The sequence below is a fragment of the Vespa velutina genome, chromosome 3, assembly GCF_912470025.1.
Source record: "Vespa velutina chromosome 3, iVesVel2.1, whole genome shotgun sequence".
Lineage (NCBI taxonomy): Eukaryota > Metazoa > Arthropoda > Insecta > Hymenoptera > Vespidae > Vespa > Vespa velutina.
This window is the reverse complement of record NC_062190.1, coordinates 2,250,249-2,389,229: the sequence shown is the minus strand read 5'-3', so window position 1 is coordinate 2,389,229 and position 138,981 is coordinate 2,250,249. Positions and strand designations below refer to the sequence as shown.

General features: G+C 30.5%; 21 protein-coding genes and 3 long non-coding RNA genes across 63 annotated transcripts in view; 14 read left to right on the top strand and 10 right to left on the bottom strand.

Annotated features, from left to right (window-relative positions):
• Positions 1–1,815, top strand: part of LOC124947435 (sarcoplasmic calcium-binding protein 1) — a 4,468-nt gene extending 2,653 nt beyond the window's left edge. For all 5 annotated transcript variants that reach the window (XM_047489542.1, XM_047489541.1, XM_047489544.1 and 2 more), the window contains one exon: positions 56–1,815. In XM_047489542.1, the coding sequence (XP_047345498.1) occupies positions 56–184 (129 nt within the window). In that variant the 3' untranslated portion in view covers positions 185–1,815. The remainder of the gene's footprint in view (positions 1–55) is intronic.
• On the bottom strand, positions 845–12,431 carry LOC124947421 (NPC intracellular cholesterol transporter 1). Of its 5 annotated transcripts, none has more exons than XM_047489512.1 (20): positions 12,031–12,430; positions 10,438–10,789; positions 10,011–10,303; positions 9,691–9,883; positions 8,772–8,903; positions 7,806–7,925; positions 7,503–7,720; positions 7,103–7,404; positions 6,786–6,983; positions 6,515–6,713; positions 6,137–6,434; positions 5,907–6,034; positions 5,582–5,839; positions 5,350–5,513; positions 5,171–5,283; positions 4,495–5,084; positions 4,199–4,387; positions 4,034–4,121; positions 3,689–3,780; positions 2,410–2,553 (listed from the first exon to the last, which is right to left on the bottom strand). In XM_047489512.1, exons 1-20 carry the CDS (start codon positions 12,154–12,156, stop codon positions 2,548–2,550), a joined length of 4,059 nt encoding a protein of 1,352 aa, XP_047345468.1. In that variant the 5' UTR covers positions 12,157–12,430; the 3' UTR covers positions 2,410–2,547. The 5 variants fall into 5 exon arrangements, with proteins under 5 accessions (XP_047345466.1, XP_047345469.1, XP_047345468.1 ...); XM_047489511.1 differs by having other exon boundaries at positions 2,415–2,553; positions 3,614–3,780; XM_047489510.1 differs by lacking the exon at positions 3,689–3,780 and having other exon boundaries at positions 845–2,553.
• A 775-nt stretch (positions 12,432–13,206) lies between these two features.
• Positions 13,207–16,978, top strand: LOC124947428 (histone-lysine N-methyltransferase SETMAR-like). Its single transcript, XM_047489529.1, is given in 2 exon segments — positions 13,207–14,648; positions 14,704–16,978. A coding segment is annotated over 1 exon segment (1,020 nt). The 5' UTR covers positions 13,207–13,509; the 3' UTR covers positions 14,530–14,648; positions 14,704–16,978.
• LOC124947438 lies at positions 16,904–19,745 on the bottom strand. Its single transcript, XR_007100412.1, has 4 exons — positions 19,103–19,745; positions 18,887–19,010; positions 18,057–18,822; positions 16,904–17,341 (listed from the first exon to the last, which is right to left on the bottom strand). It is a non-coding gene; the product is annotated as an uncharacterized LOC124947438 (long non-coding RNA).
• On the top strand, positions 18,344–23,127 carry LOC124947433. The gene is made up of 5 exons (XM_047489539.1): positions 18,344–18,550; positions 20,072–20,648; positions 21,178–21,347; positions 21,926–22,081; positions 22,165–23,127. The coding sequence occupies exons 2-5, from the start codon at positions 20,452–20,454 to the stop codon at positions 22,338–22,340; spliced, it is 699 nt and encodes a 232-aa protein (XP_047345495.1). The 5' UTR covers positions 18,344–18,550; positions 20,072–20,451; the 3' UTR covers positions 22,341–23,127.
• Positions 21,003–23,895, bottom strand: LOC124947434 (GRB10-interacting GYF protein 2-like). Its single transcript, XM_047489540.1, has 5 exons — positions 23,754–23,895; positions 23,415–23,670; positions 23,103–23,248; positions 22,868–22,974; positions 21,003–22,789 (listed from the first exon to the last, which is right to left on the bottom strand). The coding sequence occupies exons 1-5, from the start codon at positions 23,823–23,825 to the stop codon at positions 22,642–22,644; spliced, it is 729 nt and encodes a 242-aa protein (XP_047345496.1). The 5' UTR covers positions 23,826–23,895; the 3' UTR covers positions 21,003–22,641.
• On the top strand, positions 23,737–24,937 carry LOC124947436. Its single transcript, XM_047489547.1, has 3 exons — positions 23,737–24,282; positions 24,355–24,519; positions 24,624–24,937. Exons 1-3 carry the CDS (start codon positions 24,195–24,197, stop codon positions 24,935–24,937), a joined length of 567 nt encoding a protein of 188 aa, XP_047345503.1. The 5' UTR covers positions 23,737–24,194.
• Positions 23,986–33,005, bottom strand: LOC124947432 (tumor protein p53-inducible nuclear protein 2). Of its 4 annotated transcripts, none has more exons than XM_047489535.1 (4): positions 32,857–33,005; positions 29,111–29,308; positions 28,313–28,713; positions 23,986–28,004 (listed from the first exon to the last, which is right to left on the bottom strand). In XM_047489535.1, the coding sequence occupies exons 2-4, from the start codon at positions 29,271–29,273 to the stop codon at positions 27,849–27,851; spliced, it is 720 nt and encodes a 239-aa protein (XP_047345491.1). In that variant the 5' UTR covers positions 29,274–29,308; positions 32,857–33,005; the 3' UTR covers positions 23,986–27,848. The 4 variants fall into 4 exon arrangements, with proteins under 4 accessions (XP_047345491.1, XP_047345493.1, XP_047345490.1 ...); XM_047489537.1 differs by lacking the exon at positions 32,857–33,005 and adding an exon at positions 31,665–32,017; XM_047489534.1 differs by lacking the exon at positions 32,857–33,005 and adding an exon at positions 30,350–30,440.
• On the top strand, positions 32,689–34,620 carry LOC124947437. Its single transcript, XR_007100411.1, has 2 exons — positions 32,689–34,085; positions 34,382–34,620. It is a non-coding gene; the product is annotated as an uncharacterized LOC124947437 (long non-coding RNA).
• Positions 34,621–34,748: 128 nt separating this feature from the next.
• Positions 34,749–36,748, bottom strand: LOC124947431 (uncharacterized protein F13E9.13, mitochondrial). 2 transcript variants are annotated; one of them, XM_047489533.1, is made up of 6 exons: positions 35,953–36,748; positions 35,781–35,863; positions 35,571–35,711; positions 35,305–35,504; positions 35,106–35,233; positions 34,749–34,948 (listed from the first exon to the last, which is right to left on the bottom strand). In XM_047489533.1, exons 1-6 carry the CDS (start codon positions 36,026–36,028, stop codon positions 34,830–34,832), a joined length of 747 nt encoding a protein of 248 aa, XP_047345489.1. In that variant the 5' UTR covers positions 36,029–36,748; the 3' UTR covers positions 34,749–34,829. The 2 variants fall into 2 exon arrangements, with proteins under 2 accessions (XP_047345489.1, XP_047345488.1); XM_047489532.1 differs by having other exon boundaries at positions 34,749–35,029; positions 35,953–36,747.
• Positions 36,054–38,944, top strand: LOC124947426 (uncharacterized aarF domain-containing protein kinase 5). 5 transcript variants are annotated; one of them, XM_047489520.1, is made up of 11 exons: positions 36,060–36,217; positions 36,351–36,529; positions 36,584–36,888; positions 36,974–37,099; positions 37,188–37,346; positions 37,417–37,548; positions 37,640–37,805; positions 37,900–38,070; positions 38,152–38,326; positions 38,405–38,572; positions 38,640–38,944. In XM_047489520.1, exons 2-11 carry the CDS (start codon positions 36,448–36,450, stop codon positions 38,749–38,751), a joined length of 1,596 nt encoding a protein of 531 aa, XP_047345476.1. In that variant the 5' UTR covers positions 36,060–36,217; positions 36,351–36,447; the 3' UTR covers positions 38,752–38,944. The 5 variants fall into 5 exon arrangements, with proteins under 5 accessions (XP_047345478.1, XP_047345481.1, XP_047345477.1 ...); XM_047489522.1 differs by having other exon boundaries at positions 36,054–36,529; positions 38,699–38,944; XM_047489521.1 differs by having other exon boundaries at positions 36,056–36,529; positions 38,167–38,326.
• On the bottom strand, positions 38,578–42,204 carry LOC124947429 (eukaryotic translation initiation factor 2 subunit 2). 2 transcript variants are annotated; one of them, XM_047489530.1, is made up of 7 exons: positions 42,027–42,204; positions 41,213–41,470; positions 40,940–41,096; positions 40,835–40,867; positions 40,512–40,702; positions 40,146–40,430; positions 38,578–40,059 (listed from the first exon to the last, which is right to left on the bottom strand). In XM_047489530.1, the coding sequence occupies exons 1-7, from the start codon at positions 42,042–42,044 to the stop codon at positions 40,015–40,017; spliced, it is 987 nt and encodes a 328-aa protein (XP_047345486.1). In that variant the 5' UTR covers positions 42,045–42,204; the 3' UTR covers positions 38,578–40,014. The 2 variants fall into 2 exon arrangements, with proteins under 2 accessions (XP_047345486.1, XP_047345487.1); XM_047489531.1 differs by lacking the exon at positions 40,835–40,867 and having other exon boundaries at positions 42,027–42,202.
• Positions 42,205–42,662: 458 nt separating this feature from the next.
• Positions 42,663–51,892, top strand: LOC124947422 (phosphatidylinositol 4,5-bisphosphate 3-kinase catalytic subunit delta isoform). Of its 4 annotated transcripts, none has more exons than XR_007100410.1 (11): positions 42,663–43,366; positions 43,511–43,969; positions 46,834–47,268; positions 47,392–47,822; positions 47,935–48,228; positions 48,311–48,589; positions 48,697–48,966; positions 49,087–49,401; positions 49,478–49,940; positions 50,025–50,268; positions 51,391–51,892. XR_007100410.1 is itself a non-coding variant. In XM_047489516.1 (11 exons), exons 2-11 carry the CDS (start codon positions 43,223–43,225, stop codon positions 50,154–50,156), a joined length of 3,222 nt encoding a protein of 1,073 aa, XP_047345472.1. In that variant the 5' UTR covers positions 42,663–42,991; positions 43,111–43,222; the 3' UTR covers positions 50,157–51,892. The 4 variants fall into 4 exon arrangements, 3 of the variants coding, with proteins under 3 accessions (XP_047345472.1, XP_047345471.1, XP_047345473.1); XM_047489516.1 differs by having other exon boundaries at positions 42,663–42,991; positions 43,111–43,366; positions 50,025–51,892; XM_047489515.1 differs by having other exon boundaries at positions 50,025–51,892.
• Positions 43,810–46,356, bottom strand: LOC124947425 (spindle pole body component 110-like). Its single transcript, XM_047489519.1, has 6 exons — positions 46,002–46,356; positions 45,632–45,926; positions 45,428–45,548; positions 45,055–45,352; positions 44,811–44,967; positions 43,810–44,749 (listed from the first exon to the last, which is right to left on the bottom strand). The coding sequence occupies exons 1-6, from the start codon at positions 46,268–46,270 to the stop codon at positions 44,129–44,131; spliced, it is 1,761 nt and encodes a 586-aa protein (XP_047345475.1). The 5' UTR covers positions 46,271–46,356; the 3' UTR covers positions 43,810–44,128.
• Positions 51,893–52,533: 641 nt separating the features above from the next.
• LOC124947550 (pleiotropic drug resistance protein 3-like) lies at positions 52,534–62,296 on the top strand. Its single transcript, XM_047489853.1, is given in 26 exon segments — positions 52,534–52,670; positions 53,812–54,046; positions 54,695–55,005; positions 55,103–55,301; positions 55,366–55,504; positions 55,613–55,946; positions 56,022–56,153; positions 56,461–56,689; positions 57,122–57,227; positions 57,290–57,461; positions 57,613–57,705; positions 58,711–58,811; positions 59,161–59,360; positions 59,437–59,485; positions 59,575–59,624; positions 59,704–59,843; positions 59,940–60,110; positions 60,201–60,439; positions 60,518–60,710; positions 60,804–60,835; positions 60,918–61,023; positions 61,114–61,399; positions 61,402–61,554; positions 61,631–61,736; positions 61,821–61,921; positions 62,029–62,296. Coding segments are annotated over 26 exon segments (4,155 nt in total). The 5' UTR covers positions 52,534–52,568; the 3' UTR covers positions 62,205–62,296.
• A 2,854-nt stretch (positions 62,297–65,150) lies between these two features.
• LOC124947420 (rho GTPase-activating protein 21) lies at positions 65,151–94,874 on the top strand. Of its 13 annotated transcripts, XM_047489498.1 has the most exons (24): positions 65,151–65,961; positions 68,280–68,696; positions 68,814–68,875; positions 77,726–77,887; positions 77,978–78,217; positions 78,298–78,746; positions 78,817–80,093; positions 80,237–80,323; positions 81,079–81,282; positions 81,379–81,441; positions 81,523–81,640; positions 82,019–82,126; positions 83,263–83,371; positions 83,455–83,538; positions 83,610–83,822; positions 83,907–84,260; positions 84,323–84,487; positions 84,576–84,956; positions 85,056–85,200; positions 85,452–85,576; positions 85,682–86,494; positions 86,623–86,761; positions 91,264–91,514; positions 91,597–94,874. In XM_047489498.1, the coding sequence occupies exons 3-24, from the start codon at positions 68,825–68,827 to the stop codon at positions 92,569–92,571; spliced, it is 6,513 nt and encodes a 2,170-aa protein (XP_047345454.1). In that variant the 5' UTR covers positions 65,151–65,961; positions 68,280–68,696; positions 68,814–68,824; the 3' UTR covers positions 92,572–94,874. The 13 variants fall into 13 exon arrangements, with proteins under 13 accessions (XP_047345454.1, XP_047345458.1, XP_047345453.1 ...); XM_047489502.1 differs by lacking the exons at positions 68,280–68,696; positions 68,814–68,875 and having other exon boundaries at positions 85,682–86,029; positions 86,105–86,494; XM_047489497.1 differs by lacking the exon at positions 68,280–68,696.
• Positions 94,875–95,210: 336 nt separating this feature from the next.
• On the top strand, positions 95,211–100,200 carry LOC124947423 (mutS protein homolog 4-like). The gene is made up of 14 exons (XM_047489518.1): positions 95,211–96,196; positions 96,268–96,461; positions 96,543–96,664; positions 96,741–96,958; positions 97,045–97,239; positions 97,323–97,509; positions 97,603–97,742; positions 97,813–97,916; positions 98,038–98,257; positions 98,323–98,424; positions 98,518–98,631; positions 98,706–98,914; positions 98,996–99,188; positions 99,271–100,200. The coding sequence occupies exons 1-14, from the start codon at positions 96,134–96,136 to the stop codon at positions 100,153–100,155; spliced, it is 2,946 nt and encodes a 981-aa protein (XP_047345474.1). The 5' UTR covers positions 95,211–96,133; the 3' UTR covers positions 100,156–100,200.
• A 74-nt stretch (positions 100,201–100,274) lies between these two features.
• Positions 100,275–102,779, top strand: LOC124947419 (prolactin regulatory element-binding protein). The gene is made up of 4 exons (XM_047489494.1): positions 100,275–100,852; positions 100,934–101,313; positions 101,404–102,098; positions 102,184–102,779. Exons 1-4 carry the CDS (start codon positions 100,715–100,717, stop codon positions 102,267–102,269), a joined length of 1,299 nt encoding a protein of 432 aa, XP_047345450.1. The 5' UTR covers positions 100,275–100,714; the 3' UTR covers positions 102,270–102,779.
• A 179-nt stretch (positions 102,780–102,958) lies between these two features.
• Positions 102,959–105,926, bottom strand: LOC124947875. The gene is made up of 3 exons (XR_007100528.1): positions 105,466–105,926; positions 104,604–105,368; positions 102,959–104,000 (listed from the first exon to the last, which is right to left on the bottom strand). It is a non-coding gene; the product is annotated as an uncharacterized LOC124947875 (long non-coding RNA).
• Positions 105,927–106,834: 908 nt separating this feature from the next.
• LOC124947416 (glutathione-specific gamma-glutamylcyclotransferase 1) lies at positions 106,835–111,936 on the bottom strand. 3 transcript variants are annotated; one of them, XM_047489489.1, is made up of 6 exons: positions 111,714–111,936; positions 111,184–111,623; positions 110,670–111,072; positions 109,130–109,165; positions 108,617–108,879; positions 106,838–107,604 (listed from the first exon to the last, which is right to left on the bottom strand). In XM_047489489.1, the coding sequence occupies exons 3-6, from the start codon at positions 110,820–110,822 to the stop codon at positions 107,322–107,324; spliced, it is 735 nt and encodes a 244-aa protein (XP_047345445.1). In that variant the 5' UTR covers positions 110,823–111,072; positions 111,184–111,623; positions 111,714–111,936; the 3' UTR covers positions 106,838–107,321. The 3 variants fall into 3 exon arrangements, with proteins under 3 accessions (XP_047345447.1, XP_047345445.1, XP_047345444.1); XM_047489488.1 differs by having other exon boundaries at positions 110,670–111,623; XM_047489491.1 differs by lacking the exons at positions 111,184–111,623; positions 111,714–111,936 and having other exon boundaries at positions 106,835–107,604; positions 110,670–110,828.
• LOC124947414 (angio-associated migratory cell protein) lies at positions 111,385–114,544 on the top strand. Of its 3 annotated transcripts, XM_047489485.1 has the most exons (9): positions 111,994–112,187; positions 112,336–112,544; positions 112,684–112,943; positions 113,016–113,272; positions 113,352–113,496; positions 113,560–113,759; positions 113,852–114,016; positions 114,097–114,278; positions 114,335–114,544. In XM_047489485.1, exons 3-9 carry the CDS (start codon positions 112,766–112,768, stop codon positions 114,405–114,407), a joined length of 1,200 nt encoding a protein of 399 aa, XP_047345441.1. In that variant the 5' UTR covers positions 111,994–112,187; positions 112,336–112,544; positions 112,684–112,765; the 3' UTR covers positions 114,408–114,544. The 3 variants fall into 3 exon arrangements, with proteins under 3 accessions (XP_047345442.1, XP_047345441.1, XP_047345443.1); XM_047489486.1 differs by lacking the exons at positions 111,994–112,187; positions 112,336–112,544 and adding an exon at positions 111,385–111,650; XM_047489487.1 differs by lacking the exons at positions 111,994–112,187; positions 112,336–112,544 and having other exon boundaries at positions 112,551–112,943; positions 113,046–113,272.
• Positions 114,527–116,273, bottom strand: LOC124947417 (UPF0598 protein CG30010). The gene is made up of 4 exons (XM_047489492.1): positions 115,286–116,273; positions 115,168–115,216; positions 114,842–115,062; positions 114,527–114,771 (listed from the first exon to the last, which is right to left on the bottom strand). The coding sequence occupies exons 1-4, from the start codon at positions 115,445–115,447 to the stop codon at positions 114,529–114,531; spliced, it is 675 nt and encodes a 224-aa protein (XP_047345448.1). The 5' UTR covers positions 115,448–116,273; the 3' UTR covers positions 114,527–114,528.
• Positions 116,026–126,934, top strand: LOC124947413 (katanin p80 WD40 repeat-containing subunit B1). Of its 4 annotated transcripts, none has more exons than XM_047489483.1 (15): positions 116,026–116,337; positions 116,619–116,749; positions 116,853–117,197; positions 117,272–117,462; positions 117,546–117,696; positions 117,773–117,930; positions 118,004–118,125; positions 118,294–118,347; positions 118,520–119,060; positions 119,455–119,752; positions 119,837–120,019; positions 120,100–120,176; positions 120,266–120,340; positions 121,980–122,043; positions 122,130–123,695. In XM_047489483.1, exons 1-15 carry the CDS (start codon positions 116,304–116,306, stop codon positions 122,208–122,210), a joined length of 2,505 nt encoding a protein of 834 aa, XP_047345439.1. In that variant the 5' UTR covers positions 116,026–116,303; the 3' UTR covers positions 122,211–123,695. The 4 variants fall into 4 exon arrangements, with proteins under 4 accessions (XP_047345439.1, XP_047345440.1, XP_047345438.1 ...); XM_047489481.1 differs by having other exon boundaries at positions 116,028–116,337; positions 121,924–122,043; XM_047489484.1 differs by lacking the exons at positions 121,980–122,043; positions 122,130–123,695 and adding an exon at positions 126,511–126,934.
• A 717-nt stretch (positions 126,935–127,651) lies between these two features.
• LOC124947418 lies at positions 127,652–128,771 on the top strand. The gene is made up of 2 exons (XM_047489493.1): positions 127,652–127,925; positions 128,120–128,771. The coding sequence occupies exons 1-2, from the start codon at positions 127,726–127,728 to the stop codon at positions 128,256–128,258; spliced, it is 339 nt and encodes a 112-aa protein (XP_047345449.1). The 5' UTR covers positions 127,652–127,725; the 3' UTR covers positions 128,259–128,771.
• The last annotated feature ends 10,210 nt before the right edge of the window (positions 128,772–138,981 follow it).

Here is a 138,981-nt window from a genome sequence, read left to right as displayed (position 1 = left end):
ATTTCTTTATTTTTTGTTAAATAATAAGCATTACTTAAAAATCATGTGTCAATAGGACGACGATAGAAGACGTGGCGGTTTAACTTTATCACGATATCAAGAGTTATATGCACAATTTTTGGGCAATCCTGATGACAACTGTCCAGCAGTGCATCTATTTGGTCCTTTACATGAATTGTGTTAACAAATTGTTGAAAAATTATAGTAACCTTTTTGTGCGTGCACAAAAGACAACGTATTTAATTTAATTGAAATATGGGAAAAAATAATTATAACACATGATACAAACAGGAGAGAATTTATTCTTAATGTGTTAACAACACAATTCTCTCTCCGTTAGCTTTGGTACCCTTAACACGCTGTTTATTACGATGGATTAATTTGATGCCTATCCACTTTATTTAATGTATTGCAGATTGATCTCAAAACCATCAATGATATGCAATCTCTTAGAAGGGTTATACATTGTTAAGCGAATCCAAATATATTACTTCTCATATATTATCAGGCGATAAACATTTATATTGGATTTGCGATATCATTCACACATCGAATGTATACTTTACATAGAATATTGAATTTACGTAAGATAATCAACAAGATATACAAATTTAAAAGACAGAATAATACTCCGTCCTCTTTTGGAGCATTCATCTGCATGTAGTATATCCTAGTAATATTTTTAAATGTATCGACTAACAATTTCACCTATTGAGTTTGTAACATGTCTATTTACTGTTTGTAGTTAGTATAAAAGTTATATTTCATATAAAATTTATATACTTAACTTTGTGAAAAAAGTTACAAATTCTGAAGGAAAAAGCATCACAAACACCGTGTAATATACTCGTGTAAGATTAATTATTCATTCGTCAATTTTTCATTTACAACCAAACAATACTGCAATAAGTCATACTACGTATCGCAAAACAGAATATCTATAAAGTGAGTAATTAAATTTACTTGCTAAAAAACGTACACGTTAATACCAATAATCACATTAATGAAATAGTACACATTACATATTATCGATGAAAGCTATTATAGAAATTTAAAGTAGATCGGATATACTGTTTACAGTAAACAACTAACCTCGACTGTAAAAAAATATAATGACATAATGATTTCAGACAAATCATATACGTTATATAAGCGCAGTCATGGTATATCTCTTTTTAACCTTTTCTCCAATTATGTATTACAATCATGTTGCCTAAATTTGCTAAAAACTCATTTATTTACTATGAGAATAATAATTTAATTTACTCTTAACATTATATCCGATACAAAATACTTTTGCAAATTAAAAATACTACTATTTGTATAATCAATAATTCTTTCAGTTTGTAAAAGATCAAAAGAAACAAATGTGAGACAGATTTTCATATACTGATACCGATACAATACATTTATTAATATAATTAAATAAAAATATATGCGCCGATAATTTCATACCCTTTTAAAAGAACATGTTTTCACGATTTTATTTATTTAAAAACTGCTTCATAATTAATTTTCCAATAATTTCAATTACGGACGGCAACATTCATTTGGACAAAATGATGTGGACATTATTAATGTTCGACGTTATTTGAATATAAAATAATAATTTAGATATTAACATATGTATTAATATTACTTGTATATATTAGAAAATATAATTATATGTACCAATAACTATCTATAGATCTAATTAATTAAAAATTTAGGCATATTCTGAATGATATAAGTAACATCAGTATCAGAATATATGATCAGCCTCACAATTTATAAGAAATGCAAATCCTACCATGCTCTAAATAAACAATAACAAAATTAATACAAATGCATGTAAATCATGTGTGCCCGATAATAAAGGACTAGATTCCTATAAAAATGGAACCTTTAAAAAGAGGTCATTTACTAACCGAATTATGTAAGTATTGAAATTACCCTAATAGGAAGTTTACCTATAAGTTTAATAAAATAAAGAAATTATAAAATCTTGCAGAAAATAAATAATTTAAAGCCAAAAAAAATCTAAATATGTAAATTTGAATTTCTTTTTCTTTTTAGAAATACGAAATGCCAATATAATAAATAGCAATAAATCATCAATTTCGATGCTACAAATAATCACTATTGACGTTCTTTGCTTGTATTCGCCGCATTTATAAGGCATAGCTTCCACGGAAAAGATAATATATATAAAAAAATTAGTATGTAAATCTAATTTAAAGACGAGACTTACACAAATGTCTTCCTACTTGTTTAAGAAAGAATAACTCATTTTCTAACAAGAAAACAAACATTCTTGTTGCCTTACTTTTGTTTCAGTCTCTAGACATATAAAAATTGTATTAATTTGATTGACAACGATTTAACGCTAAAACGTCACATGATGGTTTATCGCATCGATGTCATTCACACTGGAGTAGGAAGTGGTTGGTTGTTGATAGATATCGTCTTGGAGAAGAGGAGAGTTGACATTGTGACACCTCTGATTCCTAGAATTATGTTTAGACCTGTTGGAGCAGTGGTGGATTGTCCTGGCCCCTCGGCGTGACATCACGCCTAAAATTATGAGATTAATATTATTAATAAACAACAAAAAATAAGTGTATATTATACTCTAACACATATAAATGTATTTCTAAAAAAAAACCAACAACAACACAAAAATAAGATTTAAAAACTTCGAATATTAAATTACTAAACCTATCCATGATAAAAATATTTTAATAATTCCATTCTTATGTTTTCTATTTTGCTAACCAATCACAAGAGCTCTTTAATAATGAAACTGATCAATCAAATGTAAATTGTAAACATATTTAACATGAAACATTAATATCGACAAAAACATAATTCTAATATAACAATAATTGACACATACAACATTTCTTCCCACACTCATCAATGTGAAAACAGCTGAATTTAACAAATAAAGATAGAATAATTCTATAAAACATTTGATCTTGTATATGTAGCAGCAAATATAAGATATTACGATATTTTTAAATAATTATTTCATTTAACTGCAAACAATATTCTGAATGTCTAATTGTCTACATATATACAAGTGATTAAAACTGCAATTGTATGCATATTACAGTTGTAATAATATCCTAAATATAAAAATAGAGAATTATGTTATTTGTTACAATAATATAAAAAAGTAAGTATAATTTATGAATATGATGATATGTATAATATAAAATACTGAATTAAATATGTGATAATAAATAGTACATATGACTAAAAAAACTATATATTATATTCTTGCAAAGAATACAATTCTTGATTTCATTTCTATCTCTATCTTGAATAAAAGCTCATTAACTAATATACCTAGAGAATAAAAATTAAAAATAAATGCAATAAAGCTAAAAAGAAGAATAAAGAAGAATAAAAAAAATGTAGTGTTAAGTGTTAGCATGAAAGATAGAGGAGAAAATAGTTTGAAAATGTTACAGACAATCACAAATATCTTTAGATACAAACAAATATAGTACAAACCAATAAAGTTTGTCATGATTACAATAATTTATCTTTTTACTTTTATTTAGAAATAATACTTTTATATTTGAATAATAGTACAAACTTTTAAGTAGTTGTTTAATCTCCTGCATACCTATCTTTCATATTCAAGCACTCTGAAGGTAGGTGTAGTTGTGGTGGGTGTGGGAGGAGAATTGAGTTTGCTTACGCGATGATTTAAAGAGGTTTCTTGCACACTGTCCAAATTTCCCCGTATTGCTCTCTTGTGATTGGCCAGCTTCTCTTTATTCATGGGTGAGCCTAAAATGACCAGGAGCTATGATGCTAGCTCATTTTATTTTATATGTTATATAATGTATATTTATGAAACTAAAAAATTTATTATGGAATGAAAACAGTACTTATTTATTTCGCAAATATCAAGTTTCCAAATATCAAATTAAAAAAAAAAAAAAAACAACTATTAACTGTACAATTAATATCCGTATTTATATTATAAGAATCTAATTTTCTTATAATGTTATCATTATTATTAATATTATAATTGTCTTACCAATATAACTAAGTAACACTGGTAAGAATATTAAACCATGTGCAGCGCCAAACAAGACAATTCCCAGATACATCCTAAAGTAAAATACCTGCAAATATTTTTTTTGGTTATAAATAATGATTCCATGTTTAATTTATACCTACAATGATATGCTAAATGAAATACCTGGAATATTTGACTTTTAGCGAAACCAAGTACTATAATACCACCAAATTTGGTAAGTGTTATACCGCTAAATATAGAACTTCCCATATTTGTTAAAGCGTCAGCCACTCTATCAATTCGAGTTGTTTTAACAGATACGGAAAATGAATGCACTAAGTGACTACAAAATTCTACAGCTATTCCTAAAGCCTAGAAAAGGATAAACACTTTAATCGTTATTAAATACAAATATACAGATACTATATATAATTCTGTAATATTTCTATTTAATTTCAATATTTGCGAAATGCACATACCATTACGAGATTTACTAGTGATACAGCATTTAATGTAATATGCCACCAATACATTAATCCTCCAATATTGACCACAATCATTGTAATTGTTATCAAAACGACCAAAGAAGAGAAAATATCTAAACCCATCAATAAGAATGTCACAACAAAAATGGCAAGTAAAGAAATGCCAAGACTTTTCAATGTATCTGGCCACATAGTTAAATACTGCTCATAAAATACGTAGAAGATACTGTAGGGAAAAACTTCTACGCTTCTATTTTCTCCCAGACGTGTAAGATGTACATTAATCATATTTGTTATATTTGCTGAAACTAGTCGCGCTGCTCTCATTGACTCATAATAATCTGCAGATGTTTTTAAAATTGTATGATAGGCCATAAAATAGGATGCTCCTACTGTAGATAAACCAGAATTTGGGTCAGTAATATAATTTACACCATGCCCATAGGCAGCATGGCCACCTTTAGCACAAGTTTCATCTGGATTATCTTCTAAAAAGAATGATATATATTTTTGGAAATCCATTGGTACTGGTCTACCATATTCATTTTCACTTATATTGCATATAGAACAATGACTGGACATATCTGTAAATTTTTATGTTAATAAGAAGTCACGTTCTACTTGAAAACTATAAATGGAGTAATATAAATATATATAAAATTCTCTGTACCTGTATGTGGGCAAAAAGAATTATTTGCATTGAAATATTTGCAGCAACCAGTTAACTGAGACCAATCAATATAATCATCTAGCCAAGATGAAGCAGGTTTTGCTATATATGTACTGTAGAAATAAATAAAATTTAATTTATTTATCCTTTTTATTGAAAATCAGTGTGTAATTTGTTACCTGTTTGATTGTTTGGATGCAGTAAATATCTGGGTAGATACTGAATCACTGTTACAATATTGACCACCACAAACTAAATTTTGTTGGCGTGTATCAGAGTAGTTCAAACCATCTTTAACAACAAAATATATCGGTGGTCCAATTGACAGATAATTATTCAAAAACTGTACGAAAAAAAAATTAATTATAATCATTTCATTTCTTAATTAAATAATTTTAGTATTTGACTTACTTTAAAGTATTTCAGTACATAACTATCTTCAGGCATAGAAAGTTCTTGATCTAAACCAATTTCAATATGTGGTACAACTGCAATGCTGGTACAAAGCCAACCGAAGAAAATCACCATTACAGATGTGCGTACCCATTTTTTTAATAATAAAGGAACATATGCTACTTTAAATATTTTATATAAAATTCCATCTACCACTTCTTCACCCGTGTCTTTCTTTGAACCATGGATGAAACAACATACATCAAGTCTATTGTTCTAAAACGAAAATATTAATGTAACATTACCTTTAATAAGAATTTTTAGGATATAATACAATACATACCATTTGTCTAAATGTATCTAAAGCTAATAAACTGACAAAACATGTGACCTGCAAAATAAAGTCCACCAATAATGCCATACCAGCATAAAGAGCAAAAGCTTTCACAGCAGGCATATCAGACAATCCACCTATTAGTCAAATAAATGCCATATACATATATATTAATATTACATGATTGAAACTTTGTATATTTTCATGTTATAGATAAGATATATACAGCTAATGCATACCTAGGAAAAAGCAACAACTTTCTGATACACTTGTAAGTAACATACTAGGTCCAATTTGACCAAGTATACGACCTATATGTTCCGGAACTGTTTCATTTGGTCTTCGACTTTCTCTTTGATGTGTTTGTACCATAATAAAGATATTATCAACTCCAACGGCAAGTACAAGGAATGGAATTACTTCGATTATGATAAGTGTTGCCGGAATGCCTACAAATCCAAATAAACCAACAGAACAAATAACAGATGCTAAAACTATTAAGACACCTCCAAGACCAAGTGTAATTTTTGAATCAATCTGAAACAAATCAATGTTTGAAATAACATTGTATTTTATTAAAAATGTTTCAGATTATATATACTAAGCGTAATGCTTACCAAAAGCCGACTACAAGTTCTAATTTGACCAAGAGAGATTGCAATATATGCAAACATAATAATATAAGAAACAAGAATAGTCAGTATATCTGATTGAGATTCACGATTTAGTTCATCTTCAATCGATCTTTCAGAGGTATATGCTATGTCCATATAAGATGGTATCTTCGCTGATACGTTTTTCATAAGATCGATGAAACTATAGTAAACAATATCAAATATTTAATTATTGTTCATGATTATTTTATAATAAAGTATTTAGTGATATTACCTTTTCTCCCATTCTAAAGCTGGCAGTAATTTTGTTTTGTTATGATAGTTGTTTACAAGAATAGTAAGAATAACAGCTGTAGCTTTTTCGTATGATGCATTATGCAAGTCTTGTCCTGACGAAAGGAAGCCACCTACAGCAATAGCAGGATCAATTGGCCCACCATACGGCGCAAGACAATCAGGATTGTATGCATTTCTGAAAATACATTATCAGAAATTTTAAAAATATTTTTTAAGTATTTTCTTTTTAAATACAAACATTTAAAGAATATATATATATATATATATATATATATATATATATATATAACTTACTGTGAACACATCACAAAATGATCTAAGTAATTTACAGTATAATTATCTTCAAGAGTTGATATATCAAACTTTTCTAAATCATTTTGCCAATAACCCCAAACACTTTGAATAGCACATTCTTCTACTGTTGGTTGATCAGTAAAAGCATTTCTTAATGGTGCAAAACATATATCACTTAAAGTATAATTACTAGGAGTCAAAATTTTCTTAATTTTTTCTTGCAGTTCATAAACATATTTGAAAACATTTTTATTAAATATGGGTCCAAATGTTACAGGACCATTAGAAGTATTATGTACGATCTGAAAAAGTTAAGATATTAAAATATAGTATTATATTAACTTAGTTATTTAACAATATATGAAATAAATATTGTTCTAATATTGTAATTTTTACTCACATTAGGTAAACCCAAAGTACTTATAATAATTTGTTCAGTTCTATAAAATGGTTCAAAATGTTCATCAAAATATTCTCTCTCAATACGTGAGCGCGAATATGGTGATGCCCATAATTCTACTGGATCTGTAGTAACATTCATATACTTTATTCCATGTCCCAAACCAACAATAAAAAGAAATCCAAGAAAAAGTATTAACCATGGACGTGATGCACAAACTAGAATAAAAAAAAGTATTTGTATTAAAACAAAGGCAATAATCATGTAATCATAAGTCAAGTTTAAGTCACCACGTTCATTTACCTGTACCCCACCAACAGAAAAATTCTTGTAATAATTTATCAGTGCCTGCACCTAATCTTTCAATAAAAGTAGATTGTGTATCTTCAAAGCCAGTAGGTAATTCATCAGCTGATATAACACCTGTAAAAATGAATGTATGAACTCTAATGATTCCTGATTACATAAATATGTGAGAACAAATTTTGTATGCACATAAAATGACAATTAAACATTAAGCATAAATAAAAGCAATATTATATCATCTCTTTAGTGTTAGCACTTATTTAGCTGCAAAAATAATTTTCATGATAGTATAAGAAACAATAATCTTAGAATATCATAAAAATGATCCAAATATACATTATTAAATGCATAGAATTATAAAAAAGAGAAATAAATAACGTAGATTTAATTATAGCAAGTAATGTATATATATATATATATATATATATATATATATATATATATATACATATATATATATATATATATATATATATATATACATATATATATATATATATATATATATATATATATATATATAAATTAGAACAATATTATGATATTTGCATATAATAGCACATTTTCTACAATTATAATAATAAATAATAAAAATTATATAAAAGTGATTACTTAAAAAGAAATTTTACTACGTCAATAGAAGAAAAGAAAATTAGAACACTTTAATGTAAATACTTATTTAAACAATATTATTAATGTAGTAAATGTAATAATTAAAATAAACTATCTTTCTTGAGCATAACGTTTTTCTTTGTAGTTTTTATTTAATCTTATCTGCTTAATAGATATATATTATTTGTATTAGAATTATTTATGATTAATGAAAAAAAAACTAATAAAAGAAATCACACACACAAAGCAGAAAGCGTGAAAAACAAAACTAACAAAGCAAAAACGAATAAATACAAAGAAGAAATACAAGAAGCATATTATCCAGAAAGATTTAGAATTGAGAAAACCTACTGGAACGTTTAGATTGTAGTGGACTGTCTTCCTGATCAGCTGCAAGGGCAATACGAGCACCATCTCCTGGGTGGTGTAAACCAGCTGCCAGGCGCCTACCAACCTGTCTTCCTACCTCCTCCCCTCGTGCAACTATATATACGCACACACCATACATACACAACTAATCAGAAAGTATTTTATTCCAAAAGTACTTTCATATATTTTGCATGTAATGTAACAAATATTAGTACATTCATACTTATTATGTGAAATATGTTGTTATTTCTATACAGATTCAAGAGATATACTGCATATCATTTCACACTCAATATTATGTAAAACAATAAATCTTAATATTACTCAAATTAAGTACACTAAATACTTAACCTTTACACACACACGCGCACGCACACACACACACACACACACACACACACACACACACACACACACACACAGTATAGTCATATTATTTCTGAATAATCTTGAAATAAAATATCAGAAACACTGAATATATATTATTTAAAATTTTGTATGTAAAAAATTGAAAGTAATGATAGATTAAACCACAACCAAAATATAAAGAGTTATATAGATTATAAAACAACAGTAAACACTCAATAACCAAAAAAAGATAACCAATAGTATTAATTTACAAGTTTTCTTCATGAAAAATAAAAACTTGTTTATTAGAGTCCTATGTGTCAGTAAAATTTAGTAATATTAATGCAAGTTAAATTAAATTAGTCACTATAGAATCAAACAGAATGTGTAAATGTATATAAAAAATATAAGCAAAATATATATCATAAAAATATGGCATAAACAAAATAAAAAATGCATAGCATTTTATAGTCACACTATGTGTATTAAGATAAAAATTTGCAATGTTCCTTTTAAATATTTGTTTTAATATTAAATTACTATTGCTTCTTACCAATTTTTTGTCGATTGCTGAAACAAACTTCCAATAAAACAAAAATAGCTGATCCACAAATGAATATAATTATCATTGTAACTTCATATCCATCATAACCAAAAAGACTGAATGGCCTTAGAGGTAATGGAACTGGTTGTGGAACTGGACAGCTATCTTCACAATCTACACAACTACATGCTGGAGTATGCTCCTTATAAATAAACAAACAAAATAGAATATTTGGAGATGTTCTAATTAATATACTTAATATAATATATATTTTACAATATACATTAGTATATGTAAAATCATCAAAATGTGACCAATATTTTACTTACATTCAATGATTTGTTACATGGAGTAATTTCTGGATTCATTGGTTTAAATGAGCCAATAGGATTATCTGTATCAATATATGTAATTTGAAAGGGAACGAAACTATTTGTTGAAGCATCACCCATGTAGTGAAACCATTTTGCTGGAGAACATCGGCTTGAGCCCCATTCCCCACACATAATATCCAAAGCAAGTTGACCTGTGCTTGGAACTGATACTTTATTACAAGATTTATAGGTTCCATCTAGATACTTGTTAGATATATATACATCTATTTTGTTTACATATTCAATACCTGAAAATCAATAAAAATAACAGATGTGACAAATATAGTTAAATAAGATTGAATTTTTCCCAATTATAAGATATATTACATAATTATATTTCTTTCATTGAATAATAATATAAGCAAACAAGAAATATAATTACCATTATCTTTTAATGTTTCTGTAACATTTATAAAACTGCTTTGATGAGGGCTACAAGTAAATTCACAAAAATGTTTGGATAAGTTATCTAAACAGCTAGGACAGCGTTTCAAAAAGTTTGCTGCAAGTTTTATATTCTGTTTTAATGTTTGTAATTGTTTTATGTCACAACAGGTATTTGTTTCCTTGTTTATATCAGTTATTAAATGTGGACACTGCTCAGCAAGCAGTTTTTGTCCTTCCTTATCTAACGGTTTAGCAGGACCAGTGTAATGGCAGTTCTTGATATGTGTATAAATATCTTTATAACATTCCCCATACCAGATACAATGGTCAGTATCTGCACTGTTTACCTGTTTACAAGTAAAGAGATATCAATAATTGTTAAAATATATTCTTGTTATTACTATATATTATATATAACATTAGTTCTTATTTCTATAGAAAAATTAACAAAAGACTTTTATGAATAACATTTTTTAATTATATAATAGTTGGTGATTTAGATCAAGCCTGTTAAAATGTTCGAAGAATGTCACACGAATGCTTTCTATACTTTAATTCTGCTCATATTTCACATTTGTCAACAGTATCTTGGTGTCAAAGCTTTTAATCAATAATCAATAATCGGATAGAACTTTCGTTACAATGTTATATTCCATATAATTTTATACAAAAATTTTAAAGAACAAATTTTATATATAGAAAGAAAAAGGTATTATTATTAATTGTATAACTTTTTAAAAATAAATACTCAATAAATCTATGAAAAACAAATAGAGAATTTCTTACAAAGCATTTGAAATTTGAGCATTTCTTAACTACAAATATGGTTCCGTGAATAAAATACTGAGTCAACTAGATAAGGTACATTCCTTAGTTATTAGTATCACTTTTATTGGAATAGCATTTATAATCACATATTATTAAACTCTTAGTCATTAAGGCGATAACATTAAAACGATGTAACTTCGCAGATATTCATATTATATTTTTGTATGAAGGATCGACAATGTATTAAAATAAAACGAAAATATGTATTATAGCCGTTTAGCTTGGAAAACATCACGTCAATAGCTATTCTGGTCGGAAGAAAGTTTGCACATCTCACAAATATTATTTTATTTTATTATTCTGTATGGAAAAAATTATTTTCGCATGAAAGGTGCAATTATGCCTAAATATAAAAAAGATGTATATATAAATAATTACTTCTTTATAAAATTACATGATTACATGTTGTAATAGAGCAATAAGTTAGATTTATCTTATCGTATTTAATAGGCATATTAAGCTTTGACCTCAGCTCAATAGAAGTCTCGACGCCTCGAAACATTGTTCTTTAACAGGTCAAGAAAACATGGCATAATTAAATCGAATAAACCCCTACTAACGATCGAAAGTCATCAATAGGCTTTCTCAAACATCGGGTGAGGTGACGTCACGGACAACACATACTATTCAAAAAGAACTGTGATTGGGTGTGGTATATATACATTCGTACGCATACATAAGACGATTGTTATTATATACACAAACATCACAATACTTCGGCCTTAAATGCGATATGAAAATAATATTTCGTTGTACTTACAACGCACGTGAACCAGGACAAGGATATCAGAATAAAAAAAATAGATCCAAATGTAATCGATGACGAAGGCCTGCCTGTCAAATGATGACCTCGAAGTTTTACATATAAAGTCCGATTCGTCATCATAGCTCTATCAAATTTTGTTATTGACCAAGAGAAAATCTACGCTTCACGTTCGAACGATGTAACGAACGCGGCGTTTTGCACCTTTTTTTATATCGACACTAGAATCTCACGAGTCATGTGCGTTGCAATTAATTTACAACCTATTACAATCTGCACGATGTTTCTCGTCGATGGCAACGATCACTTCTCGAAAATCTCTCGACACTGTTCGATACACTGCTTGTCACACGTCAAGATTAAACTGAAATACGCCATTCGTTGCGTTTCTCTGATGCACGAAGTCTGATTCAGTCGACTTCGGTTATCTTCGGAAAGCTTCGATTGATACTTACCAGCCATTGGTTAATATGTGCATATAAATAAGAGCGCGATTTTTTGTATATTTAAAACTCAAATTACATTCAATCAGATTGAATTATTTGTCTTTAAATTTATACAAATTCTTGATCGAAATAATCGTTCGCCTCTTTGGTATTTTCAGAATTTAATATAAAATTTTACATTTTTTATATTTTAAGCATATATATATAAATTCTTAGTTTGTAAAGGAAGTAAAATTCTATGCTATATTATTGAATCTGATGTACATTTGCTTTATAATTTCTATAATAGGTTAATGATTATTAATTACATGACTATATGTTGTCTAATGTACTGTGGATTACATAACCTAATAACAGATTATTTCTTAAACTCAGAAGTTTCCATGTCTCATAAAAAAAAACAGATACTTTTTTTCTACCCAAGAGAAGAGTGAAATGATTTTATTAAACAATTATTTTTAAATAATTTATTTTTTATAAATCTTATTAAATTTCCAATAGTTCATACAACAAATAACTAAATTATCTACGTTTAAAATATAAAGTTCTGTATCTGTTACTTTCAGAATAATCTTTAATTCAAAAGACTATTTACAAGAACCAAAAGAGAAATAGAAGAAATTTTTTCTTTCTTTTGTTTTTTTTATTTTATTTTTATATATATACAAGTTCTCTTTTTTCTTATTTCCATAGTCGGAGGCCTGTAATATTTTATCTGCCAACGGGATTGGTGAAAATCGCGTTTACATACTACATAGATTCAGTAGCGCTAACGCCGAAACGCCAAAAATCTTTGGTTTCCCTAGTTATGATACTCTTCACAAAAATATAAAGGTTATTATTAGGTTGGTGCGTATGAAATGTCGTATTCTCTTTACATGTGGACGTTTTCCTCCCTGTTTTCGTTATACTTTTGTATTTGGCATAACCTCATTCATACTCGTATTGTCCATTGCCAGAGACTCATTTCAACAAAATAGGTTTTCTCGAAGGTCTTCCCTTTTTTATTTCTTTTGAGTTTATTACCGATATGAATTCTGCCGACATTCGCGTCATTTTCTTATATGAGTACAAACTTGGTAATAGTGCTGCAAAAGCTGCACGCAACATAAACCAAGCGTTTGGGGAGAATACGGTTAACAATCGGAAAGTGCAGCGTTGGTTCGAAAAATTTCGGACTGGCGATTTTTCACTGCAAAATGAGCCGCGCGGAAGACCCAAAACGTCTGTGAAGAATGATGACCTGAAGGCTCTAGTGGAAGCGGATCCAGCCGTATCCACGAGGGAACTTGCTATCAGGATGAAAGTTGACCATACAACGATATTGAGACACCTTTCTGAGATTGGCAAGGTTAAGAAGATGGACAAGTGGGTACCGCACGCACTGACAGAGCGAAATAAGCTGGATCGGTTAAACGTATGCTCATCATAGCTAACCCGATTTCACCGAGAGCCATTTTTTGATCGGATCATTACGTGTGACGAAAAATGGGTTCTTTATGACAATAGAAAGAGGTGTGCTCGGTGGCTTGACAAGGATGAGGTTTGTGCCAATACTCCAAGGCCATCGCTTCATCCACGGAAGATTTTGTTCACAGTTTGGTGGAACGCGGCTGGGGTAATCCATTATTCGTTCCTTCGACCTGGGGAGACAATTACGGCCGAAAAGTACTGCCAGTACATTGATGAGATGCACGATAAGTTAAAAATTGTACTCCCATCGCTTGTGAATCGGCATGGCCCGCTACTGCTCCATGACAACGCTTGGCCGCACACATCGCACAAAACAATTGCGAAACTGAACGAACTGGAATATGAAGTTTTGCAGCATCCACCATATTCACCGGATCTCTCGCCGACCGATTTTCATTTTTTCAAGCATTTAGAGCTGCTTTTAAAAGGCAAACACCATGAAAATGAAGACAGTCTAAAAAACTCGATATCAGAGTTTATTAATTCTAAAGACCAAAATTTTTTTAAGACAGGCATCTACGCTTTAAAATCTCGTTGGGAGAAGTGTATTGAAGCGAATGGAGCATACTTTGATTGAATAAACAGCTTTTGAAGAAAGATATACAGTTTTATACAATCACTTAAGAATCCGACATTTCATATGCACCAACCTAATATTCTCAGCAACCTGTACAAATAAAGCATATGAACATAAATGTAAGGTAACGATGCATTCGCTGCAATAAATAACCGACTAAACGATTTTTTGCAGATTTTAAATTGTCATAGTGATGACTTAATAAAATCAATCTCAGGAATAATTAGTACACAAAGTCTACTAGGCCTAAAAATATATTTTACTGAATAAAGACTTTTCTCGATTGACGTCAATCAGGAAAAGTCTAAAGTATCAAGTGCAAGGACATCTTACTACTTATTGGCAACACAGGCATCACATCATAAAAAAAAGAGGGTTATGTTTTTTAACATCGATGTCAACATATCCTTAATACATATGTATAAAATGCTGATTAGATCTACGGAGATAATTAGATCTACAGAGAAAGAATATTATTAAGTTAGATATAGGTTTAAAAAGACAGTAAAGTTAGATATTTTACATCACCGATGTTTCTATTGATGATTTATTATTAATGCATTATTTTATAACTTGAATCTATAGATCGACAATAATATCTTCAAGATATCAAATCTATAAGAAGACAGGAAGACAGTTAACCTCTAGACCTTAATTTTCAAGATGAAACCTGATTCATAATACCACAAATTACTGACAATTCCCAGATTTAATAAAACCATTTCAGCCGTCCGTGTGTAGAGCGGCATGCTATATATCACATATAAATAAAAGGATCCCCAGTAGCATAAGTGTTTCTTCGGCCATCACCAAAAAAATTATTGATTAAAAAGGCAAAATTTACATATTTAATAGAAACTGGAAATTCCACATCCGTCAGATAGTCCATGGACTTGTTACACATAGTCCTTAGAAAAATGTCAGGAGTTTAGTGCCATCGGGAAACTATAGAAAATTAAATACTGTAAAGAAACCAAATCACTACTCATTATCACATATCCAAGATTTCATGAAAATATCTTTTTGTCTATTGATTTGGAAAAAATGCTATGACATTCCGATAACAGGTGACTTAAAATAACCATTATTATTCTGTTTATCTTATTCAAATTTTTGACAAATATTATTTAGACTAAAGAACGAATAATAAATTTCTCATGAATTTTATTTTCCAATTCTTCGGTTATTTATATATTATGTACATAATACTATTTGGATGATGTTTTACGATTAGTAACATCGGGACATAAAAATATGGCCTTTATAATGTCATTTTCGAAAAAGCTTCAGTGCAAACTAGTAAAATAAAAATAATTAGGAGCTATCAGCAACTACTGGTGAACTACCAATCAAATATAATAGAAACTTCATAGAAAGGAGATAACTTATTATAAAGACAGATCATTGACCTTAGTCTTTTACCAGAGGTCGGCAAAGATATTATTAAGACAAATTAAACAGTTAAATTTTATTGGTCAATTCGCCACCGAAATTGTTCGTGTAAGTGGCAAAGAAAATGCGATAGCCGACACACTATCGTACATAGCTACTATAGACTTTCCAGTCATTATTAGCACTGAAAAGTTAGCGGAGGAATAGCGATAAGACATACTTAATGAAAAAAACTGTCTCAAATTCAGACCATTCATTTTCACCGACTGAGTGAAATGTTCGTTATAGATATTTTAAATTCGTACGTGCGTTAAAGAAACTATCAAATTTAAAATTCTGAAACTATTACGTAAAAGAATTTTTTATTATATCCACATTAAAACTAACTTTTTCGTTACTATCGACAAGATATCTGCACTAATACTCATGCGACGCAATGTACGAGATATTTTGCTTCATTATTAATGTTTTTTGATGGTGTAAACGAGATATCTGATATGAATAAATCTGTTATGCGATGCTATGAACAAAAATATTTTATGTCTATCCGTCAATATTTACAATATCACTTATTCGATACTTTGAGCGAAACTTTCTACATCTGATTTGATTTTTAACTAAAGTTATCATACAGAATTCCATGCATATAGTATCATGGATCGACGAGTAAAAAATCGGATCATAAGTGATAGTAATAGCAGCGATAGTAATGCTGAATTTGTGTGAGTTATGCTGACATTCCATTACCAAAGAGATAGAGTAAACTTTTCGATGCCAAGGCTATGGATGATATCCATAGCTACTTATTTTCGATCACTTATTCTAAATTACACAGCAATCGTAATGGAATGCAAAGAGAATTGGTCAATAGTAGTTCTTATTTTTTTTCTTTGAATCACAAAGTTGTAAATTGTATTGGAAGAACAACGCGTCATTAGATAGGACAAAAATTTGTTTGGTCGGCTAAGAATAAATAAGCAAATACAGCGAAAGAAAAAACTTATTTATTATGTACAGAATTGCAATTCTTAATAAAAGATTTAGCCAAGTACAGTTAGATGAACAAGAGTTTATTATAATGAACAGAAGCAGTACATTTATTAATAGAAATTATGACAGACAAGCCACGAATTATTGTCATTTTCCTAACTTTTCCAAAAAACTATTTTAGTAACTAAATTGAAAATTCATCCGTTAGAGATTTTAATAGCCCCAAGGACATAGCCATATCATTCAATGTCCAATGGTATGATTAAACATTAAAAATTTACGTATCTACTTCAAAGAGATAATAATTGGATTGTTCGAATAGAAGTACCTGTTTCGCTAACATACTTACTTTATCTAAAAATCAATTGAAGTGTATCGGACAAATTTTTTGAAAACCAATCAATCAATCCATTGAATCTTCGCAAAAGATCTACGTAAATAAATACAAAAAATTCTTATGAAGTACATTGTTCATCATTCTAAAAAAAAACTTTGTTTAAAAAGATTTATCATAAGCTATCCACGGCTTTATTAAAGATAATTTAGTTGTAATCCTTGTATAATTCTAGGGGACGTTAACTCATGTCAAAGACTATACGATATTAATAAACGGCAAGTAGTGTTATGTCTCAATTAAAGAGAGATTAAAACTAATATATATGTCAGTCGAAGGAATTAAAAGTGATCCATCAAAGAATTTAGTAAGACTTCCATCACCATTGCAAACATTTTCAAAACTTAAGGAACTTCAACCAAGTTCGATTAACTTTAATCAACAATTAATTCGATCAGCAATGTAGCCAACAGCACAACTTTTAACTGTGAATATGCCATTCTTAATCTATAGCCTTGTGGTATCAAGAACCATTAAAAACTTATATACATAATATAAAACGGACAAAATATTAATTAAAATAAGTTAAGAGAATAGATATATTCATTTCCATATTATGTATAAAATTTTTTTAATGGTTTTTGATATCATGAAAATGTATAAGTTAAAAACGAAGTACGATTAAAAGTTCTGCTGTTGGCTAGACTGCTGATCGAGCTAATCGTTGATTGAAGTTAATCGAGCTTGATCGAAATGGCCCTTTTAAATCTTACATCGAATAAGTATCAAGATTAGAAGGGAAATATTTTACTTTTCCGGTGTTGGATTTACTAGATTGACAATTGCGCAGCTTATTTTCCACCAATCCCGTTGTCGAACAAAATAACTCAAACTTTCAACTATGAAAACGAAGAAAAATTGGGTCTTCTCTCTTGTATATATATAAAAGAAAAGAAAAAGAAAAAACAATTTCATTTTCTTTTGTCAATTTCTTTTTTCTTTTTTTGATCATTGTAAATAATATTTTGAATTAAAAATTATTCTGAAAGTAACGGATATAAAACTTAAAATATTTCAATCCTACAATATTTCGGGGAATTTAGTTATCTACTGTCGTACGAATTGTCAAATCGTATCGATTTAGCCGTCATCTAGCAGCTGTTAAAAAAACTTCACAAGTTACGATCAAGTAATAATAATCTTCTAAAAAATAGTTTAATATTTTAATACTTTTAACATATAAGAAAAACAATGGAAATGGCTAAGTTACGAATCTTGTCAAGAAATTTACAAATATCAGTTCTAGTAAGTACTTTATTCCTATTCAGAATAATATCTATCACGTGTCGAGATGATGATATTACTTCATTAATGATTCGTACGAGGGCGTTGTAGTCATTTCTTTTCGGAAATATTCGTATATCTTCGTTCGATTACAAGAAACAAAATATGCTCAGCCGATATTATTTTTCTTCATCGACATTCTCGTTCTGGAAACAAACTTTTATCTTTTTCTTTTTCTTTTTCTTTTTTTTTTCCAAAGCCAAAATATTCGATAATGCCTAATTCGATAATGCCTATTATAAAAATTGAACGAATAAGAGCCATGAATTATTTTATACATATAAACTTACATTTTACCTTTTACATTATTATATCATTTTAAAAAATCTCTTCTATTCTTGCTTTTTATGATTAAGTCCGCGAATTTCCAACGGAGTTTTAGTAAGATTGACGCAGTCAAATTAAAACCAGAAGAAGTGCTCTGCGAAAAAAATCGGAAGTCTTGTATCAACAAATTCAAACTTTTTAAGACAACGTACAAATACAAAAATAATGTGAATCAAGCGGCCGTACTTATACCAATCTGCATGTATAAAGGCGAAGTTGGAATTCTTTACACCTTGAGATCTTCAAAATTGAATTCAAATCGAGGACAAGTCTCTTTCCCAGGTGGAATGTACGATAAAACTGATCGTGACCTAGAAGAAACTGCGTTAAGAGAAACTTGGGAAGAATTAAAAATACCTAGAAAAAAGATTGACATATGGACTTGTGGCAATTTAATCAATGGAAAAAATATAAACATAATGCCGGTATTAGGTTACATAGGTGAAATAGATCCGGAAAAACTAGAAAGGAATCCCGATGAAGTCGAGGAAGCTTTCATTATATATCTAAATGATTTTTGCAATCCATCCTTATGTCGTTTTACACAATTTCGCGATAGCTACACATTGCCTGCTTATCTTGGTGGTAAACATCGTGTTTGGGGTCTTACCGCTGCTATTACTCATATAGCTTTATCTGCTTTGTTACCCGAAGTGTATAAACATAAGCTTGTTCATTTAAAATCTATAGTTTCATCAAAGACGAAAACAAATAAGAATAGTACAGTTGTGACCGGTCAAAATAATTGATGATCGATACAAATATTTAGGGTACAATATAATAGGTCTAAAAAATTGTCTTTTTAACAAATGTTATTTAGAAATGTAGTATATATATTTATCATTATATATATTTTTCGCATACATATATATATATATATATATATATATATATTTATTTATATATACATGTTTAAATTATTAAATCATCTGCTCTAATATTTCAATGATATTCTTTTTAAATAAATTTATTCGAGAAAGTATATATTTTATAAGTATACGCTCTATTATAAATTTTCATTATTTGGTAACTTTTCCGTCGATTTAAAAAATGATAGTAACTCGTGTATATGTATTTATTTATGAAATTCGTAACAAATACATTAAAAATATAAATATACATACACACGCGTGTAGTATGGTGAATATATTACAGGTGTGAAAGGAGTTGGTTTCACTCGGTATTTACGTGTGAATGTATATTTAATAGAATAGAAAGAGAAATAGAGATGAATTGAGTGGGGAAAACAGAAAGAGAAAGAGAAAAAGAAAGAGAAAAAGAGAGAAAGAGAAAAAGAGAGAAAGAGAGGGAGAGAGAGAGAGAGTTAGGAAGAAAAGAAGAGAGGTAAATAATGCTATGGTGAACTCGATGTTCCCTCACGAAAGACAGTCGCAAAATCGCATGCGCGGCAGTTACACATGCATATACTTTAGAATTTAATGGTAAGAGTAAAGTGAGAATTGATATCTACAAAAAAAAATAAGAATAAAAAAAGAAAAATAAAAAAAGTTCATAAGAATTCATAAAGGATTGAAATGCCGATGGAATCTTCGATATACTGGAATTCATTCGATTCCCAGAAGACTTCAAGTGGAAATTCTAACAATAGCGATCGTCACTACGTTGATCCTTGGGATTTGGAAAATTATGTTTATCTTCGACGATATAGTATTAATGTTCCGACATTGCGTTATCAACAGGATCGACGAACTTGTTGTCAATCTGAATATTGGTAAGAGACAAACTTGTAATATAGAATTTATTATAGAATTATAGAATTCAAAATTATTAAGAGTTCCTTTAAATATAAAATGATAATAATATATTTAAATATAAAAAGAAAGAGAAAAAAATTATCAAATACGAGATAAATTTAATGGTTGTAATTAAAATGACAAATAATAAATACTGCGAAAAATGTAAGAAATGAAACTTTGTGATCGTACATTTTTGCACAAAAAGACACCAACATTACGAGCAATAAAAATCTTTACGCGTCGTTGGTAACAGGGTCACAGAAAAGCTACCCATTTTATTCGAATGGAAAACATGATCGGGTATAAATATTTTTAAAAATTACAACATCTAACTTTGTAATAATTCATTTATTAATAATATTATTTGTATAATATTAAATTTGTATAATAATAAATTTATTAATAATAATATTTGTAATAACACATATATTTTCTACGTAGATTTTATTATCTGTTTATCGTAATGAGAACTGAAATAATATAGTTTGTGTCGTGTGAAAATAGGTATAGCCAATCATTAAGAGAAGCACAGTATAGTGTACCAGCCTTTACGCAAAAATTATACTGTGACTCGTCCTGCAGAAAGGAGAACAATGCCTACTATTATCATCATCCCATCTACGAAGATGAAATTTCGAATACTGCTTCGTATTCAATCTACTCACCTATTTCTGGTAAATAATTTTTTTTATGATTAATAAAATTTATGTAACAAAATGAAAATTGTAATTATCTTCAAATAATATGTTACAATGAAATTAATAATCAATGCATCCCAAGAATTAGGGAGAAATCCATAAATGACTATGATACATAACTTGCCTGATATAAATGTACCTGAGATGCGCTCATGCGTTTACGTGTGCATGCGTATGTATGTACATTGAGTATCATGAAGTACGTCTTGTATATACACATACATACAATCGAAAGCAACGAATTTCTCTATTTTGTACTTGTAATGGAATTTCTCCTTCTCTAATACCTCTCGGAAGTTATCGTTAAAGTGTTTCTACAATACCTAATCAAGCAAAAGTCTAATCAAGTCGAGCGAAACAAAATGTTTACCAATACAAATAATACACTATAATATTCTTTAATTTTTAAATACTTATGCACTTGTTTTACACCTATACTTTTCTTTCGCGCGCGATCACTTTTCTTTCTCATGCAATTTAACTTTAAGTTATATTAAGAATCGTAATATCGATCTATTGAGATAGATAAGATTCGATCTTTTTATATTTTTTAGCTTTACCATCTTGTGAAATGATGAAAAATTATTCGATATCTGACTATAATTATAGATCCTTATACGCAAATTCACAAATACGTAAAGATACAGATCATAGATACGCAAGAAATTATTCTCATCGGAATATATCCAACGATAATGTACGATATTTTGGTATGATTTACAATTATAATTTATGAAGTTTTCTTCTTATAAATTTATTTATTACAAAAATATATATGATTAACCTGTCACAGATAAATTGCAATATAACGTGGAAGAATATTATATGAGTACAAGAATGGCTCCAGTAGAAGAAAAGCATATGACGGATGTGATAGCACCATTAAATCTTGATTTGAATACATATGGGCATCTTAAAATCGATTACACAGACAGTTGGAATTCTTTAAAAAGAAAAATTAGCAAATGAGTAGATTTTAATTAATATTTTACGCATTCAATATTTGACAATTTCCGTGTATTTAAAATTATATATGTATGTTTTTTTCTTAATATATCCACATAATTTCTAAATGTTTCATCTAAACGTGCTTTCTTTTTCTATAAAATTTATATGTGTGATTATTTAACATGAGAAATGCAATGTATTATGTTAATTGATTTATAAACATTAAGAATTATAAACAAAATAATTATAAAGAAAATAATATTTTTAATAATATTTTAAATAATATTTATAAAGAAAATCAATATATATGCAAATGTGAATATTATATATCAATTATCGCCTCTTTATCTTCATAATAAAGTTTTTTCTTTCTTTTAGTAGTTGTCGACGTATCTTCGTCTTTATCATCTTCATTCTCCATATCAGTAGCAATAACTTTCGGCACTTTCGATACATTTAATCCAGACCACCTTAAAGTAAAGTTTAATTTAAATTTTAATATTAAGTTTCATCATTTAATATGTTATAATATATAACAAATTTATTGCCTGAAAAATGGTTTTTCTTTTTTTTTTGTATTTTTAGTTTTAACATTTGCTGATAGTTGGTTTGACATGTTATCGATCGCTGGATGCTTTGCTTTTTTTCTTTGATACTGCGTATTAGATGTTTTATAACAAAATCAATATATTAGAAAGTACATAAACTAAAAAGTATGTAAAAATGTATATACATTTTATTATATTTTTATATATTTAGTGCACACTTATTTAAGTCAAATACCTGTTGTTTCGATTCCAATAATGTTTTATATTTTTGTAATTCTTCTATAAACTGCTTTTCGAGTTTAAAAATTTCTTCTTTGTGTCTTTCTTCTTGTAATGCCAATTCAGCTTTCAATATTTCGAGCTCATCCTGTAATCTACAAACTGTATACTTTTCTTTACTAATTCTATATAATATATTACTAATATATTACGAGAGATAATAAAATATTTTTATAGTGAATGAATAAATATATATATATATATATATATATATATATATATATATATATATATATATATATAAAAAAAAAACAAATAAAAGTGATACTTTGCTCATCTTCGATATTACGATCGATGTAAACGAGTCGAAGATGATTGCATTCCTGTCGAGATTCAAGCAAAGCTGTTTTCAATTCTTCCTTCTCTTTTCGTATTTCTTCTATAGATTTTTTACGTTGTTCTTCCAAAGATGAAAATGTCTTTGTTATTTTCTTTATTTCTTCTTCCATTTTGGAAGATTTAGCTTTTTCATATTGTAACAGCTCATCCTGAATATTACAGAATGTTTTTAACGCTAAGTATACCTGCACAATAACAATAATTTAATAATTTACTTATACTTGAAATACTATAAAAAGTCAATACAATAATCATTTATGTAACTTACGTTTTTTAGATGCGTAAAATTGTCGAGTAATGCCTGTAAATCCGGACGTAAAGTGATTCGACTCGTAGCCATATTAGTAAAGATTCAAGTTTCGAATTGGCGCGATTGTCATATAGTTGGAGATTAAGACGCCATCTTGAAAGAAATAGTAGTAACAAATACAAAAAAGGAGCGGGTAATTGAAGATTAAGTGTTTGTTGTTTTTTTCGAGAAATTAAAATACTATTTAAAATAATCTTTGATATTAATGTTTTTAATAAAATATTTGTGGTTTGCAATTTTCAAATGATTTCTTTAAAAACTATATCTGAACAAGCATATGTGTAGATACATGTATGTACATACATTGACAAAAAGAACAATCGATATTCATTTGTATCCTTATCGATTTGTCATACTTTATACGATTGCAAAATAAAATCTACGATTATAAATTAAATTATGGACTTTAGGCGACGCGCCAGAAAAGAGGTTGATGAATCAATTTTTGAAGAAATATGTGACGTTATATTTGATTTAATACCTCAAGGTATTTATGAATTTTGATAAATTAAAAACACATCAATAATTAACCTAAAAATAATTATATATGTTATTATAGCACCATCATTGAAACAATTTTTTTTAAATTGGAGTGCACTTAATCATAAAGAAAGGACACGATTGGATATTAAAAGTCGATTATGGTGTTGTCCGAAAAGGCGGCAACTTTATAAATCGTTACGCGAAGCTATGATCCGTTGGGAAAATATACAGGACACTGAAGGTTATTATTTGTTTAATTATTAACCTGTGACAGTCGTATACCTTAAAGAAACGCTAATGGAAAAAAAGATCTTTTCTATAATATCGATAAATTGTATGAAATAGGCGCTCCAGGATGCGAACCTAGTATGATCCCATCGCGCTATTCTCAACTTGAAGAAGAACTCGGAAATCTCGTTTGTAATTTGGAAATGTTTTTTTTTAAAAAATATGAAAACTTGTATGAACGAGTTGGTGAACAAATTAACAGTCCTCTGAATTTTAAGAGAGATAGGTTGTTGCTATTATCAAGTTGTAAAGATTATTGTCGCTTCATTGGCAATCCGAAGACTAGATCTCTACGTTCTGTACATAGCTGGGCTTGTTTCGTCGATAGTAAAAGCTCTGAAGAAGAGTTAAATGGTTACTTGACAAATTGATTCAGCAATAATCCTTGTTAATGACATATTTTTGTCCCATCATTCTCTCCTTTCCTTTTTGTTGTTTTTTCCCCCTTAAAAATAAACGATCCCTTGCATCGAACGAACTCTCTTTTTCGATGAAAAAGAGACGACGTTAATGACATAAAATATTTTATTATATTATTTAGGGTCAAGGTGCACGAACGTACAATTAGATAATATAATTAATCGATTAATCACTATAGCGCAAGTCATATAATAGAATCGAAGGAATTGGTGTAAGATAGTTGCAAATTATATAGAACACTTGATTCGACTAAATTCCTTCGAAACATTCGATCGATAATCAAATGTTTTAATTGTTAATTGTTTTTAAAATGATCACTGCCGCTCATTAGGAGATACATACATAGTGCGCGTATACATCATCGCTAAATAACGGCTCAGGAACGAGATTTTCTTTTTTTATTTCTTTTTAATTTGTTGCATCTATGTTTCCTTTTGTTAATTTGTGCCAATCGGCGACACCATCGTGGAACGTAACTATTTATATTCTCACAAGAATCATCATACGTTTAACACAGAACATTCTTTGAAGGAAACTGCGAGTTTCCGAAAGTTCATATCATATTGAAATTGTCAGTTTTGACTTGCTTTCTTTACGTGCACAATTCACAAAAAGAATTGAACAAATTCATTTAATACACCATACTACACCACCTATTGTGTTTGTATATCAGTTTATCGAGATATATCGCATCGATGCATATTACTAGCGAATGCGCTTATTAACCGCAAAATTGAATGCGCTACAACGCGCATCTATCGGGCTTCTTATTTTTGTAATCATTTCGCTGTGATATATAAGATTATATATTTGTTTTCATTCTAATGATGCGTCGTTATCAAACATATATAATATGCTTGATGTCATTCGAAATGTCCACCAAGAAGAACAACGAAAATACGGGCCATTGTTCTTCCCTGAAGTAGAATTTGCTTTATTAATAATTATACTAAAAATTCACATCTTTACTCTACGCAAAGCTGTGTTTGTGTGTATATGCGTGCGTTTGTCTACGCACTCTCACGTAACATTCTATATCGATACTTATTTCTTTAAGTATCGGTCAGATCTTCATTAATGGATGTTACACAATTAATGTATCTAATTACTGTACGTTACCACTTATTGCTTAAAATTTATGCTCAAAAGAAAATCTTTCTACCTTTATATACAAGTACGCACGTATACATGTGTATATATACATAATGTTCGGATCAAGAATATAAAACAATATGTGTGTGTGTGTATGTATATATATACTTTTTTTACGTGTATTATTCAAATCTAGCATATGTGCAACATATAATGAACGCATTTTACATACGTAGAGTAGCAAGAGTATGAGTGAATATAGAATACATATTTTCTTGTTACTCTTGTATACTTACTATCGTTATTTTTAAGTGCATAACGTCCATCAATGAAAACCTAATTTAATCTACCTGAACATAGTCGATCATTCACCCACTTTTTTAACACTAAAAGATTGTTTCCAGATACTCTATCATTTACCGTATCTTTCTTATGGTCATAAATAACCGGTACCGTTTCACGGTAACAAAAAAAAAATTATTTTCTATATAACGTTTTTTAATACATCTTTTTTTTGTCCACGGAAGACCCGCACATAACAGTTTCTACACCCCGCTGATTAACAGGGACTCAGTTATAATCCACAAGTAGAAGTGTGGTCCCGAAATATTTTTCTTGACCTGTTTTTTTTTGTTTGTGGCATCGTTTCGTGCATCGATCACAATGTTCTCGAGTAAGACTCAAGCTGTATAAGATTCACACGGTGAATACGCCCAAAGTACTTGTGATTTGAGAATGTTTTTCTTTTTTCTTTTTTTGACTATCGAGGTTACGAACTGCCGTCTTTGTGTAACGATACTCCAAATTGTATCGTTTTATATGTTAAAATAGAACACCATTGTTGCGTCTTTTACGCAAGGAGAGGGGGGGCGAGGAATAATTGCTTTATACCCCACTAAACATACTTTAAAACGATAAAACGATACGATTTATAGTAAAAAAGTGTCGCAATATCGCTTCTTTAATATGCGATATCTACCATACGTAATAAAACTTTGTTCTTTTTTTTTTCCTTTTTTCTTTCTTTTTTTTCTTTTTTTTTCTTTCTTTTTCTTTTTTTTTCTTTTTTTTTTCTTTTTTTTTTTTAATGTCATCACATAAGAGGCGCTCCGACACTCGATAAAGAAAGTGTTGCATTTTCAAAGCACAAATGTTTTGTCTTTCAACGAAGTTACAAACCCCTGTCTGTTCGAGCACGCAATTTATAGGCTAACTGTAGACAGGAGCATCAGAGTATCAGGACTTGAAACGCGTCGATAAAACTTTTTCCAGAGTTTACTACGCGTTTTTCGAATAAGTAAGGAGCTCTGTTATCCTTTCACTTGTATTTACAATTGCAAAGCAAACAACAAATCATACTATTACATATATTCGCTCTAATTGAACATTATCTATTGATATCTACATTATCTATATGATAAAAGAATTGATTTAAAAACTGGACAAAAGCATGACGACACTATCTAATAAGTTCATCGTGAATAAAAGCGACTCGAGAAACTCTTAGATTACCACAGTCACACATCTACATCATCATTTTCAAAATATCTCATACGTCCATACATTTCCACGACGTGTTCGCACGTAAAGGGAACAATCCCACTTTTATATTCGCCTTGAATAATTAATTAATTAACCATAACAAAAATTAAAATCAAATAATATATAAATCGAATTATTTTTTCTCCGTTTTGTCTTTTTTTCTTTCTTTCTTTTTTTTTTTTCTTGAGAAGGAAAAATTTAAGTACACCTTGGCCTGAGATCGAATGACTAGCATTTTCGGTTATTATTTGCGCCACTATTTTGAAGACGTAAACGGTCTTGACGGCGTGGCCGCTTGCCCTTTACACTGAACACTTCCCTCAGTTTGTTACTCCTCTCCAATCGACCTCTTTTCAGTGCTTGAGTAGATCTTTTCTCAAGAACCTATATATGCAATAGAAATCAAAGATTAATACTCTAAAAAAAACAATAACGAATATCTTAAAATAACGATTGCGTCCATTTTAAAGCCACTTCCAACAATTAGACAGAAGAGTTTATAAGCAAAGCTATATTAGTTTTTCATAAGTACTAAGTTAAGGTAATAAAGATCTTAGTGGACTAGAAAAAAAAGGAAACATAATAGCCGTTACAATGAACAGTTTGTATCTGATAAACACGACGGATTTTATGATAGACTAAGTCGAAAATTGTTCTTGTTAACATAAACAATCGAAAACGATAATAGTTACCTTTTGAGCGGAACGAAGCTGAATGACTCGGACTTTGTCACTATTAGTCCGGTTATTGGCAGGTCTACCGTCATGGATGGCCGGTCTGGATAATATATCGTCATCCTCGCTCCTTCTTAGACTACGTTCTAAGGAAACGGTGGATAAATCTGAGGTACGAGCAGGTGGAGTAATATCCTCTTCGAGGTTTCGTTCCTCTGTAGCGTCTGGCGTAGGCGGTGGAGTATCAGGAGCGACCGGAGACGCTGTTGTCGCTCGATAGACAGACATACTTGGGTGCTCGATTAGCAAATCCTCGAGTGGTGAGGTTTCTACATTTACGGGTCCTGCCCGTGTAAAACATGCGGGTGGTGTTACATACCACGACTCCTCCAGCGCCGTTGCGCCCTCAACTAAAGGTACTAAAAAATTAAAAGGGGACTCGATTATGATTGATTATGATTATGATTATGATTATTATCTTGTATTTTTACTGTTTATTTTATAAATGTTTTATTCCTTTTTTTATATTTAAATCTATTAAGTACTTTCCAAATGATCGAATATTAGTCATCTCTTCTCGTTATCCCTTATCAATTCTTCGAATAAAAGTCCTTCAACCCTATCTACGTTACTTTCAAATTGCGATCAATGGACTAATTCATACGCGAGACAGAGTAATCGCAAAGATAAAATACTTTCGTAAGTAATTTTTGTCTGATTCACTTAAACTTTAGCCGAAATATTAAATATTTTTCTTTCTTTTTTCGTATATCTACGAAATATAAAAAAAGATTGAAGAAGTTTGATTAAACTTACTAGTGCGGTCGATGAGGATCCAATCGTCGCCCTCGACCTCCACCTGACTGAGTCTAGCTACTACAGGGAAATTCTCCAGACTTTCACTATTGGAAGCATTGCGCGAATTTTGTGTTGTGGAGATATTACCTCCTAGTAAATAGTTTGCCAAGCTACTTAGCATGCTGTCTATTATTTTTCTTCCTTTCCCTTTAATATCTGTAAAAATGAGAGATAAAATTAGGAATGATTTATCACATATCTAATATTATAAATGCTATTAGAATTTATGATAAGAAAATAATTGTGACAGTGAATATTGACGTTATTTCTTTGTTCGTTAAAACTACAAAAAATCATTAGTAACTAGTATCTTTTGATTTTTTAAGTCGACTAATAATTCTTCGATAAATAGGTCAACTTAGTTTATCGCACGAATATAAACATGTATTACACAAAATGCGTAATTACTAACACTAACGAGAAAGGCGAATTGCCATATATACGTGTTCATGGTCAAACTATCGTATAATTATTGTGAAGTTACGCCATGTATGAAAAGTGTAATCTTAAAAGAAGGCCAACAGGTACCCCAATAATTAAAAATTCGAAGAATATCTACTTGAATAAATACATACACGTATCAGTTAGTATTTATGTATATAAATTTCGCTAATATCATAGATCACGTATTTATAATAAAAATTAAAAACGCATGCGTTTTTACATTCGATCGACAAAAGACACTTTTTATATTTCATAACGTATTGATACAAGTTAAAACAAGTTGTAGCACGTCGCAAAAGATATATAAGTACTATCCACGTCAGCTTTGCGTTTCGAACTAACACGATCTTTATTTTAGCTCGATAAGAAACGTCGGATCTCTATCGATGATGCAATTTGCGTTCCGCTTTTCACGTCTACCACTAAAGACTAGGTAGGATCGAAAGTTGGTAATAAAACTCAACACACAAACTCATCATTCGTATTCGTTTCGCATCTTTCAATACAATTTATTCGTCGTACGTGAACGAAATAAATTTATACAATTATATTTGATTAATCCATATTATCGGTTTAATAGATTCACGTATTAATTCTGCCTATCTTTGTTATATCATTCAAATGAAAAGTTGTATTCTAAAAATTGATATTTATAACTTTATTAAAGAGAGATTTCGTTATATGTACGCAGGCAAAAAAGTTAAAATTATGTCATCAAATCGTATCCGTAAATACGAACAAAAAATTCCGTACCTTGGTTATTTTCGATGACCTTCAAAATCATTCACGCCAATGTTTTTTGTTGTCTAGCACAAAACGCGCTCTCACTTCCTTATAGTTTACATTAATAAATAAAGAAACAAATTATTCCGATATCAAATGAATAAGCGAATAAATAAAAAAACATACGTATGTAGCATATTGTTCATTTTATTCGATCAAAGTTCGAAATTTATTTTGAAATTATTTAATTGATTTATTTTATGATTAAAAAAAAGGAAAAAGAAAAGAAAGGCAGAAAAAAGAAGAAAGAAAAAGGCTATACTAAAAGATAGAATATGAAGTGTAAGAACATTTTCGAAAAAGAACAATCGTTCCTGGCTAGCGTTGAAATATCGCTACAAAAATAGAAGCATTAGCTCATGAACTGTTCGCGAATCGACGATATTGCACAATGGATTGTGTGGCGTGTTGGCAGGAATGATTTCAACTTCGTCAGAGAAAAATAAAAATACACAAGAGGGTGTCAACGGCCTGTTCCTTCGTTGTCGCAAAGGAACATGTTTCCCGAGGGTCGTGCTATGCCTTTCACGTATCTACCTTGCCATTGCCCTTGCACTAATGACGATAACGACACTGCGAGCTCCAACGATATAAATATCCAACTAAAACAACGTGACTTAACCGTTATTTCTATTCTGCTTCCACAAATTGTGAAATAACGTTTTTATCTATCATTAGTATTTCAATATTACAATCTATATTATAACCTATTATATTATAATTATTATATATCAATTGAGTACATATCTCTTCAAAGTAACAAGTTAATTTTATTTATCTTATAAATATAAACAGTTTAATATATTTTATGAAATTTTTTATATCTCATCGAACATAGAATTTTTAGTAAAAGTTTTTTACTAATTAATAGCGTATCTGTGATATAATGATAAAAGAGTAGTTATAAATAACTGTATAACGCGTTGTCGCAATGATAACTTTGTAATCTAACAAACGATATTTTATATAGGATAAAAAAAAATATATCTTCTATAAAACGCGTGATCATATTTTTTTCAATGCAAATGACATTTTATATTAGTTTACAATTTTCAATTAAAATCTGTTTTATCACCTTACAATAGATTAGACGTAATTAAGATTTCGATTAAGAAACTATTGAGGTTAAAGTCTAACAAGTTTTCTTTGTGATAGATTAATCAGAGAAAATCATTTTTCTAAGGAAAAAAATAAAAAATGAAATTAGAATTATAATGAAATGTATAGATTCACCGTTAAAGGACCTATTGGAAAAACGTATCCCCCACCAATAGCACCCTCTTACCTGTTCTGTACTTGGTTGCTACGCGCTGTAGCCGACGAAATATACGTACAAACAAAGACTGCTTCAAATGATCGTCCCCCTCTCGACACAACGGCAGAGTAGCCCTTCTTAGAACTACTTTCTACCAGTTCTTCTCTAACACTGTTTTATGATAAATAAATTCTATCTTAACAAAAATGGGAAACACCTAACAATCGTAAACAATAAGATACACTTGAAAGATCTTCAACATTTTTCTATATTTACGATAATAATAAAACAATCGATATTTATACACTTCTCTAATCGATTCAATTTCATATTAATTGAGCTTATACAAATGACCTTGAGAAAAGCCGCGTAATTCGGATTTAAACATTTTCGAAACGTTTTTATAGTTATGAGTCTTCTTTCTGATCACAATGACGAACCTCGATATGATCTATACGGATGAATCGTAGTTGAAAATGACCTTGATTTCGAATTTACTCCTTATAAACCTTCATATAACTTCGAGTAGTTTTCCTCGACGCAATAGAATCTCTTGAAAAGATGTAAAACTATGATACGATGATCCCGGCTCGCTTATGTATATGACGCGTGGATGCATATACGTGTGTTCATATAAATGGTGCACTCATACTCGTTTACAAACGTCTCTCTTTCCTTTCTTCTCTTTACTTCGAATGTGCGCGCGCGCGCGTATTCTCACGTAAGCACGTAACTTGTGATAGATTGTCGAAAGCTTAAATCTCAAGTTTGTTCCCTTCATATATCTCTTGTTTCACACAAATATTTGGATTTTTCTTTACTTATCTATCCCTCTTTTCAATTTGTTTCTTTCTATTTAACCCCTCCCCTTCTCTTTTTCTTTTTCCTATGTCTAGTACATATATAGACGATAGACGAACAAGAATGAGTTTTGTTCATCACGTTTGACAGCTCATTTTCTTCCGCAATAATTAACTGAAGTATCGCGTATATATAAGTAAAGATCTTACGTAAGAAAGTGAAGGAGGGGGAGGGAGAGGAGGAGGGAGGGAGGGAGAGGGAGAGAGAGAGAGAGAGACAGAGAGAGAGAGAAAGAAAGAAAGAAAGAAAAAGAGAGAGACAGTAAAATATAAGTGACACGTAAAGAAAGTAACACGAAAGAGAAAGAGAAGATGGAAAGAAGAAAACAAAAAACGATAGAGAAGAAAACGGAATCACTCGCCTGAACAATGTTGCGTTTGAGGAGCCGTGGTAGCAACTGCCCGCAGTAACAGTCGTCAGCTGATTTCGACTGGCTGGCTGGATGGCTGGCTGGGTAAGGGAAGCGTTGATTGGTAGAGATCCTAGAAGGAGGGGAAGGACGGTTGACGAGTAGGACGATAGTAGAAGGAGCGGCATGGCGCGGCCGGTGAGGGAGAATCATTTCAAAGCATTGACAGGAACGTATCACGAGGATGACGATAAGTCATCATCCCAGATGTCAATACTCTTCACTTTTTCACCTTTCCATTTTGATTATTTATTTCTCTTATATATTCTAATGTTCAACACGTACGAAAAACATATAGTATCAATGTCACACTATTATTTTTACAAAATATATACATATATACGTGCGCTTATTATAATTCTATCGTATAATTATTAATATCATCAAAAATGACATCGTTGTAGACGATTAGTTCTGATCGATCGCACGCCATCATAAAATTCCATTCATTCATCTATTAGTAGGAATTGGAATTGTGATTGCTTTCATAAATGTTTTGGTTATAAAAGTACTTTTTTATCGAAAAAAAAAAAAAAAAGAAAATATGCGTTGTTCGTTCGTTGTTCTAATCATTAACGATGAACTTTGTACACGCGTAAGTTGTTACCGTTCGCTCAATTTAGAACGTCAAAAGGTCGTCATAATATCGACAGAAGGCAAGTCCGAGTATCGTAAGAATTATATGATGCCTTTGTCCTCTCTCGTAGGAACGAAGACATATATCATAAAAATAGAATTTATGTGCAATATTTCTTACGAAAATGATTTCGACTTGGCATCGATATATTTCTTTCTTGGAAAGTTTTTTCAATTATAGTTCGTACGCGCATTAAGTAGATATTCGAGCTAATGATTTCTGAAAATATGAGAGGGGACTTTAATCATTATATCACGGTACTGAGATAACTGAGTAGGTGGGAGAACGCTCAGCTGAGCGAACAGCTGCTGGACGATTCTTAACGACAGAAACCAATGCAGCTCCCTGAAGAATTATTTATGTTTTCAATTTTTCTTTCATTTTATACAATAAAAATATAACGTCACACGTTATCACGATTATGAGGATCACAGTCGACAATTATACGATTAGTTATGCTAATTACCAAATAATTAAACATAAACAATCGTTTGATTTGTACTCTGCAGCTTGAGTGATTAGATGTGACGTATATAATGCCACTGTATGTGATACCATCATTCGACAGTGGTTCTCAAAGCTTTAGAAATTTATATTAAGCGAAAATAATAAACGATTTGATAAAGAAATTAAATGATAATTGTTTCAGTTTTTTTTTATATAATTCAATAATCGTCAAATATCACTACGAATACAAAACCAAAAGATAGTATTTCAATCGAATTAGTTCAGTTATGTTTAATAGATAATTTATTTATATTAGTCATATTGGAATATACATATATTAAAAGCCATCTAGAATAATTATAACAAACGATAAAACACGTACAATTTTTACAGAATCTGTCGAAAGAACATCTCTGACTAAACAGGAAAGAATGATAGTTTCATGAGACTGCGCTGTTTGTCACGTCGATAGTTATTTCAGAGGGTTTCCGTCACTTCGCCATCAACGAAAAACTTTTGTGTACATTGTAAACACTTCGTCATTAATATTATAATTCTTTTATTCTTTGTGTGTAATAATGGGTTTTTAAAGAAATAACTAAATGTATTAAAATAAAAATGATTGATAAATATATGTACAAATGATTTTTAATCTTATCCTACTGTTCGATTGAAATTGGTAAAGCGTGTAATGTATTTATCGATTTTACTTTGTTAATAGGATTTAGGAAATATACAAAAATCTTTTATGATTTTATATTTTTAAATTAATATTATTTGTATAAAATTGTATAGTACGAATTAATTAATATAAATTAAAGACATTAATTAACAATTTGTGTTAATACTTTTGCCTTTGTATCTTTTCTAATTTTCTCATGAAGTCATCAACTTTTTCTTTAGCAACTGCATTTTCCCAGTTTCCATTTATCTTAAAATTTGTTCCAATTATTACCGCGTCTGAAGACATATAATGATCTATGTTATCAATAGAAACTCCAGATCCAACAAGAACAGGTCCTTTTGCCACTTTTTTAACTTCTGTACATTATTAATTTTATCTTATATGTAAGTAATATATATAATCATATTTTAATTTAAAATATTGAAACAGTACCATTCAATTCTTGTACATCTGCAGGATCCCCAGTTGCACAACCTGTTAATATAACTCCATCGACTAAAAAGAATTCTGCAGCTTTGACTGTTTCTGATATGTTGATATCTGATGTTATTGCATGTGAACTGCATGGTTGAAAAAACAAAAAAATGGTTGAAACAACAAAATAATTAAATTATATATAGTTAATTTTTACCTATGTTTCTTTTTGATATCTGCAAAAATAAGAATATTATTTGCGTCAATATATTTCCTATAACGAAGAAGATTTCCTGAACAACCATCCATAAAACCTTCATCAGCAACATGTGAAAAAATATAACCTTCGCTTCTGATAAAATTAAAATCAGCAGCCTTTGCAACAGCTAATGCTTCTTTATTACAACCTGCTAAAATCTGTATAATCAATAAAAAAATAAAAATTATAATTTATATAAAATTATATACCTGTCTAATTCATACCTGTGTGCCACAAGCTATGCTTTCAGGCATTAATTTCCTTATTTCAATACAAATTCTTGTCATCATGGCTGTAATTTCAGATGATATGTCTTTAGATTTAACATATGGAACATCATGCATGTTTTCTACAATAATACCATCCTAAACATAGTACAATAAAAAAAATAATCACACAAGACAAAAGATTTAATGTTATTATTAACAATTTACCACTTGACAATCTTTATAAATCATTGCTTCCCTCAATGCATTTTTTATTATTTCTCTCATATTTCCATTATATTTAGGAGTACCTATAAAATATATTTAAATTATATTTTTAACATTCCAAGTTCTATTTTTGTACAAAAAATATCAAATAAAAGAAAAAAAGATCTTATACCAGGTAATGCACCAACATGTATCATTCCTATAATGGAACATGATTTTTTTGGAAATAATTTACGAAATCTTAACATATTTCTATCTAGATTTAACTTCTGTGGTTCGAGCACGCAAAATGTTTTGCATAAAGTACGGACATATAAAAAGTATATTGCATATGTATCAGCGTATACTCTTAGGAGTATATATATATGTCATAACACGTGATCACGGTGCTGCGTAAATACATATATATGTATATTTATAGATGTATACAACGAAAGGTACAATATTAATACATTGTTCTTTTCGTCATTTATAGTTTTATAAATTATTTCATAGAAATAAAGTACTATAAGAAATAGTTATAAAGAGCTTATGATATTAACTTTTATAACCTCTTTTCAAAAATGACAGCTTTCATATGTCCTTGAAAAAAGTCAAACTTCATATATACATATTGGCTTTTGTCTATTTTATGTATAAATAATTAAAATAAATACTATTGTAACAAATGTTACGTTATAACTTATTAAGTATTACAAAACAAGTAAATTATTCATCAAAGAAAAAAGTAATTAAATATACTAGTACAGGTATGTAAATTAACTATTGTTTATGAAACTGGGAATAACATTAAAGCGTTGTAGGATTGCTGTTACTAGGCACTAGTTATACACTTTTTCATCCAAATAAAAGGAGATCATTACAATCTAAAATTGCGAGTCTAACTAGATTTGGAAGATCACTTATAATAGGATTAACAGTATCTTTAGATTATTGGGTAGCTCCATTAATGGGATATACAGAATCTGAAATTCATCAGCGATCAGCACATCGTATTGTACAAGGTTGTTTGCAAAATGGAGGAATATATATCAAACTCGGACAAGGCTTGGCAGCTGTTAATCATATCCTTCCTAAAGAGTATGTTAATTCTTTAGAAATTTTACAGGTATCCATAATATGTAGCAAATTTTATCATTGGTTATTATAACATTTTATTGATAAAAATATTTGCAACCATTTCTTTTATTAAGGATAAATGTTTAACGCGCGATGAAAATGAATTACAAGAAATATTTCTACAAGAATTTGGAAAAAGTCCTAAGGAAGTATTTCATAAGATTGATGAGCATCCTATTGCAGCTGCTAGTTTAGCCCAGGTATACAAATAGACAAATAAATCCATTTTTAAATGAATGGTTATATTTACTAATTGAATCTATAACTTAATATGGTAAACAAATTTAGGTTTATAAAGCAGAAACTATGGATGGTAAATCTGTAGCTGTTAAAGTACAATATATTGATCTTAAAGATAGATTTTATTCTGACATGAGAACATTAAATTATTTGCTAAAAATCATTACAATTATGCATCCAAAATTTAATTTACATTGGGTAGTGGATGTAAGTAAATATGGTATTCACATATTTTTTTCTTTATTCTTTTTACGAATTGTTTTAAAATTGATTTTAGGAGCTTTTTGAAACTTTATCACAAGAATTAGATTTTGAAATAGAAGGAAAAAATTCAGAGAAATGTGCAAAAGATCTAAAACAGCATGATTATGTACATATACCTAAAGTTTATTGGGATCTCAGTACAAAGGTTAATAAGTTTACTATAAAAATGAAGAATTAATTAATGTTTTTAAATCCTTATCGTAAATTATCTCACTTTGTAAATATTTTTATTTTAGAGAATCCTTACAACTGAATGGATCGATGGCATTAAAATAAATAATGTGAAAGAATTAAAAAATAAAGGACTAAACATGTATGATATAGACACGAAACTAATTACTTTAATGGCAGAACAAATTTTTCATACAGGATTTGTTCATGGTGATCCTCATCCTGGGAATAGTAATGTTTCTTAGTTCATTATAACTTTTAGATATCAATAGATTTTTAAAAATATAAAATAGATTCTTGTAACAAAATAATGTGTTATCTATAGTTTTTATTAGGAAGGGACAGGACAATAAAGCGCAAATAGTTCTATTAGATCATGGATTATATGAATATTTGCCAGAGAATACAAGAATTAGCTTATGTAATTTCTGGGAATCTATGATTTTGAAAAATACTCATGCTTTGAATGTATATGGTAAAGAATTGAATGTGGAGGGTATGGAAAATGTTATTAAAATTTTGTAATCAATCTTTATAAAAGTTCATTGCCTTATAAGTAAATATAGTATATTTCTAGATCCCATTCTTCTAGCTGAAATATTAACTCAAGCACCATATTCATTATCTTCGTTTTTAACAACTGAAAAAGGAAAAAAATTGAAAGAACATATGATTCAACAAGCACAAGAGCATTTTGATAGAATTACAGCAACATTAAGAACAATGCCCAAAACTATGATGTTGATTATTAGGTAAATATTGTACGTTATTTTGCCAATATGAAAAATCAAGGCACTGATAAAAATAACTATATACTTTTTTTATTTAAGGAATTTAAATACTATACGTGCTATCATACAAGATCATGGAAGTATGGTAGATCGATATAGGATAATGGCACAGATTGCTGTACGTGGAAAATATAAAGTTACAAATCTATCAGTTAGTAAATATATTAAAGGGACAATGTACAAGGCAAAATTTGAAACATATTTATGGTAAGTTCGTTTCCAAAATTGGTAGATATTATTAGTATTATTTAAATTTATTTATAATTTTTTACAGGTTATACAGTTTCGCTCAATGGTTACTTAAAACTTATTTAAATTTTTTGTGGTTAATAGGATACGATACCAAACAAATTGTGGAACTTGTAGCAGCTCAATATTCGCAATAATTTTTTGTTATTTAATTAAATAAAAATTTAATTTTTTATTTACATGTTAAATGTATGTAGGAAGGTACATCATGAAATAACTACAATATATTAATTCTGTAAATATTATTTTATGCCAAAATTATTGTTATATTGTATATTATGAATTATTCATTTTGATTAAATCATTGAATTAAAAAAAAAAATTTACGAATAGAAGTTGTATATTATATCACTTTTATACTGACAACTAGATACTTTGAAAAAATTATATTTAATTTGAGAGTTACATTGTATAATTCAATACCTTAATGAAATTCACTTGTATATGAAATATTAAAAAAACACTATTTTTAATATACTATTTTAATAATTTGTTATACACTTGTATTTATTATTACTAAAAAATAATAATGCACTTTTCCATTCATAATAATTTATGTGGTAAACATAATGGTAGATCAAGTTTAACTAATTATAACAATATCTTTCTTATTTATATTTATAATTTTTATTTTATTACAAATTATAATGATACCTTTTTTCATGATTAATTCGTGATCATAAGGAATATAACAAAATCCTTCCAAATAAATTTATTACCTAGTAAATACATTATTTGAATAAATTATTACCTAGGAAATGACTTCATCAGTAAAATCTGAAAGAAGCTTGACATATTCATTATGCATTACTTATATGATCATTATTGTTTAAAAACAATGGAACAATAATAAATTCTTCTTTTCTGTATTTGTATATATGAAACACTGGTGGCATTCAATTTAATATTATAAATTTTGTGTTAATAAAATAATATAAGGAATTATTAATTGTTTAAGCATTTTTAACAATTGGTACTATATACTATTTTATACCTGAACAATTTGTTCTTTAAAAGATATTGCATTAAAATATTAGTGACATGGATAAGTAATGCGCTAGCTGAACTACATGTTCCAGTAAAAGATGATTTTTTTAATGACCTAATGTGAACTTTGTAGGATGCAATGCACATTACTCATCTGCTGACTTCAACAGGAAAAATAATGTATCAGAATAGAGAAGAAAGTTTTCTAGGTATTACCATGTATGTACATTCAACTTTTAATATGGTAATATAAACTCAAAATAGACAGATATTTTGTTGATGTATGTAATACTTTCAGTTTTGTTTTATGTACTGATGTAATAAATTAAAGAAGTATGATTTTTCGATATAAGCAAGCTGAGATAGATTTTAAAAAAGAATTTATGATATCCATGGAAAAAATGAGAAATTGTTTAGGCAGTTTTTGCTCGAATAGCAGCACGTTTTCCTGTGACAGCCTGGAATATACAATACAATACATTATAGTAAAATATAATATTACAACGTATTTGTTATATTAAATATGCATATAAAAGTTTCTTACTTGAAATCCAGATTTTATACTGGCTACAGAGCACCTAGACCCACAAGTTTCACATTGTAAGAAAAATAGTCGAGTATCTTTTTGAAGAATAGTATCAGGTGAACGACATGTGTGACAGGTAACATATTCCTTGATATATCTCCTAAGCACATTCTCAATTTGTTTTTGTTGGAAACGTCCTTTAATAATAAGTTGACTGTTTCCATCTACAGAGCCACTTGTACCCAATTCAGCCAATAAGAAATCAAGTAAATGTTTTGGTTGTCTGTGTAATGTTTTACATATCTATAAAGGAATTTTGTAAATATATCAAAAAATGTCTTTGTTAAAATATTACACAATATTACATTTATAACAAGATATTACCTCTGTAAAATTAGCAAAGGATGTTTTCTTTGTACCTATACGTACAACCTGTGGAGGACGCATAACAAATTTCTGCTTCTTACCAGCAACCATATCAGGATTCTTTTCTCGCATGATGTTGAATACTCTTACAAGTAATTCATCATACGTATAATCTCTATCTGATCCTACCCACAAACTTGTTTCCTCCACTAAAGAATAAATATATTTCTTAGAAATAGATTTCGAAGAGAAAACATATTTGAAATGATAGGATTTATAAAACTAAATATTTTTACTATATTACATGAATCTGATATATAAAGAATCCCTCTTTTCCTTACCATACTCTGCACTTCGCTCAGATTCAGTGCAGCATGTTAACAAATAATAAATAAGATAAACCAACTGAAACATAAACAGATGAATCTATATTATATTATATTTACCATTTTCTTTGTCTTCAATTTCTTTACGTTCTTCTTCTGCCACTAATTCATCTAGATCCTTCTTCTTCTTCTTCTTCTTTTTTGTTTTTGAAAAATCCATATCTAAATCTAAATTATCATCTACAGCAGTTTCTTCCACTGGTGGCTCCATAACATCCTTTAAACATATACATTTATGAAATATTATTATAATTAACTACATTTTTTTTTAAGATACAAAATACATTATGATATACAAATGAGATTAAAATCATTATTTTTAATGATATTTACTTCTTTTTTTGCATCTGGTAAAGCAGCATCTAAGTCATTTAAATTAAATGCCTTTTTCTTTTTTTTCTTTTTCTTTCCAAAATTTTCCAGATCCAAAGTTTCATCATCTTCAGCCATAAGAGGTTCTGGTTCTTGATTTTCCTTGTCACCTGTCATTTCATTAGCATCACCAGTGCTACCTGCTTCATTAAATTCACCGTCAATGTCAAATACACCCCTCTTTTTCTTTTTCTTTTTCTTTAAGCTGGGATCAAAAATCTATAAAGATATACAATTATTAAAATCATATCTCTTGAGTTATTTTATTTAATTTTTTAATTACAGAATAAATATAACACAATATTTTAATTTTATGAAATTGAAGAAAGTTGATTGTATTTTATAAAATTAGAGTAATATTGAACTAACATCTGGACATTATAATTAGATTGATTAAATGCTTTATTACAAGCAAACTTTTTATGTAAATCGATAGTCCAAAAATAAACAGTGATTTTAATGAGAGCATTTATCTAGAAGTAATGTGAATTCTATTTATTATACATTATGAGTATAAGCTCGTGACGAAAATTTTTATGATGGCGAAGTATCCACATGCTTTTGAGGTTGGGTTTCTCTCAATGGGCACGAGTTCTTGCTTTTGAGACACTAACCTTTATGAAATTCTTTTAAATGTCAAAAAGATTACTATATTTTTTTTCATTATATAAAATATTAACGAAAATATATAAGATGTATTAACAGAACCATGATTTTACTCTCTTCATTCATATTAAAATATGTTGCTTTTATATAGTCTTGTAGGACGACATACCGAATCTTCTTCTGTCATTTTGTATGTGAAATTAAACTGTTGAAGATTTTACAGAAATTTCAATATTTTCTAATGACGTTAAATAGCTAATTTTACGAATATCTTCAATCGACACTCATCCATCCAACGTATTCAAGACTTCTTCCAGAGTGTTGCATCAGAAATTCGACTTTTGAACCTGTGGGTGGATTTTTATTACAGCGACATGTTGACCCATATGATGGCGATTCTTATAAAAAGATAACATTTATTGTTCATAAGTGAGATATGTTTCTAAAACTTTAAATTCTTTTATTTTTTATGATCTTTCAAAATTAAATGATTAAGTTCCATAAAAAGCAAAACAATTTTCACCTGAATAATTTTGACAAATTGATAATCTCCCAATTATGATACTCGATAATAATGTATGCCAAGATTAATAACATATTACTGTATTTGAATTTACATAATATAATTTTACGAATTTACTTCATAACCATTCATATAGTATTTATTTATATTTTGAATATCTAAATTAATATTATAATTTTAGAGGATACTATATACAATTACATTACTCCAATCAACGAGTTGATAACTTTAATTTTCATGAAACGATAGATGTGTGGTTTATTTAGTTACATGAATGTACAACCAAAGTTTTACCCTTCTGTCGTTAAATTATCTGTAAATTGTGCTTACTTTGGCTTGCTCACTCAACGCAACAAATAATGGATGACTTGTGTTGTTATTTGCAAGAAATATGATTGCATGTATGCGAATACAAATCATAAATTATTGATAGAACAAAACTCATTAAGGAAGAAAAAAGTAAAGGATAAAATATTTTGTTATTTAATTTGTAAAAATCACGAAGACGTAATATTGTTTTGGATCTCGAATTGAAGTGACAGTGTGGTACACTTTGTAACACCATAGGTTGTATGTACTGCTTTTATAGGAAAGTGATAAAACTGACAAATGTGTGTTTACATCAAAATAAATATTAAATGATTTTAAGACAATATTGTATATATTTCCTCCACTACAATGAGGGGAAATAATTTGCTTGACATAGAGCTTATGAAATTATGTAAACCAGACAGGAGATGTATTTGATAACTGCCAGTTTTGAGTTCGACACTGTTGCTATTCTAGTGCCTGAATAATACATAGCCTTGTTTTGTGCCTAATGCACTAATACATTTTTCATCATGGTGCATATACCAAGCACATATACTTATGATTTTTGGGCAAAAACACCAACAGAAGTCGTAGAGTTAACATGTTTGATGCCCAACGGTGTGGTAGTCCCACTTGATACAAATCGTAATGCTACATTGGCTGAAATTAAAGAAGCAAGTATTTTTTTTAATATTCTTAAAATTCTTTCATAGTTATCAAATTGTCTGAGTAGAAATGTTATATAATTATATATATATATATTTTTTTTTTTTCTAACTAAATGTGTGTTCACAAATAATAGAATATAAATATTATAGGATCTTTGGGACGAGGCAAGCAAGTATCCTCTTCATGGAATATTGAAAGATGCACAATCATATGTATTTTCATACATCAACTCAAATGCAGAGGCAGAAGAACTACGAGATGAAACAAGACGTCTTTGTGATATAAAACCATTTTGTTCTGTACTAAAAGTTATTGAACGAGAAGGTATAAAAAATGATAGGAATTTAGATGCCCAAATAGGTCATATAATTGGAAAAGGATTACATGAATTTGCTGCCTTAAAAAATTCTGAAGTCAATGACTTCAGATGGAAAATGCGAGTATTGGGTGATGAAGTAGCTGTTGCTAGACAAAAAAAATCATGGGTAGAGAAAGTACAATATCAGTATCCATTAAGGTTAGCTCCAAGTTCTGCGATACCTAAAAATATTGAATGTCGGCTAAAGGATGGAAATCTTGTTCTTGTTACAAAATTCAGGAATACAGAGGTATGTAATATTTATATATTTTTATATTATAAAAATAAGCATTAAGTAGAAAGTTATAAAAATTAACAAGGGTAGTTTTACATATAAAAATACAATTATAAAGCAGAATTGCATATACATTTACAATTTTCCATTCATTGTCACAATATCTTTAGTCTTTTATTTAGATGATTCAGATGAAATATATATAGTTTTGTATTGTTTTCTAATTTTCTTTTTTTCTTCATTTTGCTTCTTTTTTATGATGGAATTGTCACTTAATGAATTTTTTGTATCTTCAGCAAACTGTACAATTTTCTGCGGTTTTTGTACTTCTCCAATTAAATTTGAATCTGTTGTTTCAATATGAGTTGCTTTAAGATCTAGTACTGTATTGTTCTCTATTATTTTGCATTGTACTATGTTCGCGTTTTCTTCCAATTTTGTATCTTCAAATTTGGATTTGCTATTATTGTCATGATCAAGACAATTTTTATCAATATCTGCTTTATATGATTTATTTATTAATAGATCTGATTTATATACGGTATCTATATTACTAGTTGTTTGTAGCATGTTCTTAGACTTAAGGTAATTAATTGGTAATGTATTTTTTAATGTTGTTAATTCTGATGTAACTTTTTCAATATTTTTTATATCACTTTCTAATATTATTTCTTCTTTATCAGGAAAATCTTTATAAATAGTCCTGTGTTGTTCTATTGCTTCAAAAAATAATTTATAATCTGATGAAATTGTATTTTCCAATTCTAACTGACTTTTAATTGCTGATAATTGTGCCTGCAAAGTAACATTACAGTAATTATATAAAAATAGTTTTATATTTAATAAAAGAACTTACTTCCATATACATTGCTTTATATTGCCAGTATTGAAGTTGTTTAGCTATTTTATGTTTTATTTCAGTTTGAAGTAACATATCAACAGAATCACGTTCAATCCTCTGATGTAACTCCTGTATTTCTTTTTTTTTCTCTGCTAGTAATGACTCCAAATAGCTGAAGTAAATATAATTTTGTTTTATACAAACACAGTACTTTATTTTATAAGAAAACAAAAGAATGTATTATAAAGAACATGCTTACCTAAAGGAGTTATCAATTGTTTTCGTTTCGGTATTAGCTTGTTGAACTTCTAATAATTTCTTTTCCAAATCACGAATTCTGTTTTTATATTTATTTATTAATTCATTATCTTCTGAAAATATATTTACATATTCATCCCATTTTCTTAATATAGATGCTTTCTCTATTTTCAGAGTTTTAACTTCTTCAGCTTTTATATCATATGCTTGTTTTAGTTCATCATATTTTTTTTTTAAAATAGTTACTTTATTTACCGCCAGTTGACGTCGATCCTCAACTTCAGCAAACAAAGAATTACCTATAATAGTATTACAATATTTATTATCTTCTTTAATATTTCCTTTTATATGTAATAATTAATTTTAAAAATTACCTTTGCACGATTCACTAGCAGGAACAATTTTCAATGTTTCTATCTCTGAACGACAAATAACTAATTCTTCACGAATACTTTCTAATACTTCATTTTTTTCTTTCAAATTATTTTTAGTTACCTATATAAAATAATTATTTAGATTAATTTTTATATTTGATTTATTTAATCTTAAGTGCATAATTTTTTGAATAAACAGTATACTTCTAAAATTTCTTGAAGTTCAAAAACTTGATTTTTAATATCTTTAATAATTTCTTCAGCATCCTCTTTTTTTCGTTTTTCATCTTCTAAATTGATTAAAAGTTCTTGGATCTGCTCTTTTAATGGTGTTAACTTTTCTTCAATATCATCGGTTTTATATGAATTATCTTGTGATGTTTTAACTTTGAATTGATGTAATGAATCATATAATTCCTTATTTTCTTTTTCTTTATTTTCTAATATTATTCCTAGGTCATTAAGTTGATTTTCATACGCTTCTTTAGTTTCCCGGTTTCTAGATTAAAAAAAAACATAATTACTATAAATATTTAAAAATTTATATGTTTTATAATTATATATGTTTATTTACTTTTCTTGAATATCGTGAAGTTTTTTTTCTGCTTTCTCTTTTTCCTTTATTAGCAATTGTTCCAATGATTCATTAACTTCTTGAAGTTCCCTTTGCATAGCTTCATTATGGATAAGTTTTAGATGTAATTCGTGTAATTCTTGACGATAATTTTCATTTTGTAAATGTATTTTACGATAATCTGTACTTCCATCAAAAGTCTCGTTTAAATATTCGTCTTTCGAGCCTATAAATGCACTTTCATTACACGAAGACATTGTCTCAGACATTTTGAGGTTATGTTTATGTTTTCTCTATACATTCGGCGGGAATCAATCAAAGAAATTTGAATTCTCATGTACTTGAGATGTACTATATCGGCATAAATTAATGTAATTGTAAAATCAAAGTTTATTCTACAACAAAAAAGAAATAATATATATAATAATATATATATATAATAATAATATATATATATAATAATATATATAATAATATATATATGATAATATATATATATATATATATATGATGAGATACAACTATTTGTTAATGTATATAAGATAGAATAAAAGTGTAAAGGAAATAAATCGTTTATTGTTAATGAACCGAACTATATATATATATATCCATATACCCTTATTTATATATGGATACACAAAATACATATGCACATATCCACGCTTGTATATATATATATATATATATATATATAGACGTACACACACACACACATCCGTTTTATATCAATTATATTATTAATATATTATATTGTGTAAAAATGTAAAATACGATATTTAAATTCATTTTTCAAGAAAAAAAACGTATATTAATAATGACTTATTATTTTTAGACATCTTTTACATTTCAAATCTCGCATTCTACTACACCATATGAGCTATTGGTACTTATTTTAAATAAGAGGGCAAATACGATGATGTTACGAGGTGAACATCCAAATGATTTCATACTTAAAGTATGTGGTCAAGAAGAATATTTGATTGGAGAATATCCTCTTATACAGTTTAATTATATCCAAGATTGTTTAGCAAGAGACATTACACCAACGCTTATTACTCTCAATGTAGATAGTGTATCTTTAGATCAGGATAATGGTCCTGAGAATCCAGATGTAGATGCACTACAGCGCACAAGACCTTCCTTTTCTACGCTTACACTTCGTAAAAAAGGCAAACATGTTTCTGCTTGGAAGATAGATGATCCATTTGTGTTCACTGTAAATGGTATTTCTCGACTCAACTGTGATGCTGCCCATCGGACAGTAGAGGTATACAAGTTTATTTATAAATTGATTTCAGAAATATCCATGAAATTAATTTTAGTTTTACAGTTTTATTGTCAATTCATTATATTGACAGTATTCTTTAAGCTGTCAAATTTATATACATAGATTGGGTTGCAAGCTGGCCTTTTCCATGGCGGGAAGTCATTGTGTGAGAGTCAGAAAACCAAAGAAACTATAGTAAGCTCGGATGGCAGTTGTGAATGGGAAGAAACTCTTAGATTTGATATAAAAGTTAAAGATATACCTCGAATGGCACGTTTATGTTTTGTCTTGTATGAAATTAGTAAAACTTCAAAAGGCCTAAAGAGTAGAAGACTGGTTAAAGATTCTAAGCAGGAATTCTTTATAAATCCTTTGTGTTGGGCAAACACAACTATATATGACTTTAAGTCTCAATTAAAGACTGGAGCGATGACATTATATACATGGACATATGCAGAGGATATGCAGAATGATGATTTACTTCATCCTTTAGGGACAGTAGTATCAAATCCACATATTGATAGAGCAGCAGCACTTATGCTGACATTTCCTAAGTATGCTTATGCTTTGTTTTTAGGCAGTTTAAACAAACTATTTACAAGATAAATCTTTAATACTCTTTTTTTAAATATTTTAAGAGATAGATTAAGTTAATTTTTTTTACAGCTATGGAAAAGATAAATCTGTACTCTATCCTACTCCAGAAAAAATGGTAGAATATGCAAGAAAACTACGTGAATCTGCTAGTGAAAGAATAATGCAAGAAGAACCAAATCAAGACAATGACATTAATAAATTTCAACAATTAGAACAATTAAGATCTTTAGCAGATAGAGATCCACTCCATGAACTCCATGAACAGGAGAAGAAAACTATGTGGGCATTGAGGCATCATTGTCTTCATGAAATTCCAACAGTTTTGGCCAAACTATTGCAATGTGTAGAATGGAATGATCACAAGTAACACTACACAAATTTTATATATTTTAGTGATGGAAGATTAAATTCAATCTGATTGTTGTTTTTTTTTTTTTTTTTTCAGAGAAGTAGCAGAAGCTACAGCATTAGTACAACAATGGCCAACATTGCCAGTAGAAAAAGCATTAGAATTATTAGATTATGCCTATGCTGATCAAAATGTTAGAAGTTTTGCTGTACGTTGTCTTTTAGATGTTAGTGATGAGGATTTGAGTTTGTACCTTTTACAATTGGCTCAAGCATTGAAACATGAAAATTATTTATCATGTGATTTAACTGAATTTCTATTAGGACGTGCTCTTAATAACCAGAGGATAGGACATTATTTGTTTTGGCATCTTCGGTGTGTGATATTCTATTGTTGCATGTATACACCTACGCGTATACTGAAGTATTTGGTATTGTTAAAGAAAAATCAGTCTAAAATTAATCGATCATTTTGTATTTCAGGTCAGAAATGCAAGTTGGTTCTGTTTCTGTTCGTTTTGGTCTTATACTTGAAGCTTATTGTAGAGGTAGTCAACAACATATGCGAGCACTTTTTAAACAAATGGAGTGCTTGGATAAGTTAAGATGTGCTTCAGAACAAGTTAAGCAGAAAAAAGATCGTAAAGCAGCACTTCAAACCTTCCAAGATTTTATTCAAGAACCACATTGTCAAGAAGCATTATCTAATGTTCTTAATCCATTAGATCCAAGCTTTAGGTGGAAACATCTAAAGTAAGCTTTGTAAAAGCAAATATTTTATTAAGCTTATTATAATATCTTTCGTACGTTCTTAGTTTCACGTATTACATTAAATGTATTCCTATTTGTTTCACATTTGTGTTCTATTTGTAGAATTGAAAAGTGTAGGGTTATGGATAGTAAAATGCGACCATTGTGGCTTGTCTTTGAAAATGCGGATCCATTTGGTGAAGATATCTATTTAATACTTAAACATGGAGATGATTTGAGACAAGATATGCTTACACTTCAGATGTTAAGGATCATGGACAAGTTGTGGAAAAGAGAAGGTTTGGATTTACGTATGAATCCATACGGTTGTATATCTACAGAAAATAGAGTTGGAATGATTGAAGTAGTTTTAAATGCTGAGACCATTGCAAATATACAAAAAGAGAAAGGCACGTTTTCTGCAACCGCTGCTTTTAGGTACATACGATTGCAGATGTCGGTCTATGATGTATTTACTTTTGCATACTATTATTTTTTTAATGGATTTTTTTAGGAGAGGTTCATTATTAGCTTGGCTGAAAGATCATAATCATACAGAAGTAGCTTTAAATAAAGCCATTGAAGAATTTACGTTAAGCTGTGCTGGGTATTGTGTCGCAACATATGTTCTTGGAATTGCTGATAGACATTCTGATAATATTATGGTTAAAAAAACTGGCCAACTATTTCATGTTGATTTTGGTCATATCCTCGGACATTTTAAAGAGAAATTTGGGTTTAGACGTGAACGCGTGCCGTTTGTATTAACTAATGATTTTGTTCATGTAATTAATAAAGGACAGACAAAGAAAGGGCAAGCTGTGGAATTTCAGCGATTTCAAAATCATTGTGAACAAGCTTTTTTAATTTTAAGACAGCATGGTGGTTTAATTCTATCCTTATTTGCAATGATGATATCTACTGGACTTCCTGAACTTTCATCAGAAAAAGATCTCAACTATTTAAGGGATACATTGGTATATATATACGATATATTTTCATATTTTAAAATATTTAAACTTTTATAGTATGGTATTTATTGTATATTTTTTTAATTACAGGTGTTAGAAATGTCTGAAAGTGAAGCTCAAAAACACTTTAGAAGTAAATTCGATGAGGCACTTTGCAACTCATGGAAAACTTCACTTAATTGGGCTTCACATAACATGGCTAAAAATAATAAAACAATATGAAAAGTTATACTAGAAAAGGAACGATATTATTTCAATGTGTTTGACGATAGTTAGAATGCAGTTATGCTCTATAGGCAGTGTAAAGTTAATGTCTGAGAAACTTTTGAAGGTGGTAAGAGTCAGTGAAGTATGCTGATTAACAATTTCTAAAAAGTCAATGTACTAAGAAGTTGTGAATAAGACAGTATTTACTACATGCAATGAATACGTATAATGCACATATAATGTTTTAAATCGAACTGTTAATGTGAATTGCTGTCTATGAATGACGAAACAATGAAAATCAGGCGGACGCGTTTTATTAAGCTCTCAGTCGTTGAACACGATATCCATAAAAATACTTAATAGTAAGAAATACACTGTGGCATATATTTTCAGAGGCTGATGTATGATACATATCATTTCTTAACATAGACAGCCTATTCATAAATTTAACAATAAAATTATGTTTAATTTGAAAAAGTATATTGCTTTGAATTTTGTAAAAAAGTTTCATTTAAAAATTGCTGATAGCTGGCTTGTACAGAACTACCTTATATGTAAATTGTCTTCTTTAAATATCACACTACACTAGAGCGCCTTAAAATGGTATGCATAGAAATTCTACTAGAGGACTACTGTTTAAGAAATCCATTTAAATCCAATTCTATTATATACGGCAATAAAAAGTACATTCAAGTATACCAAAACGTGAGGTTCTTACATGTAAAGGATGATAAAATAGAAAAAAGCTATTGTATTTTTATTACTTAGTCTTCGACAGTAGTGCAGAAACTAAGAATAATAAATTTTATCTTATAATTTATTAATAACACTTAAGCATTATTTCTTATCGCCCTTAATATAAATCGTGCTATGCAATAGTCAGTGATAGTGTGATAATTCAAAGCAATATTTATTCATAAAATTATGTTTAAATAACTTAAATTTGTAAGCGGAGCATTACCAGGTTTCTGCCGTTGGGTCGACGTGGCGACCGCCTCAGGTGCCAAAAATAATAAGTGTCGAGAGGACCATTTTTCGTTTTATTAGCACATTTTTATACGTTTTTGTTTTTATGTATTCATATATAGGAAACTCATCTTTGCGTTGCATAAATGTTATTCTTTTTTTTTAACAAGTTCAGTAAATAATTGTTGAGCATACACTGACTTTTTGAAGAGTATTGCAAATGTCAGCAATTTCTTTCTTTGAATTGGATAGTCTAATAAAATGTATTTTTTTCTTTATACAGGAAGCATATTAAGCTTAAGCAAAACATATTCTTTAAGAAACATTAAACAATGTATAATAATAAGAGACGATTACCAATGTTTTCCTACCATAAAATGTTGGAATAATGATGGCCCTTTTGAGAAAAAAAAAGAAAATGTCTGACTGAAAAAATATTGTTTTTGTATTAATAATACGGAATCTCCAATCGAATGTTTATTTACGATTGCTGTCATCTCATAATTATGGAATATCTATAACCAAGATATTCATGACAATCATAATTAACACATTTTTTGCTAATACAAACAATGTGATAAAACTTCACCAAAAGAAAGAAAAAAAGAGAATAAGAGTGGGGGGTGGGGGGAAGTGGGAGTATCCAAATCAAGAATTATGTTATTGATCGATAAATAAAAAGTTTTGTTTATATTCAAAAGCCGTTAATGTTATCGGCTGTTTGAAAATTGTGTAAATGATAAATAAACATTGATCGAACGTCGAAAACGTAATGACCATTGAAATTGCAAGTTTCTCTTTTATAATAATCTATATTATAATATTCATTAAAATTTTTTCTAATTTAAAAAGCCATGTTACCATTAGTTCAGATTATACTTTATTTCATTTATTACAGTAGTAAATATTTTTGCGCGTTCATAATTTTCTTATATAAGATTAACAAGGACGAAGGTATTGCAAGATACTTCAGGTTCGTACTCGTTCTGAAATAAGCGAATGCGTGCGCGTAAGTAACTAGCGTGAGGGGATCGACAGTGTCTCTCCTTTGTACGTTCAAAGGGGACACATAGGTCTTCTTTAGTGGCACCCGAGCTAATGACGGCTACGTGTCTTCTTTATGGATCTCTAAGACTATTCCACGTAACAGCATTGAGTTTGTTTCCTTACCGTGAATAGTAATTAAGAACTGATATCACTGTGCTTCTTTTTTTATTTATTTTTTTCCATCGTTTCTATTCATTTTTTTTTTTTTTTGTAAAAACTTTATTATTGATGCGTTTGATTTTGAAAAATTAAATAAAAACTTAGAATTCTTTTTAAATCAAAACAATAAGTAGAAAAGTCATGATCTCTAATGATTCATTCTGATGTCAATGGAAATTAGGATCGCATGATTATTTAGTTATATATTTATTGTAAAAAGATTTGAGCGGGATTCGACTAATACTCAAAAAGAGAATGACAGCCGATGAAGAGAGTGAACCATTGATACCAGCAACGAAAGCTGCTTCTAGTAGTAATAAGCAGCAACAAAGAGTCTCCTACCATGCGATTTTGTTTGTGAGTATAATTAAAAATTGTTATCATTGATTTGAAAAATAAAAGAAAAAAAGATTCAAATTGAATTATTTCATTTCCAGTAAAGTATTGATACATCAATGGAAGAAACTATGTATATTAACGTATGATTATTTTATTTAGAAGATGAATGAATTAGTATATCGTTTTTCTAATGCTACGTAATGCTTACCGGTGCTTGTTTGCGTTTGTTTAGTGCTTGCTGTAAAGATATTACTATTTACGTTTCGGTGTATCATTTGACGTATTATCTGTATGAGTTAGGATTATACATTCTTTTACGAGCAAAAGCTTCATATGCCAGTATATATTACCAAGAGAAAATGGCTAATTGAATTTCACAATGTAATTCCATACGGTGATTACTGTATGTACATAAGGCTTCTCTTTATCGCTTTCCATCGATCACATGTTCACCACAATCCTCACGATTTTTTAAGTTCTTTGATCCAATTTGAAATGAATTCTTTTAGTATTTTCTAATCTCTAATTTTATATTCCATATCGAAGTAACAAGAGAATCATATGATTATGTTTTATAAAAATTGATTTGTCCGATTGTCATAAATTTCAATTTCTTACGCGCCAGAATACATTACGTGCATAGGTTTTCATGTAACAGACTAGTATAATTACATAAATGAGACATGAATATTAACACGACTGCAATCGATCGTATCAATGATAGCATAATATCAAATAATATTGTCTTTATATTCTATCTGAGAGAAAATTTACAAACGTTGTATAAAGAGGAAACAACGCTGATTGAACATATATGTTAAAATATTTCAAAATTCTGGCAAAGTTTTCAAATCCTTTTTTATTTATATGCATACCATACTTCTTATAGTATTGCATTTGCATAATCATGTATAAGCGTAAGTACGTAACGTATCGAACGATTCATTGAATTAATTATTAAATATAGAAACACGTCAGAACATATTTGTACATTTTCTAAATAAATGTTAAGTGATTATATTCAATCTAATTTCAAATTGATTAAACTCTAAAATAAATCTACAATACAATAAAAAAATTGTATAAGATCCAAAGTTCACTTTAATTAAGTTATATATTATATATATTTGTTCTCATTTTATTTTTTTTTTATATTTAGGAAAATAATGAACAATTTACGCTGGAAGGTGAAAGTCCAGAGACGACCTTATGCATGGAACCTATTTTCCATTCATCGACCAGAATATCACAACTATGCGGTACTCCGAATGACAAGATTACATACACTTGGAGCGACATAAATGCATACGTTACTGCAAGAAAGGACACAATATGGGACCGTACTCTTTTTAAAAATAAAAGACCACTGGAACAAAGGCATATACTAAAAGATGGTAGGAATTTTAAAATATTAAAAAATGCGATCGTTATTAATCTGAAAACGTTAACGATTAATGTGACGTTAATTATATAGTATTTTATGAATGGAATAATTAATTATTAAGACTTATTGAAATATTATAATAAACTATAATCGAATGGAAATATAGAAGAAGGGATTATGTTATAAATTTTTCGAAAGATGTTTTCCGCAGAAGAAGGGTCAATGTGATGTAGAAGAGACTTATGTCAAAGTTTAATATTCTTGATGCGTTTATTAAAAAAAAAATTATTTATATGTTTTCTGAAAAATTTATACATACTAATGTCAAAAACTAAAATTGTCAAACTTTTTTTTTATTTTTATACCCAATTTTATATTTGCAGTTAATAAATTACTTTTTTCTTATTGGATTATTATTTATTTTTCAAAGTTGAAGAAGGAGGTGTATTGCAGCAGTAATTGCTTTTGTAATCGCTGCAATGAGCGACGAATTGTTTTTATGTTTTCCTGTAAATTTTATGAAATGTAACATATGAACAAGAATAAAGCATAGTTACATTTATTTATAATATTTTATATTGGCCAATATTATATGAGAATTTGAAATTAACATCTAATCGATCCATTTATTTTCTTTTGTATGATCACAAATATGTAGTATCTGGAGTGGCCTATCCTGGTGAATTGTTAGTAATTATGGGATCATCAGGTGCAGGAAAAACAACCTTGTTGAATGCGTTAACTTTTCGATCTGGTCCTGATGTCACAGTATCGGGATTGATGGCCGCCAATGGTAAAAGAGTGTCGTCAAAAGTTCTAACATCTAGGACAGCATATGTACAACAAGACGATCTTTTCATCGGAACTTTGACTGTTAAAGAACATTTGCTTTTTCAAGCGATGGTTCGTATGGACAAATATATATCTTTTGAGCAAAGAAAAAAAAGAGTTAACGAGGTCATTAACGAGGTAATCGAAAAAAGTTAATCGGAAAAGTTACTTCTTATTGACGATCAAATTATTATTTATTGTACTTTATGATTAATTATATAATATAATATTGCAGCTTGCTTTAACGAAATGTAAAAATACAATAATTGGAATGCCGGGTCGCATGAAAGGTCTCTCGGGTGGTGAAATGAAGAGACTCTCTTTTGCTTCAGAAGTTCTTACTGATCCACCCTTGATGTTTTGCGACGAACCAACTTCCGGTCTTGATTCTTTTATGGCGCATCAGGTTGTCTCTGTTCTAAAAACCTTAACAGGTAAATTAAAGTGGATTGTATCTTGTTGTCGCAAATAAAGCAACTTGTTACATTTTTTTTATAGCACGTGGTAAAACAATCATTGCAACACTACATCAACCATCCTCCGAATTATTTACTCTTTTTGATAAAATTCTGTTAATGGCCGAGGGAAGGGTCGCTTTCATGGGCACAACGACGCAAGTTTGCGACTTCTTTAAAACGTAAGTTAAATTATTTATCAAGTTGATTGACTTTAGCTAACTATAGGTAACTATAACTATAGGTGACTATAGGTAACTATAATGTGTATGGTGATTATGTCGTTACAGATTAGGAGCTGCCTGTCCTAGTAATTACAATCCTGCCGATTATTTCATTCAAGTTCTTGCCGTGGTACCTGGACGAGAAGCATCATGTAGGCATTCGATAAACACAGTTTGCGATACTTTTCAAAAGAGCGAATATGGATTGAAAATAGCTTTGGAAGCTGAGACAGTGAATGGTGAATTTGAGAATTCTCTTAAAGAGGCAATATATCCGAATAATATGAAATCACCCTATAAAGCCTCATGGTGCGAACAATTTTGTGCTGTATTATGGAGATCTTGGCTTGCGGTGATTAAAGAACCGAACCTCATCAAAGTCCGCCTTTTGCAGACTATAGTATGCTTATTTGTCTATATTAATTATGAATAATAGCAATAAAAAAGAACATACATTTTTTTATTTTGTCTTTAGCTAGTTTCACTGTTAATTGGTATCGTCTATTTTAATCAACGGTTGGATCAAGACGGTGTAATGAACATCAACGGTGCCCTTTTCATTTTTCTAACAAATATGACCTTCCAGAACGTTTTCGCTGTGATTAACGTAAGAAGTCAAAAATTTTATCACTAAATTAATCTAAATTTTTTTTTTTTTTTTAATCGTCGATTCGCACAGTTAGAAATCATTGATTTTGTAATAGTTATATTTGTTATCGACAACCTCTATGTTAGTAGCATAACATATCAAATAACGGTGTATCGTATATCAGAGAGAATATTACATGAGCGATCATGAACGAAAACTTGGCACGGTAGATGGGCAAATATTTTCTAGTTTAGCTTATCTTAAATCGAGTCTCATTTTTTCCAATGATCTTTTTATTTTTTATATGACCATAATTGTTTTGTAGATATTTTGTGCTGAACTTCCGGTATTTTTAAGAGAACACCGCAGTGGCATGTATCGTACGGACGTTTATTTCATTTGCAAAACACTGGCAGAAGCACCGATTTTTATAGCTATTCCTTTATTGTTTACAATAATCGTTTATCCAATGATTGGTTTATATTCCGATGTGAATCATTTTTTTATTACCGTTGGCATTGTAACTCTTGTTGCCAACGTTTCTACTTCATTCGGTAAGTAAATTAGATGAACCTTTAAATAAATAACATCGTAGTTCTATAGATGAATCTATATGTAACTTTGTTCTTTAATTCGATGTGCAAAGAAATAGAAAAATGTGGAAATATGAGTAATACCATCTTGTATTTCGATCATTCTCGTAACATATATTTTCGTCGTGATTGACTGTAATATGTTTGTGAAACATATGATCCTTGAAAAGACATATTTGCTTCAGTATGGATTATCTATCCTATATTATTTACTTAAACACGTGATGAAAATATTATTAGGCATATAATATGTATATTCTCATTACCAGTTACGTGCGTGTTTGTATCATGTACTCATGCATACATATTGATATGCGTTATAAAAATTCAAACACATTATTTATTTCACACACACACATATATCGAGTAAATTATTTCATTCTATCTTTTCAGGCTATCTCATATCATGTATTAGCACCAACATTTCAATGGCTCTCTCGATAGGACCTCCAGTGATAATACCTTTTCTATTATTTGGAGGATTTTTCTTAAATGCAGGGTAAATGAAATAAAAAAATTGTAATAATTTTGAATTGTTTATATGTATATATTTTTATATAGATCCGTACCACCATACTTTGAATGGCTCTCATATTTGTCCTGGTTCCGATATGGAAACGAGGCTCTTCTTATTAATCAATGGGCAGATGTAGAGACAATAGAATGTACCAGAAGTAATTCGACCTGTCCAAAAAGTGGACATATGGTTCTTCAAATCTATAATTTCAAGCAAGTGTGTACCTATAAAAGATTTGGATTATTTATTAATAGTATATTTTTTTGAAATTTATTTAACAATTTTTTATTAGAATGAATATATATATATATATATATATATATATATATATATATATATATATATAATGATTTTGATTCTGTTTCAGGAAAATTTTTGGATGGATATAGTTTGTTTATTTTCTCTGATCATAGTGTTCCGTTTTCTAGCGTTTCTTGCTTTATTATCGAAGACACGTCGTTCTAGATAGATCTAAAGAAATTTTATCTCTATCACTGCCTCAATCCACTAATGCAGAGATAACGTTCTTTATATTTTTGATGTTTTAAGTACAAATAAACAAGCTTAAAAGTTTTATTCGATATTGTCTTTATATGTATCAATTTGTTTATACAATCTTATATATTATTATTTTAATTGAATTAAGAATGTTAATAAATACATCAAAGTAGAAGAAATACTTATAACTAATTTGAAGAAAAGAATGAGAATTAGAAAAGAATGAATACGGTTTCTGATACTTATCAAAATAATTCTGATATTGATTCCGACATATAATCACCGTAAGATATAGGTGTGCGTGATGCATTGATCTACGTGCTATGAAAAAGGTATACATGATCTGTAACAATCCGGCGTCATTTCCCGTACAGACATCCACCATATCCTTTAATATATCACAGTATCGTTACAAACCGGTTACAATGCACACCGTGTGACCGCAACAGAAAAAAAGAAAAGAAGAACTTATGAGATAGTTATACTTAACTCACTTAAAAAGGATCTTCGTTATTTGAGATCACAATTTTTTACTCGTTCCAATAAAAATTCGAATGATGCTTTTCTAGAATAATATTATTTTAATATCTGATTAAAGTATCTTGAAAAGTTTTAAAATCATGAAGAAGAATGATGATGATGATTATTACATTAATTATAAAAGAATATTAGTAATTTCAATCAGTTATTTGATTACCGTGTAAAATCTATCGCAAGTACTTAGATAGCATATCGAACGTGTAAGGTTTCGGTTTTCAATTACCATAATCTGAGTCTTAGACATCTTATGCCAAAGAAGGGATATTTTTAAATAGAAGTGAAAGTCTATTGTTTCTTCTATCTATATTAAATAAGAACTGAAAATTCAATTTTAGAAAAAACAATACATTTGATCATTCTCACACACTAACTGAATGGAGTTCACATAAAAATAAGAAGAATTCTATTGCATCTGGTTTCATTAAAGGCGTCTCAAATTCATAACGCTATCCACAAGTATAATCAAGGGGTTAGCGAAGCATTTCAAGACTCATGTAGTCTGTTCAGTACCGCATGCGGTGGTGACACGTTAGTTTGCTCTCTGATGGGTCTCCTCTGACTTCTGTAAGGCTTCGGAGAAGAACGAGAACGCTCAACGTACACAGATATCTTACTCGTTCAAATTTGATATTATTAGTAATGTTTTTACACCGAGTGATCAATTGATAGTATTCGATATCTCAGACATCTTGTGCGCGTCGATTTTATTACATGATAATGCTGTATCAATATTTCTGTTTAATCCTTAAATTCCTAAACATTAAAATCTTGATACGACATTAATAACACAAAAAAGATCTAACATTATTAGAAGAGATCTAATAATAGATTCCTCACATTTTTCCAAGCTAAATAATATATAAAAATTTATAAAAATATCGGACAATCATCTAAAATTTGTGATTATCATTATGACGAACGAACAATTGATCGATATGACTGTGATAAAGAAACCTTTAATTCTAAAACCATCAAATAGTAAAAATTCATCCGGAGCAACACTTTTTTGGCGAGATCTTTCTGTATACGCGATGAAACGTAATGGAAAAACCATAGACAAACAACTTATAAACAACGGTAAATGTATTTTTTTCAAGGAATATTGCAAATAATAATTTGACCTGCAGTTTGTTAATATCCAATGTCATTTTAGTGCGAGGAGTGATAAAACCTGGAGATCTAACAGCTATATTAGGAGGCAGGTAAAATAGTTCATTATAATAAATAATGATATTTATAATCGACAGAATAATTCAATTGTAGATCTTATTAGTATTTTTTTTTAATTTAGTGGATCTGGGAAAACATCGTTAATGACAGCATTGGCACTTCGTACAGGACGTAAATAAGATTTTATTCTAAATCGTGAATATTTTTACGAAAGATCAGGCATAACGGAGACGATTTTTATTTTTTCCAGCTGGTATTGTGGTGCACGGTGATATCCGTGTGAACGGTGTTCCAATCGGATCATCTTATATGAAACATAACAGTGGTTTTATGCATCAGGAAGATATGTTTATTGGAACGATGACCGTTTTGGAACATCTGTGGTTTATGGTTCATGCATTTATTTAACATTAATTTTAATAATAAAATAAATTTTAACGTAAAAAACATTGAATTTACATTTAAAAATATTTATTGTTTGATTAGGCTCGAATGAAATTCGACAGAAGGGTACGAAATCGCGAAATTCATGGAAAAATTGAAAGTTTATTACGTGACGTTGGTTTGATTTATAGATGTAACGTTCGTATTGGTGATAATGACGATGGAAAGATTTTATCGGGTGGAGAAAAGAAAAGGCTTGCTTTTGCGACGGAAGTACGGTATATCTTTCTTCATCTCTTCGTTTATAATACTCAAATATTTAAGTTTCAAGATATATACTAATTGAATTCTGCAATTTTTTAGTTGCTCACGGATCCAAAGATATTATTTTTAGATGAACCAACAACGGGACAAGATGCACATTCTGCTAGCTTTTTGATATCAGAATTAACGTCATTTGCAGCGAAAGGTCGAACAGTTTTATGTACCATACATCAACCGAGCTCTGCAATTTTTGATTGTTTTCGACGAATTATACTCGTTGCTGATGGAAGAATTGCATTTGCTGGTACCAATGAACAAGCTATTCGCTTTTTTGCAAGGTATTCAACAAATTAATTTTTTTATAAACAAACTGATAATCATACTCAACTTTTGATAATTCTATTTGTCGTTTATAGTCAAGGTTACGAATGTCCACAAACCTACAATCCCGCTGATTTCCTTGTTGCAACTCTTGCGATTGTTCCAAGAGATGAGGGCAGTAGTAGAATAACTGCACAAAGAATTTGTGATGCTTTTCTCACAAGTGAAGCATGTAAGGAAGTGGATGTTAACATACAATTGGAATTGCATATAGCTAAAACCTATCATGTGAGGAACTTTAAATAATATAGTATATTCATACATATATCTCTTTGACTATAATCACCAGTTGCAATATCTTATTCTTCTTTTTTTTTGTAGTGGAGAAATGACGTTTTACTTACAAACGAGTTGTAAGTATTTACTCATGTTAAAACTTATCATTTACAATTGCTGTCCTTATTAGTATATCCTACATTAAAAATTCTTTTAAAGCAAGCAATTACAATGTTGGTTGAAGCTTTTTTGGATGGTCCATCGTGGTTTTATGCAAGTGTTAAGAAATCCATCATTACAGCTAATCAGAATGTTTCAAAAATTGGTAAATCAAAAAGTTCTCATTTAAATTACTTTATCAATTAAAAGAATTAAAGTTGTAAAATTAAATTTGTATATTATTTATTATATATAGTGTGTAGCAACAATGGCTGGACTTTGTTTTGTGGGTGCAGTGAATTTGGATCAACTGGGAATACAAGCTGTACAGGGTGTTATTTTTATTTTAGTTTCTGAAAATGCATTTTTTCCAATGTATGCTACTTTATCTTTAATACCACAAGAACTCCCACTTTTTCTCAGAGAATACCGTGCTGGAATGTATTCTATTTATCTTTATTACTTTGCAAGAATATTATCTTTGGTAAATTTTATTCTATACCAACTATAAACAATAAGTAAATGTATAAATATGAAACATAATTAAATTATTAATTTCAGATCCCTGGACTAATACTGGAACCAATATTATTTACAACAATAGTTTATTGGCTTTCTGGATTACGTGCAACAACTGATGCTGTGGTTTCAACTATGATAGTTATTATATTTACAATAAATGTATCAACTGCTTGTGGTATGTTATTATATTAATGTGACATATATTTCACGTAACATAGTAACTTAGAAATGCAAAAAGATACATTGTTTAGGATGTTTCTTTTCTGTGGCATTTGATTCTGTACCATTAGCAATGGCATATTTGGTGCCATTCGATTACATTCTCATGGTCAGTATGGGTCCTTTTATCAAGTTAAGGTAACAATTTGTACAAAGTGGAAATTAATTTAATAGAATATAATCTTTAAAATAATTAATAATTTTGTAAACATTTGATTTAAGTACATTGCCAATTTATGTACGTTGGATAAGATACATTTCATGGCTCTTACAATCGACAGAGACTCTCTCTATTATTCAATGGAGAGGTGTATATAATATATGTAAGACAGATATATATATTTTATTTTTTCTATTATATGTATTTTATTTTTTCAAATAATTAAAAATCCTGTGATATTTTTAAATCCTAAATACTATTTGCTTTTAGCCTGTGAGGTTGTTAATGAAGACTTACCTTGCATGACAAATGGAACAGAAGTATTAGAACATTATGATTTTGACGAGAACAATTTTTGGATGAATATAATATCTATGACTGTTATTTATATCGCATTTCATATTTTTGGTTATGTTTTACTTCGAAGACGATGCAAATCAAATTGATTTAATTAAATGTACATATATCATTGCAAATATTGTAAAGATATTAAAACTTAAAGTAAAAAATAAATTATATTTATAATATTTATAACAAATGAAGATAATGTAACCTTATTCTGCATAAACCTTTTGTATGACAGTAGTATATAGGCTGTTATATTCACAAATCACAATTTCACAATAATTTATACTTTTTGTTTTAAATAACGAATGAAATTATAGTATACGAGCTTCATTGATACTACAAATCAGCAGTGTAGCAAACAGTAAAACTTAATTGTATGTCATTCTTAACCTATATTTTCATGATATCAATAAGCATTTTTACATTCTACAAAAATTTTATACATAGTAAGAAATAGACAGAATATTAATTAAAATAGGCTAAGAGAATATATATATGTACTTCCATTTATGAATGCCCTCAATAACTGGTTCGAGTCCCCCCCACTTAATCCCCACTCTACCGAAAGGTGCGCGAGTATGGTCGTTCTCTACGTGGACGCAATGTACTTGGTCGCTTGTTATATGGATGATTCAAAGTATCCTTTTAAACTAGCAATGAATTTTATAAGTGGCTGATTTTTAAGAAACATGCAGATTTTATAGTTATCGCACATAACTCTAAATCTATCTTATGATACATAGTTCATTGTAAAGTATTGTATTGACGATTATTAAAAACCATTATTATACGATTACTGCACTATTTGAAAACCAAAATGGAATCAAAATGATGTTTGAAATAGGACAAACAATTAAAATTATTGACAGCCATAATTTTATTTTCTACACTTTTTACTTTTTCAAAAGCTTTTAGTCTCAAAAACTATATGGATTTGATATAATGAAAAAAGAAGTTAGAAAAAAATGCCTGGAATGGTATACCGAAAGAGTAGAAGAAAATTATATATTTGACTTTCAAAAGAATATTGTAATTCTGATTATTAAGATATGGATGTTTGAAACTTAAAAAATAATATTTAGAAATAGTAATTAAAATATATAAAATTGTACAAATGTATAAAAATTATTTAGAAATAATTTTTTAAATATAATAAATCCATTCCAATACATCACAATAATAGAAGTGTGTATGACTATGTATAGGTCTAAGTATTTTCAGAAAGATACAATATCAATAATCAAATATACCAAGAAAGAAATTTTTATCAAAGGATTTATTATATGCGAAAGTTGTTGGATATAAAAAAAGTTGATAGATTTAATAAGCTTATAAACACTGTTTATCAGTATCACAAATGTTTCTAGCATTGTTGTTTGAAATTTTACCATGAAGATACTATCAATAATATTAATTATAAAACTATATAATACTAACCATAAACTATACGAAAAAACAAAATAAAGGAATATGTAAATAATAGATCCTGGATATAAATTAGTATAAATATGGAAATGTAAAGTTAAGGTCAAGAAACTATAAAAATGTTTTAAATAAAACTATTATTATAATAGAGCCTTTAAATTCGTGTAATACATTTTATAGTGAAAGAATGTTTGCAATTTGAAAGTTAAAGCCAAAATATTAAGATATTAATGTTCAGTACTTTGATTATTATCTTGTAAACAAAATATATTACAAAGTAAATATATTATTGATGCTAAATATTAACATCAAATATTGGACGATAAATTAGAAATGAATAATTCTCTTTCTCTAAATGAAAATATGATTCAACTAATTTACAATTTCAAAAACTAATTTGTTGAGAATAGTTTATCAATTTGTTTATCAACATGTTTGATTTATAAATCCAAAAACTAATTTGTTGAGAATAGTTTGTCAACATGTTTTTATCCAAGCATTCACAACTATTAATGTAATATTTAGACTATATGATCTATTAGATGAATTAGGAGAAATTGTGATATATTATGACAGAAAAGCATAATTTACATTGATTATAGTATCAATATTATTGAGACAGATTATATGCTTGGAGAATAGGCTAATTAATTTGGTAAAGATGATTATTTAGAATCAAACTTAATCATAGCTTCTCTTTCAGTTCCATTGTTTGGATTTGATAATTGTAAATAATATTGGTCTTTAGGTACTCTTCTTAAATTTTTCATGATTTCATTAAGTTTCTTGATATAATTTACGAAATAATATACAATACTATATAACAATATACAATGCTATACATAAATTACTAAAAAATATACAATATTTGTATTCTAAAGATTTAGTAAAAATAGAAATGTTGTCAGTAATTTTTTATCATAAACATTTATTATATATTATATAAAAAATAATAAATATTTTCGTTTAAAAAATAATACTTAGTGAGCATGTTTTTACTAACTACTTATTATGAATGAAATTTTGGTTTGTGAGATACAACAATCCATGCAGATAAAGTTTATATTTTTATATTGTAATTTTTGATTTTGTAGTAATGGCCTTGAGAATGATTGTGGAGGTGAAGAGATCATATACAATAATTTCATAAATTATTTAAAGCAAAAGGTGTAATAGGTGAAATTATGGTTTGTAGTGGTGAAGCAGTTTATATACTATAATTTCATTCATTATTTAAGAAAGAAGATTGATTAAATTATGATTTCTTGAGTATAACAGTTCATACATTATTTATGACTAATAAAAAACAACTGATACGAAATATTAATAATAAATACCTTCAGTACAACGAATGAAATTGTAATTTATTTACCTCAATTTATCATTACACTTATGAAAGATATTTTTGAAGTATTTTTGAAGTATATTCATGAAGTATTTTTGAATTAAACGATATAAAAATATCAATTAAAGCTACAATCTACGGAAGAATCTCAATGCTTTAAAATAATTTGAAATAATAGTTGGAGCGCGCTTCTGGCGTTAATTCGCGAAATGAACGTTATGAGGCGTAAGTGTATATGGTTTTGCATGACTTTTGAAATAGCTTCTCTTCTATATGATCCTTACCAGTCCCTATTCGGAGCCGAATGAAACTGGATGGTGTTAAACGTTTTCTGGAGCAAAGAAGCGAGGGAGCGAGTGTGTCCGCCATGTTCTGTGGTACTTTTATTGGACATCGTCTTTGCAACAATAGTTGCAGTAGCTCGATAAAACGCGTTCAGACAATTCCATCCTTGGTATTTTAACCGTCCGTGAAATTACGTAGTATCGTTAACGAATCACACGCCGGGGCAACGTCCGCGTCATAACGCCGCGTGTATTTCTCCGTCCACATAATTAAGAAAAAAAACGAGAGAGTGAGAGAGAGAAATGGATAGATAGATTAGATAGATAGATAGATAGATAGATAGAGAGAGAGAGAGAGAGAGAAAGAGAGAGAGAGAGAGAGAGAGAGAGAGAGAAAGAAAGAAAGAGAGAGAGACGTAAAGATAGTGGGGATACCTTTAGAAGACAGAAAGAGAAATCGCATCGTCCGAGATTCATGCGCGGCTGTGAATGTTTTCGGAGTGAATCGGGTTCTTTTTGTTTTTTTTGAAGATTATTATTTTCGTTATCATCTCAGAAACGAGGCAAGGAAAGGGATCTCTTGAAATTATTATTACACGATAAAGAAATAGCAGGGATGCGTCGAGAGCGAACGAAGGTGTCTCGATACGAGACAACTTTTTCTTGTGTTCAACACTGGAAGAGGCAACGAATACCAAACTCCGATCGTCCCACTGGACGCCAATGAAAAAAGCGAAAAGACAGATCGAGGAATACGGGAGGCGCTGTAGGTTTTATATCAACGAGATAAATTTGTGCGAGGTATGTATGTATGTTGTTGTTACACATCCAACATAAAAGTTTATTTCTTCGTTTGAACGTATAATATTTTGTTAGTTGTACGTACGGATAAATAAAGTTTTTCAATGATTGTGCTCTCGTTGGGGAGTATAATATTAACCATACGTTTTACGATTCTAAATAAAATACTCGGTAATACGAGATTAACACATAATACTAAATAGTCCACAAATTCAAGACGTAAGGCAAAACGCATTTCGAAACGAATTCGATATACTAATACGGAGCATCGATTCTTCGGAGCGTTGATCCTTTCTTATATTCGTAGCTTTCATCTATTTTGTTTTTTTCTCATTCGATAGTTCTTTTCTTTTTTTTTTTATTCTTTTTATATTATTATCATTTTTTTTGTACGCTTCCAATCTTGAATAATTTATTTGAAATCAATTTACATGTCCTGTTAAAGATTTCGCTAAGCTGATAGACATATTATGCGAAAGTGTTAAGGTAGCAAACTTATCGTTGCTCCGATCTTGTTGTTTCGAAGTTCCGATCGTCGTATCAAAGGCATAAAGTGAGAAAGAAGAAAAAAGGTGGAAGAAGGAGGTGAGGAAGGGACGAAAGAGTGGGAAAGAGAAAGAAACAGGTTCTTGTGGCACGTTTAAGAACGATAGATATCGTAAACGTCATCGGCTAGCTCTTTTCGACGAGCAATTCGTTCGGTGTATGTCGTTCGAAGGAGATATGCGCGCGAGACCGATAAGATTAGTCCGTAAGAGGAAGATAGAGGGTACAAGAGGGGTATAGGAAGAGAGTGGGAGGGAGGTAGGTAGGGATCTTCACACATAACTCGCGTACAAATATTTACGCGGCCTCCAAATGTTCATTTTTATATCGCGTCGTTTCGAAAAATTATCCACGAATGTTCTCAATTTGAAATAAGAATCGAATAAGTTAATTCAAAACTTTGTGATAACGAGTGTTATAAAAAGTATTTGTAAAAGTTTTAGAAGTTGCATAAATCTTTAGTTTGGATTATAAGAAGTATCATCGAATTGTATTTGTAAGTTGTCTATAAAATTTTTTTGTCAAGTTTTCCTTTAAAAAATGTTTTATTCAAAATATCGAACGAAAGGATTATTTAAAATCGTCGTCGTTACATTGTTACAAAGTTTTCATGTATATAGATTTACAAAAATATAATTACAGTTTGTTTTAAGGATTGGGAAATATACTTTTAACACTTACTTGCCATTCCTTTGTTGCATTTATTATCAATATTTTGATCGTGATGTAATCATTTGGCAAACATGGCGTATCAAAACCGAGTCATTCCTTATACCGAATGTATACTATATAATTTGCGAAATATCTTGATACGATTACTGACAAGAACGTCGGAGTAGAGTGTTCGAGGGCGAAACAAGTACGGAAAAGCAGAGTGGTTTGCCGATTAAGCGTTTCCTTTTTCGATAGGTGTATCTTTCCTAATGGCGCCTTAACACTTTTACGTTTGTTCTTTTATTGTTTTTTTTTTCTTTTTTTTTTTTTTTTTACACGATATCAAAGGAGAAATATGTTATTAACTTCAAGGTTTAGAAAGGTTTATTATTAAGAAGATTATTAATTATTGAAATTTTTTTTTCGTCTTTCTCTTTTTTTTCCTTAAATAAGAAAACTTTGTCTATTGTCTTATGCGATTTATCAATTATTAAAATTAGATCTTGTTCATTTATATTTATTTCATCTTTTTTCTTTTTTTGTTTTTTTTTTTTTTTTCAAATAAGGAAGATTTTAAGTATTGTCTTACCATTTGTTGATTATTAAAATTAATTAATTAATTTTTTTTATGTAAGGAGAATACTGTATTGCCTTACCGCGTAGATTGTTTCATTTGGAGTTGGTAGGTATCTCGTGACACGTTAGACGAGTCCTCGTTTGACAATAAAAGGGATCTCCTTCGATATCTCGATCATTGCAAAGAATTTTGAGGTCGAGAAATGTCGCGATCAGTGTTTGCATTGCTGACACTCGAGGTCTTCATGGTCGGTCACTCTTTGCGCGTGTATGAGTCGCGTGCACGTGAAGCCTTCGGCTTCTTTTTCTTCTTCTTCCTTTTTTTATTTTTTTTTCTTCTTCCTTCTCTTCGTGCTTTCTGAGTAAGCAAGCCGGCTCCCGGTCTTTTCAGCATCCATATCGTGTCTCGAGGAGAAGCTTCTTGAGTACATACCTGGTTTCTCTTATTTTTTCTTCTTTCTTTATTTTTTAAAAGTTTCTTTCTTTTTTCCTTTACATCGAATTTCTACGTTCTCTTCGTTGTATTTACCGTTGTGTTCCAGAACAAACGCGATACATAATCTATCGACGTGTGCCACGTTTCGCAGTAAAAAAAATTTTGCGGTTTCGGTCGTTCGCCGTACAACACCATTTCAATATGTACATATACGAAGTAATAAACAGCCAACTAGGAGCACGAGTATAATATACATGCATGAACACACCGACAATAAGAGGAACTTTTCGAAATTAGCGTGTTCGATATCACTGGTTTATGGCGATCGAGAAACTAAGAAGTTGCTTTTTTGGATTTGCAAGTAGTGCTCGATTTCGTTGACTAATATACACGTAGTCAAACCGCAAGGAGAAAGTGCATTCTGTATAGGCGGATAGATACGTGTGTATGAATTAGTACGCTACGTTATATGATCTGTACTTGCTTAAGTGGACGACGAAAGAATCAATACATATATATACATGTATGTATGGAAAGATAGAAAAACTTAAAAAAATTTATCAGGATATCAATTTTTACACCGTTCGTTTCTTTTCTTTATTTTCGTGAATGTTTTCAAAATTTTATTTATCATTTTTAGGAGAAGAAACGATGGCCGAGGATCGAAAGAACGCACAAAGGCTTATCGGTCAGGTTCATGCGGTGAGTTCAAATAATTAATCACTTTCTCATTATTTGTTAATTGTTTTTCATTAAACATTGTGTTATTAGTTCTTTAATATTAGTGTAGCGGCGATAGAAAGCCATCGAATGTAAGCCACGAATTTTACCGACACAACTTATCGGAAATTCTAGCAACGAGTTTTAATGCATGCATTATAGATAAAGTTTATCGTTGGAAGGTTTCACGTCACCAAAAGAGAAGAAAAAAGAGGAAAAAACTTTTGAACTATTTCTTTAGCAAAGTGATTCGTATGTTTTTCCACACACTTATATATAATTTATAATTAATAAGTATATAATGTTCATTGGTTGAATATTAATCAGTAAATGATCTTATGTTAGATATTAATATCGAGAAAAATTATATGTTAATATTTCCAATAGATCAATTAACGAATGAAATAATATTGTGTCGTTTGAAGAAACGAGTCTCTTCCTCGTTAGTCGTTCGTCTCTCTCATCCCTGAATGAGCCCACCTTCTGACCACCCTTTTCCTCTACTTGGCATATCCACCTACTCCTTCGCTCCCTTTGTTCGTTATACAAGCGACCCTCCCTTTTACGACGAGCCGGTGACTCATACTGTATCACCATTTCATACTTCGTGCTTAGTACTGATTCACCCTCTGAAGAAATAAAATTATGTTCATCGCCGCACTTTCTCTAATATATATCTATGTGTCTATATGTATGCATATTGTATATGTACCTTTATATGTATATATTATACTGAGAGAAAAGCGAGATCTCTAAAGACTTTGTATTTTGATCTTCCGCGTTGTTCGAGGATCTATAACTGCTCTACACTTTAATGTAAAGCTTACCACTTAAATTAACCCTAAATATGATTTATTATCCTTGCTTGGATCTTTATATTATATTTGTTTCAATGAATTAAAATATAATCGATTATTTGAAGACGTTAATTAATCAAAAGGCAAGATTTTTTCACTGAGGGAGTAAGAAGTTTGACAAATAAATAGGGAAAAAGGGCGACAACGTTGACGTCTCCACTTGACGGGTGAACGACCCCTCTCTCTCTTTCTCTCTCTTTTTCTCTCTCTTTTTCTGTCTGTCTGTTTCTCTTTCACAGACAACCCCGACATACTTGAGTCGTCTCCATCTCTATTCCACTTTCTGTACTAGAAAAAAGAATGGCTCGAAATTTCTTACTTATTTTTACTTTCAACTGGATAGCGAGTATTCAGTAATGAGTAACGGAACTCGGAGTATAACTTCTACTATATAAAATATAAAAGCGTGCCATAGTCGAAAGCTCGGTTTCATCAGGGAATAGTTCGTCGACGAAATATATTTAATAATTTAAATATATTTAATAATTTAAATATAGTTCGCTTTAGCGTTATGATAGCTAGCAATCAGATACTTTTTCATTAAACGCGACGTAAACGAATCTCTCTCTTTTTTTTCTGGTTTTACGCCTACTCGTCTTCTCTTCTGTGTAATAGTTACACGAGAACAGAACGTCCTGCCTTTGTATCTAACAATGATACTAATCGTACTAACTATCGATCGAAATTACCGATAGACGTTCAATTCGACTATTTGTGACGTCATAAAAGTCTCGTAATTGTTCAAACTATTACTCTATAGTACTCATCGTATTATTTTACTATCTCGTTAAGTCTCGTTAAGTTTCAGAGGAGAATTGATCAAATTTCAAAAATTATTCCAAGTCCATATGAAATTTTGTTTCTTCATTAATTTTTCCTTCTATGGCGAAACAGTTTAAATAGAAGCAAAGACGTTTTTCCCATCTATTAGCCTTGACCCCTTTTATTGGATCAGAAATAGAATGAACTTTGAGATAAGGGAGAAAGTGCTGTAAAAAGAGAAAGAGAATCTCATCGATTAAATATATATATTATTTTGAAAAAGAATAGATTCACTGAAAGTCCTACGAATGACAAACGTACACGCACAGACACACACGCATGCACGCCTACACTTACTCCAACATATCTCAACTATATTTATTATTCTATATATACGCTTTGTACGTGCTCGTCCTTTGCCTTTTATGCACGATAGGTTGCAAAGCTGTCGATAAAACGTCTCTCTACATTGTCTCTCATGAATAGGCAGGAGTTGGTACTTTCAAGCAAAGCTGTCACACGTACGTATAGCGGTTTTAGAGTGGAGGCACGTGTATGGTAAATCTCACCTAAGGATTAAGGGCTTCACTCTCATACTATTATTACGTTCTCAAGGCTGATTACTTTTATCAATTAAAGATCGTACGAATATAAATATCCATGTATCTACCACTGATCACGCATTTTATTTTATAATATTCTTCTATTTAAAGAAACGTTTTTCATTATTTAAAAATAATTTCACTTGAAAATTAAATGGAGAATCGTTCGTATATATGTAAAGATACATGCACACATCCGTGTACACATCAATAGCCCAGCTATGGTTTACGATGCACTTAATACTGCTGATAATGCCATAGCAAGCACGAACCCGAGTTATAATAGAGAGCAGTGTTTATAAGCGATGTTTATGCTATATCGATACAGAGTATTCGATACGCCTGCGCATCGCCGTTTTCGCGTAGGCAACGCTTTTCAATCAGCTTATGATAGAAAGATGAAGCTATTTATATATTATAGAATATTTAAATAAGTAAAACAGTTGCAACTGTTTAATTATTATAATTAGGAAAGTAAGAAATATTTAGTGATACGTTTGGATTGTTCTAATTTCGACACTCATTGATAATGAAATAATTATATGTAATAAATGAAATGAAATGAAAAACAAAAAAAATTTTGTAATACGTCGTTGCATTACATAGTCAAATTTTTCTATTCATTGAAAATGAAACTTTTCAGAGGTAAGCCAATATTCATTAAAAAAGTCGCGTTCAAGAGCTAAAAATGTTTTTGCGAATACGCAGCACTCATAATTCGATAAAGATTGTCATGGTACAGTGCAGTATCTTCCGGTAAGTTATGGTGGGGTCGGACTAGGGGTTGAGGAGGCGGAAAGGTGGAGGTAGTCGGAGGCGGTAGCTAGAGGTACTACACTAGGTACACGCAGTCTCCCACCTCTTCGCTTCCATCTTCTTGACCCCACCACTATCAGCAACCACGTAGGAACGTACAACACCGTTTTGATTCAGTATCGTCAGTATCGCGCGAACCATACTGTTGTTTGAGAGTTCATCGCGTGTCCTTAACTCTTTTTTCGGCTTTTTCCCTCGCTTTCTCTTTCTCGAGCACGACGAAAAAGTGACCAAGAAACAGAATCCTCGTTATGAAGTTTGTTTCACCTCAGAAGTGTCTTAAAACAATCAAACTTTAATTGCATCTCGGTAATGATATTGCAAATATTCTTTTCTGTCTCGGAATAGAAAACAAGAAGTAATAAAAAGAAATAATAAAAAAAAAGTAACGATCATAATAGTGACAATATGTGATGGTGTTTGATCATTATTTCTTCGAGGTAAAATCTATGTACATTCGAGGTTCTTACGAGGCGCATTCATTCGGGAAGAGTACTGTGGCATCGTTGGTTCTTGCGGCGGTGCGTTTCACGCTCGATTAATTTCTTAGGTGAGTCGAACAATGATACGGTTTAAAATTATCCGATGATCGCGTATTTTAAAGAAGTGAAAAACTTTTATGAATGAGAGATCTCATCATGTTGATCTAATCTGTTTATTCGAAGCGCTTTATCACTATGTTAATTAAGTGTCAAAGGTAAACGAAGAGTAAAGAACAATCGAAAATTAATTGTCAATTAATTTGTCGATCGTTCGATTTTAATATATTTATATATTAAAAAGAAAAAAGAATGAATATATTTTTGTTTTCGTACTAGCTGTTTTATCCTCAAATTTATTTATTTCTTCCTGAAGGACCGTCTGCCAGTAGATATGAAAATTGGCAAATTCTCAAGGTAATTATAAAATTTTAAAATAATTTTTCGATGTCAAACGGAGAGACTGTGCGTGTATACCGGTTGCCGGTCATCCTCCATCGCAATCGTCGATCAGCGTCGTAGCGACTTACGCAAGAGCGTGTCTGTAATGCGAAATTACGTAACTTTTCTCTTCCTCTCGTTTCCTCTCGAGCCTCATAAAACAACGTAGGGTGAGTGGAGAAAGATAGATAGATAGATGGAAGGAGAGAGAGAAAGAGAGAGAGAGAGAGAGAGAGAGAGAGAGAGAGAGAGAGAGAGAGAGAGAGAGAGAGAGAGAGAGAGAGAGAGGCAAAAAAGAATTACATAGCGATTTGTAACGTAACTCGACTACACTTGAAACTTGTAAAAAATAGGTCAATAAAATCGTTCAGATGTTCTTGAATCTTTGTAGAAAAAAGAATCATGAACTTTTTTGTGAATTTCATCAATATCATCGATAACGTCAATATGTGAAACGATAGTAATTTGTTCCTGATAATGAGATAATATCTATCAAGATCTTGTTTCTGCAATTTCTCGAAATTTAATCGAACTTTTTATATAATCACGATCTCACAGGTTCTCTCTTTTTGTTGTAATCCAATATCTCGCGAAGAAATTACGTACAAAATGGTGTTGATAACTTCTCAGCTAATTCATGTATTATGATATTTACAATTGAACGATGAATACTGATTGCCAACATCATGATACTGCGTTTTACAATGTAGAACTTTAATGATAGAGATCTTGGTGTCAAATTTTTTGAGATCTTCAGAAGAGTATCAGGACCGTATCGGATCGTGCGAGGACGTACCAAGTAGATGTTAATATTTTAAGCGAAAGATTGGAATTTCTGTAGAGCGTCGACGCGAACCGGTTCGCAATCGGTTAACGGCCGATTAGTCTTTAATAGACGAGGTCTGCAGCCAGGAAGGCGGAAACCAAGAGCCAATTCATTCGTTCTGGAGGGTGTCCTTTACTTCGTTTTTCTGAATCTCCTTGCGAGAAACTTAATATTTATATATATATGTATATATTTATAATATATATTTATAATAATAAATATATATATTTAATATATATTAATCCTAAACATTGTATTCCTTCGATTGTAATCTCTTACTTTTTTTTATCTTCAAATATTCTTGTACATCAAAAGTATAATCTTCAGAAATATACTGATAAATATTTATCTTTGTAGACTGAGAGACGCCATTTCTACTTTTATTCTGGTAAGTAAGAGAGAGAGAGAGAGAGAGAGAGAGAGAGAGCAGTAGAGGAAATTTAAAAATGTGTTGCGAGGGCTATAACGGTGCACTTTAAATGGAGCTCATAATTTTCGTTTACCTTAGCGCTTTTCAATGGCGGCGTTTTATACAATAAATCGGCTTTTAAAATCCATCGTCGATTTTGTAGTGAATTGTTCACGGCTGTAATGGTCGATCGATTCTCTCTCTCTCTTTCTCTCTCTCTCTCTTTCTCTCTCTCTCTCTCTCTCTCTCTCTCTCTCTTTCTCTCTCTCGACACGACCCACTTTCCTCGGCACGTTAACTATATCCCCAATTCGATCTCCTTGCCGTTTGTCAGACACAAATGTGTTTATTGACACTCCCGCTCATAGGATCTGTTTTCCATATAAACACATTCGATTTGCTTTGAAAGTATCCAAGAACAGCGTGGATTGTATACAGAGCGTCGTTAAGGAGACGCAAAAATATCTTTTTAATAGCAAACGTTCTTAAATATAACCTGATGCCTTGTACGAAAAGAGAAAGCAGTTCAAAGTTCGTGTTTCACACATATTTATAATATTTTTTGGTAACTACAACTCTTCGATAATTTTATTTATTTGCTTATATCAAATGTTCGATAATTTTATTTACTTGTACATATTAAATCAATCTAAAGCATCGCTAACATTGTCCACGAACAAAGCATAAAACGTTTCCTTTACAATGTCCATACAAGCGATGATAGTTACCATAAAGCTCACTCAATCTAAGAAAACAAAGGACAAAGATATTCATAAAAGCAGGTTCTGCATAGTGAAAAATAATAAGAAAAAAATACTTGATTATGATTTATCTCTATTTTAAATAGAGGTATACTATTTTAATAGATGGCATACTTTGAAAAAATTTACTTCTTGAGAAAATCTGAAATGATTACTTCAATGTTAGAAATATAATAGTAGCACTGTTAGCAAATTGTTACTTTTATCTGAATTCTTAGAAACAGTTCCCGACCAAGTATCGTCATGCTTTTAGGGAAGTTGTTACCTACTTAACCATCCTTCGTCTTCTTTCATTCGCTTTTTTTCCTAATCAGGAAGTCAAAACTTTCGCATTATGTACCCGAAAGTGTGTTTGCGTATTCCAGTAAAACCGGTGCTATTTTGTTTCCCGCATGTGGTATACGACGCGTGACGGCTTCGCTCGGCTGAAACGTAGAGCGTCACAATGAAACAGACGGGCCAGCACCACCGGTACAATGCTAATGGTGTCACGGTGACCGTATGCTAACGCTTATATCCAACGGGGGATCACGAATTGTGCAAACGGGACACGTTGTTGATCACGACGTGTCTTTTGATGGCTCTCTCAGTCGCTTCTTCCTTCATTCCTGATTTGCGATGATGAAAAAGAACGTCATGTTGACGTGTTACATGCTCAATGTTCTACGATTTACGAATGCACTGATTTTGTTTGTGAAGGTAATTAAATGTCGCTGGGGAAAGCCTCCCAGTTCATGGACTTATGTTTCTTTGGTTTTAATTTATAATACCGTTCTTATTTATGCCACGCATGTTTTGTTCTAAATGAATTAACGTATGCTGCTCACACCGCCATTGTGACTCCCCGATGTCTACTTACGTCCGTACGTCCGTACGTACGTACGGACGGACGAACGGATGGACATATGTACGTAGGTACGTTCGTCGAGATTATTTTTGGTATGCAGTCTAACGAAATCGGGCGAAAGCCATCGTTCTCTTAACGAAATGATATGTGTGTTGGTACTTCAGTGCATTAGCTGTGTCTACGTGATACGTATTAGATAACACGGAAAACCACTGTACACGTTGGCGAACCACGGCAGACGTTTGTGGTTCGACGTGAGTAGTCAGATCTAGTGCAGTTCGATCAATTTTCTAAGCAAGCAATTGGGCTATCAGTATGACATATGATAAAAAATATTATTGAAATTATTGACATAGACTTGGTATGTCGATGTATTGAGTTGATTCATAAATAAATGTCTTTATAAAGAAAAAGTTTATTACAATTTAATGATAGTTATTTATACCGTTTTCATTTCGATATATAGAAAGTTGATCGAAGTTTTATAAATGATCTTTTGTAAGATAATTGGATGAAAATACGTTATGCTAGTTTCATGAATGCAGATTTTTGAACGACTTAAAAAATGATTTATGATCTTCTGTCTGCTGTTTTGTCAAAATGAAGGTGGGCGTTTAAAGGAACTGGCATTTACGCGATGATGTAATAGTTCATCGTTAAGACAAGTACTTAGGAAAAACTAGGAAAGTAAAGACATACATTTAATTATTGTGATAAAAATATCTATGGTTTATACGGTCTTCTTTGCTAATTTTTATTTTAGATAAGAACATTTTCAAGTATTTTTTCTATCTAGTATATTTGTTTGAAAGGAAAAAAATTTTTGTGGTGGTATCATTATTGACGTTGCAAAATTTAGTGCAAATTGATTAATGAATTTCTTCTTCTCTTGTTGATCAGACTAGGTTTTTCACTTTCTAAAAATGAAAAATTTCGTTTCGTTAGTGGTTCCATGGAAATTCATTGGCTTAACTATTTCGAATCAGTAGTACTATTTTGTTTCCTGGAAAGTTGCCACCTTTTATTCAAACTCCGTCAGCAAAGCATCTTCCTCTCTTTTACCTATATATTTTATGTGACTCGAGATTCTTGGCAAGTTTTCCTAGTCTTATCTCTTGTTCAATCTTTCGCTTAAAAATCCTACAATTAACGTTTACACGGAACTTTGTGATGTGTATTTGAATAATCCCATGTTATCTTTCAAGAAAATTTAGCCAACAAAGTTGATATTAAAAAATAGTAAACGGTTAAGTTTAAGTTTAAGTTTAAGTTCAAGAGACCGGAATAAAGTGATTTGATAAAAGGTTCATATTTAATTTTTACCTTTTATAAAATCATTTACATATTTTCATGTACCGTTCATGATTATAAAAGTCTAGCGATTTTGAAAAAATGCCATAAATTCTTGACTTCATTACAATTACTAAAATATACATGCTTTGAATACCAGTAAACATCTTTCAACGTAAACTCACATATTTTTGGCACGCTCGAAATCTTCTTACTAAAAACAAGAATTATCTATTTGAGTTAATCATACTCATTAAAATTTTTGTTGAACGAAAATTTAATTCATATATGCTACTCTTGTTCTCTTACCGTTGTACCGAAAATAATTTTTTTAAGTGGAGGGAATGCGGATCTCCTCTCATCTTTAAAACGACGATTCATAATATATTGATAAATCACATAACGAGAGTTAACCTAGCCAATGAAGCAGACAATTAAGGTCATTCCTGTGCGAGTAACATGCACTTACTACTGCGATTACCTAATGACCTCGTACTTCACACAGACATTATGCGTTCTGCATATAATACAAGTGATAATATGCAGTTACGTGGATATCAATGATAAAAAACACATCTGGTGTATTTAATTTCGTCTTTGAAGCTGTTGATTGACGTATCAACAAAGTCAACAAGTCAATTGAAACGTATAAGAAAAACAAAATAGAAAAATGAAGAAAAAAATATCATATAATAATGTATCAAATTTTCTATATATTCGTAAAATTGATAAATGATTTTAGGTGCGACATACTTCACCACCGCCACCAGCACCAACATCTGCAGCTACTCGAAAGGAGAGTTCGTCACTTCGTGGTCCTCGAACTCTCCTTCTTAAACGTAGCGAAAATGGCTTCGGATTTACTCTCCGACATTTTATCGTTTATCCGCCCGAGTCCTGTTGCGTAAGTATAACTGGAAAAAAAAAATTTAAAAAGCTAATACACTTGTTCATAAATATAGAATTTATAAAGTTTCCAAATGGTATTCTACAGATGTTGCCAGGACACGAGCGGACAAGGATCGATGAGCCTATGGACACGATCTTCGTAAAGCAGGTGCGAGTCAATTCGCCAGCAGCAGAAGCAGGTCTTCGTACGGGTGATCGGGTGGTTTCCGTTGATGGAATACCAACACGAGGTGAACAATACGCTAGTGTAGTCCAACGTATTCAACAAGCGGGTCCTTGGTTGCGACTACTCGTTGTTTCAAAAGAAGACGATATTTTGCAACGGGTGCGAATTTTCTTCAATTCCATGACGAGAAATAATTTATAATCTATGATAAAAAATAATCTATAATAAATTTTTAATAGTACTTTGGTGAAACGGCACATAATCCTGAGACGAATCAACGTCCACGATTACGTTCTCCAGAGAGGATTTCTCAGAAGCAAAGAAGATCTATCAGCATGATCCCAGGATCGTCGCCGAAAACAACGAGGCAATCATGGATTTGCTCGCTTCCAGATTCAGATAATCAGAATACGACTTGTAGAGAAAGCGAAGAGGCTGTTTACAAAGAACAACAAGGCAACAAGATGTCACCGTCTATACCAGTTATCACGGCGCAACAAAGAAGATTCCTGCAAGAAACGAGTGTTCCTTGCGAACCTATCGAGGATAGAATGCAATCAAGAAAACTACAGCAACAACAACAAGCTAGAGAAGCCATGGAATCGCCTCTCCAATCGTACAGCCGCCCCTCACCAGATCAGAGATTCGATTTGTATGATAGAACGCGTCCCGAATCGATTTACTCTAGGTTTGTACTTTGTAATTCTCTATTCTTATTTATTAAACTAACATAGTTTACAGTTAATGTTTTATTTTAGACCGAGTAACGAACAAATTTACGATCGAATTAAAGATCCTATTTACGAACGCGTTAGATCAGGTGAATCAGGCCAATTTGAGAAAGAACAACAACAGCTAACGATGTTACGTTATCCTATGTCCCGCGCGGAACCACAAGTTCCTATTTACCGTCCTGGCAGACGAGTGATAACGAGACGAGCGAGTGAAGGTAGTGGAGGGACTGGGCAAACAAATGAATCAGAAGTTCCGAGTTATGGAAGTATAGACGCTCTTAGATTAAACGATCCAAGTTTAAGGTTGAGCATGGATTCTCGAAGAGACTCCTCACCAGTCAGTAAGGGTAGTTTGTCCTCGTTTGATTCTAATTCGACCGTTACTGGAAACGAGTGCTCCGATGACTCTGTAATCATGAACAGATTACGTAAGAGTTTCGAACAAAAGGAAGAATTTTTACGCAGACCGAGTCATCCGATCGGATGGAATATCGCCGAGGATGCGTCAAGATTGCAACAAGGTGGTAGCAACTCGGCTGTTATTCAAAGAGAATTTTACGCGAGACCGCAAAAACTTCAAAGGCAAATTTGGCCGCCTAATGAGCAACAACAAAGGCAACAATCGCCTACGAGAAGAGTGGAAAATAAAAGTAATGGTAAATTGTCATTAACGAAACCGTCGAATCAAAACGTCCAAAGAGTGAAGACGGATCTTGATTCTGAATCGGATTATACTAATACGCGAAGCGATCAGAATGATGATCGATCGAATCTTATTGACAGTCAACGTAGCATCAGAGATAGATTTTATTCCAGTCTTTATGAGAGCCAATTGGGCAAAGAGAATCATTTCGTTTATCTATCAACTAAAACTAACGATCAAGATAGATATAAAAACACCAATAAATCTGTTTTCGTTAGCACCTTATCGAGAATTCATGAAAATACGTCGAACTTAGCAACGAATCAGCAACAACCTCAAGATCCTCGGAATGAATCACTTTCTGTGCCATCTTCGCCAGGCCCAGATAAAAAAAATAATGATAAATTCCTGGTACCCCCGCAGGGACTACAAATTGTTTCTAGACGAGCGAAACAATTCGAGTCTGGTCGACTTCTTAGCGATGATGAAGAGCCAACCAGCGATCGAACTAATCTGTACAAAAGCGAGCTGTCTAGGTTGTCTAACAAACGAAGTGTACCAAATGTTGCTGTCATGAAGAGAGAATTCGAGTCGAAAGCAGAATCACAAGAACCAAGAAGAATGCCTGGTAATAGAGAGAGCAGGTCGTTAGATTCTGGTGAGTATTATATTTCATTCTGAATGAATTAATGAATGACAACATGAATTGTTAGTTCATTTACTTATTTATTTATCCGTTTATACGTGAATCTGATTCGACATATTACTATACAAGTAGTATATATAAATATTATGGCTTAGGAAGGGGATTGTCCGGAAACAGAATATTTCCTATAGGCAGCAAGTACATCCATTGTGAACCCCCTGCCAACTATAAAGAAGTTCAAGGTAGAATAAGACAAGCGGTTGAACCAATCAATCATTTTATTCATATTTTTTTTATTTATTTATTTTTTTTTAATTTTATTTATGATGGTGATCAAAATGCATTTTGATTAAACGTTGTCCATATTGTTTCAATGTTTAGTGTATACTAAGGAAAGTGAAAATTGATAATTCATTAAATACATTGTCTTAAATGATCATTAGACATTTATGACTGTTATCATTAAAATACAGAGGTCAATTACTTTGGAAAAAAAAGATATTTGATATTTGTTCTTTGCTATATGTTTTTTTTTTTGCAAATTTTATTTCAGTAAAGTCATTCATCATAATAAACGTGAGTGATATTGTAGAAATAAAGTGTGCCATTATTAGTATGTGTGAATGCATGAGTAAAGATAAAATAAGCTTAAAGAAAATAAATAAGAGAGTCAATCAGCTTTTATTCGTGTAACAAGCATTACTATTACAGGTATACGTCGCTTTTTTATTTTTATTCAAGGTGTAAATCGTAAAAATTTAAATTGTGAAAATGTTTATCGTTAGCAATGTTAATTAAAAATTGTACTTTAAGATATGGTCAAGGCTTAGAGTATAGCATGAAAAATTCTGATTTCTGATTCTGAAAGTTTGTATGTATTGTTCAACAAATTTAATGTAACTAAATTTCCTCCTCAAAGATTGAATAACTTGTATCTGTTATTAATGTCAAAAATGATGAGAAACCATTTGTTCAATCATTTGATCTACTTTTACAGAAATACCAACGATGGAAATAGAAGCAGTTCATCTTAGGGCACGTAGTAATAGTGCAGAATCTTGGGAAACTGTAAACGGATCGCGTGGAAATATAAGACATACATGGCAAACAGAGCAAGAAGAGGAGAAAGACATTAGAAATGATAATAATAATGGTGATAGTAAAAACCAAAGCTATGCACAGTCTACTAGAAGTCAACTTGGTTAGTTGATTAACTTTCTTTACTTTCATATGTTTTTTGTATATCAATTATTTAAACTTATTCAATGAATGTAAATATACTTTTATTTTATTATAGCTTCTTGCGATGAAACATCAAACAATGGAGTAATCCTTAGACGACAGAAAAACGCACAATTAAGTGAGTATTTTTACTGTGTATGTTAATAAAATGATGGATTGAAAAAAAAACGAAGTGCATGACAATAATATTATATTATAGGTGATGAAGAGCGCGCTACGAGAAGAGTTTCCTACCTGAAAGCTACGTGGGGTGAACGAATGCACGTTGATAGCGATTTAGATCTTAGTGACACTGAACCTGTTCACGTTCTTAGAAGGTAAATATTTGTTTTGTTTTTAATTTTTTGATTTTAAATTCTATAAAGAATCTAACAAAAGGGAAGTAAAAAATGTATAATATTTAATTGATTTAATTAATTAGTATAAGTCAATTAATATTTGATGAAATTAGGTGGACTCAAAATCTGGCTTATGTCACAACTTATCATCTTATTTATCCATTTTTGTATTTTTGCGAACATGCTTCAATAAGCACATTTCATCCTCCAAATCATTGTATACAGCTGAAATATGGTGCATGAAATTTACCGACACGAAAACCATTGTTCCTTTGGTGATGCTGTGTCAGGCAATTATATTTTCTTTTATTTCTCTTCGTGTAAGTGTTTGAGTTTCAGTTATGTTCATATTTCCAGTGCACATAGACGATGGAGACCACCGTCATTTACAAGTGACATAGCACCGTTAAGACGAATCTTTGAGGATATGACGCAGTCTGCAAATCTTCATCGACATTCTCTTCGGTGAGGATGTAATCTTTTGTAGAAAGCCTTAAAGAAAGCATCGTATCTTTATTTTCTATTTTTCTGTTTTATTTTTGAGCCTATTTATGATTTATTTTCGTTGACTATGTATCAAACTAATAAACGAAACAATTTCATTATAATTTTTACTTTTGTAAATACATTCGATATTTCTTTTAATAATAAACAAATCTGTTTTCAGAATAGATCTATGCAAGTAAAATGATTCTTAGTTTTTTTTTATTCACAAATTATGATTGCTTTTAACTCTTTTCTTCCATTTTATTTAACTGTAATCTTTTTTTATCAGTACTCAGGGAAAACAACGACTATGTTTAGAAAGCTTTGAAAAAATCTACAATAAAATGATACTTTTTTTTGATTTCGCGAAAATATTCGTTGTAATCCTTGGTTCTTTAGTAGAAATGAGCACAGCATTACCATTCTCCTTGAATAGTTTGGTCATGTCTATTCGTGAACTTTGTTTTGTTACAGATCATTATATGTGTACAATGTCTTTTGTAAATCAATGTCTAGAATATTTGCTTTATGTAGGACATCTATACTTCAAGGTGACTCAAGAGGACTAACATTATTATATCCAGATCAAATGGCTTTTTTATGTAATAACTTTATGTTTGAGTTATTGTTTATGTGAGTAATAAAACATTAATCACATAATATTTACAGCTTAAAATTCTGAATGTAACAGAATATACAAATAGATTGGATGATTGCAGAATAAAAACTGTGAATTAATATAAGGTGATTGTTTCCAGTGATGTCATTTATATAATAGACATATATGTATGTGGGCAAAGCTTTTGTATTATCAATCGTGAATGTGCAAAAATTGCAAGGATTTTATAATGTGCAAGTGTTTTATTGTATATATTTAATAACAAATGCTGTATATATGTACAAATGATATTGTATCTAATTTGAATTTTCAAGAAAGATTTAATGACACATTTTATTGAATGATCTTATTCAATCGATTCGTTCTTGTAAATAAAAATGTTTCACTTATGTATATTTTCAGTGACTACACAACATAACACTTTACATGTTGATTGTCTGTAGTTTATACAAATTCAAACGAATTGAAATGTGATATATATTTTTAATTATTTCAGTAACAGTATCATAAGTACTACGGATAGTGGCAACGAAGCTCCGAAGGAGGTTGAACCTATTGAACGAGAAGGCACACTTCACATCAAGTTCACAGTGCTCGATGGCAAGGTAAATGAAAATTTATTACTATTTTATTTGACAATAAATCTAACAATTTATCGAATATATATTTCTTTATTCGTATATCGCAGCGATCTTCTGATCGTTCCTGGAAGCAAATTTGGGGTGTTCTTCGAGGTCCAATTTTATTTTTTTATAAGGATCGTCACAGTCAGGTAGTTAGAAAACTTGATTTAATCGTAACAAATAATACTTAAATACTCTAATTATTTTTATTATTTTACAGAGCCCTTCATCGGTTAACGATACTGAAGGTACTGTACAAAATATTGATGTAAGGTGTTCATTGGTGGATATTGCTGAGGATTATACTAAACGAAAACATGTATTACGAGTGGTGAATCCTACAGCAGAAGTGCTTTTACAAACAGAAGATGCAGCTTCGATGGCTCTTTGGCTAAGATCACTTCATAAATATGCTGCTACTGAAAAGCCATTGGTAAATTTAGTTAATATCTTGCAATTCTCGAAAGAAAGTATAGCATTTACGCGTATTAATATTTGTTAATATAACAATTCGTAGGATATTACCTCTAGTACTTTGAAACAACAAGCAGTACCACAAACTCCCGGACCAACAACACCCAGTGTTGCCTCTGTTCAAAATGCTAATCAAAGACTGAGTCCCTTACCCAGTCACAAAGGTATCAAGAAGTTAACATCTTTCAGAAATAGATCACCGACTGGGCAATCGCCAGTAAATAAAACAAGAAAGCCAAGTCAAATTGTGGAACCTCTTTCATCTCCAAAAACCAAAACTTGGAAGGGTAGAGTAGCTAAACAATTTAGAAGAATGCATGGTTCACCATCATCACCTACTGCACAATTGCCACCTGAAGGAGCTACATTTAAAGTGCCACTTGAACTTTGTCCATCGGTAAGAATATTTGTTTATAGCCAAATAAAATTTCATTAAATTTAATTATTCTTTCGTTACAGTCTTCCTTTTCGGAATTTGTACCTCTTATAGTTGAAATGTGTACTAGTATAGTTGAGGCACGTGGTCTTGAAGTTGTTGGAATATACAGAGTGCCAGGAAATACTGCTGCCATTTCTCAGCTTACTGAGAGTGTAAATAAAGGATTTGAAAACATTAATCTTCAGGTACGTGTCTTAATATTGCAGTTTAGAATATAATACAAAGACAAATTAAATCGTTACATGTTGATTAATTGCTAATTGTTTTTAATAGGACCCCAGATGGAGCGATGTGAATGTGATATCTTCTTTACTCAAGTCTTTCTTTCGACATTTACCAGATTCACTATTAACTGCAGAATTATATCCCATGTTCATTGACGCAGATAAGATTGAAGATCCTCAAAGGAGAATGGCAACTATAAGGAAATTACTAAGAGATCTTCCAGAACATCATTTTGAAACACTCAAATACTTAATGTTACACTTGAAGAAAATTGTAGAACACAGTGAAGTTAATAAGATGGAAGCTAAAAATTTAGCTATTGTTTTTGGACCTACATTGGTACGCGCGAGTGGTTCAAGGGATAATATGGTTACGATGGTCACTGATATGTCTCACCAATGTAAAATAGTCGAAAGCTTATTAAATAATGTGAGTATAAAGTATTCAATTATTTTCGAATTAATCGAATACGATCTTTCTTAATAGAAATTTGCAATAAATGTATAAATATTTAATTATGATTTTTAGGTTGATTGGTTTTTCTCAGACGAAGACCTTGATGATTTAAGTAGACTTAGTGTAAATTTAAGTCTCCCAGCTGATGGTTGTGAGGTTGAACCAACATCTAATACAAATCATAATCTTCTTTTAAACAATATACAAAAAGTCGAAGGTATATTAATGGATTAACGATCTTTTCATCGAACAAAATATTTTGATTAGTCTTAATAGTACGATAATTAAATATGTATACATTTTTATTGCTCATTTTAATTATTTAAATTCTTTTTATGTAAAATATTATAAAATAATTTATAAATTACACAATTATTATTTTTTGCTAATTGCAATGCTTTTATTTATTTTTCTTTGTTTGATGTGCTATTATTTATTTTGCTTGCTTTTTTTATTTTGATAAAACAGGCATGCGTGAAATGGTATCAGCAAAGGACATTGTATCTTCAATCATATCTGCAGCTAATCGGAAAATTCAAAGAAGACGAAAAGGCCAGGACGAAGCAGAAAATGAAGAACACGATGAAGAGAAGGTTCATGTTATATATGTATATGTTATATATAGAATATTGTTTTAATTTATAATTCCTTCAATTTGTATTGATACATATAATTATATTTATTAATTAATTAAACAGGTTAAAATGAAGCACGAATCGGACAGTTCACCGACGATTCGACAAAGCATGGCACTTAATGAACGTCAATGTTCTGTCAGTGAAATAGTATTGATGCATGAAAACAAAAGTCACCTCAATCATTCTAGTAATTCTTCCGAGCCGACTGATCGATCTTCAGCAACAAATAATAATAGTCCAGTAAGTGCTTCATCCTCTAGTCGATCCAAATATTCGAATCAACTTGTGCCTGCTATCTCTTCGAGTTCCGAATCTTCGAGACCTTTAAGCGAGGCTGGTTTGAATTGTGTGGATACAAACTCGATGACATCAAACGCATCCAATGAGACTAAACAGAGTAATGATGAGGTAGCTATAAGAACGTATGCCGGACTGAGTGCAACAACACAAGAAAGAATACGAAGGTTTGAACAAGAGACAAAGGCTATGTTGCAGAGAGATCAGCATCGCCAGAGACGCGAAGCAGAGAAGAGAGAAGAGGAAAGACGAAAAATAGAAAAGGAATGGCAAATGGCAAAACGAGAAATGGAAAATGACGATCTCTTAGATACTATAGTAGACAGTACGGTGATTCCTAATTTTCTATCCGAACGTCTTTCCAATATAAATCAGAGGTTGGCAGAAAAATCATTAGCGGATCTCCCCGAGAAACATGTTCGATCAAGATCAACGACGAGAATTACTCCGTTATCAATAGCTGTACAACAACAACCTACGGCGCGACAGAAAGCACAAGCTACTAATCAACTTACTAATGTATTAGGCGAAAAGATAAATAATGGTGTTATCAAAAAGTTTAAAACAGATAAAGAGGTGAGGCCAATGCATTCTCTTCCATTGTTCTGTTTAGTTTCATATATATGTTACATGTAGTAAAATAATTAACAACGGATATAGTGGAAATCTATTTTTTTCTTCTTTTTTTATCTTTCTTTTTTTAGCCGTCTTTAGAATCTATTTGCCTACCGCCTATTCGTTATGGCAGCTTGGATTCGTTGCATGAAGTACACACGCTTCCTCATTCTTCACCCTCGCCATCTCAACAACGGAGAGGACTTTCTGGAGATATCTCGGACGATGGTTAGTATTAAATTGTCTGTTTATTTGTTTTTTTTTCTTACAACTTTGTTCGATTTATCGCGGATCTGGTTTTCCTTTAGCGTGTTTGATTTTTGGCACTACATTTAATCAGAATATCCTAAATCTATCTAATGTGCACACCTGTAAGTTCCAAGACTTTTTAGCAATGTAAACATACACATTAATAATATATAATAATATATTAAAATAAGGTTCTAGATTGATGACAAAAGTAAAGTATAATAATAAAGTGATAATATGTTTATAAATTTTTAATAATCTCAACTGGAAGTATTATAAAATCTTGTTAAATATGCGTCACAATATAATTGACGAACTGTGAGGAATATAGTTTTACGTAAGGATTATATTATAAGGCAGGAAATTCGATATTAGGAAATTATCCCGTGTATTTTAATATGATAGAACTGTTACGTATAGTAATTTTTATTATTCTGCACAAAATTGCAAATTTTTAAAATCGTTTACTTATTATTGTTATGAATCGTAAATAAATGTGACGCAAACAATAGCTAAATGATACGCGCTTTCGTTTATCTGTCAATTTATTCTCTTTCTGTATTTTTCTCTTTGTAATCTCGCTTCTGATGGTCGGTGAGTGTAGCCGGATCATGTTTTCTACACTGGACTCAGAAGATTCTCACTATTAACAAAAAGCTTTCTAGGTACTTTTATCTCCTTCTTCACGTTCTTATAAAGCAACTTTTTTCAAGCAGACGAAAATGTATATCTAAGTTTTTAATCTCAAACACATTTATTTTTCTCTTCTATTATTATTATTATTACTATTATTATTATTATTATTATTATTATTATTATTATTATTATTATTATTATTATTATTATTATTTTCTAATAATTATTCAGTTACAGTAACGCGAATTAGAAATCGCTTTGTTACAGCAATGTTACGATACGTAGCATGTCATCGAAGCATGGTGTTACAGATTTTTTCCTACAACTTTTTTACTCATAATCTTACATAACGTACAAAGATGATTCTACGATCGACTCGTTAATAGATAGAATAAAACGTCTGGGGATAATTTTTTTTATTAGAAATAATCACGCACATGCAAGTATTCTCAGTTTGTAATAAGAGCGTGACAAATTTAATACAATAATTCAATTTGTATTTAATATTTGCAGTCGTATCGTAATAATCGCGCTACAATATTTTATTAAAAAAAAAACAAATATATATATGATAGAGTTTATATAATATGGAATATAACTAATAGTTTATTTATCAAATTACGTATAATCGTAGAGACAGAGGAGTCATAGTTTACTTCGTTTAATTCTGCGTATAGTACGCCCTAACAAAAATTCACATTATCTGGTTTATAGATTAGTATATAAACGTGCATGCAGGTCTAGAAATATTACTTTAAAGCAATATTCATCGATAAGAAAAATAAACTATATATATATATCTATATATGTATATATATATATATATATATAGATATGAATATATAGATATTTCGAAATTTCAAAATCGTTAAACATTTTGTACGCTTTTCGAAGCAACAAGCATCAAAGTACATCGTTTGCTGCCTGCTTGCTTGTTTGCCTGGCTGCTTACACGCCTGTGCTCTTATTTTGTCAAATTCCTGCCTTTTCTGCCTATTCGCCTCAGTCTACGATCTATTATCAGATTATTATACGCTCAAAAAATAAACGTGATTATTGAAATCAGAAGATTTAATCTTTCAAATTCTGTCGATAACGAGTAGAAGAGACAATAAACAAGTTGGAGAGAATACATCTTCGATTTCGATGATCTTATTTTGCGTGGAGAGGCGATTAAAAATTAAAAACAAAAAATAAACAAAAACGAAGTATCGGCTTGACTCGGACCGAGGCGGAAGGGTCTAACTGCAGAAAAAAAAAAGATATAGAAAGAAGATGAGGGATAGATTTATCGCGCCTCGCGATTCCATTCCTTCAGCAGCCATTCCTTCTTCGCACTCGGTTCCGATTATGACAAATCCGAATACGTTGAACGTATGTAGGCATACAGCAAGTCCGGGTTTTTGGTGCTACATATCGTCCCACCTACACGGTACCACAGGGTCCAGTGGCACCACCGCGAAGACATCGCCCTCATCATCGGCTGATCCAGCATCAACAGGCGTTAACAGTACCAGATCAGCATACAGATCATCAATCTCAGCAACAACAGCAGCACCAACAGTGCCAACAACAAACTCAAGAGCAACGAGCGAAGCAACCCAGTCCTACCTACCACGACACCTTTCAGAGGTGCCAAGAGGGTCAGGCTCAGGGTCCGGTGCGCCCTCCAAGACTTTAAACAAATTTCTCCGAGGTAAATCCATCAGAGGACCACCGCAGAGCATCGTCGGTGTCCAAGGAGCTGCTGCTGACAGTTGCCTCATTCGAATGGCTTTTATCTTTTCTTCTTTTTCTCTTTCTTCTTCTTCTTCTTCTTCTTCTTCTTCTTTTTCTTTTTCTTTTTCTTTTTCTTTTTCTTTTTCTTCTTTTCTTCCTTTTCTTTTGTTATATTATTTTTCTTCTTATCATTATTGTTTTTTCCATCTTTTATCCGTTGCTACACAATACACAAGCAAATTCTATCTTTTCTTTAAACTTTCATCCGCTTAAACCCCTCTTTCTTTCCGCCTCTCCTACCCTACCTTCCATCCTCTCTTACTCTTTTCTTCTCTTTCTTTTTGTATTTTTTACAAAAGTTTTTTATGAAGTATAAATTTCTTCGGACTTCGAATTCTATACGACTTTTTTGTCTTCCAATTTCTTTTTTCACGTGGATGTGCGCGGCGTGTATGTGTGTGTTCTCGCACTTTGTGTCGGTAGTAGCGATGAAGGATATGTGTGAAAACTAAAATACAAAAAAGAAAAGAAAAGAAAAGAAAGAAAATAATATTACAACGTTTTCATGAAATGCGCGATCGAGATCATTATGCAAAGATCATTGTCGTGAAGTATTTTCGATTAGAACAAATAATTTCATCGTTTTTTACTTTTGTCTCACTTATTCGGGAGCTAATAATTATGTATGACTAAAAGAAGTACGCAGGTATGCGTTATATCGAATGCTTGTATTTAATGAAATTCGATGTAATGGTACAAATCGCTATGATTAATTATTATTGCTTGCCGTTGTTATTTATTGAGATTATGTTCTCTCATTTTATCATTATAAAATCATAAATTGTGGTAAAATTTTTTTTTCTATTTTTCTTCTTTCTTTCAGTATTTGTGCTATACTACGAAGTTCTTTTTTCTTTTTTTTTTTTCTTTTTTTTTTTTTTAACGTTTATATCGTTTACGTTGCCTTCCTGTTGCGTTATTATCCTTTCCAAGTGCTTACATTTTTTATCATTTCATTAATATTATTACACTTATCACTACTACTGCTACAGCTACTACTATTATTGCTATTCCTAGTGCTATTATTATTGTTGTTGTTTTTATTACTATTATTATTATTATTATTATATTATTATTATTATTATTATTATTATTATTATTATTATTATTATTATTGTTATTGTTATTGTTATTCTTATTATTATCATCATCATCATCATTATTATCATCATCATCATCATCATCATCATCATCATCATCATTATCATCACCATCATCATCATTATTATTGTCGTTGCTATTTGTATTATTGTTAATGTTATCGTGTTATTGTTATTATTAATATTACTCACATGATTATTACGTATTTCATTTGATCAATAGCAGGGAAAGAACGTTCCTTTGCTATTAGTTTCAATATTTCTTATCGCTATCTTATGATTATATGCATTATTATTATCGATATCATCGATTATATATAACATATATAAACATACATTGAAATGTGACAAATGCATAACTAATTAAAATTCAATACCACCAGGGTTCTATATATATGTGTTAAAATTTATATTATTTATTTACATCTCATTCGTTACATTTCAATTAATACTATGCATAAGTGTGAAGCTTATTTGTATATCGTTAGCTTCAATTGCGATGCGTCTGTAATGCGTGAAGTATAATTATGATTTATAATAGTTTTTTTGTAACTAATAGTCGCTCTTGCGTTTAATGACAATACTTAGTGATAATTACTATGCGAAGATCACGAATTTTGTAAATGTTTTTGTTGCTTTCGCTACTGTTATCGTTTGTGTTACTTTTATTTTTATCATTGTTCAACGTCATATTTTTATTATGTTTTCTCGGTATTACCGAAAGAATGTATTTTCACAGATAATCATTTCTAGGTACGAATAGAAGGCAATATTTCGTTTCTTTAAATAATTTGTATTTATTTATTTATTTATTTATTTATTTATTTATTTATTATCATGCAGAGTTCTTATAATAATCTACATTTCACACTCTAAGATAACTAAGCGGTGCTTTGAATGTTTTTCACTAAAAACAATTATTTATGTCATATATTGATTTTTATTGGAATTAATTTTTCTTTTCAGGTAGCGATTTATTGACTAGCCTTACGACAACCTTCGATCGTAAATGGAGGTCACTCGTGAATCCATCAAGTCAAATTATTCAAACGCCCGTAGAACCTGCACCTGTCAACAATATCGAAATTTCAGATGATCAAAAAAAACAAAAGGTGGAGGATCTGTCCGAAAAGAATCAACAAACAGAAAAAGTTTACCGGGATCCTAGTCTTCATAAATCATCGATCGATAAAAATCATTTTCTTCGAGTAAAAGACGTAAGATCATATTATATATCGTGTTTTATTTATATTCAATTGACGAAGATATTTAATAATTTTTATTTTTGTACGACCTTAGGAGGCATTAGAAAAAGATACAGATTCAACGGTTACCGAAGTACATGATACAGAAGCAATGACTACGCCGGATAACGATCGAAATGCAATCAAATTGGAAACGAAAAACGTTCTTAATCATTTGAAAGAAACTAACGCGATAACGGATTCGACTAAAAAAGAAGATGACAAAAAGAAAGAAATTATTGATATTGCTCAAATTACTGCTACAAAGGAAGGAAATGGATCGTCGACTTTTCGCAAATCTAGTGATATGGAAAATAAAACAGAAGAAAAGAAGGTTCACGATCGAGAACTCGATTCGAATTATTCAAACAAACTAGAAAAATTCGAGATATTAACAAATACCGAGGAGAGATCACGATTGAAGAGATCCGAATCATTGAATAAAAGATCGGAAAATACTTTTTCTAAATTAAAAAGATCCGAAAGTTTAAACAAGCACTCCGAAAGATTAGCTTCACCGACGAATAGTAAATTGAAGCGTTCGGAAAGTTTAAATAAACACTCCGACAGATCCGAGTCGCCTAATAGTAAGTTGAAGCGATCGGAGTCGTTGACTAAAACGGAGAAGACAGAATGTAATATCAGTAAAAGACGACAATCTGTTAGAAAGGATAGTGCTACGAAATTAAAGAGGAAAAACGGGATGCCAGAGAGATCAATCAAAAGAAGACACACGGTCGGTGGTACGAAGGACTTCGATAAAGTTCACTGGCTTGATAATAAATTACAATCGGAGGCAGAGAGAGTTGTTAAAAATGATTACAAGCCAAAGAAAAGTCAACTGAGAACAAGTTCACCCGATCTAAGTACTAATCGCGTCAACGTAACAGATACTAGTTTTTTGATCGAAGTCAGTTTTCGTGGTCCCAGTAATGTTGTTTTTAATGTTACTAATGCACGACCACAATCCTTGCCAGACGCCAATTTAGCGTCGAAAGTTTTTAAAGTACCTCTCGAAAGTCACGTCTAGGTACTTCTATTTTATTAAAATAATACCTGCCATCGCTTTCAATTGATAATGCCACGTGTAATTAATCGCTAAACGAGCCATATCAAATTCGATATCAGACATTGATCAGATATTTTCACATAAACTCCGAATCGTCTAATAGTTATCAATTTGTTCAAAATATATTATAAATTTTTTCAAATTCATCGAATGTAGGTATGCAAAGCATATAAAAAATTACTCATCCGTGCCAAAGAATTTTGATATCAGTTTTTTAAAAAGTGATTCTTTAATCAACATTTTTTTATTGCTTTTGTTCAAGGAATGAAATTAAAAATTTTAATAATTTTTATAAATTCAAATTAAATTCTTGATTTTGGATTTGCACGTGTATCACTTATCGTTTGCGAATGAATGAAATGCTAATACGCTGACCAAATCATTTTATGCTATTATTGTATTATGTTATGTTATATAAATTATATTATATTATATATTATGCTATAGCTGCATTGAGTATTAATGTAGTACGCATATAATGATATTCCGTTGGTAAAGAAATTTATTTGACTTTATAAGAGAAAACAAAGAAGTAATATAATATTTCTAAGAGAGCAAGCAATAATCTTGCTTCTGGTATTTATATTATGTCAATTATCCAACACATCATATTTGTGAATTGTGATTGAGTAAATTTTTGTATATAAAGTATATATACATACATACATATATACATATACATATACATATATATATATATATATATATATATATATATATATATATATATATATATATATATAATAAGCGGCCCGCACGAACGGTAGGATAGTTTTATACCGTGACGTCAATCTATCTTTAAATTTATATTTTAATAACCGATTTGCATATTTGTGAGCCTCTCGCATATATACGGTAGCGTTGAACTTGGCTTTGTTTCACAAGGTCCTTGTAAAGATATAATGTTTAGCATAAATAGCAGAATTTGTATGCATTTGTCTCTGTGTTGAAAAATTTGTACATATTACACGTACACACGTTAAATCTAAGGGTAAATGATATAGTGAAAGTATGAAATTCGTAAATCTTCGAAAATATTATCTTATACTTTTCCCATTCAAAAAAATCTTGCTTTTAAAGCAAATAAAAAACTAGTTAATATTCTATATCTTCTCACATAAAAGTATACACCATGTGATAAAAATGATTACGCGTCAATCTATACACATATTATACAAATTGTTATACTATATTTTCGACGCGTATTGCATAGTTTGTAATCAAGATTATTTTAATCTACGTGCGAGACTGCTGTTATGGTATTTTATAGTCTAGTAAAGGCTTAAGTTTATATATATACCGAGAGAATAATATGGTAAACGTCTGTTCTAAAAATATATAAAGAAATCTAATTTACGAAAGAGAACTCGAAGTTCTCGATAATATGCGAAGATAGGAAATGTTTTACAAATAATTTCAAGTTAATACATTTTAATCTTATGGAAATCATAAATACGCATGCTTTGGAATCAAAAAGGGAAGCTTGCAACAAGAATTTGACTCTACTGTTATATGTCTAAATCGCGTTCGCCATATAAAATCGACTATATTGCAGTTGTATTCTAAAAGACCAATGTACACAAATAATATTGCGTTCTTTAAAGTTAGTTTCATGTTAAGCTTTCACACAAACTACGTCATATATAAACACATATTTTCGAAGTGATGGTAAGATTTGTCTCTTACCGATTTTTTTCACTTTAAATATTCTCTTAGAGGGATTGTGCCCTTGATATACGCGCAGATCTGGCAATCACCTTGACGGTTATGTATCTCCAATAGAAAACAAACTCATTAATGCATTTTCTTAATCACACGCAAAAATTCTATCGACATTTTCGCATGTGTGATTTAAGGAGACGAGTGACTGGGGACCAGAATGAGTACTCTGATTTACTCCAAAATAATTCGAGGGTTATAGAAGCAAAAATATCTACAAGTAGATTTTGAAACTTCTTAAGATCTTTATCGATTCTTGCCCTGCATTTTCGATACATCCAAGAGCAAACATGAGTCGCTCAAACTGGCCCTTGAATTCCACTTATGTGGAAGTTCATGTTGAAGTAGCACTTAGGAATCAAGTGTAAATACAAATGTAATTAAATTTCGAGGGCCGACGGTATAATATTTATTACAAAACAATAGTATTTGTGATTGTGTTATTTATTAATTATTGCTTAAGTCTGTTGTTCGCAGAACTCTGTAACGTTGGACGGATAAAGGCATTAAATTTGTAAATAAAATCTTCCTATGAGAGACACAGATATCTTTAAGTGAATTTGTTTGAAATTCAAATATTATCCCGCCAAATATGGCGATCTAATATGGTCGTCGATTGAAACGTGGATTCGTCGTATACTCAAAACAATTTCAATTTGTAATTATAATTACGCGAGTACTATATTAATTTTATATACTTATATTATTTTGGAGTGCAATAAATTGATTTGTCTGCATTGTTCGATAAAATTATTATTAAGAAAGCAGACAAAATAATTGTATATACACTTGGGACAATTACTCGCCGATATTAAACTGATCCTTCTCGTTATTAACTATCTGTAACAGGGGGATAGATTAAAATGAATGTTATACGTAATGATGCGGCTCCGTCAAGAAGACGAGCTAGAAGTAGAAAATGGGGAAAATTAGGAGAAATAATAGCAAATGTTTTGCCAAAATATCGTATGTAAAAACTTCTTTCATTTTTGCAAATCGACCAGAAGAACGTATCATATATTAATTAATTTTTCATCGATAATTCAATAGGCTTTGATTTTGGAATTAGAAAGCCATTGGTCGATTTATGCCCCTCGAATTCGAATACTTTGAAAACTACAGCCTATCGTACGTTGAAAAGTGCATCCACGTCGTCTTTTCTCCCAAGTTCAACTCGTAAAGGAAGTTTAGGGTAATCAAAAGTTTAATCATAATCTTTTGATATGTTTTTTTTATACAATAAGATTTCTTTATAATTATTTCACATATAGATCAAATGCCACGAGAACGCCAGGAAGCAACACTTCCACGGAATCTTGCGTAATACTTGGTAATTTAATAAAAAACTATACAACAAAATGTGAAATATATTAATAATATATTCTACGATTTAATTTAATTTTATTTTGTATTTTACACCATATTTCTCTCTCTCTCTCTCTCTCTCTCTCTCTCTCTCTCTCTCTCTTTCTCTCTCTCTCTTTCTTAAAAAAATAAATTATTTTAGACATATAGCCAATTCCATCCGGCGGTCAAGTTTTAAAACTAATTATAGTGTATCTCTTGACAATATATAAACATAACATTCATATACGAATAAATGTTTATGTACATATATACATAAATATATGCATACAGAGTTCTATATATACATATATAAATGTTGCCTATCGTTAGGAGTATTTAAATGTTTCAAATATTTTGATTACACAATGTAGCAGTAACATCCGGACGTGGCGAAGCAAGAGGAGAAATCGGAATAGCTGCAATAGATATTCATCATTCGCATTTAATTCTTTGCCAAATGAGCGATTATCAGACATATATCAATACCTTAACAAAAATTTATATATTTAATCCAGTGGAAGTCAGTATGATAATAGTAGCGAATTATGAAATAATATAAGAATATATTTACAAAATATATAATAATTTTAGATTCTCATGCCCGACACTATGTGCAATGAAAGAAGAAACAGGAATAAACTGTATTGTTCTATTAAAGACAAGTTTCCTAATCTATGCATTACTCCGGTATCAAGAATTCATTTTAATGAATCTATCGGATTGGAACGTGTAAAAACTCATTGTGCGAAAGAATATTCGACGGTGGAATTATTTTTGAAACAGAAGTAAATATTAAAATTTGTCTATAAAATATAATGAAATTAATATAATTACAAATATTTAATATCTAATATCTAATATTATAGATATTACGCATTAGCATCAGTATCAGCTTTATTGAAATACATCGAATTTATTCAACATATCGTTTACGCACCAAAATCAATCAGAATTGAGTTTCAAGGCTCACCCAATACTACTATTATAGGTGATTACAATATAAAAATCAAATATTTGTATATTCCGTATTTACATTTAATTTCTGTTTTTCCGTTTTATTATAGACATAGAAAGTGCACAGAGTTTAGAATTAGTTGTGTCTCAATGTGGTCAAGCAAATGCTAGCCTCTTGAGTTCTATGGATCATTGCGTTACACCAATGGGTAGAAGACTTTTAAGAGCATCTATTTTACAACCTCTTTGTGATGAGAAAATGATAATAGAACGTCAAAGTAGCATTACTGAGTTAGTGTCAAATCGCTCATTATGCAATCTCGTTCAGGTAATCAATTTCTATTGGATATATTATTATTATACTCGTGGCGATAATTATAATTATTTATTATACAATCGTGCTTTTTTCTTTAGCCTTTTGTAAGAAGATTATATGGCGCGGATCGTCTTTTGAGTCTCTCTATGATGACTTCACAACACAATACTGTACAAAATGCAGAGAGAAATTTAAATTATGTGCTTCTCTTAAAAAATTCCCTTGATATTGTGCCAGAATTGCGAGAAGCGCTTGAAAGTGGTCGAGCTCTATTTTTTACTAAAGTTCGAAAAGTATTATTTTTATTTAAATTTTATGATTTTAATTTGATTATTATTACGAATGACTTTAGATTTATTTTGATACATATTTTCAGAATTTAGAGAATTCACAATTCGAAATAATAAAAAATAAAATTCTAGAAATAATACATCCTGATGCAAGATCTCTAGTAGGATATACATCATCGAACATGCAACGATGTTTTGCTATTAAACCAGGCATTAATGATTTATTGGATATTGCTCGACAAACATATTGTGAACTTATAAGTGATATGAAAAGTCAGTATGATCGCTTATTAAAAATACACTTTAAAGCATTTAATATCTATTCTTCCTTCGTATAACATGATACTTTTCCTAATATTTCTTCAGCTCTGGTGGAAAACTTAGCGATACAATATAAAATGAATTTATCACTGGAATGCAACTCATCTTTAGGATTTTATATTTTAGCAGAAATATCTCGACATTCGGATTTCCGACCCTCCGATTTATCATCGGAATTCGTTCAAGTAAATAAATTATATAGATGCTTAAATTCTTACGTATCATTTTTCATGTTCACATTTTATTTTTAAACAGGTACAAAAAAATAAAAACACCTATTCTATGACAACAAACAAATTATTAGTATTAAGTCATCAATGTAAAATTGCTTGCGAAGATCTTCATATAATGAGCAACACGTAAGTCTTTTTTAATAACATGTTAAATAAAATGATTTAATATACAAATCCCTCTCTCTCTCTCTCTCTCTTTCTCTATGTATTATATTAGTGTAATATAAAATTAAAATGAAAATTGCAGAATTTTAAATGATTTGCTTGTAAACATTCGCGAACACATTGGCTGTCTTTATCAACTAAGTGCTGATGTTGCAGAATTAGATTTAATAATCTCTTTAGCTCATATCAGTTCATCTCCTGAATATGTACAACCAATCTTTGGACCAAGATTAGAACTTATAGATTCATTACATCCTATAATGGGAATATTCGGAACAGAACGACCTGTACCTAATGACGTGGTATAAATTTTAATATAAAATATCTCATTGTGTTAATATACTTAGTAATTTTAATGATATTATAGAGAGCATCGATACCTTACAATCATCATACCATAATTGGACCTAACATGAGTGGTAAATCAATTTACTTGAAACAAATAGTTTTATTACATATTATGGCACAGGTAGTACATAGATATATAATATATAAATATAAATATAGATATATAATTATTAAATATTTTATTTATTAATTATAATTAAATCATTTTTTTTAGATTGGTTGCTACGTTCCAGCAAGAAGAGCGGAATTTAGAATTACCGATCGTATATTTTGTAGGATATGTTTTCGCGATGACATAGAATGTAATGCCTCCACATTTGTTGTTGAGGTAAATAAATAATTCGATTTAAAAATCGTTATTTATGTTATATGCATAAAATGAATTAATTAAATTTTTTTCAGATGAAAGAAGCCCAATACATTCTACAATCAATTACATCTAAATCATTAGTGATCTTAGACGAGCTTTGTAGAGGTACCACCGTTGAAGAAGGTTCATCTATTACGTGGGCAATATGCGAAAAACTATTAATTACCACCGCATTTATTTTCAGTGCGACGCATTTTCGTTATCTCACCAAATTAGCTGAAATATATTATAATGTTACGAAGTACGTTATTTTTTTCTTTTTCTTTTTTTAATTCTTTTAAAATTTATTTCTAGAAATACTAATATACTAATTAATTAACAGTCATTGTTTCAAGACTGAAACTAAATACATGGAAGGTTTAGACGAAGCTCGATTAATATATACACATAAATTAATGGTAGGTGTCACTCCTACAGATAATTATGGTATTGCATTAGCCGAAGTATCAGGTCTTCCAGTTTCTATCACTACCAAAGCTCGAGAATACGTAAAAAAAGAAGTTACAATAATAAAAGTAAGAATATAACAATAATCAAAGTGATTTTTAATAAGAGGTTAAAATATTAATCATTGATAATTATGTTTATTACTTTTAGAGAGATGATTATTTTATGGAACCAAATTCATGGGAGAAGACATGTTATGATCGTGTAGCAGAAATGTATAAACTCATAGAAAATAACGAATTCAATCGTAAAACTATCGTCGGTCTTATACATGAACTTGATGTTTGTAACACAGACGAATTTAAAAAAATGCAACAAGAAGACAAAGATTTGTGCAAAGCTTTGGAAACTTTTGAATCAGTTCAAATGTCTAATTTAAATTGGCACAATATAGAGCTCTCCCCTACAAATCAAGAAAATGATATAACAATTTATTTCGACGTTAATACAAATGTTATGATGGAAACAAATCTGACAAAAGATACAAATATAATACAGAATTCAAATAAACAATTTAGAGATATTACTGATGAAAATCAAAAAGAAATATTAAGAGGACAATCTTGGTTAAGAAAAGATATTGATTTAAATACAATTAAACAAAATCCGAGCTATGTTACATGTTTGACACATACGTCTCCTTTTAAAATAAATGAAGCCGGTCGCAAATTAACAACTTTGATAAATACAACTTCTAAACTATTGTATAATTCAGATGAATCGCCGAAAAAGCAAATAGATTCAAGCACTTCTAAAAGAATACCCTCCTCTTTACAATTTGAAAAATCGAATAACGTCGATAAGAAAAATTCCTTATCCACTCAAACTATATCAACGATGTCCCCATTAATTTCTTTCAGATGTTCACAAGTTTCTCAACTTCATAAATATTCTTTAATGGAATCGGATTTTGATCCTTCTTTGTCAAGAGCGTCTACCTTGACAGATATAGCAGAGATTAATACTTGTAAAGAACAAATAAACATTTTTAAGAACACTGAAAGTAACAAATTTGAAAAATTAGAATTTTCCTAATAAAATAAATCGTGCAAACGGTACCATTAAAATTAATAATAATAATTGAAGTAAAATTTGTATTTATTATATACGATTTCAATATAATTAAACAATATTGTAATTAAATAATACATAATTGTAGTTTATTTATTATTGAAAAGAACTAACCTATATTTAATTATCATTTTATTCATATTATGTATTTTTCTACTTTCTCTAAAGAGAACTTGTTAGTGTCGCGATCTTTTGATGAAATGATAAAACTAATAACGAAAGATTGAATACGTGTTCATATCAAAATATTTTGTCAATATTTTTCTTATAAACAACATATTAAATGATATTTATTTATATTTAATCGTATGTAATTTATTGATTATATCTGAAATTGTTTTTAAAGTTTATCTTTATATTGTGAGTTAAACAAGGTTAAGATTTTCACAAATTTGCAATGAGTCACATTTATGAAACGTGGAACTTTTAGTATTATTAATTATATGTTTTATTAGATAGTTGAATAGTCAGTGGTGAAATTTTGTAAAAAAACAGACATTTACTTAAAGGATATAAATACACAATGGCTCCTAGAAGAAATAAAACTGGTCTCTTAGCTAGGGTTAACTTTCCTCTTTACACTCTGCAAATGTTGACCAGTAGACATATACTAGTTGGAGGTGGTGGTGGATCCTCGAAAACTGGAGTTGCAAATGGATTTGTAAGATTCAGTTTCTATATTTTCCTCTTTTTATAATATAATTTATATTATTTAAATATATAAAAATCTATCATATTATAGGAAATATTTGAACTTCTTCATGATGGAGTACAATTTCTTGCCGAAGAAGTTACAAGACATGAAACAGGTCCTATTGTAGTCATGAACTGTGCTACGTACAATAATGAGAAAAGATCATGGATACTAGCTGGTCAAGAGAATCACTGTCAGTTGTATAATGTAAACACTAAAATAATAAATGTAGAAAATGGAGAAGTAATTAAAAAGGCTGGCAATATAACAAAGGATAATGTCAGAAATAGAAAAATTAATGAAAAGATTGAAGAAGAGTGGACAACGAAGGGAAAAATACAAGAAATTAAAGATGATAATTATAATATTAAGTGCAAAAAGTTACAGTTAATTATAAAACCTATTGATAGTGTTCAAACAGATTTTAGGTAATTAATTTCTATGTATGTTATTATTAAGCCTATCTTATTTTCTAATTTGTTTTTATATCTAATATATTTGTTTTTTTATTAATTTAGTGAAGATGAATCATTACAAAGAATAGTTCGTATAAGTTTCAATGGAAAATTTATGGCCACTGGTGGTACAGATAGTTGCATAAGAATATGGAAATTTCCACAATTGCAAAAATTGCATGATTTAAAAGCACATCAAAAAGAAATAGATGATATTGATTTTAGCCCAGATAATAATTCATTGATAACTATAGCTAAAGATGGTAAAGCAATTTTATGGGACGTTGCCAGTGGTTCATTAAATAAAGAACTCACGTGGAATACTCCAAATAATACAAAATATATGTATAAAAGATGTCGATTTAGAATATCAGAAGAAAATAAATTATTGAATCAACTATTTCTTCTTTCTAATGCAACTATGGGAAAAGATCCAAGTTTTCTTCAATTATGGGATACAGAATCTGGAAATATAATCAAATTTATTATTTACAAGGAAACTTTATCTGCTTTAGCAGTCTCTGATGATGGAAAATTTGTAGCTGTTGGAACAATGTTCTCTGGTAGTGTAGACATATACGTAGCTTTCAGCTTAAGAAGAGTACTGCATGTACCTGGAGCACACAATATGTTTGTAACTGGCTTAGAGTTCTTACCCACAAAATTAGATGGACCACCCATCACTAGTAATTCAGAAACTTCAGTAATTAGCATTTCTATAGATAACAGAATTTGTATACACAGTATACCATTTAGACGTAAGTAGCAAAATAGTTGTTAACTTTTTAGTTTCAGTTTAAATAAAGAAAATTAATAATCTTACATAAATTATATGCATTTCAGATACAATACCATTTTGGCTCGGCATGTTGCTGATAATCCTGAGTATTTGTGCAGCATTTATATTTTGTAGCTATCTTGGTATTTGACTGACAGAATTTATTGTCAAAATATCACATCAATTTGTTTTTATCAGAAAAATATGCAAATATTTCAATTATTACATTCTAACGCCAATTATCTTTCACTTTAGAGTTTAAACTTTATGAGCATGTGTGTAATATCTGATAAATTGCAGGATTAATTAAAAATATATAAAATATTCAAAAAGTATATATAGTATATAAGAAAGGTATAATTATTCACTAATCGTTATGTAAATTGTATAAATTTCGTTTATAATACATATGTTAACTTATACAAGCATATTTATATGAACATTCAAATAATCCCGGAGTTTATCAAATATTGCATGTTTTCAATAAGAGGAAGCGCACGAATATTGTAAATATAGACTTGGAATTGACCAAACGTGTCTATTTTCTTTGAATATACGAAGATTATTCAATAGCGTATAATATTGAATTTTAATATATATATTATAATTTGTAATATAAATTATGATATATATATTTAATATATAATATATATTATATAAATGTTTTATACTATTTATTATATGTGGTAATAGTTTCCTAATTTTAATTAAATAATTTAATTACAATATTTTAATCATGATAGATCCTCCTACAACAAAATATTTTTAATCAAGCTGACATATTATTCATTAAATAATAATTGATTAGACAAATACGTTTATTACTTGTAATATATATTTGATGCCGGGTTTATTGTACTTATAAAAGATATAATTATTCTAGTTAATTCAACAACTTGGTTTGCAATGAAAAATGCATTTATAATAACATATTAAATAAAATATAAGTATATAACGTCTTTTATTAAATGATATTGTATCATTTACAAAATAAAGATTAAAGGGAATTTTACAATCATTAATAATAAGCACTAATAGGTTTTGTCTGTATACTATTTTTATAGAAAAGAAAGTTAACATTAAAATTTAATTATTAATTATAAAAGCATCACTTATAATCAATGAGACTCAAAGTATCACTTAAACAAGGTATTATTTGTATAACTTTTCAGCAAAAATAATCATAATATTTTAAATATTTTATAATATGTTTAAAAATATATAATATTGTAAAAGTGCATGAGAAATACTTAAAAATTATTATAAGAAAAATATTCCAAAGATTTATTGTAATTATTAGTGTCATCTATATATACTCTTGGACAAAATGATAGCACGTGCGTTATCTTTAATTTTTCAAAGACAACTTAGAATTTATAAATATATTAAATAGTGCATAAATGTCAAGATGCAAGAAGAAAGAATCTGTTTAAGACAAGGTCGTTCTCTTTAACATTTATTATATGTAAAGAAAACAAAAATTTTACGTTTTACGAAATTATAGCACATTAAAAAAATTTATATGTATATTTATAACAAAAAGAAAAGTTTCTTCTTAATTAATATGAAATTAATAATGTGTGTAACCGCCTTTGTTCTCTATAATTTCAATCATACGGTTTGGTAAAGATTTCTCGAACTTTTTGATGGTATTCTGAGACAACTTATTCCATTCTACGATAATCGATTCTTTTAATTCTTGAACATTATTGTACTGCCTTCCATTCTTGTATATGGCACACATGAGTTCTTTCCAACAATTTTCGTTCTCAACAATTATATATTCAAATCTGGGAACCATGCAGGCCATGACGTAACTGATACATTCTTTCTTTTAAAAAATGTTTCTACAACTTTTGTTCGATGAATGGCAGGAATCATGCTGGAAAATATATTTGCCTTTAGTAATTCGTTATGCATGCTTATTTATTTGTTCTGAAATTAATTTTATATATTTTTGAATATTCATTTTCCCGTCGATGAATTATAAATCGGTTTTGCCTTTGCACCCGATTCCGATCTAGATCACGCCACCACTCATTTGTCGTCGTTCTTTTTTGCAGTGAATACATTTTTTCGCAAATGTTAATCATTATTCTTTTTGTTATTTCAGTGATACCTGCTTCGCGAGCAATTTCGTGTAATATTAATATGGAGTTCGAGGCGATACGTATAATGGTCCGTTTTTCCAATTCTAATAATGTTGGCGGTCTTCCACAACTTTTTTCTTCCCATAATTTGCAGGATCATTAAACAAATTATATATTATTCTACGATATTATATATTATTCTTTTAACAATGCTTGAAATTTTACGAACAGTTAAATTTATTTCAATGATCCTTCAAATCTCAGTTTCATTCAATTTCTTTCTACGAACCATATCGAAACTTATTTGAACAACGTAATACTTGATGTTGATAATTTGATAGATCACGAACTACTGAAAAATATCAACAAAAAGTTCAAGTATGCTATTATTTTACCTTCAGCATTTATCTCTTTTTTTCTGTTTACTTAGAAAGTCAATGAGATTTTTTCTTCCAATATCATGACATTTATGTGCTATTTTCTACATTTAGAAATTCTAAGTTAAAAGTAGCACATAAGTACTATTATTTTATGCAGGAGTGTACATATAGATATGTATATGAATTCGCAATAGTTCACCATTTTGCGGTAAACATTAAAACTGTTCATTATCCCTAGTTTTATATTTGTACATCAACAATGAGACTAGATATGAGTCTATTCTTAAAGAAGAATATAACTCGAATTTTTTGAAATTTTATTTTCTTTGAAAAAATATGGTGAGAAAAAATAATGTTTTTTCTAGAATAATTCATATATATAAAAATAATGTTTTGTCAAAAATTCGAAAGAATCATCTCCAGGTTTATATATACTTTCATCTTTAAAATGAAATCTTATTTATCAAAATCGGTCAAGAATTATACTTGAATTCATTATTGGTGTTCTCGTGAAAAATAAATTTTGTGAAGTGGCGCCCCTTGAAATTTACGATGAAAAAAGAAACTTGTACCCATTACTGATTTTCATATCATACTTGAATAGTGTAGGTTTTACGATACGATTCTTTCGATTATTTAATATTCATTGAAGATATATGTAATCCTATACTGAACTCTACTAGTTACTAATAGTTATATAACAATAACTTATAATAATTAAGTCTATACATTTTTTTAAACTTTACATAGTTTTATTAAAATTATCTTTTTCCGATTAAGCTGAAATAATTTATATTTTCGATTACTTTTTAATTATTTAAACAATCTATAATGTACATCAAATATAATTGAGTTATATTTAAATAATAGTACGTACAATTGCAGAGTAAGATCAGTATTGCTCACCACAAATGAAAATATCAACAGAAATAAGAAACTCATTTATAGTTTTTTCATCGCTTAAGCAGTCTTATACATCGATAGATGCATAAGTGCATGGTGATGCAGTATTCTCCATTTGTACCTATAGTTCATATTCTTCTATCTTGTCACTGAAGTCACACATGCTTCGAGCAAAAGATAATGAATGAAGTATGGGAATAGAAATGTAGAATAGTAATACAGTTTATCAAAAAAGAACATTACTAGTATCGCATAAAGCTATCTTATAACCAGAATTAATAAGTCGACGTTAAATCATGGCGTCATCTAGTAATGAAAATCAAAACCACAACGTTCGTTACTATATATCCATGGAGTTATTCAATAATAAGAATTGACATTATTAAATTTAGCAAAAATACAAAGGTGCTATCTAGTGGTCATGTTTACATAAACGAGAAGTATTCGAGAACTCCTTGTCCTTGATGTTTTCCTGTTAACAAAACTCATTTTTCGCCGAAACAACAAACCCTGGCAGACACGAGTAAGTATATGGAAATAACGAAAATTTTGTGAACACTGTTTTTATATTATTTGAGATCTTTTCATTAACTTTTTAATATTTTATCGTTTAAGATTTTTTAAATTATATATTTCTTTTAAAAGATTAATTTTATAATATTTAATGATTCACTTCTATTTATTATTTTATCGAAATAAATTCATTAAAAAGTGAAATTAAAAAGAAATTGTTTATAGATACATAGTGTTTCAACAGGTGCATTATGTAAACATTTTTACAACTCGAATTAATTTAAACATTAGTTCTATGTATTCATGAATTATAATACACAATTTTACATGTAATACATTTGCAGTATTTAAAAATATGAGCATAAATAAAGAGAGCTGCGACGTTTCTCCTCAAGTAGAGTAGTGACTTGTGGATTTGAAATTAACTGACATCGAAATTTTTTTCTCATCGAAATTGAGTAGATTAAAATAACGCAACAGAATATTCTGTATTCATATTGCGTTAATATCGATGTAATATTTAAACAAATCTAGTTTTTTCTCTTTTTTAAACAATTCATATATTGATTACTTTAATGGATATGATAAACGTTTAAAATAATTTTCTTTAATAATAAAATCTTAAAATTTTTATTTTAACTTTATTGTTTTATTTAGATTGTAAAATCTGTTAATGTGATATACAATATATCTTTTACAAATACGTAAAGTAAATAAATATTATAAAGTAAGAAAGTCAAGTAAAGAGAAAAAAGAGAATAGGTATTAATAGAGCCTGTAAGCAATGTAGAATTTATTTCTGGTTTTATTTTAAACTACAATAATATTTCACAAAAGATTTTTCGTATCGCATTATGATGACGTACAATGCATTTATCGATATACAAAATTATATACTTGTATAATAATAATATTATTTTCAACTTGAAGATATTGAAGCAATATATAGATTATATAAAATTAGAATTAATATTTAATTGTTAGCTACCAGAAATATTCATCGTTTAAATTGATTAAATTATAATTTATGTACAAATATATGTATGTATGTATGTATATAAATATTTTATATATATATATAAAATATCTCGTATGCATGTATGTATATATATATATATATATAAAGCAGAAGTTATCAGTGCTTATCGGTAATGAATAAATTTATTTATTTATTATATTATAATGAAATAAATGATTGTCAAATGTATAAAAGTAATTATTTTTCTTACTTTCTATTAAGCATAACAAGAAGAAGTCTCCATTCTCTGTTAGATTGTTGTTAAATCGTTATGTAAAATAATTCTTTCGCTTAATTTATTACATTTTAAGACAACGCAATGTCTGAGGTGGTACTCTAGATGCATATTGGAAAGAGTTTTCCATAACACGATTGACATCGTTGTGAACATTCGCATTATCACGATCCGCTTCCAACTGATCCTGTTCGGCATTTTCAAGGTCGATGATGAATTCTCTATTTCCCATTAGAGTAGTTAAACACATATTCTGCTCCTTTATAATCGATCGTACGAACAATTCCAATGTAAAAAGATGCTCATCTTGTGCCTCGGGTATATAATTATGCATAAAATCTGCTAATCTGTAATGAAACGTAAAAATAATTAAAAAAAAATTGTCCTTTTAATAATTTTAAACGAACATATCTACATTCCGATCTAAATTTAAAAAGTAAGTTTTAAACGATTATTTTATTTATTAGTTAAACATATTTATTTTCAAACAAGTGTATTATTTAAATATACTAGCAATTATTTTAATATAATTGCTAATGTGATTTTTGAAAATAATTACAATATTACAATAATTATACATATATATATATATAATATATATATATATATATATATATTGTTCTTTTAAATATTATTATATACAGGCTGTATCAGCTTTTTCCGCCAAACTGTACCAATATGTTTTATGAGTAGAAATAAAAAATAAATGTTATATAAATACTTTATTAAAATAATAAATACTTTATAATAAAAATTAAATAAAATGATAACGTTGTGTATTTTTATTATTAATACGATATCATATTCGTCGTGTGAACAATAAACATTAAAAGAGAATAAAAGTGACTATAATTTTGTGAATGGTACGTTTTATGCAGCCGATAAAAATAATCATTTTCTATTAAGGGTACTATGGACCGATGAAGCAACGTTTAAAAGGTTAAAATAATCATGTACAGTCATAAAAAATATCCATACAAAATTAGATCTTTCAATGGCTATTCAAATTTAATATAAATGGTAAACATTTTGAAATACAATAATATAACGGAATAATAATTGTTAAAAAAGTACAATACGTCGTCGTTTTACAGTACCATATTGATAATAAAAATGTTATTTTTCTTATAACTTTTTAATAAAGCATTTGTAAGTTTATGTTCATATGTACCTTTTTTTCTTATTTCTAAAACATATTAGCAGAGTTTGGTAGTAAAATAACCTGGAACATCCTATATATATATATATATATGTGTGTGTGTGTGTGTGTGTGTATTAACATTACTTTTTAATTTAATTGCTAAAATGATCATTTTGTAATTATTATAAACATATAATGAGATATTTTTTGTTTTTTACCGTAAGAGATATTCAACGTTGTGTCCACTTGATCCTGAACATTCTGTAATCTGTTTTGATATGCTACGTAGCGATGCCTCCCCAAGCCAATGTTGATTCTCTTTAGTGGCTATATAAATAATTGCTGGAAAGCTACTGTTTCCGTCACGAGTGTGAAACGTCGAAATAATTGTGAGATATCCGCCCAAGGAACATTCCCTTTTTTGTAAATAAGGTAAAGCCGTGCTATTTGTTACTTGAAAAACTCGACCATAAACGATTCCCTGTTAATGAATAAATAAAATATATAATTACAATATACAGATTTTATACGATAATCATTGTTTCAAATAAATATTACATATAGTTACGGTATCATATATATTGTTTTATATGTATTAATAAATATAATATTGTTTTATTAAAATTTTAAAAGTAAAATTTTTTTTTAAATATCTGTCAAAATTATATTATAAATAAAAAAGTAAAGTTATATTAAAAAAAAAAGTAAAGAACAAATAAGATTTCATTTACCTCTTTCTGTTCTACCAAAGTAGCAACGCGACCGGGCTAAAAAAACAAATACATCTTATTTTGTTAAACAAATTTTTTTGTTTATTTTTATAAATTTCAACTATCATTCGTACTGATGTACGGGTTTATTTATCAACTATCTAAAAAAAATTAAAACATGTATGTATATACATATATGTAAAAACGTTAAAGATAGCATAGCAGTATTTTATATCGTTCGACTGTGAACATACACGCGTGGGTTTACACACGTCTGTGTGATATTCTGTGGAAATATAAAAGTAACACATATAAAGATGTCAGTTTATACTGGTTTCTAACTGGTTTAGCTTAGTATAAACGAGAGGTAGTTTTATAATATTTATCAAGAGACAACAACTTTCTCCTTATTTGATACAAAAATTTATGCAAAGAATTTTAATATGCTCATTATCGATTTATTTAATTTTATTATTCCTCTATCAAGTCTATTTGTATTATTATATTTGTATGCAATATTAAATATCTAATAGAAATGTAAAAATAATATCATCGTTAAACGAATACAAATGATTTTTTAATTATATCGATATCGGCGTCATGATTTTTATTTCTAATAAATTTTTGTCCTTACTGATAATAAAAAAAGAAAAAAAATCTTGTCCTTAATTATTAATATACATTTAGACTTTCAGTCAATCTTATATAAATTAATTTTATCATCTGAAAGACCGAATAATATAACGTGAAATAATGTAAGATCATGAAAAAAATTCGCTCAAATTTTACGAGAATTATTATTATCATATAAAACTGAAGCGTTTCATCGGAATTATATATTAAAGAAAAAAAAATATATAAAAGTTATATCATAGAAGATATTCACGAGAATTATTGTTATTATGTACAACTGCAATGATTTGTCGGAATTTAATATTAAAAAGAAAAGAAAAAAAAAAAAAAAAAATATATATATATATATAAAAGTCATATCACAGGCGGTATTCTAATCGATCTCATATACTTTAAAATGTCAGATAAGAAATTATGTAAAAATATATCGACGAAATAACGAACGAAATAAATTTGATAAAAGCACTACGATGCGACAGAATTTTAATTATTATTTTTTATACAATTTGATCATGCACACACACACAAAATTTGAATAAACAATTATTATTATCTGTTGAGAAAGAAATGTATTAATTTACAAAAAAAAAGAAAAGAAAAAAAATTAGATGCCGCATAACATGGTAAGTTCGATTCACACATTTCGATTCGATCTTAATTCAATCTTCGTAATTTACATTAAAAAAATTGTATATGATCGGATCGGTGATTGAACTAACAATGAGATAATGGAAATTTGTGAACGTGTACATTTAAAATACATACAATGATGTTATAATCATTTTGACCGAAATGAATTATTATATGTGAATCGACCTTTATGCAATTTCTCAGAAGAGAACATTATATTTGTAAAATATTCACGAGCGTGATCATTGACGTCATAAGATGATAAATACAACGTTGTAGAAATAGTTGCCGAACTTACCTTCTCCGTTGTACCACGATGAGTTGTGTTTCCTTGCCAAAATCGTCTGGCAAATCCTTTTACAAAACCAGTTGTACTTTTAGTATACTCGAAACCGGGGTTCCAGCAAAGAGACCCGTAACCAAAAATCCAAAGACCATTGTTGCTATCCATCGTTATTAATAATTATATATCGTAATATTGACAGTATAGATTTAGACAAACCATCATCTTCCGACAACCATCAAGATTTTAATTGGATACTTTTTCCCTTTGTCGACTTTATTATCATCAAATCGAAAGCTTTGTTGAACTCAATATTAATGATCTTTTTGGATTTGCGTTTACTCTATTGTTCATTTTAATTATTATATATGAATAAAAACTGCGAGTAAACTATATTTAAACTTTGGCAATTCCATCGCTGTTGCAAATGGATAAAGATTTATTAAAAAATAATAAAATAAATAATTGTATTTCTTTCATCTCATTAAAATGCTTTTTCTATTTTGCGAAAATTTTCCCATAATTTCACCTTAACGATAAAACGTGAATAACGATTTGTTGATTCATTTCGACTAATGAACTTTGGATCTTTCCTTTTACTAAATACTTCTAATTGTACTTCTTTTTCTTTCCACGATAATTTTGAATTTCGCGAATAATGAATATCGTAAGAGGCGCTTCCTGCGCTCGTTTCCATCGATTCAATGTCGATCACTGTACCGGTAGTCGAAAACTTTCCAAGTCCACACGTGCCACGTGCTCTTAATGATATCTTCGATATAAACTATTGACCTTCAATCTCTTCTTCTTTTTCTTCTTCGTGCTGTATGTATTTTTATCAATGAGCTCTTACCGAAATATAATTTATGTTATTTCTCTTTTTCCCCTTTCTTTCTTTTTCTTTCTATCTTTCTCATCACTAGACTGTTTTATATATTATTTGCTGATCCAACTTTGTACCTCAAATTGCTATTTAGACAACATTTATTGTGGAAAGTAAGTACTGATTCTAATTTTTTTTTTAATCTACACTGATATTCCGTTAAAGAAGATACCTACCTTGTCTTTAAAGATCTTTGACTGATTACAAAATATGAAAATTCAAATAAACAATCAAATATATATTACACTGAAGGCTCTTTCGATTGTATTTGAAGAGATTGTATATTGTATATTTATATAATGAAATATTAACAAAAGTTCACTTATATATAAACACGGCACGGAGGACGAGCCAAGACTGTCGACTAGTTTGAGCGTTGAATGCTTCTGCGCTTCTTTCGTAAGAGAAAGAAAGACAGAGAGAGAAACGGAATTCGCAAAAGATAGGGTGGATAGAAGATTAGAGTAAGAGAGGAACGTCAGAAGGATGATGAAACAAGTTGAACAATTGACGCATTTTAGTCGTTAGTTCATTCATTGATAATCTTCGAGTAATAAAATCAAATTATTGAGAGGGAATAGTTGTTAGGTTATAAAAATAAAGTGATCATATAAATTCTTTTTAAGATTATATGAGATTTCATTTCTTATGTATGTACAATTACTTCTTGTGATTTTAATAATGATTTTTATCTTCTATACATTTGGAAGATAAATTACGCATATATGTTAATTAAAAAGATTAAAACATTTATTCAACTTAAAAAAAATTTTAATTTTCATTGATTTTTTATTAAAGATGATCCAACTTATCGACGAATAAAAGTTTATTTGTTCTGTGATGATAAATAAATTCCCGATCTGTCGCCAGATAGCTCTGATAACAATATCGTAATTTTTCGATCTGCATACATCAGATAACAACACAAGCAATTTAGAATATCAACTAAATGACACATGAATCTATATATATACACACACATATACTATTATATAATATATAGAATAGTGAGTTAACCTCGTTATTTAAAAACAAGCATGATAAGTTGACGTATTTAAACGTCAACGATTAAATTTGTTATATCACATTAAATTTATTTGCAGTGTTTAGTAATTCTATCATTTGTGTTTTTTATTACAAATACAGATTCCAATACTTCTAAAAAAACCTTTCTTCCAAAAAAGCGTGTTGTGATTTTTTACATTGATAAATACTTTTTTAAAACATAATGAAACGAGACACAGTTTCACCATCTCCTGATGCGGTAAGCCAAATAGATGAAGAGGATCTGATATACAATGAAGATGTAATCGAAGTGATAGATTCTGATACACTTAATGATGAAGCAATGAAGACAGATCTAGAAAAAGGAGATGCATCTTTCGTATTTACTGGACACAAATTTGGTTAGTAGATGTTATGATTTTGTAATTCCATGAGCTTGTAGTATAAGAGACTTAAATTTATTATAACATCAGGTTCTGTCTTTTGCGGTTCTTTAAGTAAAGCTGGAAAGTTTGCTGTGACTGGAGGAGAAGAAGATAAGGCCTATGTTTGGGATACAACATCTGGAGAAATAATCCTAAATTGCACAGGTCATAAAGATAGTGTTATATTTGCTGAATTTAATTTTGATGAAACTTATTTGGCAACTGGTGATATGAGTGGTGTAATACAATTGTGGAAATTAAGCAACAAATCTTCTGTCTGGAATTATAATATGGGAGATGCTACTGTAAATATACTTTTACATTAACGTTTTTATGTAATAAGTTTATGTTAAAATATAAGGACTTGCATTATTTTTTTTATAGTGGATGAAATGGCACATGGCAGCTAATGTTTTAATCGCAGGATCTGTAGATGGTGAAGTTTTTATGTGGAAAGTACCTGATGGGGATTGCAAAGTTTTACAAAGTTATGGATATAGAGCAGAAGCAGGAGTAATTTTACCTGATGGTAACAAATGTTTGAAATTTTGTATCTATATATATATATACTTACATATATATGTATCAACAGGTAAACGGCTTGCAGTTGGATATGAAGATGGCACAATTCGTGTATTTGACTTAAAAACAAATACCATGTTATCAAGTATCCCTTCAAATATAGGTCATACTGCAACCATAACGGGACTTGACTGTTATTTAGATAATAATTTAATATTATCTGCAGCAGTAGATGGAAAAACTATTCTTAGTACATCACATACAGGAAAGGTGATTGAAAAAAGCAATTACTTGGTATAATTATATTAAATAATTAAAAAATTTGCTGTTAATAAGATAAATGTCTTTATAAATTTCTGTAGATAATATCCATATTACAAGATCTTAATAGTGAACAAGAAACTGATATGAAAGATTCTGATAGTAATTGGATAGAAACAGTAGCTTTTTGTAAAGATCCAGGATTTCAAGTAGCTGCAACAGGTAGTTTAAATGGAGAAATTTTTATTTGGGATATTTCAAAACAGGTGGGTTGTATATTTCATTTAAAAATAAATACTTTTTTGGTTTTATATAAGAGATCTATATGTCTTTAAAAAATGTATAGATACTTCGACATAAAATAGAACAAGAAAGTGGTATAAGTAAAGTTCTGTGGAAAAGTACTACATCATTCCTTTTTTCTGGTGGACTTGATGGTATTCTCAGATGCTTTGATGCAAGAAGTGGACAATGTTTACGACTACTTACAGGACATTCTGAGGATATTCTTGACTTACAAATAGCAGAGTAAGTAATAATAATTAATAAAAAAATAAAACGATTTAATCTATACACATTTTCAGAGAAGGACAAATTGTACTAACGACATCAGATGATTCTACTGCAAGAATATTTAATATTGCAAATTTGTTTTAATGTAATCTGATATTTAGGTATTTAAAAAATTTATTATGTTCATAAATATAAATATACATGTGTATACATATTAGGAAAACGGTCATATTTTTTATCCCCTTTTTAATAAAAAATATAACTTCTAGTAGCAATCTTTATATTTCATACTGTTTTTATACCACTCGTTATCAATTACATGTTTGTTATTTTTCCATTGAAAATGAGTTGGACCTTGTTCTTCACCATTTTCAAAACAGAAAAAAATACTCAGTTCAATAGCAATCTTAGATCTTACCAGACCAATCCCTCCTACTTTTTCAGGCGCAGGATGATATACTCTGCCTGAATTAGAGTCCATAAATAATTTTTTTGGTTCAAATGGTACCTATAAATATCAATCATATAACTGTTATGCTCAGATGTGAATGCACACATACAGAATTTGTATCATTTACCATCAAAAACTCTTCAGCATGCGAATAACCAAACCAATCCTCCATTTTGTCAATTTCTAGATTTTTTTTTTTAATAATTTTCGTGAACACTATAGGGAGATCATCGCATTTCACAAAATTCCTTTCCGAACCACAAAGAGAGACATATGGAAATTCTTGTGTATATCGTCTAGTGTTATTTATTTTGAGTCGTTTGAAGAAGAAAGCCAAAAACTTTTTGTCTGAAATAATATTGTTTGTTTGCCATCTGTAAATAGAAGTACATTTGACTCATCAAACAAATTTTCAATTTTTTTTGCATAGTTGTAACATATGTACAAATATACCTTTAAAACAGGATGTAAAATTTTTTATACGAACATCATCCAAGAACAGCTGTAAATAATAAGCCAATGAGTCAATAATAATAAATTTGATAAAACTAGAAAAAGTAATGCATCATACCATGCCTTGATGATCAATATAATAAAAGTATTCTCGTATACGAGGTTCTGGTGATTGACCTTGTACATAAGTTGTATAACTTCGTTCGTATATCTTATAAGAAGAAAATTTTCGCACATTCATAACTATTTTATTAAAATGTATATTAGACAAAGTAAACATGTTCCTGATTATAATTATTTATTAAAACTTCGTCTTAATTATTAGTCTTAATTATTCGTCTATAATCACGATATAATTATTTAAATTAATAACTTTTTATGATCATAACGTAGATGCTAATACACACCGCGAGCAATCCACGCAAAGTAGTTAGAATCTCATTGTTTATTCATTCTAACATTGTGGTGTAAGTGCGTTTTGCGCAATCTTCCGAGTGTCGCATGGTATACATACACATGCGCATTTCCATTTTTCATATATGTCTAATTATTATATATAGTGCAGTTGCTGTTGGTCCTTTCAACAATCGATATCGTATCTTGATATCGATTGCCACAAAACAAGTACAATTATATTATAATAACGGCAATTACATGTGATTTATCGTATTATTATGATTTCAAGATTTTCTATTTCATCATTTATAATTATTTTGTTTTCGAATGAAGAAACCGCGCTTGTCTAAGTTCTTAGAAGCAAAAGTGTCATTCGACGATGTTTAGCATAATCGATCGCAGCATAAATTCGATTCTGAAGTAATTCGATATTTTTCAACGTCACTTCGCATCGCTACTCACGGACACAGTCAGAGATTCAAGAAATGAGATACAACGAATAAGTGAAACCAAGTTTCCAAAAAGAGTTAAAATTGATGGGAACAGTAATATTAGAGCCGGCCTAAATTAGGAGATGTCATCAAGTTGACGAATGTTTTACTCGGAGACAAAGATATAACAAGTAAAAATGTTATATTTAAATTCGAGCAAAAAGATATCGTACTTCTACGATCTAAAATCTCAGACTGTTGTTCCTCCCAAATAAGTCGTGTACAACGCAATCTTGTTGGTCCCGGAATATGGCTTCGTCCACGAAGAGATCTTGGAAACTCCGTAAGTATTCTTTACAATGATTGTTTTTATTTGTGTCTCCTTTTTTTAAATAGAAATGATACAGAATGAGGATCTTAGATACTCCAAATTGTCGATTAAATTTAAAGTAAATAATAAAAGTTTATTAAAGGATAGTAAGTTTAAATCTATATATCTATATACAGTGTTCTCTAATTATAGTCATAGCCTTTGTGCTGTTCTATGAACATACCATACAATGTTTTAAATTATCAATGTTCTTGTGTTCCTTTTAAAGTAATAAATATCATTTTTTTTTACAGAGGATTTTATTGCCCATTCGTCAAATGTCAATTGTTTGGCATTGGGACATAAATCTGGTCGTGTTTTGGTTACTGGTGGCGATGACAAAAAAGTCAATTTATGGGCAGTTGGAAAGCCAAATTGTATTATGGTATTTCAAAAAAATATTATTATTTATTTTTTATATATTTGTAATAGCCATTTTATTTATGTTTTATGTTATAAAATAATCATATTTTTCTTTTTTTTTATAGAGCCTGAGTGGCCATACAACCTCAATAGAATGTGTAAAATTTGGCCAAACCGAAGATTTAGTATGTGCTGGTTCGCAGACAGGGGCATTAAAAATTTGGGACCTGGAACATGCTAAATTAGCTCGTACTTTAACAGGACATAAAGCAGGAATAAAATGTATGGACTTCCACCCTTATGGGGAACTATTGGCATCTGGAAGTTTGGATACAGCGATAAAATTATGGGATATAAGAAGAAAAGGTTGCATTTTTACTTACAAGGGACATAATCTGGCAGTGAATAGTTTAAAATTTAGTCCTGATGGACAATGGATTGCTAGTGCAGGAGAAGAAGGCATGGTGAAGGTGAATTTTAATGATCTTTCTTAATAAAAATATAATTTTATACACATTATATCACAAAATAATTTTTCTAGTAGTTATGGGATTTAAGAGCAGGAAGACAACTTAGAGAATTTTCAGAACATAGGGGACCAGCAGTAACTGTAGAATTTCATCCACATGAATTTTTATTAGCCAGTGGAAGCGCAGACAGAACAGTTCACTTTTGGGATTTGGAATCATTTCAACTTGTATCTTCCACAGAGCAAAATCATTCTTCAGGAATAAGGTTAGTAAAATAAATTTTAATTGTAAGTAATTAATTCAAATTATGAATATATTTCATATATTTTGTATAAACGTTTTCTCTAGGTGCCTATACTTCAGTCAAGGAGGAGAATGTCTTTTTGCTGGTAGCCATGATGTTTTAAAGGTCTATGGTTGGGAGCCAGGTAGAACTTTAGATACAGTTCCAACTGGCTGGGGTAAAGTACAGGACATAGCTGTAGCTCAAAATCAATTGGTAACAAAACATTTATAAATTCTATTATTCTTATAATGTGACAAATGTATAACAATAGAATAATTGCTTATTTTAGATTGGTGCAAGTTGCCATACTACAAATGTTATCCTTTATGTCTGTGATTTAAAAAAAATTGCACCATTAGGAGGAGTGTCATTGTCTCCGTTTAATCATGGAAATTCACTAAGGAAAAGCTTTTCTAGAGATCGGCCACCAGAATTAAAGAAACATACGTAATTATAATTTAATGGTGCCTGTATTATATATCACTTTAGAAAAAAGTTTGAATGTATCATAAACTTATAGGTTAGATGTACGAACTATAGAGGAGGCGGACAAGTCAGGCACAGATCCAGAAGATGAGGCGACATATGCAGATATACCTAATGTTTCTGAATATCGAGACATCTTTCAACCTAACAGAGCTCGTAAATGATTTTTTTTTTTATATATTTTGCTAGTCCATTATACAATTTTATCTAGTAGATTCTATCAGTTTATCTTTAATCACTTATCAACCTCATTTTTCATATATATAACTTAGACAATGTGGAATGTCGTTTGTGAATGGGCATGCTCTGCATGATATGTTTCAGTGTCTCGTACACCTCCACCAGAACCTGAGGCTTTCCAAGAGCCTCAAGATGTAGGTGAGTTTTTAAAAAACTTCCTACTTGTCTTTGTTATTTTAACTCACATTTGATTTACATTTTCCTAATTTTGTATTACAAAAACACTATTACACAAATATTATAAAGAAAAATAATGCTACAAATGCTAAAAAATAATGCTATAATATTGATTGAAAATTTTCTATTTCAGATCCTTCGCAGCCACAGGTACTACAAAATCTATGTACGTCTATATCAAACATAAGTACAGTAGAATCAAGTGAAATGTCATCTATACCACCATCATTGTCTCCATCACCAACTGTTACAACATTATCACTAACAAAACCTGCGGCAGTTCGTGTTCAACCAATAAGATCATCACCACCAACACAAAGGAATGTAATTACTACAACGAGTCAAATTCGAGCAAATTTACAAGCAAATAATATGCTAAACAGATCTTCAAAAAATTTAGCTTCTATACCACCACTTAAACAAAACATTACTCCTTTTCCTGGAAAAAGAGCTGTGCAAGCTAATGAAACAATACCATCACAGCCTTTGGGCCCACAAAGGTCAAACTCGACATTAACACCAAGAGTGGCACCAATGGCAGCTGTCATTCCTGTTATGGATGATGGAAAGCTAAAAAATAGAGTGCCCAGCCCAGATTCTCCTAAGCATTACTTAAAGCGCCAAAACAGTTGTAGAGAGAGTGAGCAAGGCTATGAAAGTGATTATCCTGTACAGTAAGTACACATCTTTATATATAAAACAAAGATATGCAAAGTCTGCTAAGGAAGGCAATTGACCCTTATTTCTGCTCTTCCTTTTGTTTCTCCTTATGTTAGCAAATTCTTGCTTCTATATACCAACACTCTTCAATGTTTGTCATTGTGTTACATTATTATGCACAATATTGTTTCGTCACAAATGAAGAGTTTGTATGTATATTGCTCATCTGAATTATAACAGTTGAAAATGCTGAAGTAAGGATACTTGAGTGGAGATAATTGAATAACGATAGTGGCAGGGTCATCTTTTTCTCTGACATTTGCACGTCTTCGATGTAAAACGAAAAAAAAATCGTTTTAGTGATCTTAGCATGTATATTTATATTTTATATAATATTATATTTTGCAGAATTAATAATATAAGACATAGTCCCTCCGATCCTGCACTAAATAGACCAAACACGGCGCAATCAAGATCAATGTCATTAAATAGAAATTTCGCTAATTCTGCTTCGCTGTCGGCACGAAATACTGTGACCACGGGAACGTCAACATCGAAGAAGAACAATAAACTACAAGTACTTCCAACGCCTAAAGTGGATACAGTTACTCAACTGAAATCACCGGTTGATGAAATTGAAAAAGAAGAATTTGTTCCAATGAGTGCTGATAAGCCTTTTGGTCTAGACGTTGAAACTTTTTTACCTGTAAGTTTTATATCTTTTATTTTTCATACCTCATTAATCTAATTATAAAGAATGTTTTTTATTTAATGTATTGATGTTTTGCAGAAAAGTAGTTATGCAGGATCTACTGGATTAGCATATTCTCAAATGGGAGTACTTGCAGAAATGTCAGAAGCAGAAGTATTAAATAGTATGATGCGCGGACACGAACCAATGATGGCAGTACTCACAAGTAGACATCGTTCTTTACAAATTGTTTATTCGCTTTGGCATAATAAAGATCTTAAGGTATTTTTCATTGGCATATATTACAAATGATAATTAAAAACATGATATACAATAAAATGTAAAACTATTTAAAATTACAGTCAGCGATAGATTCCGCGGTGGCAATGAATGATCTTGCGATTATTGTTGATCTCTTGGGAATATTAACGTTGAAACCGTAAGTAATATTATTTGTATAAAGAACATTCAAACACATATTATTACTCCTATTAATTTTCTTTCACGCATATGATCTTTTATTTACAGAACTATCTGGAATTTGGACCTGTGTAATTTACTTCTTGGACCTATTGCTGAACTTGTTCAAAGTAAATACGAAATGTGAGTACTATTAGAAATTAGTTTATTTTTCAAAATAATCTTTGGAATTAAATATTTTTACATTATCGTAAATCATAGAAAGAACATTGATTTTTTACGTAACCAAAAAATCTGAACTCCCTTGTGAATAAATCCATGCACTCAAACCTGAAACTAAATAATATATATATATATATATATATATATATATATATATATATATATATGTGTGTGTGTGCGTCACAAGAATCTGTACTTATGTTAGAACCAATAGAACTTACGTATACTGTCATCACTTTCTATGGGAATGGCTAATTCAGCGAGGTAGGGAAATCGGATCGAAGCGTGCAGTAAGAAAGAGGAGGGTATGCCAAATTAGCCAAGACAATGAGAGATACTGGCAGATGTAAATTCGAGTTTCAATCCTCGCGTTGTGAATCGCATTGTTCGTTGAATTGAAATTTGAAGTGCTAAGCGTGCGTGCATATGTTGATAGATTTTAGTTTGTCAATCAACGTGCTTTTTCCCTCGATAAACTACAATAACTATCTTGTATCCCTTTGATTATCAATCCTTTTTTCAAACCCTAAAGAAAGCGTCTCTTTTGGAAATGAAATAAAGTAACATATAAAAATCATCTATCTTGTTACGTTCTAAAATTTCGTTTTTATTTGAATTACTGAATCTCAATTCGGTAATATTCTTGATTATATAGTGTGGTCAACATTAAATCAGGGAGGGAGGGAGGTAGAGAGAAAATTTAAAAAATTAAAATTGTATATGTACATATTTTAATAATATTAGACATGACAATTTGTTTATAAATACTTGTTAATTTTCACGGTTTTTTCGATACGGTTTTCGGTTCTGCTTCTTGTAAATCCTGCGAGAAAAAAATAGGAGGATGAAAATCTGAACCTCTCTGGGTATGTGTATCATAGGGGTCAACTTATCCTCTCCCATAATTTCCTAGTTTTTCATTCAATCTCTCTTTGCGTTTTTTCGCTTGTTATCTACATTCTTTTTTCGTAAGAAAAAGAAAGGAAATATATATGTATTTAAAAGATATATAATTCTAATATATTAATGACAAACCGATCGTAAATAGACACTTGAGAAAGAAAAGAACAAAATAAAGATAAAATGGTGAAATTGAATGATGTTATAAACATAATAAATAAAGTATGCTAAAATTAGTTTTGTTGAAAAATTCGACGAATAGCGTTTGATTTTTTAAAGTCCGTGAAGCTAAGCGTTAGAAATAATCGTTTCGTTGCGTCCTGTATTTATGGCCTTGCTTATGATTCGTCTCGCCGATTCAAACGGCAGTTTGCTCGAACCCTTTTATCGTCGGCCAACAGGAAGCGCGTCGAATCGCTCGGGCGAGTCTTTGGTAACTTTCGTTATTTATTGGAATCGTTATGGTCCAATAACTCATTTTGTAACACCTTAGTAGCCGTAACGTGACTTTCTCGCTCTTGTGTTCTCTCGCTCCCACATCTTCGAATTTTTTTTAGACCGTATCATTTTTGATAATGCTTCGTTAACTCACTCATAAAAGAGATAAATCTTATAACGATATTAAAAGGAACATTTTCTTTCAGGTACATAACCGTAGGTTTATCGGCATTGAGACTTATTTTACGTAATTTTGCTTCAGTGATAAAGTCAAACGTAGAAGCACCTCTTCACACGATAGGCGTCGATGTTTCGCGAGAAGAACGGTTAGTAACTTGTACTTTTTTTTATCGAGATATATTTAAAAAATTTTTTTTCTCATATATTAACATATTATACCTTATTTTTATAGATATCAAAAGTGCCTCTCTTGTTACGAGAAATTGTCTACGATACGTGGCATTATTTTGAAAAAACAATCAGCTCCGGGTAAACTAGGAGCTTCCTTCCGCGAACTAAGTGTCCTCATCAGAAGTCTCGAGTGACGAAAACGGCAGCGTCTAAGACGTACATGAACTCTATTGAATAACATCATCATCGATCATTTTTCGAGGTGGCGAAGGGCCAAGGAGATAGACAATCATGTTCTTGAAGTGCCTGCTTCTTGTAATTACATCTTGCTGAATCTAAAATACTAGGTACTTGGATTTTACGTCTTTGCCTTTGGTCCTCGATTTCTTCCAGTGTCGTGATGAATACAGTATTGAGAATCATGGGAAATATCTGTTAACAAAATTGACTGAATTATATTGATCGTGTAATTAACGATCAAGATTATACGTAAAAGTATTGTAAACAATTAACACGAAACAAAGTGACAAAAAAATCGAATAATGCTGCTTCTATTTTGCGTACTTGTATATGTTTTATTAAAAAATGGAAGAGAATGTCTGTATGAAAGAGCGATTAATAGTTTTACACTTACTCTCGACACTTTGTGTCCTTGGTTTCTTGCCAGTTTTGACTGAATGAAGGATGCAGTGAGTTATTCATTCATGATAAAGAAATGCGATACTGCATGACTTCATTGGCGAATTCACTATAATAAATGATGATTAACAAGAAGAAAAGAAAAGAGAAAGAGAAAAAATCATAACGAATATTAAAAGAGTAACAACTTTCTTAGTTAGTTTAATAAAAATTGTATTTTTGCAAGAGCTATTTACGCTCATTTACTAATAAAAGGTTCTAATTATAGATATCTCTAAAATCTTTGTAATTATATCAGTAATTTATATAACCTTATTTATATGAAAACGATGGAACTCTAATATTGTTGCAAGAAAAGGAAACAAGATGTGTTTCCTTCAATATTAATCTTAACAATAATGAGAAAGATTCTGTCCTCTTTTGTACATAAGAAGCGAGGTGTGAAAAATTGATATATATATCGTGTAAATAATCATATTGTGCAATATCAGCGTAGATCTATATCTTCCTTCTTCATTTTTTGTCTTTTTTGCCCAAGTTTCACACGAGTTCATTTCTTTTATTTACGGATGATCTTCGACGAGAGGACAGAGACCCTCGCTCAGATATCGACCGCTGTACCTAACAACGACTTTATTCTTTTTTTAAAAAGTATAAAGAATCATGTTGCGGCTTCCGTCCAATATATTTTTATAAGCCGGAAAAAAGAAATAAAAAAAGAATTAAAGGAAAATGGGAAGAAAGAGAGAGAATGATTAGAGCGTGCTTATACGTGTGTGTATGTGTCTGCATGTATGCATTTGTGAAATGGTAAAGTAATTATTTTAAAGTGCTCCTGCATGTTGTGCAATCTCGATTTTGATCGTACTTCCTTCGGTTGAAAGTTTTCCATAAAAAAGAAGCGAATAATTGCTATAGAAATGGAATAAATGAAAATGTGAGTCCTCGTGTGATTACAGCAAAAATAATAACTTTCTTTATAAAGAAATTGAGAAATTCTCTATATTTCCTTCATCCTCCCGATTGAAATTTTTATTAATGAAAAAATTCGTTTTCATCTTTATTATGTGTCTTTTAGAATAATGTACACGTTGGCGAAATGCTGATACATACGACAAAATGAAAAGCAATTTTTTTTTCTATTTTTTATCCAAAGAGAGAACAATCCGATCTATATACTCATCGATCAACGTCTACTTTTTATCACAAAAGTATCCTTATCGAAATTTACTTTGCTCAGTAAAAAAAAAGGTCGAGGGATTAGATTTATCTCTATTTGCATCAACGATCGAGTCCTTTTTCATAATTCAAATCTACGCTACCTTAGATGTGAGCGCCTTTGTAGATTTGAAATCTCACTTTTATTTTGTATTTGTCACAATTTTTAATATTTACAATTTACGATCTTCCAGAGCATATACCTTGTAAACATAACGCGAAATATCGATCCTTACCAGTGTTATATATAAATACATGCATACTATGGAAGCAAAGTGCAAATATCCTTTCATGTTGCATCCTTATAATCCGTGAAATATCGTGACCGTTTAAAACGATGTGCGCGTGGCGGCTGTTTGCATCTGGATTATGTATTCATGAGATTATATGGGTCCTTTTCAGGGTGGTTACGGTAACCCTTCCTTTCTCTATTTCTCTCTCTCTCTTTCTCTCTCTCTCTCTCTCTCTCTCTCTTTTTCTCTTTTTCTCTCTCTCTTTCTCTTACTGTAAAATGAGACAACCATGATATCATCATCATCGTTGTCAACGAACCGTAAAAACGGAAACAAACATATACACAGGTATATAACAGTACTTGGTGACGATAAAATATTTCGACAAACGAACTATTTTGCTCTTTGAAATATTTCGACGAACGAACAATTAAGGAATCTCAAATCAATATGAGACCCGAGAGAGGTATTAGGCCGATCATTGAAATCCTCCTACGTGAAAAAGGAACCGGCTCTTCCTCTTCGTATCTGTTATGACGAAGATAAGTTAAGTCCTCTTCTTGTCGTCACCTCGAGCGACGAAAATGCTGTTTTCTCACAAAACACGTTAACAATACGTTCAAACATGATGACGACGCGTTGACAGAGCCGTAGACTAGCCTAAGCGGATTATCCCAAAGCTCAGAAAGCGATACTTACCAACACACGTACATACCAGGTTCCGTATTTTGTATTGTGTATCGGGAGCCGTCCAACCTTCTTCTCTTTCTCCTATCTTTAAAAATTCCGTTTTCTATTCCCCTTACCTATCTGCTTCATATAATCGCTATCTTCGAGAGATCTTTTTTCAAAGGAGATCGATAATTTTTTTCCCTCCTCATTTCGCTATCATTTACCTGAGTGAGCCATCTCGAACATTCTTTTTTTATAAAGTATTACTATATACCTGAAGATGTATATTGTACATAAAATATAGAAGAAGATATCATTTATATATATATATAAATATAAGATAGTGGAAAAGCAGAAAAGTGTTAAATTATAACTTACTTCATTATCTAAATATATGTCTAATATTTATATACTATTATAGAGAAAGAGGGAAAGAGAAAAAGAGAATGAGAGAAAGAGAGATAAGTATCTTCTTTTCTTTTTCTCTTTCTTTGTTGTTGATACTCGACAGAGTGGGATGATGGAATATCAAAAAAAAAGTATGCTTTGCGAGAATATCAATACAAAAAGAGGGAAACAGAGAGAGAGGAGGCGAGAGAGAGAGAGAGAGAGAGAGAGAGAGAGAATGAGAGAGAGAGGTGATACGGAATCTGAAATTGTAAAAAGAAGGGGAAGACCCTTATGCTCGTCCTCTTTTAACCCCTCTGAAATCCGAACGTTCTTGTAGGGGTTTCCGAGCAGTGCAAAAATCATTGGCTCGTAAATATAATCAGTCGAGGGCTGCGTAAAAGATAACTTGCAATCGGATTGGCTAATTATAGGCTGAAGGGATGTGTGTGACGTCATGGGGCGTGCTCGTACGCCGATTGGCTAACGGAAGGGAGGATTTTCTTGACAGCCGGGCAAAGCGAATCCACCCTCCGATCGCAGAGAGTGTGCGCGTTACTACCAACCCCTAGAAATGGGGTCGGTAGACAGGCTTGATAGGGAGTGTTGAAAGAAGAGGGAGAAGAAGAAAAAGAAAAGAAAAAAGGTCTGACGGCCTCCATAGTAAATCGATAGTATTTCCCCATCGAATGAAAAAAAGGATACTTACGACAAAGATGAATGAAACGAAGCTTCGAGAGGACGTTGAAATTATTTTTAAATTCGCATAGTTGAACGATGCCCGAGGCAATCTTTGGAACAGTTAAGTGCAAAGAGTTAAGATAATTAAAGGAGGTCACGCACGCGCCAGATGGGTCCCGCGTTCTCCAATTCCATGCGTTTGCTCGATTTTGCCGGATCTTGTCACGACATTTGCAGCTGGCAAGAGGGAATGAACTAGCACGTGCTATCGACTTCTTTCAAGGACAAGACGTAAAGTACATCTTGAGAAGTCAGAAAGAGAAAGAGAAAGAGAAAGAGAAAGAGAAAGAGAAAGAGAGAGAGAGAGAGAGAGAGAGAGAGAGAGAGAGAGAGAAAGAGTGCGACGGTCCTTCATAGTCTGCTAAAATATATCTAATCCGACGATCACATTTAATTTTAAGAAATATAATTTAGTTTTAAGAAAAAGACAGTTTTATTAAAAAAAATAAGAGGTGAAAGTAATATTTAAACAAGATAGCTTGGTTCACTCGACCTCATATAAATTATTATTCTTAAGTTTAGTGGGAATGTTCTCGTTCGATTTATTTCTAGATGAAGTGCAGCTTCGAAATAATCTTCCGTGACACGATTCCTCCGCATCGACGATCACTATGCATCGGGAGGTCCATCGTGAATATCGATGACGACGAATGTACAAGGCAAACCACTACACATGACCGTAGAAAAGATCTTTGTCGAGTGACGTTGCACGTGGTCGATCGACGATATTGCAAGTTAAGGTGTCTGTGTGTGCCGTTTTCGTATAGGATTACGATATCGATATCGAATTATACGCCGTCTTGAATCGATATCGGGAAGGGGAAAAAGTTGTGCGGTTTTTTCGAGAAGTTGAACGAAAAAAAGTATTGCATCGTACAAATTGTCGTAATAATAATAAATCAAAAAAAATAGTAGTATAATAAAAAAGTAGATATAGAATGAAATATAAAAATACTATAAAAATAGACTCTGTAAGTGATTCCTGAAATAAAAGTTTACCTAAAATAAATTTTAAAATATTTTAAATATTCATAAATGATTCAACAAATCAAGAGTGTGGATATTTTCTCTAGAAATTGTTCATGGAGATTCACATTACTCTTTTCTCTCTCAGCTCGAAGTGAGGGGACCTACGGCAGAATAAATTCGTGTTGCGGTACCAGTCAGAAGAAACGCGAAAAATAGAAGACAAAAAAAAGGACGAAGAAGAAAGGATGGGAAGGTGGAGGCTCTCGAGCAGTCGTTGCAGTTCGCTCCGCGAAATTTCCTTTGTGCGGTTTTGCACGCACGGTATACTCCATGCTCTTCTTCTTCTTCTTTTTCTTCTTTTGCAATGTTTCCCAAGAACGCGCGATCACCATAAGAGACGTGATCTCGTCTCCTGTTTTCTCTCTGTATGCCCGTTTTCTATTGACGAGGCCAAAGTAACCGTGTAATCGAAACTCCTTGAAGAGGAAGATTTCCTTTCTTTCGTTCTTCTGTTATTTTTTTTTTACTTTTTTTTACTATTACTGCCGATACTGTTGCTCTTACATCGTGAAGATTGCACGTATTATCGAAGGATGCTCGTTGTCTGGTAGAAAATGTACAAGTCAATCCGGTAAAATTGTCGGAACGCAGAACGAAAGTTTCTCAATAGCTTTGAGAATCCTCCTGAAAGAGAATCTTGCAAAGAATTTCGTGAAAATATATCGAGAAATAAGTTTGTCTACTGTGTTAATCGTACCGTGAATTTCGAAATTTATATAACTATCACAATAACAAATAATGAAGTCTAGAACGAGCAAAAGAGATATATTTACCCACTCGAAAAGTCGTGAACTTAGTCCATTGCGTAAACATCTGCATCCTCGATCCTTTGAAAACCTCTTCAGGAAATGTCGAGGACCACCGATGCGAGATTTTAGGGGGCAGTTATTTTCCAAACACGATGTGATAAATAAGTATAAAATGGCTTTCTATTTTTGGTAAGAAATACATGCTCATGGAAATCTTTAGAGGATCCTTTAATTGATGCTATTTATTATTATTAACCAGTAAATATTTTTTCAATCGATGATGAACATTTTAATTTGATTGATTTGATGTTTTATTTTTTATATCGAATACATAAGTTACCAGATATCGCTAAAAAGCAAATTTTATCCTGACTTTCTAATAGGCAAAGATTCAGACCACCCTGCCATTTAAGCGGTTTAATGCGAACTCGGACTGAAAGACGTGTAACGGCTGATTATAAAGAACAAAGAGGCATATTTGCACGGGTGGCACAAAAGTACGACGTGCAGCTAAGACAATAGCTCGTACAAGGACAATGGCAGCATAGGTTTGATTATTATGAGAATTAGGGAATTACAGCGACATGCTTAATTGCTTGTCGAGATTTATCATGTCACATCGAGTTTTTGCATTATTTTTCTTGAATACATATCAAACTCTTTGGCTTCCCTAATTTTTACATAGGCGTTAAATATGACACTTATGAATTCTATAGAAAAAACATACGGTTTAATTAGTAACTAAGTTAAATATAAATAGCCTGGGAATCGAAAGACCGTGTAAATTTCTGTAAATTATTTTTATTTAAAAAAATTTGTTTTGTAAAAATTTTCTGACATCTATACTTCATACTTTCAGGCTAATTTTATAATTTTATTACACCTTATAACTGAACGGTAATCGTTAGATTTGTTTAATCAACTCGACATAATAAAAGTATACAATTAAGTTATTCCCCATATAAATATATAGTTGAGTTGTCTTTAAATTTTTCTACGTTTCAGTTATTTTATTTTTGTCATTTGTCACAAAAAAGACCTAATAAATTACAGATTGATAACAAATTTTTTAATAGGATAAAATGTAAAACAAATTAGCAAATAAATTACTAAACCATTATTATTGTATAATAATATTCAAATTAAAAGATTCCACATAAGGTTTGGCTGTAAAAGATATGTCTGAACTTACATGTAGGCGAGCATCTAACACCGGCTGTGTTTTACGATCGTGCATACCCTTTCCTCTCACTCTCTTTATATTCTCTCTTTCTCTCTCTCTCTCTCTCTCTCTCTCTCAGTGATGTACAAAATGTTAATTTCCTGCGACGAGAAGTTAATGGACAGGCTGTGAGCGTGTAAGGTAGGTGTGTGCTGTAATATATAGTAGATGTAACAAGGTTATAACTGTGAACGCCAGGGTTCTATCGTTCGGCTCCAACCCCTTTTGGTCCTTTTTCCGAAGGCAGCTACGTTAAACGTGACGAGGACAAATTGTGGATACGTCCCTTTCGTTTGTTCCTCCCTCGCTTAGTAGACGTCTTTGTGCGCATGTGTCCGTGTATACATGTTCTTTCTGTCTCTCACTCTTTTTCTGGTATCCCTTCTTCCTTTTCGTATCGTGTGATAGATGGTTCTACCAGGTGATGCACCCTCTCGTCAAAGTCACCCCCGATTTTAGTGACTACGTACCCGTTCTTGTTTCCCCTCTTTCGTGAGATATAATTTTACGCTAGCGTCTTCCTTAAAAAGTTTCATGCTCATTAGTGAATTGCATGGAGGTTTAATAGTATTCGTGTGGAATCATTAAAACGAGACGCCCTGTGTAATCGCAAAAACTTTGAAAGAGTGTAACTAAAACACTCTTCAACAAAAAGTAATCAATTAAAAGAAAATCGGACTTATTTTTGTTTCTTCTTCGTTAATACATATTTATATGTTATTCGTTTTTAACAACTATTGGTATATTATAGTTACTTAAAATTAGTTTCTTATTTTCACCTAATCGTAACTTTCATGCCAGATCCCTTTCATTCTATGGCATTTTTACCTCAAAGCTGACTATTCCATTGGTTTTTGCTTCGACAATGATTCATGTCAGTGTCAATTTAATCGTCTTCCATTTGTCTCGCTATCTGGGCGGAATCGTAAAAATCTCGATGTCATCGTACCGAACAGTTCTCCTTACTCCTACCTTTTCTTTTCAATTCTTTTTTCAAGGGGTCCGTAGAAAAACCATTTACAATGATCGCTGATGGTATCAATGATTTAACAATCACTGATATCTTTTTCTACTCTAAATATATATGTTTTAAAAATGATGAATAAAGAAAAAAAAATAGTTTTCATTTACAATAGAAATTTATTGAATTAGAGTCTTATTATGTGATAACATTGAGAAATTCTTGAAAGACCACATCGAAGTCTTGGAAAAGGAATAACATTTCTTACGAATCTATCAACGAATAACGAGAATCTCATCAATTTCCAAACGATGTGTTTGTTCATAAGCAAGTCATACCAGAGAGGTCTAATCCGTGCTTGTTAGAAGAGAATAAACAAATAGGAACAGACCATACGAGATAACTATTATTATAAACAGAAGTATGGTTTTAGTGCGACGAAAATTGTTTGGATTCCTGGCAAGTTTATATGTATACGAATGGGCGGAGGCGGCACGCATAAAATGTCGCTTTGACGAACGCCGCGACACGTTTCTTCGTCTGTTGCAAAGGATGTCTGGTGTCTAGAGATAGATCGTAAAGATCGTTCGACGATCACACATCTTTCGACGCTTTATTTATCTCTGAGTTTGATCAATTAGAAATTGGGCTTACTCAACCGGAAATGATCTGAAAATATTATCTCTTAACAAACTTTCGCGTGAACAAACCGATACGTAAAATTTGTATGATGATACAAACGATTAATCACATAGGCAGATAAAAAAGAGAGAGCTAAAACTGTAAATTAAAAGGCTTCTAAAGGAGAAGTTTGCCCCTTCCTTTGTTCGTGAGAATGTAGCTACATGGGGTGTTACCTGGACAATGTCCATTGCTTGGTCAACCTTACGCATTTCACGAAATTGACCTTCTATCGAAAATTGGCGGTACGTCCGTTAAAGTAGGCGTTCGGGTTTGTCTATCAAACTGGTTTTTTCCCTATCGTCTTACCTTTGCAAAAGTGTATAACATATGTATTTTTCTCTTTCTTTCTTTTTCCTTCTTTCTCTCTCTCTCTCTCTCTCTCTCTCTCTCTCTCTCTCTCTCTCTTTCTCTCTCTGTTTCTCATGAACGCGTGGGCAAAGAAAACTAAATCTCGTGTAGATGGGCGTTTAAAGGGCAGCTGCATACGCTTCTCTCGACACTCGCGCTTAATTGAGAGAAGAAAGCTCGCGACGGGGTCGCTTCGTATATCCCATCGAGAGGTCCTTGCTCACCTATAATTCGATCGAGAACCCCATAGGAACGTAACGCACTGTTGACATTTGGTTATTTTGACGTCAAGCTGAGCCATCATCGTTCCATTCGATGACGAACTGAAGAAAAAGAGAGAGAGAGAGTAAGAGTGTTAAAGAGGTGCTCGACTGTTGCTACTACTCTACAAGAACCATGAAGGGTTGTTGTTCGAGGACCACCTATGAAATGGTCACAGTTCTTCTCACTTCATAGAATGTAATATTTTGTAATCGGTGAAATGCAAAGAAAATCAATGGAATTTATCTCTTTCAAAGATTTGAATAAAATTCGTTAGAGTTTTCATTAAAGTCATTAAATCTTTCGAAAAATTACTCTCATGAATTATACTTTTCCGAATATTAATGGAATATCGTGTCGAGAACGAACAGTTATTACTAAAACGTATTGTAAATCTCCATGAGTTATCGTCTCTTAAACGACTGTGAAATTAGCGGTTTGCAGTCGTCGAAGAAGAAGCGTTTTTGATGCGCCTCGTAACTGTCTTCTAGGTGCTAAATTTTACGCGGGCTCTTTTATACCGAATGGAGTTCCAAGTGGAACCGGCGCCTCTTACATTTTTCGGAAGATACTTTACTAATGTTGTGGAGTTTAATCATTTTGTTTCAACATTATCAGGATTAACACATCCCGAATACCTACATAACGAAAAAAGTTGTAAATAATTGAATTTTTCTTGAAAAAACATTTTTTTGAAAGATGTTCGAAGAAACGATCGAGAAAAAGGACAAAATTCTTAGAAAGGCGTGTTAAGGTGTATCGAAATTCTCGAGTCTCGATTGTCCATCGACCTCAATAGGTCGACTATGCGTCAATGTTACATTTCAATTTTTCAGAACAAAATAGATGGCCGTTGACAGCGTAAAAAGTGTTCAGCAGGTAGAAAGAGAAAGCACAGACGTGCTTTTACTGCCATATTCACCTAGAAAATCTTTCCGAATAAGGTCAAATAGGACTTCTTCTTTGGCAATTTTTTTCTCTTTCTAGTGCTCTGTATTGTGATATACAGCTATACACAGGGTGGCCATTGACGAAACGACTTCCCCTCACGCCAACCGTTCGAGGTATTTCTCTCTCATATCCACCCGTCTTCCTTTATTCACCATTCCTTTCGTTCTTATCCTCTCCGACTTCGTTCGTCGTTCCCCTTGTCATCATTCACAACTATAAGCCCTTTCGGTGGCCTTTCGAGGGTTGTCCCGAAAGCAGAACGAATGTAGAAAAAGACAAAGTTTTGGAGCTTTATTGGCAAACAGTCCTACGCTTTCATGTAACGTCTCTATTATTGAAAATGATAGTGTAAGGTGCATATTAGTTATTTATATTTATTGAGCTCTTTCTACTTTAATGAAATTCAAAGTTACTTCATGATGACTATAATTGTTTTTTAATAAAAGATGAGACATAGTTGTTAAAAAATTCCATCAAAAAAAATAAAAAAATAAAAAAGAAACAATTCGTTAAACAATCTTAACATTTCGCTAAATTGCACACATTTCAATCTTTGACGTATTGACGCTTGAAAGGTATAGAAATGTTACACTTTTCTATTTTTAAGCGTTCCCGTTCTGTTTCTTTCCTTACTTTTTCCGACGGAAGCGGAACCGATATATCCCACTCGAATAGAATAATCTCTTTCCTCGATCAAAGTTCGTGACGTAAAGAGGGGAAGCAGGTAGATATATGAAAATATCTATTTTTCGAACAGTGCGTAAAACGGATCGGTCAAAATGGCGACGTATGAGGAGCCGACAGCCGGACAATGCAGTCATAGTATCCTCTCGTGCGGGCGAATTACACGGATCAAGAGCTACGAATGCCTATCGATCATATATGCATGTCGTGACTTTATACGTTTACGCTAGCGAATGTCTATGCATGAATAGATATCCAAGTACATTCTCGCGTAACCGATAGCTTACGGTTAGAAAACCATAACGGGAGATGATCATGAACGTGACACGTGAAAAGTGTCCTTAAAAATCGAGTTCCTAATAAAAATAGAAAAAAGTATCTAATGAATAATTTCGTATTAGAATGCTCATTTTTAATTATAATGTTGAAAAAAAAAACAAATTATATACTATATACAATACGATTACATAATATGTGATATTTGATTAATAATGCTTAACTTTGTTTTTTCTTCCGAAATATATCAAAAAGCGAGGACAATGTTAAAAACAGAGCTGAACAAGCAAGAAATGAAAGTAAGTACGAGAAACACATTCGACTAACACTATACAGTTTGTAGAAAGTTACTGAATACCTTTTTTCTTCTAGTCCAGGTCAGTTTTTTCCTTCTTTTTTTTTCTTTTACGAAATAACTTGACGATCTTTTTAACAAGACTTTTAATCTTTATATATTCTTGAATATCTTTATCTTATTTCTTTTTTAATTTTTATCTATGCTTGATAATATATGAAATGTGACATCCAATATTTTTGTTATAAATTTATAGTTAAATTAAAAAAAAAAAAAAAAAATGAAGAAAAGAAGATTTAGAGAGTAGAGAAACAAGAAATTTTTAATGGATGTGAGAATGACAATCTTATCGCTTTTTTTACAAGATATTAAAAAGTATCTACCATCGATGATCATCGATACGTGAAAGTAAATTGCTGCGATCCTATTTTCAAAGTATACCGCCACCGTTGTCAATGAGTGTTCGTCTATGCTTAGCGAAAAGAGCAGATGGTGTTATCTTCCGTCGGATGAAACGGATACTTTTCCAAGTCCATTCTTTGCGAGATTTCGATAGTGAAAAAAGTATAGAGTCGAATGAAAAGAAAAGCGTTAGCATCTAGACATATTCTCCGAAGAAATTTTTCTTCCTTCATAAAAAATGTCTATTGAGAAGAATTAAAGGAAATCTTATGAAGACTTTGTTAATATCTACTATTCTAATGTTCTTCTTATCGGTTGTTTGACTTTCCCATATTCAATATAATGCGTGATTTTCTAGAGCACAATCTACATCCATATCTATTATTGGAGTATTATTTGTATATAGATAAACAGGAGTTGGCTGATATAAGTTCCGAATCGGCTTAAGTACCATTTTGGCCTCTGACGTTCTGACATTTATCGGTTCTACTCGTAAAAGGGGTATTATCCGTTCGAAACTGATATTTTTCGCATAATGGCCGAAGAATGACGAACGTGAGAAAAATAAATCAACATTCCGAGTTACATGGAATTATTGTTATAAACATTTTGATGAAAAAATTTTTTAATTTAATTCTAAAACGTAAATAAATCAGATTTTCATGAAATAATTTACAACAGACTAGTACGAATTGAATGAAATCCTTTTTTCATCATCATTATACAATGACCTACGTTACATTAATTTTCGATTGCTATTACAATAGAAACTGATATGGAATCCGTTCCTGTGCGTTGACGTTTTCAGCGTGACGCCTTACGCGAACAAAGATCTCATAAAGAACATATCCCAATTTTGCCGATAAAGATGGAAATTCGTTGTCCACCCTTACTCAACTCAACAGATGAACGGGTAACACATGTCGATAGGTACAACTAGAGAATATACGGGGAGCGATGGGGTTAGATTCGCTCGATTTTTACCCCAAAATCGTCGTTTTGTGTCATTCCTGATCATAAATCAGAGGGCGTAAAATCAATTATCGCTTATCGAGATTTTGCACCCTTTTTCTAAGTAGTAAAAAAAGAAAGAAAAGACCTGCGATCTGTTCGAGAAAATGTCAAAAATAATTTAGAAATTAAACGATTAGATGTAATAACTTTTCTTCATCGCTTTTCATCGCTCTTCATCGACACAAATTTGAAGATTCGACCATGTGCAGCAGTAGAGACATATTGGATGAAAAACAAAAAAAGTAAAGATGTAGTATTTCAAGAGAACTTTTCACAGGTAACTCTTTCAGACGACTTCTCTCGCACGGGTCGGCTGATTTTTCTAGTCCATCGCCCTACAGGGATTTTATGCCTACCCCCTCTCTCTCCCCTTTTATTTTGATTTATTCGACGTTAACTCGCTTTGACGCTCAGTGGGTCGTGCCCCGTTCGTGCCCTCGAATACGAAACGCGTAAGAACCTAGCGAGTGAATGTAATTCATGTCGTAAGGGTCTCGACAGGACTTCTTCCTGTTTGAAGAGAGAGAGAGAGAGAGAGAGAGAGAGAGAGAGAGAGAGAGAGAGAGAGAGAGAGAGAGAGAACTCTCAGTAAGGGCGCAGCAACTTGATGATGGTGTTACAACCGGAGAAGAGACGTATGCTTTTCGACACTGGTCGTGAAGCGTTCGTTTTCTTTTTTGATAAATGATGTTTTAATTTTTTTCTTTTTGCTTTTTTCTCTACGAAATCTATGTGGAATCTTTTTTTTTCTAATAGAATAATATATATATATATATAATACAATGCTTTAGAAACAGTGGGAAATATCGAGTATATTGAGAAGATTATAATAAAGGCGATAGTCGAAATCAGGGATCTTTCTTCTTGATTCAAAGGAGCTTTAAAAAAAATTTAATTACACTGAGTTCACCGACGCAGGCGCCGCGACATTCCGGAAGCCATTGCTACATCACCATGGATACTAGGGAGGAGATGCGGCAGGCGAATCTTGTATCGATCGTCTAAATTTCCGAGGGTCCTTGTCCTCTCAAATATATACATATATACACATACATACACATAATGTTAATTATTTAATTTTGTCATTTTGGGTAGATTTTTTTTTATTAAGAAAAAATATATATATAGATGTAGAAAGAGAAATCGAATAAAGGTGAGGTATTCGTACGTATACATATATCAAAGATGAATAAAAAAAAAACATGTTAGCAATAGATGTCTTCTCGTTTTATAAATCGTAAGGGATGAAAGGGTTTCTATAGTTCACATTGTGCTCCATAATTTACTGTCTGCAAACATAGAAACCTCGGGCGTTCATTGAAAACATGCGCGAGCATACATTGGATCGCCATTGGATTAGAAAGACGTCTCTTTCCTCTCCTTCTCCTCTTTCATTCGTATCGTTTTCGATTGAACCCCATATACGAGGATTTATTTGGAAGCGTAAATTAAAGTGTAAAGTGACTCGAGTCGATCTCAATCGTAGGTATATCTATACATTGGTATTATCCGGGGTATGCTTTACAATGAAACATTCTGGATATATCCTTCAGGATCATTCTGTTCTCTTTTTACTCGGCTAATTATGCTTTTATGTTATACGTTGACGTTCGATACTGATTTATTCCTCAATTGTTTTACTTAATTCGATAATACGTTTATAAATAATCGTATTCACAAATAATCCGATAATATTTCGTATATGAAATTAATTGAAACATAATATGTTCTTATTGGTTAAGATTTCTGAAACTTAAACAAAAAGAAAAAAAAAAGAAAAAAGAAAGAAAATAAAAAAGTTAGAAAAATTGTATATCACGATTATCTGGTCGAACTGTTGCGGTTAGTTTCATCATGTTTTGCGGTCATAGCAGTCGAGAAGACAATCGAGAAGATTGTGAATAAAATCTTCACAACGTTTCTAATTACGTTCGTCAAAGAACTTATTAACTTAACTCGAACGATAATTGTTTTTTTTTCTGTAGATACGTAGACGTTACTCGATGCACGAATTTAAAGAATTAATCGTTGAAAAAAGATCAACGACAAGAAAGATCATTTATTTTATTTCCAATTGGTTCTACTATTTTTCCAAGTGATTGCTCAACCCTTTTTAGGTTCAGGTACGGCCAGCTGACGAACCGTTATGTCTTTGTGAAAAGTGAAAGGATCGGAAATTTTTCACATGATTTCATTACGAAGGCGTAAAGTATTCCATTGCTCATTCTTACCAGAGATATAATAGTAATTTGAAATAATTTTTATTTTGCAATAGTATCTATGTTATCCTAACCTCGAATTTGTTTATTTTATTTTGAAAACCAGATTTAATTGAGATGAGAACATATTTAAAGATAACAATTATTCATTCGTATGTTCATATGTTCAGGTGGTAATGTCCTATCTTGATTAGTATGTCAACTGATTCAGCATAACTGACGATTCCTGTCCATGCACATTTATTCAAATTTTACGCTCTTCCCTTTTGCGAACGCAGAATAGGGTAGTAGTATATCGAGTTCGCGACTCGATAAAGATCCGTGAAATCACACGTGTAGCCCGACAGCACCCTTTCTGGACAAAAGAATATAACGCATAACGCTTTGCGTATGTCACTCTTGATCGATCTTCCTATCCGACTCGCTGTCTTTATTGACGGTGAAATTAAAATCAAAGATTTATGAATTCACGCTAAATAATATCGTACATATGTAAGTACGAGTTTGCACTTGTTTCTTCTTTTGTTTAATCTTCTATAATCCCATATAACTTTTATGTCACACTTTCATATATCTGTATAATTTCATTTTTTTTTTATACAAAATTAATTATTATTTCATATACGAAATTTAATATCTTTTAAATATTAGCTATATTCGTGTAAATTATAATATAAAATTTCACATTATACATTCTTTATATCGATATGTAATTTCGAATGAAAATATAAGATCTATTATTTTCTTTTTTATTTCTCGTTACATATAATTATTCTTTGTATATAACTACATATGTGCCGAAAGACTTGAAACGTATTGCGATTTGAAAGTAGGAAATCTACCAAGCTTAAAGCGGATTCTAGCTCGCGTATTCAGGTGTCCGTTCTCACAGGCTAACGCGGAATCTCGGGTTTACTGAGTGTTTGATGTTCGCATTACATCGAAACCCACTCGTTGTATGGTATATTTGAACGCCTACGAACAGAAGTTCTACGCATCATCGAAGTACATTATCTCTTATTCTTCGTCTTCTTTTCGTTCCCTTCTCTTTTGTCGGTCGAAGTAACATTAGATTAATGGAAGATTTAAGTCTTTCTTACACTATTCAACTAGTACACTTTTGAAATAAACGACTCTATGATGTGTTTGCATCTAAAATATATTTTTTTATTTAAAATAAATTTTCGAAGCTTCGTAAAGATTGTCTCAATTCTAAAATATCATTCAATATCTAGATACTTAACAAATTTGAAATTTACTTTATTTTTAGTATTTTACGAACACATGAACATTATCACTTGATAAGCAGATAGTTTGGAATAAAATCCAAAGACGTATTGGAAGATTCGGCCCGGATCAAGCTAAACAATCGAGGAACTCCCTTCCGTTAGAAAAGTACGTCGAAATTCTGGCGACCCTCGCTTAGCAGCAAATCCACGGTCTGCTTATCCCAGCTTATACCGGCTTATCCCAATCATTTCTGCCCCGTCCGTCTCCTTCCTGGTGCCAATTACGTCAAATCAATGTCACGTGACAATACTACGTTTACGTGTTCACATCGTGAAAACTTTAAACGAATAAAAATTGTGAGACCGATTAAGAAATCGATGACTGTTATTAGAGTTCGTTTGAAACGATTTTGACCTTGATATTTCTTTCGTTTTATAGATATAAATTGTTTCATTTGATTATGAGTTGAAATGAAATTTCGATCGAAACTGACATTTTTTTGTGTTTGCAACGATTTGCATATAGTTTCTTGTTGTTCACACCCTTACCCTGTGAATAAGAGCAACGTAAAGTGGATTACGGTAATGGATAGCCTACGATTGATCGGATTAGATTGCGCACGATTGGACTTGCGATAACTCGATCTGCCGTATATGCAGTCAGTGTGAAACGACATACGTTCTAAAGTTACATGCTTC

Excerpts from the sequence above, each read along its gene's own strand:
- LOC124947421 (XM_047489510.1), bottom strand. The coding sequence starts at position 12,156 with ATGATGACGAATCGGACTTTATATGTAAAACTTCGAGGTCATCATTTG. Across the intron at positions 5,514-5,581 it reads ATGTACTGAAATACTTTAAA|TTTTTGAATAATTATCTGTC; the intron begins GTAAGTCAAATA and ends TTTTTCGTACAG. Across the intron at positions 5,085-5,170 it reads TTCTTTTTGCCCACATACAG|ATATGTCCAGTCATTGTTCT; the intron begins GTACAGAGAATT and ends AAAAATTTACAG.
- LOC124947433 (XM_047489539.1), top strand. The coding sequence starts at position 20,452 with ATGCCGATGGAATCTTCGATATACTGGAATTCATTCGATTCCCAGAAG. Across the intron at positions 20,649-21,177 it reads TGTTGTCAATCTGAATATTG|GTATAGCCAATCATTAAGAG; the intron begins GTAAGAGACAAA and ends GTGTGAAAATAG. Across the intron at positions 21,348-21,925 it reads AATCTACTCACCTATTTCTG|CTTTACCATCTTGTGAAATG; the intron begins GTAAATAATTTT and ends TATATTTTTTAG.
- LOC124947434 (XM_047489540.1), bottom strand. The coding sequence starts at position 23,825 with ATGGCTACGAGTCGAATCACTTTACGTCCGGATTTACAGGCATTACTC. Across the intron at positions 23,671-23,753 it reads ATTTTACGCATCTAAAAAAC|GTATACTTAGCGTTAAAAAC; the intron begins GTAAGTTACATA and ends GTTATTGTGCAG. Across the intron at positions 22,975-23,102 it reads TATTGGAATCGAAACAACAG|TATCAAAGAAAAAAAGCAAA; the intron begins GTATTTGACTTA and ends TCTAATACGCAG.
- LOC124947436 (XM_047489547.1), top strand. The coding sequence starts at position 24,195 with ATGGACTTTAGGCGACGCGCCAGAAAAGAGGTTGATGAATCAATTTTT. Across the intron at positions 24,283-24,354 it reads ATTTGATTTAATACCTCAAG|CACCATCATTGAAACAATTT; the intron begins GTATTTATGAAT and ends ATGTTATTATAG. Across the intron at positions 24,520-24,623 it reads AAATATACAGGACACTGAAG|GCGCTCCAGGATGCGAACCT; the intron begins GTTATTATTTGT and ends TGTATGAAATAG.
- LOC124947432 (XM_047489534.1), bottom strand. The coding sequence starts at position 30,380 with ATGATTTTGAAGGTCATCGAAAATAACCAAG. Across the intron at positions 29,309-30,349 it reads GGTCATCGAAAATAACCAAG|ATATTAAAGGGAAAGGAAGA; the intron begins GTACGGAATTTT and ends TCATTTTTACAG. Across the intron at positions 28,005-28,312 it reads AGCTTCGTTCCGCTCAAAAG|GTTCTTGAGAAAAGATCTAC; the intron begins GTAACTATTATC and ends TTGCATATATAG.
- LOC124947431 (XM_047489532.1), bottom strand. The coding sequence starts at position 36,028 with ATGTTAAGATTTCGTAAATTATTTCCAAAAAAATCATGTTCCATTATA. Across the intron at positions 35,864-35,952 it reads ACATGTTGGTGCATTACCTG|GTACTCCTAAATATAATGGA; the intron begins GTATAAGATCTT and ends TATATTTTATAG. Across the intron at positions 35,712-35,780 it reads TTTATAAAGATTGTCAAGTG|GATGGTATTATTGTAGAAAA; the intron begins GTAAATTGTTAA and ends TACTATGTTTAG.
- LOC124947426 (XM_047489520.1), top strand. The coding sequence starts at position 36,448 with ATGTTACGTTATAACTTATTAAGTATTACAAAACAAGTAAATTATTCA. Across the intron at positions 37,806-37,899 it reads TGATCCTCATCCTGGGAATA|TTTTTATTAGGAAGGGACAG; the intron begins GTAATGTTTCTT and ends TGTTATCTATAG. Across the intron at positions 38,573-38,639 it reads AAATTTGAAACATATTTATG|GTTATACAGTTTCGCTCAAT; the intron begins GTAAGTTCGTTT and ends AATTTTTTACAG.
- LOC124947429 (XM_047489530.1), bottom strand. Across the intron at positions 41,097-41,212 it reads TACCAGATGCAAAAAAAGAA|GATGTTATGGAGCCACCAGT; the intron begins GTAAATATCATT and ends ATATGTTTAAAG. Across the intron at positions 40,868-40,939 it reads AATTGAAGACAAAGAAAATG|GCTGCACTGAATCTGAGCGA; the intron begins GTAAATATAATA and ends ATTTGTTAACAT.
- LOC124947422 (XM_047489516.1), top strand. The coding sequence starts at position 43,223 with ATGGTGCATATACCAAGCACATATACTTATGATTTTTGGGCAAAAACA. Across the intron at positions 43,367-43,510 it reads CATTGGCTGAAATTAAAGAA|GATCTTTGGGACGAGGCAAG; the intron begins GCAAGTATTTTT and ends TAAATATTATAG. Across the intron at positions 43,970-46,833 it reads CAAAATTCAGGAATACAGAG|ACATCTTTTACATTTCAAAT; the intron begins GTATGTAATATT and ends TATTATTTTTAG.
- LOC124947425 (XM_047489519.1), bottom strand. The coding sequence starts at position 46,270 with ATGTCTGAGACAATGTCTTCGTGTAATGAAAGTGCATTTATAGGCTCG. Across the intron at positions 45,927-46,001 it reads CTTCACGATATTCAAGAAAA|AAACCGGGAAACTAAAGAAG; the intron begins GTAAATAAACAT and ends TTTTTAATCTAG. Across the intron at positions 44,750-44,810 it reads ATAAAGCAATGTATATGGAA|GCACAATTATCAGCAATTAA; the intron begins GTAAGTTCTTTT and ends GTTACTTTGCAG.
- LOC124947420 (XM_047489495.1), top strand. The coding sequence starts at position 65,884 with ATGAAAAAAGCGAAAAGACAGATCGAGGAATACGGGAGGCGCTGTAGG. Across the intron at positions 83,539-83,609 it reads ATAAGGATCGTCACAGTCAG|AGCCCTTCATCGGTTAACGA; the intron begins GTAGTTAGAAAA and ends ATTATTTTACAG. Across the intron at positions 91,515-91,596 it reads ATTTTCTTCGAGTAAAAGAC|GAGGCATTAGAAAAAGATAC; the intron begins GTAAGATCATAT and ends GTACGACCTTAG.
- LOC124947423 (XM_047489518.1), top strand. The coding sequence starts at position 96,134 with ATGAGCGATTATCAGACATATATCAATACCTTAACAAAAATTTATATA. Across the intron at positions 96,197-96,267 it reads ATATATTTAATCCAGTGGAA|ATTCTCATGCCCGACACTAT; the intron begins GTCAGTATGATA and ends TAATAATTTTAG. Across the intron at positions 96,462-96,542 it reads GAATTATTTTTGAAACAGAA|ATATTACGCATTAGCATCAG; the intron begins GTAAATATTAAA and ends CTAATATTATAG.
- LOC124947419 (XM_047489494.1), top strand. The coding sequence starts at position 100,715 with ATGGCTCCTAGAAGAAATAAAACTGGTCTCTTAGCTAGGGTTAACTTT. Across the intron at positions 100,853-100,933 it reads CTGGAGTTGCAAATGGATTT|GAAATATTTGAACTTCTTCA; the intron begins GTAAGATTCAGT and ends ATCATATTATAG. Across the intron at positions 101,314-101,403 it reads AGTGTTCAAACAGATTTTAG|TGAAGATGAATCATTACAAA; the intron begins GTAATTAATTTC and ends TTATTAATTTAG.
- LOC124947416 (XM_047489488.1), bottom strand. The coding sequence starts at position 110,822 with ATGGATAGCAACAATGGTCTTTGGATTTTTGGTTACGGGTCTCTTTGC. Across the intron at positions 108,880-109,129 it reads CTTTGGTAGAACAGAAAGAG|GGAATCGTTTATGGTCGAGT; the intron begins GTAAATGAAATC and ends ATTCATTAACAG. Across the intron at positions 107,605-108,616 it reads AACGTTGAATATCTCTTACG|ATTAGCAGATTTTATGCATA; the intron begins GTAAAAAACAAA and ends GTTTCATTACAG.
- LOC124947414 (XM_047489486.1), top strand. The coding sequence starts at position 112,766 with ATGAAACGAGACACAGTTTCACCATCTCCTGATGCGGTAAGCCAAATA. Across the intron at positions 112,944-113,015 it reads ATTTACTGGACACAAATTTG|GTTCTGTCTTTTGCGGTTCT; the intron begins GTTAGTAGATGT and ends TTATAACATCAG. Across the intron at positions 113,497-113,559 it reads AGGAGTAATTTTACCTGATG|GTAAACGGCTTGCAGTTGGA; the intron begins GTAACAAATGTT and ends ATGTATCAACAG.
- LOC124947417 (XM_047489492.1), bottom strand. The coding sequence starts at position 115,447 with ATGTTTACTTTGTCTAATATACATTTTAATAAAATAGTTATGAATGTG. Across the intron at positions 115,217-115,285 it reads ATATTGATCATCAAGGCATG|CTGTTCTTGGATGATGTTCG; the intron begins GTATGATGCATT and ends TATTATTTACAG. Across the intron at positions 114,772-114,841 it reads ATGCTGAAGAGTTTTTGATG|GTACCATTTGAACCAAAAAA; the intron begins GTAAATGATACA and ends TGATATTTATAG.
- LOC124947413 (XM_047489481.1), top strand. The coding sequence starts at position 116,304 with ATGGCTTCGTCCACGAAGAGATCTTGGAAACTCC. Across the intron at positions 117,198-117,271 it reads GAGAAGAAGGCATGGTGAAG|TTATGGGATTTAAGAGCAGG; the intron begins GTGAATTTTAAT and ends TTTTTCTAGTAG. Across the intron at positions 117,931-118,003 it reads CCAGAATTAAAGAAACATAC|GTTAGATGTACGAACTATAG; the intron begins GTAATTATAATT and ends ATAAACTTATAG.
- LOC124947418 (XM_047489493.1), top strand. The coding sequence starts at position 127,726 with ATGAAGTCTAGAACGAGCAAAAGAGATATATTTACCCACTCGAAAAGT. Across the intron at positions 127,926-128,119 it reads AAAATGGCTTTCTATTTTTG|GCAAAGATTCAGACCACCCT; the intron begins GTAAGAAATACA and ends ACTTTCTAATAG.